This window comes from Bubalus bubalis, chromosome 6 (genome assembly GCF_019923935.1).
Source record: "Bubalus bubalis isolate 160015118507 breed Murrah chromosome 6, NDDB_SH_1, whole genome shotgun sequence".
NCBI classification, from domain to species: Eukaryota; Metazoa; Chordata; class Mammalia; order Artiodactyla; family Bovidae; genus Bubalus; species Bubalus bubalis.
Window position 1 is genome coordinate 19,015,030 of NC_059162.1, and position 131,011 is coordinate 19,146,040.

The window sequence follows — 131,011 nt, forward strand, 5'->3', positions numbered from 1 at the left end:
AGTCACTCAGTCGCGTCTGACTCTTTGAGACCCCATGGACTGCAGCACACCAGGCTTCCCTATCCATCGCCAACTCCCAGAGCCTGCTCAAATTCATGTCCATCAAGTCGGTGATGCCATCCAACCATCTCATCCTCTGTCATCCCCTTCTCCTCCTGCCTTCAATCTTTCCCAGCATCAGGGTCTTTTCAAATGAGTCAGCTCTTCACATCAGGTGGCCAAAGGATTGGAGCTTCAGCTTCAGCTTCAGCATCAGTCGTTCCAATGAATATTCAGGACTGATTTCCTTTAGGATGGACTGGTTAGATCTCCTTGCAGTCCAAGGGACTCTCAAGAGTCTTCTCCAACACCACAGTTCAAAAGCATCAATTCTTTGGCCCTCAGCTTTCTTTATGGTTCAACTCTCATATCTATACATGACTACTGGAAAAACCATAGCCTTGACTAGACGGACTTTGCTGGCAAAGTAATGTCTCTGCTTTTTAATATGCTATCTAGGTTCGTCATAGCTTTTGTTCCAAGGAGCAGGCGTCTTTTAATTTCATGGCTGCAGTCACCATCTGCACTGATTTTGGAGCCCAAGAAAATAAAGTCTGTCATTGTTTCCATTGTTTCCCCATCTATTTTCCATGAAGTGATGGGACCAGATGCCATGATCTTAGTTTTTTGAATGTTGAGGTTTAAGCCAGATTTTTTACTCTCCTTTTTCACTTTCATCAAGAGGCTCTTCAGTTCCTTTTTGCTTACTGCCATAAGGGTGGTGTCATCTGCATATCTGAGGTTACTGATATTGTGAGATGAATGCAATTGTGTGGTAGTTTGAACATTTTTTGGCATTGTCTTTCTTTGGGATTGAAGTGAAAACTGTCCTTTTCCAGGTCTGTGGCCACTGCTGAGTTTTCCAAATGGGAGGGGAACTCTAATTGATAGTATTTGCCAGTTTCATTTATACAACAGAAGCTGCTGCTAAGCTGCTGCTAAATCACTTCAGTTGTGTCTGTCTCCGTGCGACCCCATCGACGGCAGCCCACCAGGCTCCCCTGTCCCTGGGATTCTCCAGGCAAGAATACTGGAGTGGGTTGCCATTTCCTTCTCCAATGCATGAAAGTGAAAAGTGAAAGTGAAGTCGCTCAGTCGTGTCCAACTCTTAGCGACCCCACGGACTGCAGCCCACCAGGCTCCTCCATCCATGGGATTTTCCAGGCAAGAGTACTGGAGCGGGGTGCCATTGCCTTCTCCACAACAGAAGCTAGCAAATGCTAATTATAGTTCTCCTCCCTGCTATGCTGTTCTTAGTCACTCAGTCATGTCCAACTCTTTGCAACCCCATTGACTGTAGCCTACTAGGCTCCTCTGTCCGTGGGATTTTCCAGGCAAGAATACTGGAGTGGGTCGCCATTCCCTTCTCCAGGGGATCTTCACAACCCAGGGATCGAATCCAGGTCTCCCACATTGCAGGCAGATTCTTTACTGGCTGAGCCACCAGGGAAGCCCAAGAATACTGGACTGGGTAGCCATTCCCTTCTCCAGAGGAACTTCAAAACCCAGGGATCAAACTGGGGTCTCCTGTATTGCAGGCAGATTCTTTATCAGCTGAGCTACCCAGCAAGCCCCTCTCCTCCCTGCTGCTGCTGCTGCAAAGTCACTTCAGTCATGTCCGACTCTGTGCAACCCCATAGACGGGAGCCTACCAGGCTCCCCCGTCCCTGGGATTCTCCAGGCAAGAACACTGGAGTGGGTTGCCATTTCCTTCTCCAATGCATGAAAGTGAAAAGTGAAAGTGAAGACACTCAGTCATAGCTGACTTTTAGTGACCCCATGGACTGCAGCCTACCAGGCTCCTCCATCCATGAGATTTTCCAGGCAAAAGTACTGGAGTGGGGTGCCATTGCCTTCTCTGCTCCTCCCTGCTAAGAGGTGTTAATCCCTTACCACTTACTGGCACATCATAGCTGCTTCTTCTGTGCAAAGATCAGGCCTCCTCTATGCTTCTGGGGACATGTCATATCTCAGTCAGAAAAGCCTCCAAACTCAACATTCCCCTGCTGCTGCTGCTAAGTCGCCTCAGTCATGTCCGACTCTGTGCGACCCCATAGAGGGCAGCCCACTAGGCTCCTCTGTCCCTGGGATTCTCCAGGCAAGAATACTGGAGTGGGTTGCCATTTCCTTCTCCAATGCATGAAAGTGAAAAGTGAAAGTGAAGTCGCTCAGTCTATAAGATCCCAAACAGGAAATGCAGGAGGCAGACAGCAAGCTAAATAAGAATCCAACAGGAGTTCTGAATTATGCTGAACCTTCACTGACTTCCCTCTGTTTTCTAATTGCTTATCCTGAGACTCCAGGTCTGGAGAAAAGCTTTTTCTCTGCACTGAGTGTTCTTTGTTCTCTGAGCTGAGTTCCCACAGAAGAAGGGCTGTGGCCAGACCCCACGTTCAAGGCACTAGCCAAGCACCTTTCCACCTCGCTGGATAGCTGAATTCCAAGCCCACGTGTGGGAAGTGCTCTGTGTAGCAGAAAGAATCCACAAAATGTATGAAATAGTGGGAAAGGAGTTCAAAGGGAGGAGAAGAGTTCTTTCTCCACAATCTTAATTTTTCTCTTCCTAGATGGCCTTGGACAACAACACCCTCCATCCTACACGAGCCATCAGAATTCAACACCTCATGTACAATTTTGCCATCACCACAGATATTCTCCTCAGATATCTTTCTTTCTAGTTACTCTCCATCTGTCATACCCTTGATCTCATTATATCTTCTCTTAAATATCACAGCCATTGCCAGATCTTCATTTTTTTTTTTTAATTTTCTCTCTCCTCCCTCTCAGCTGGGAAATGAAGGCTAAGCATCTCAACCGCTGTCCTTCAAATTCCCTGTATTCCCCTGGACCACACTGTCTAGTTGAACCTTGGAAATGATCAATTCACAGAAAATAAACCTTACACAAGAAAGAAAATGGAACTATAGCATATGGCAAGGCTGAGAACAAAATTTACATAATCATAGCGATGTCAGGTTTTGAAAGTTAATTTAATCAAAAGCTGCAAAACAACTAAAGTAAGAGGGTGCTTATAGGAAGAATTTCCTGTGTTTTCCCTTTGCCCACACACACACACTCCCCTTGCTCTCACACACACACTCTAATGTCCGATGTGTGGGGTTTTCCTCCTCACCAAGCAATTCTCTATGACACCAGATAGATGCTCCATAATTTAATTCTGACACTAACCAAAGTTAGCACAGACCCCACGGGTTAAAGGTTCAGTCCCACAAGACTGTGCCCCACCTCAAATGCTGGTCACCATGTTACTCACAACTTCTGTCAGACTCGGCTACAAATCAGATCTTCCCATGACCACTCCTCTCCTTAGATTTGATCATTGGCTAGAACAGTTAATCAAATTCAGAAACAGTTTTACATTTATTGGCTTATGATTTATTAAAGGGTATTATGAAAGATATAGATGAACAGTCAGATGAAGAGATATGTAGAGCAAGATTTGGAAGGATCCTGCAAAGAGTTAGACACAGCTGAGCAACTGAACTGAACTGATCATAGAAGTTGGAATGTGCCAACCTGGAAGCTCTCCAAACCCTACACTTCTGGAGTTTTTATGGAGGCTTCTTAACTGGTAAAGAATCCACCTGCAATGAGGGAGACCTGGGTTCGATCCCTGGGTTGGGAAGATCCCATGGATAAGGGAATAGCTACCCACTCCAGTATTCTGGCCTGGAGAATTCCATGGGCTGTATAGTCTATGGGGCCACAAAGAGTCAGATGCGACTGAGCAACTTTCACTTTCATCACATAAGGATGATGAATCATAAACTAAGTCTCCAACCTCTTCCCCTTCCTGAAAGATGGGAGGTGAGACTGAAAATTCCAAGCTTCTAACCAAGGCTTCATCTTTCCGGTAACCAGCCCCCATCCTGAGGCTCTCTGGAGCCCACTCAGAGTCACCTCATCAAAACAAAAGATTCTCCTATCACCCAGGAAATTTCAAGGGATTTAGGAGCTCTGTGTCAGGAACCAGACAGTGAACCCAGGCAATGAAACAAGGATTTCCTTTCCCAGATTCAGCTACTGATTCTTCTTGGGACGACAGCCCCTGCCTTCTTCTCCCAGGGCAACATTCCTGGGATCAGCTCCCAGCATCCAACACTGCCCCCCCCCCCCCATGAATCCTTCTCCTCCCTGCTCTCTTTTCCTCTGCCTCCTCTTCAGTCTGTCTATGTTTTTTGTTTTTTTTTTTTTTTAAGTATTTATTTGGTTCCTCCAGGTCTTAGTTGCAGCATGTGGGATCTGGTTCCCTGGCAAGGGATTGAACCCAGTCCCCCTGCATCGGGAGCATGGAGTCCTAGCCATGGGACACCAGGGAAGTCCCCCATCTACCCTTTCTAAGATTCTTCTTTTCTCTCCTGTCTCCTGCTCAAGTGTCATATTCCAAATCAAGTATTGCACGTACTTGCAAAGCTGCTGGCAGCTTTGATGGAACTTTGTTGGCAAAGTAATGTCTCTGCTTTTCAATACGCTGTCTAGGTTGGTCGTTTTTCCAGTAGTCATGTATGGATGTGAGAGTTGGACCACAAAGAAAGCCAAGTGCTGAAGAATTGATGTTTTTGAACTGTGGTTTTGGAGAAAACTCATGAGAGTCCCTTGGACTGCAGGGAGATCAAACCAGGCAATCCTGAAGGAAATCAATGTGAATATTCATTGGAAGGACTGATGCTGAAGCTGAAATTCCAATATTTTGACCACCTGATGCAAAGAACTGACTCACTGGAAAAGACCCAGATGCAGGGAAAGATTGAAGGCGGGAGGAGAAGGGGATGACAGAGGATAAAATGGTTGGATGGAATCATCGACTCAATGAACATGAGTTTGAGTAAGCTCTGGGAATTGGTGATGGACAGGGAAGCTTGGCGTGCTGCAGTTCATGGGGGTCTCAAAGAGTCAGACATGACTGAGCAACTGAACTGAACTGAACATAGAGGCTGGCAGACGGAATGAAGGAATGTTCAGGATCGCCGAGGCCTGGGGCAAGCCAAAGGGCACACAGGAATGAAGATGCCCTGTTGCCAGATCTTTCCACTTATCTGGAGGTCTGAGGCCTTCTGCTCTCTATGAAACTCCTTGTTTTTAAATATTGGCAACTGGTTCAAATATTTATGATTAGACCCAGAGACTGAATCAATCAAAAAACTGAGTTCCCCCAGTCCTTGAAGAAGTTTCATTCCAAACCTTGACAAGAGTAAGGAAAATACTTATATTCTAGTCTTCTAGGGCAGCTAACTACAGAAGGTGGGATAAAATCTTTAAATTTCCATGTTTATTCTGGTGAATTAAATTCTGGGACTTTTAGTGGAAAATTGGCAGTTTTAATTCAGTAGAAAAAATACCATCACCAGAAAGAGTTCACACCCTTGCAGACTGAGCACATCTTCCCCACCCCACTCAAAGCTGGCTCTTTCCTAGACTTGTTTTTGACAAAACCTCTGCTGCCCTGCTCCCCATCTCACTCCCAAAACTGCCTGCTGCCAAAACTCCACCAACATACACAGATTCTCCATCAACAACCTCCAATCAAGGATCAGACCTCCCTTTCCTTTCTGGGGTATTATTGGGTTCTTCCCAGAAAAGCTCCAGGGCAACTCTCTGAAGTTCCATATACACTATACTATTTTCATTAAGTACTCTTTTGCTCCTCAGTTGAAATATTTCTGAACTGAGGCCAGTCCTGCTCTGCATTCACGCCCAAGCAGCACCTGCCTCTCCCCAAGGGCTGGATGGGGCTCTGCACCAGCTAGAAGCCCCAAGCATCTGTGGATGTTGCATCAAACGAGCCCAGCCTTGCCTAGTCATCTGTGGTGGAAGCTTGTTAATAAAAGCCCGAGACAGGAGGGAGGCTTGTCTGAGAGGCAGTTGCCCCGACAGCACCAAGAAGCAGCTGGAGAGCATTCACTGGCCTCGCTGCTACAGCCCTGCAGCTCAGCGTTCAGTCATGCTACGGAGAGGCTTCCAGGCGGTAGTGATACTTGGTCACCATGGAACTCTTCCTGGTGCCACCCACCTCCTGCCCAGATTCTACCCTGCCTCAGCCTTCGGATCCTCCACGGAGTCCCTGGTGAGTGAGTTCTCAATTCAACCAAATGCACAGCCCTTCTGGAGCCCAAGGATATAGTCGTTGTTGTTTTTGTTGTTGTTGTTGTTGTTCCGTCGCTAAGCCGTGATTCTTTGTAACCCCATGGGCTGTAGCCCGCCAGGCTCCTCTGTCTATGGGACTCTTCAGGCAAGAAAACTGGAGCAAGCTGCCATTTCCTTCTCCAAGGATCCTCCCGACCCAAGGATCAAACCCAAGTCTTCTTCATTGCAGGTGGGCTCTTTGCCATCTGAGCCACCATGGGGACCAACCCAAATCTCCTCTTCCTAGATCATGGCCAGGGCAGGTGAGCAGCCTGTTGGGAGCTATTTGATCTGGCAAAAGAAACCAAGTAGCCCAGATCCCAAACTAAGACACCAGGTCACTTTCCTCCTGATCTGAATCTTGTGTGGCCACCAATCACTTTCCTCCTACGGGGCTCAGACTGTTGGGACATCCCCAGATGATGGATGCTGTGTGTGGCCTTAGCAAACAGCTGGTCTGTTGCCCATGGTTGCAGTTGATGCATGAGCATCTGGTGCCACAGAGGACTCCTCTTCATCCCATGGAAGGTACCGCACCACTGCGGGTACCCAAAACATGTTTCAGAAGAGCCCCCACTCCCCACTTCCCCGTTGTTACTCACTTCAGGGTGAGGACAGCTGTGGACAGAGCCAAAGTAGCCCCTGAGGTGAGTAATGATGGTCCTCACCTGTGGTCCCACTCCCACCGCCCCCCCCCCCCCACCCCCTGAGGTAGACAGTTGCTCAGAATGAGCTCTGAGCTTTCCAGGTGGCATTATTGGTAAAGAATCCACCCGCCATGCAGGAGACAAAAAAGACACAGGTTCGATCCCTGGGTTAGGAAGACCCCCTGGAGGAAGGCACAGCAACCCACCCCAGTATTCTTGCCTGGAGAATTCCGTGGACAGAGGAGCCTGGCGGGCTGCGGTCCATGGTGTTGCAAAGAGTCGACACAACTGAAGCAACTTAGCACACACAGAAAGAGCTCTAGGCCAACCGTCAGCTCACAGGCTCATAAGTTTGGCAACCTTAGCCATATTTCCTCAGTTTTCCCATCTGTGCAGTGGGACTAGTACTAGCCATTCTCAGCCTCAAAGAACAGCTCCAGGTGGTTTTCATTTTTGTTCTTGTTTGGCTGTGTTGGGTGTTAGTTGCGGCACATGGGATCTTCTTTGCAACATGCAGGATCTTTCATTCTGGCACTCCAACTCTCTAATTGTGGTGCAGGCTCAGTACTGTGGCACACAGGCTTAGTTGCTCCTCAGCATGTGGGATTTTAGTTCCCTGACCAGGGATTGAACCTTCAACCCCTCCATTGCAAGGTGGATTCTTAATCACTGGACCAGCAGGGAAGTCCCTTCTCAGGTTTTAAAACAGGGCAGTTATACTGCACCATCAAACAGCTGCTGCCTCTAATTGTCAGCCCCAATGCCTTTCCTTCCCTTCCTTTGCACATTAGTGTCCCCTAGCCTGATAGCTCAGTTGGTAAAGAATCCAACTGCAATGCAGGAGACCCAGGTTCAATTCCTAGGTCGGGAAGATCCACTGGAGAAGGGATAGGCTACCCACTCCAGTATTCGTGGGCTTCCCTTGTGACTCAGCTGGTAAAGAATCTGCTTACAATGTGGGAGACCTGGGTTTGATCCCTGAGTTGGGAAGATCCCCTGGAGAAGGGAAAGGTTACCCACTCCAGTATTCTGGCTTGGAGAATTCCATGGACATGGGGTCACAAAGAGTCGGACATGACTGAGTGATTTTCACTTTTTCCCTTGCCTGGTCACTCTCAGGAGTCCCCAGGGGCCATTTCCCTCAATACTGACAGAAAGGATTGAGAAGCCCAAGAACCCAGGAGCTGGGTTACATTACGTACAGGTCCCACAGCCCAAACCACAGCCCACCTTCCAGAAAGCCATCTAGTCTCCCCAATCTTTCCTGCCCAGGTCTCAAGATTCTGTCAGGAGATGACAAAGAGTAAGAATTACGCCCTCCCCAATGCCAGCTGGGGTCCAGACATGCTGAGCCTGTATGATGAATTTCTGGAGAAGACCAAGACCGATGGCTGGGTCAGAGTGCCTTCCTTCAGATCCAACAGAGACCACATCCAGAGGTTCAAGCTCCCACTAAACTTATCAGCTAACTCAGGTAAGGCCTGGCCTGAGAGCAGCCCTTGGCAGGCACATGCCCCAGCCCACTGGAATCAGTTCAGCCAGCCCCTTTTCCCACAGCCAGAGACTTTTGGGGAGGAAATTCACAAGCTCTCTGCCAGTTCTCAGCCAGAAGTTCTTTCTGACAAGTCCACCTCTCATGATGCAGCCCCAGGCACATGGATGAGGAAAGCATCCTCTCAGCCCCTGCCCCCTCCTCCCCTCCTCCCCTCCTCCTGGGGGATGAGAGCACCCTAGCAACCACCTGTGCTCTCAGCCCAGAGTGCACCCACCGGAGAACTGCTGCCTCAGCCCTCCACCCATCTCCCTTCTCACCAGGGATGTTTGCCTTACTGTCAAGCCTTATCCCAAGTCCTCCTCCCCACCCCACAAAGGTCTGAGGATTCCCCCTTGCCCGCTGCAGACCTTCCACACCATCCCTGTTCTGCTAGGCCCAGAGACTCCTGAAACACCCACAGGTCAGAGCAATAGAGCTTTCCACTTTGATCTGTCTGCGTGTGCATGGACTTGGACGGGTTAACATGTCTCTCTCACTCATATAAGTGTTCTTCCAACCAAGTGCCGACTGGATGGTCCATTCAGTTTATGGAAAAAACAAAGTTGCATCAAAAATTTTTGAAGACTTTGGTTTTCATCCAAGAAGGATATGGTTCCTATAGTTGCCTTGAGGGGAAAAAAAAAAAGTCAGAACTTTGGGGGATTCATATCCACTTATTTTTCTGTTCTGTATTTTTATTTTGAACTACATGTGAATTAAATGCCTTACATTTTAATTTTCAAGGTTTCAGTTCAGCTCAGCTCAGTCGCTCAGTCGTGTCCAACTCTTTGCAACCCCATGAATCGCAGCATGCCAGGCCTCCCTGTCCATCACCATCTCAATGTTTAAGGTCTCTTAAAGTCTGACTTGTCTCTGACCCTACATCTACTCTCAGCCAGGGAAGCTCATGAGTGTTTCTTCCTCAAGATTCAGGGCTCCCAGAGGACAGGGCTGTGTCCCCTCAGACCGAAGACCTTGAAGACAGGTCAGAGCCTCACTCTCCAGTTGAAGATTCCCCAATAGCAGAGCCCGCGTGTCCTCTGGTTCTCTCCTCAATGGTGTGCCAGAGGCCAGCTCCATCTCTGCTGCTGAATGACTGACCCCGCCTCCTGACTGGCCCCCATGGCCTCACACACTCCCTCCTTCAGCTGTGTCACTGCCCATCTCTCCCCAGACAAGAGTGACTGGCGCCTCTTCACCAGGTGTATTGAGAGGGAAGGACAAGGCTACGAGTATGTCATCTTTTTCCAACCATCCGAGAAGAAGTCCGTCTGTCTTTTCCAACCGGGCCCCTCCCTGGAGGGAGTTCCAGGGTAAGATAATGGGCTAACCCGGGGGGGACATCTTTGGCTGCACCCTGGGCTTGGCCACGGGGGTGCATTGGGCTCGGCCAGCCTCTGGGCTCTGTACCTCTGTCTAGGGAGGTGGGTGGAGAGTGGGAGGCACTGGGCTTCAGTCTTGCAGTGTCAGATGTGGAAGGATATTCTGTCATCTGGTTCAGTCCCCATTGGGCAGATAAGAGACAGTCTCCTTATTCCAGGCCTGGGAATTTTTCAGTAAGAAGGGGCCTTAGAAGCCACTCTGAGAGGGATGTAGTGGACTCAGAAGATGACAAGATCTGGAGTTAAGGGCCAGGCTTCCAGTCCTGCTCTGCCACTGCTTGTATGAAGACCCCAAGCAAGCAATTTAACCTCTGTCTCCTGGCCTTCAGTCTCCTGGAAAAGGCAATGGCAACCCACTCCAGTATTCTTGCCTGGAAAATCCCATGGACAGAGGAGCCTGGTGGGCTACAGTCCATGGGGTCACAAAGAGTTGGACATGACTGAAATGACTTAGCATGCATGCACTTCAGTCTCCTTACCTAAATCTTGGGGCAGTAATATCTACCTCCCAGAACAGCTAAGAGATATGAAGGGCCTCTGTTTATGTACTCATATGTACTTATATGTATGGTTTATGTACTCATAAACCATAAGGCACAATACAGCTATCAGGCTATCTCTCCGAACTTCACCTTTGCCCAGCGGGCAAACTGAGATGCACAGAGGTAAGTGATCTTGCCCAAGGTAGCACAGGCAGTTAAGGTCAGATCCAGGACTCTAACCCAGGAGGCGGGACTCCAAATCCATCGCTTCTTCTGTACTCCACTGCCTCCAAACTGGGAAGAGACCCAGGAAAGAACTCACACTGGACGTAAATACATTCACGCTGGACATAAATACACATTCAGATGGGCCCTGAGCCTCTTGCTTAAGGACACTGGGTCACCAGGTCCACGTTTGTCTGCCTTCTTGATCCCTGTTCCTGCTTTAGACAGTCACTGAAGGCTAACTGTGGAGTCAGAATTCTTGCAAGGGAGAGGAGAGAGGGGAGGGAAGGAGAAATGTAAGGGTCCCAAGACCTGAGAGAGACTGAGTTGCAGTTAAACAGAATTCAAAGAGATTATTAGATGTCAGCACCTCTGCAGGCAACGGATTCCGACTGCATCCCTTTCGTCACCTTGGCCATCCTGAAGGTATCTTCCATGGGGACTTCCACACGAGTGTGTGCAGACACTGGGGGACTAGGTCAGAGCTCTACCCAGGCCACGGGTCCCCTCCCTTATGAAGAGGAAAACCCCCCAAAGGGGCAGGGATAGGGTGGAATGTGGCCTTTTATTTAGGGGCTCATGGAGGTGGGGCTGGAAAGGCAGAAGAGGACCACTCGACACTGAGGCTAGAAGATTGAGGGGATCCAAGATGGGGTCAGCACTGAATTAGAAACACCCAGGTCAGTCTATCTCCCTGCGTAAGAAAAAAATCTTGTACTTCCTGCTGTCTTTCTTTCCTGTGAGCCTCTTTCACTCTCACACAAAACACTTCACTTCTGACACTTCAGTCACCAAATGGCTGGAAGCTCCCCCAACACCAAGAAATTCTCTGTGACACCAACTGGGTGGGGAGCCTACAATAGAACTCCATTCTGACACTGTCTACCTGGAGACAGTGTCAGACCCCCCAGGTTAAAGGCTCAGTCCCACAAGACTGCTTCCACCCTTCTTTAGATGCCAATGGCTAGTGTAGGTGCACAGGTTACCCACAATTTCTGATCTGGCAGTAACTGATGGTTCCCAGTACCCTTTCCTCTGGTTGGATGAATTTACTAGAACCATTCACAGAACTCAAAGAAACACTTACTTATGTTTACCAGTTTATTAAAGATACTGTAAAGGATGAACAAGCTTCCTTAGTAGCTCAGTCAGTAAAGAATCTGCCTGCAGTACAGGAGACCCAGGTTCAATCCCTGGGTGGGGAAGATCCCCTGGAGAAGGAAATGGCAATCCACTCCAGTATACTTGCCTGGAAAATCCTGTGGACAGAGGAGCCTAGCGGGCTACAGTCCATGGGGTCACAAAGAGTCAGACACAACAGAGCAACTAAACCACCACCAAAGGATGAACATCCAGATGGAAGAAGTCTGTAAGAGAAGGTCTGGGAACACATCCTGAGTGCAAGAGCTTCTGTCCTTGTGGCGCTGTGGTGCATTACCCTCCTAGTGTGGATGTGTTCGCCAACCCATACTAACTGGAATTCTTACGGAGGCTTCAACACATAGGTATGATCCATCATTAACTTCATTTTCAGCCCTTCTCCCTTCTCAAGAGAACTAGAGGTTGTGGCGGCAGGACTGAAAATTCCAAGCTTCTAAATGGCAACCTACTCCAGTATTCTTGCCTAGAGAATCCTGTGGACAGAGGAGCCTGGGGGCTGCTGTCCATAGGGTCGCACAGAGTCGGACATGACTGAAGCGACTTAGCATGCATGCATGCATTGGAGAAGGAAATGGCAACCCACTCCAGTATTCTTTCCTGGAGAATCCCAGGGACAGAGGAGCCTCATGGGCTGCCGTCTATGCGACTTAGCAGTAGCAACAGCAATCATGGCTTGGTCTTTCTGGTAAACAGCCCTCAACCAGGAGCCCACCCAGAGTCACCTTGTTAGAACAAGAAACATTCCTATCACACAGGAAATTATGAGGGTTTCAGGAGCTCTGTGCCAGGAGCCAGGGGCAAAGACCAAGATCCCCTGGAGAAGGCATAGGCTACCCACTCCAGTATTCCTGGGCTTCCCTTAAAAGAATCTGCCTGCAAAGCAGTAGACCTGGGTTTAATCCCTGGGTTGGGAAGATCCCCTGGAGGAGGGCACAGCAACTCACTCCAGTATTCTTGCCTGGAGAATCCCCATGAACAGAGGAGCTTGGTGGGCTACAGTCCATGGGGTCGCGAAGAGTCTGGCATGACTAAGTAACTAAGCACAGCATATATACATATTCTATTATCTTACAAGTACCCGTCCAGCCCCAAGGCAATGAGGCAGGGTAGAATAACTGACCAAGAGCTACCCTGAAGCATCTTCACACTTGCCACTGGGTCCTGGGCCCTGAACAAAGAGGGAAGAGCAGGCTTACTGTTCTTTGGCTACAACTCTTCCCCTATTTCAAGCCATGTGGGAAGGGAACTGGCTAGAGGCGTATGTAAAGTTTTAAAAACATTACCTCATTTGATTTGATGGGACACAAATTATTTTTATTCACAACTCACAGTGAGAAAACCAAGACTCAGAAAGGTTTAGCAACTTACACAAGATCAAACAGGTAGTGAAGGTGGAGCAAGGAGTCAAACCAGGCGGGTGTGGTTGCATGGCCCCCAGTATTTTCCACCAAAGGGAGCAGAAGCAGGGGTGTGGGAAGCCTGCTGGTGGCAGGCACAGCATGGTGACCCGTGATAGCACAGCAGGGAAGTTGACCTGGTCTTTGGAGAATCGGGGTCACACTGTTGAAAGCCAGAAACTGGAATCTCTTTCGAGTTATGCGCTTTCTAAAACTCAGTGCCTCTCTATTTTCCCCAACTTAACCAGCAATGGAGCTTTGGCATGAAGAAAGTCAGGTTACACAAGTGAGAACAAGAATTTGCACCCTTTAAATAAAGCAAGTGTTTGCAGCATCTGCTGAAGCTGGCTCTCAGCTTTCCACAGGCAGCGCCGCTCGGGAGTCCATCTTGTCATCACTGAATAGATCCTAGGTCAAGTTTCATGGTTACCCATCTTGAAAATGTGGGCTCAACACTGGCCATAGCGACTGGTGAGGTGAGAGCTGCCCAAGGTCAGTTTAGAGACTAAAGCCCAAAAGTTCAGGGATTTTTCCATCCCCTGAAGGAGTGCACCTTTCCAAACTACGGTAATTGCTACCAGCAATTAGGTGATGAATCAAAAAAAAGCTTCTTCCATTCATTCTATCAGAAAAAAGTTCTTTTCCTGGTGAAATACAATAATGGTATCAGTGGTTGCTAACACAGGCTGTAGTAACGTGGAAGAAAAACCAGCTGATTTTGACTGGTTTGATCAGACAGGATCCAGATCCATTTCCTTTCCTTTCCTGGGGAAAGATGGAAGTGGGGGAGGCGGGGGTGGTGGTTTCTGTCCCTGGCCTTACTCCCTGCCCCCTCCCCCAGGTTTACCCACGGAGGGTCCCTGGCAGCCTTGATAGATGAGACCTTTTCTAAAACTGCTTACCTGTCTGGAGAGGGGCTATTAACAGTAAATTTCAACATCAGGTTCAAAAAGTAAGTATGGGGTACTTCCCTGGCAGTCAAGTGGTTAATACACCTCACTTCCAATGCAGAGGGTGTGGGTTCAATCCCTGGTCAGAGAACTAAGACCCCACGTGCTACACGGTGTGGCCAAAAAATTAAACAAACAAAAAATCAGATTTTTTTTTTAAAGTAAGTACAGATCTTTGGGGTGTGGGCCATTGAGGGGGCAGCTGGGGTGCAGAAGACCTGTCATGCTCCTTCCCCAGCCACACAGTCCCTTGGTCCCCTGGCCAGATCAGAACTTCTGCCATGCAACTCTGGTTGCTGGCAGATGAGCCGGGAGCCACTTAAGTCCTTGAGACAAGGTAAGATGAAGAGAAGTTTGGGGGAGGACAGAGAGTTGAGGGGCAGGGCCCAGGGGCTTACATGAGCGGGGGCTAAGCCACCTCCTCTCCCAGCTTGATTCCCCTGGGCTCTCTGGCTGTGCTGAACGTCAACGTGGAAAAGATCGAGGACCAGAAGATGTACCTGTCCTGTGTCACCCAGAGCAGAGATCAGCAGACAGTTTACGCTAAAGCCTCAGGTAAAGAGGACCTCAGCCCCGGCCCCTGGCCCTGTCCTGCTGGCGCTATGCCCGGAACAAACAGAAGGGGGAATGCTAAGGATCCAATCACAAGGTGGGCTCCAACTTTTTAGAGTGGGATTGGGACCTGCTGCACACACAGGCAAAGTGAGGAAAAACCGAATTAGGACTTTTTTTTCCTGTATATGAGTGGCCCAGCGTGTCTCACCAAGACAGGACCCAGGTACTGAGTAACTGGGTACCAAAGCTCTGAGTACCCCGTCAGCTCCTGTCATCCATGCCCTGGCCCCTGCCATTTGGCTCACCCTTCTCTTGCAGGCACTTTCCTCCAGATGCAGCTGGAAGAGGATTCATCTGGACAATAGACACAGTGCCTTCAGAGAGCCTACCAACGACCACCTTGCCTACCAGGGACCCACTGCAGAGCAGGGAGGGGTGCCCAAGAAGTAATGGGTGAAGTGAGGGGGGGGTGCTTTCCTTGCATAAATAAAGTCTCACAGCCCTGTTCTCAGTCCAAGATGCTCCTATAGTTGAAACTCAAGATTCTCCCGGGGCCTCCCACATACCCACTTTCCCATTCAACACCAAGGGAAGCAGTGTACTGAGGCCTGCCAGGCGCTGGGTGAGGCGCCAGGCTCACAGTGATGAAAGACAAGGCCCTTGGTCTCAGCATGCACGGCGCAGGGCGGGGAGCAGAGCACCCCCGTCTGCTCCTCCCAACCTGAGGCCCCGGTTATGACACAAAGGGAGGAGAGATCAACTTTGCTCTAGGAAAGCAATCAGAGGTTTTCTAGAGGAAGCTGTGCTTGAACTGAGTCTCAAAAGTTAAGTGGTGTCCACCAGGCAGGCAGGGAAGAGGAGGATATTCTGAACAGGGGGCTAGTCCGGGCAAAGGCACAGTGACTTTGGAGAACAGCAAGGTGCTGAGTGGGCAGGAGTTTAGGGAAAGAGAAGGGGGCAGGGCAGGTGCAGGCCATGGAAGGTGCCTTAAACCGTGCAGTGGACCTTCAACTTTGTCTTGTAGGAAACAGGCATCCTTTAAAGGGTTTGGGCTGGGGCATGGCAGAAAGTTTTGTTTTTTGGAAAGATGACTCTGGTGACAATAAGAGGTCAGCAAGACTGAAGGTGGGAGCACTGGTTAGGAGATCCTTGTGGGGCTCCAAACAAGAGATAGTAAGGACCTAACATGGTTCAAAGCGATGAAGATGAAATATGAAAATATTGCAAAGAGTACAGTTTCTGGCTTGATGGTTCCAGGTGGCATCACTGGGCATACAGGGGAGCAGGCATGAGGTGGAGGGAGATACTGAGGTCAACTTCACACGAATTGAGCTTGAAGTACCCATGGAACCTCCACCATAGGGGAAGCAGCAGCAGGAGCCCTGGATATTATCATTTGGAACTCAGAATTGATTACATACTGACTCAATCTGTAACTCATCAATATAAAAACTGACATGGAATCCCACGGAGTGGATTATGCAGAATGAAAGTGAGGAGGAGCCAGAGAGCATGAGAGCAACAAGATGAGAGAGGAAGGAAGGACAGGGAAAAGGGTCAGTGACAGAACATGTGGCCACACTAAGGCTTAAAGCTGGGACAGAGAATCAAACACCCACTAAGGAGGCCAAGAATAGGACAGGTGGGACCGTCGCTAGATCAGCAGTATCAAATGCTAAAGAGAAAGCAGATAAGAATTAAAAAGAGGCCTTTGGACTTGGCAGTAAGGAAGGTGGTGGTCTTTTTTGCCAGGAGGTAGGAGCAAAATCTAGATTGTGGTAGATGAAAAAATGAATGGGAATGACAAAGTGAATGGAGATGAGTCTTTCTGGGAATTTTGTTGATGTTATTATGTTATTTAAAGAAAGAGATTTAAGTGCATTGAGGAGAGAGGTGTCATCTCGCAGAATAGCCATCTGGTCTTAGAGCTAGATCAAGAGCACAAATGGTGGACTTTCCTGGAGGTCCAAGGGATTCTTAACCGAGAATCCACCTGCCAATGCAGGGGACATGGATTTGATCCCTAGTCCTGGAAGATCCCACGTGCTGAGGGGCAACTAAGCCTGTGGGCCACAACTACTAAAACTCTAAAGTCCACAAGTGGACACAAGTGGAGGCAGAAGAACATCAACATGACTCTGAGACCAGAAGGAAGGAGTTGGAGGGTGGTACAGATAAGGATTAGAAGTTGACAGGAGCACCTTGACTTCCTCAGTGAGATAGGAGGCAAGGCCACCAGTGGAGAAAGAGGTCTAGAGGAAGGGCAATGATTTGCATAAGCCACAGTGACCAATTGACCAATACATGGGGGCTAAGGCATGCTGAAGGCCCAGATACTGGTGAAAGGCAGGCCTCTGGAGTGGCACCAACCTGGAGTGAAAGAAAGGTGTGAAGCAGCCGGCAAAACCAAGGGGCCATGGCAGACACATCAGGTGAGAACAATGGTAAAGGAGGAAAAAGACTGATATGGCTGGTGCACATTTCTAGGGAGGAAAGGTTTGATGTGAGAACAGCTATGTCATTGTTCAGTCGCTCATTAGTGTCCAACTCTTTGTGACCCCATGGACTGCAGCACGCCAGGCTTCTCTGTCCATCACCAACTCCCAGAGTTTGCTCAAAATCATGTCCATTGAGTCGGTGATGCCATCCAACTATCTCACTTTCTGTCATCCCCTTCTCCTCCTGCCTTCAATCTTTCCCAGCATCAGGGTCTTTTCCAATGAGTCAGCTCTTCGCATCAGGTGGCTAAAATATTGGAGCTTCAGCATCAGTTCTTCCAATGAATATCAGGGTTGATTTCCTTTAGGATGGACTGGTTGGATCTCCTTGCAGTCCAAAGGAATCTCAAGAGTCTTCTCCAACACCACAGATCAAAAGCATCAGTTCCTTGGCACTCAACTTTCTTTACAGTCCAACTCTCACATCCATACATGACTACTGGAAAAACCAAAGCTTTGACTATATGGACCTTTGTCAACAAAGTAATGTCTCTGGTTTTTAATATGCTGTCTAGTTTTGTCATTGCTTTTCTTTCAAGGAGCAAGTGTCTTTTAATTTCGTGGCTGTAGTCACTGTCCACAGTGATTAGGGGCCCAAGAAAATAAAGTTGGTCATTATTTCCATTGTTTCCCCATCTATTTGCCATGAAGTGATGGGACTGGATGCCATGATCTTAGTTTTTTGAATGCTGAGTTTTAAGCCAGCTTTTTCACTCTCCTCTTTTACCTTCATCAAGAGGCTCTTTAATTCCTCTTTGCTTTCTGCCATAAGAGCACTGTCATTTGCCTATCTGAGGTTACTGATATTTCTCCGATAAGTCATGTCCAACTCTTTGCAACCCCATGGACTATAGCCTACCAAGCTTCTCTGTGCATGGGATTTTCCAGGCAAGAATACTAGAGTGGGTTGCCATTTCCTTCTCCAGGGGATCTTTCCTACCCAGGGATCAAAACCCCATCTCCTGCATTGGCAGGCAGATCCTTACCCCTGAGCCACCTGGGACACCCTTTATTAGGTATGGTGATGCCAAATGCTGAAATAGATAAAGCTTTGCATCTCCATAGTCTAACCCTTTTCATAAATAGACTGTGGTTTTCATTCATGTTAGGTCTAGTGTTTGGTTTTTAGCAGTCATTCAGTAACCTGACTGAAAAAAGCTCTGTCATCTTCAACACGCAATTTCCAAAGTCATCCTGGGTTGACGCCTAGTTGCCAAATGAGAGAAGAGAGAATCACAGGGAGGTTAGCTGGAAAATATGGTCTAACTCCATGTTGTGGAAGAAAGGGGAATGGGGTTGGTAAGTAGCTAGCCACCACTGCCTCAGTTTGAAAGGAGAATCAGCAGAGGAGGGTGAGTCTGTGTCCAAACTCTCATCCTGCCAAGTAAAGAATTCAAATTCAGGGGGTTCAGATAAAATGAGGTTTTTGTGGCATGGAACAGGGTCAGAGAGTTGAACACAAATTCAGCAGTGGTGGGTGGATCAGGCTCTCTTTCTAGTAACCAGACCACATACTTTCTAAGCCATCAGTCTTGAATGACAAGCAAAAGATCAGTTGACATGGATTTGAAGGGACTTGATCCAGTGCCTTCCAAAAACTGGAGATTTACTAGAAGCCACAGCCAGAAACCTTGTGGCAGCTATTCCCTCCCCAACATACTCACATAAAAATCCTTTCTCAAGGACTTCCCTAGTGGCCCAGTGGTTAAGACTCGGCACTTCCAATGCAGGGGGCATGGATTTGATCCCCAGTTGGGGAACTAAGATCCGACATGCTGCATGTCACAGCAATAAAACAAAACAAAAAAACACCTTTCTCTTGTGCTCTCACGGTTGCCTTTGAAAACCAATTAAACCCAGAGTCTAAATCAGTGTACACCAAAAACCTACTGTCCTTTATTATGATCAGTTCAGTTCAGTTCAATCACTCAGTCGTGTCTGACTCTTTGCGACCCCATGGACTGCAGCATGCCAGGCCTTCCTGTCCATCACAAACTCCCAGAGTTTACCCAAACTCATGTCTATTGAGTCAGTGATGCCATCCAACCATCTAGGGCCTAATCTTCATTTATTTATTTTTTTAATATAAATTTATTTATTTTAATTAGAGGCTAATTACTTTACAATATTGTGTTGGTTTTGCCATACATCAACATTAATCCGCCACAGGTGTACACGTGTTCCCCATCCTGAACCCCCCTCCCACCTCCCTCCCCACACCATCCCTCTGGGTCATCCCAGTGCACCAGCCCCGAGCATCCTGTCTCATGCATTGAAACCTGGACTGGCGATTCGTTTCACATATGATAATATACATGTTTCAATGCCATTCTCCCAAATCATCCCACCCTTGCCCTCTCCCACAGAGTCCAAAAGACTGTTCTATACATCTGTGTCTCTTTTGCTGTCTCGCATACAGGATTCTCATTACCATCTTTCTAAATTCCATATATATGCATTAGTATACTGTATTGGTGTTTCTCTTTCTGGCTTACTTCACTCTGTATAATAGGCTCCAGTTTCATCCACCTCATTAGAACTGATTCAAATGTATTCTTTTTAATGACTGAGTAATACTCCATTGTGTATATATACCACAGCTTTCTTACCCATTCGTCTGCTGATGGACATCTAGGTTGCTTCCATGTCCTAGCTATTATAAACAGTGCTGTGATGAACATTGAGGTACACATGTCTCTTTCAATTCTGGTTTCCCCCAGCAGTGGGATTGCTGGGTCATAAGGCAGTTCTATTTCCAGTTTTTCAAGGAATCTTCACACTGTTCTCCATAGTGGCTATACTAGTTTGCATTCCCACCAACAGTGTAAGAGGGTTCCCTTTTCTCCACACCCTCTCCAGCATTTATTGCTTGTAGACTTTTGGATAGCAGCCATTCTGACTGGCGTGAAATGGTACCTCATTGTGGTTTTGATTTGCATTTCTCTGATAATGAGTGATGTTGAGCATCTTTTCATGTGTTTGTTAGCAAGCTGTATGTCTTCTTTGGAGAAATGTCTGTTTAGTTCTTTGGCCCATTTTTTGAATGGGTCGTTTATTTTTCTGGAATTGAGCTGCAGGAGTTGCTTGTATATTTTTGAGATTAACCCTTTGTCAGTTGCTTCATTTGCTATCATTTTCTCGCATTCTGAGGGCTGTCTTATCACCTTGCTTATAGTTTCCTTTGTTGTGCAGAAGTTTTAATTTTAATTAGGTTCCATTTATTTTTGCTTTTATTTCCAATATTCTGGGAGGTGGGTCATAGAGGATCCTGCTGTGATTTATGTCAGAGAGTTTTTTGCCTATGTTCTCCTCTAGGAGTTTCTGGTCTTATGTTTAGATCTTTAATCCATTTTGATTTTATTTTTGTGTATGGTGTTAGAAAGTGTTCTAGTTTCATTCTTTTACAAGTGGTTGACCAGTTTTCCCAGCACCACTTGTTAAAGAGATTGTCTTTTCTCCATTGTATATTCTTGCCTCCTTTGTCAAAAATAAGGTGTCCATATGTGCGTGGATTTATCTCTGGGCTTTCTATTTTGTTCCATTGATCTATATTTCTGTCTTTGTGTCATTTAAACACTTCCAAGAGAAGAAATACATTCCGTCTTTCCCATACAGTCAAGAAAGGGAAGAAAACCAAAACAGTTGTATTTGAAAACTCAAATATAACTTGCTTCTTTCTTTTCTCAGTTGGCAACTGGATGTCAACACTCAGGATAACTTTGGAAGTCAAGTGCTGAGGATGGCAGAGGTTCGATACACCCTGTCACTTCTCCACTGGGGCCAGTTTCTAGCAGAAAACAAGCATAAGCTGAAAAACATACAGAAGTAGGAGGGTCTCAGGCAAGACCCACAGACAGGCTGGGAGTGACAGCCTTGATTGGAAAAGGCCTGGGGGGCAGGCAGGGATCTCCAGAATGGAAATAAGATCGCCAACTGCTGGAATGCTTCTCTAGCATTGAGAGAATCAACAGATGCCTCTCTTCTCACAGAGGGTGAAGTATTGCAGCTTTCTAGGCAGAAACAAGGGGAGGTGCCACCCACACTTTGAAAGCCAATTCCATGTGTAGTACGTTCATCTGGAATGCAACTACTACTCAGGTAGATGGGGTGGAATCCAACAGGCCATCCAGGCAAATGTGAGAGCTTATTTTGCTTGAAGCAAAGGATATGTGTTCTCCAAATATCTGAATCAAGGGCCAAGAGAAACCAAGAGTGAATAAAGTAATTATAAGACTAACCAGTTCTGAAAGCAAGGGCTATCAACAGCTCATATCAGCTCCCCCTAAGGTCTTCCTGAAACTAAGATCAGAGAGTTAGGTCATCATCAAGGGTCCTGGGTGAGGAGCCAGAGCTGCAAGACATAGTGTATCACCAGCCCTATCACCTGCCAGTACCTGCAGTGGGTGCGGGTGGCCAAGTTATGCTGCCTGAGGCCACTGCTCAAGGACAGAGACAATTAAGCCCAAGAGCCCAGAGAGTCTTGTAGTTGTCTGCTGACCTAGAGGGAAAGTCTCTCCCCTCTGTGTCTCTTCTCCTGGCTTGAACCCAGGAAAGCACTCTGTACTGCCCAGTCCTCTAAGTGTCCTTCTAAAGTGGCACTGGCAAGAAAAAGGAGGTCAAGGCCCCAGGTCACCTCGAAAGTTCTTGAGTGGCAGCAATGGTGCTGGGAGGGGGGGAAGCCACCCTGTGGGTCCTCATTCAACGAAGAAGCTATGCTTAATAATGAAGACCCCTGGAGTACAAGAAAGAACAGAGGTTCTTTAAGATAGAAGATCTGGGTTCTAGTCTCATCTCTGCTACTCTTTGGCACATCATGTCTTTTGGGGTCTGTTTCCTGCTCTATAAAAATGAAAGAGTAGATGAAGTGACCTCCAAGTTCCAGGTCTGATGTCTTATTGTTCTAATTAAGTCAGCTTTCAGCTTCCTGATGTGCCAGTCATTTGAGTGAGTGCTCTCAGATCCCCACCCTCGTCCTACTCTGCTCAGACTGCAGAGGCCCAGTGCCTGCAATCTACATTTCCCAGTCTCCTTTGTCATCGGCTTTGAAAGGCTCTGGTGGCAGACTGGAAAGCGGGAAGTCAGGAGATGTAAGGGTATTTCTCACCCTTTTCTGTTTTGAGAGGCAACTCAAGTAGTGGCGTAGATCCTACAAGTAGTTTTGTAGATCCATGATTACAGATCTTGCTAGACAGCCCTCACCTTCCTATTTTGCCATTTTTGTTCTTCCACCACCTTGGTGACAGGTTCCCTGTGATAAATGCCCTCTGTTGAACCACCTAACAGCTGCTTGCAACCCCGTGGACTGTAGCCTGCCGGGCTCCTCTGACCATGGAATTCTCCAGGCAAGAATACTGGAGTGTGTAGCCATTTCCTTCTCCAGGGGATCTTCCTGACCTAGGGATCGAACCCAGGTCTCCTGCAGTGCAGGCAGATTCTTTATTGTCTGAGCCACCAGAGAGAGAGACTGTCTTCCTCACCAGACCCAGACTGATACAGTCAGATTGTGGATTGTCCATGGTCAGTTTTCAGTCCCACTGGTGTACAGCCTAGCTAGTGTACAACCTTGCGCGCCCCCTTAATTTAATATCTACCAAGAAGAGAAAACGGAAGGCAAGAGGAAGGAGGAAAATGAACAGTCAGAGATTGAACACAATACTGGCTAAATCCAAATCTCTGCCCATTTCCCCCCTGCACACAGCACAGCTGAGCACAGCTGGAGAAAACCTACACAACCTTCCTGTCCAGTCTCACTTGAAAGTCATGATCACTATCCTAAGTTACTGTTAGTTGCTCAGTCGCGTCCAGCTCTTTTTGACCCCGTGGACTGTAGCCTACCAGGCTCCTCTGTCCATGGACTTCTGCAGGCAAGAATACTGGAGTGGGTTGCCATTCCCTTCTTCAGGGGATCTTACCGACCCAGGGATCGAACCTGGATCTCCTGCACTGCGGGCAGATTCTTTACCTTCTGAGCCACAAGGATATAAAGTGGGCCCATAATACGGTCCAGCAATCACCCTGCAGTTTTGTAGATCATTCACTCTCCTGACCTCCTAGGTGACTGTTTCATTCCTGGTCCCCTCTACCCAAACCCCAAGCACCACTTTGCTCCCCCATCATCACTCTCACCTAATGACCTTGTTTCCTGTTTCACTGAGAAATTAGAAGTATTCAGAGAGAGCAAGCCCCCACCACTGTATCTCTCCACCTACTGCCTCTACCAGTTTATTCCACTTCCTCTCCAGTAACTGTGGGTGAACTGTTCACATGCAGGCAAGGGACCACCCTTAGCTCTATTCCTTATGTGTGACACCAATTTCTTCTAGTCTACTTGGCAACATTGCTCCAAATATTTTCCTTTGTCTCATCTGCATTATCAGTTTTCTTTTTCTATTTGATTTTTCCCGTTGGCAAACATATTATTTCTGTCACTTAAAATATTTTCTCTTGATTCTACTCCCTCTCTGGTCACTGCCCATCTTCGCCCTTTGAGAAACTCTTCCAGAGTTGTCTTCACTCTCTTTCTCCTGTTCTTTCTTGACCCCACTCCAATTAGTCTTTTGCCTTCACTTTACTCCATGAAACTGCTCTTGTCAAAGGTGCCAATGACTCTGCGGATGCTACATCTAATGGTCAAGTCTCAGTCCTTATTTTATCGGACCTTGCCATAGCATATGGCATAGCTGCTTCCTCCTCCTCTCCCACTCTGTTGGGGCATCTGGGACTCAGTTGTTGGATGACTTTTCTTTTCTACCTACAGTTTATCAAGTCTTCTGACTTTAAATTCCATTTACATTTTTCTTGGTGCCCACATTTATACTTCCAGTCTGGGCCTCTCCTTAAGCTCTGGATTCACACATCTACCTGCTTACTCAACATCTCCATTTTTTTAATTATTTATTCTTAACTGAAGGATAATTGCTTTATAATATTCTGTTGGTTTCTGCCATACATCAACATGAATCAGCCATAGCTATACATATGTCCCGGAGAAGGCAATGGCACCCCACTCCAGTATTCTTGCCTAGAAAATCCCATGGACGAAGGAGCCTGGAAGGCTGCAGTCCATGGGGTCGTTGAGGGTCGGACACGACTGAGCGACTTCACTTTCACTTTTCACTTTCATGCATTGGAGAAGGAAATGGCAACCCACTCCAGTGTTCTTGCCTGGAGAATCCCAGGGACGGGGGAGCCTGGTGGGCTGCCATCTATGGGGTCGCACAGAGTCGGACATGACTGAAGCGACTTAGCAGCAGCAGCAGCATACATATGTCCCCTCCCTCTTGAACCTCCCTCCTACCTCCCACCCAATTCCATCCCTCTAGTCAGTATCTCCATTTAGATGTCTAACAGACAGCTCAAGTTTAACTGATCTAAAATTCTTGCTCAGTCGCTCAGTTGTGTTTGACTCTTTGCATCCCCATGGACTGCAGCACACCAGGCTCCCCTGTCCTTCACCATCTCCCGGAGCTTGGTCATGTTCATGTCCAGTGAGTCAGTAATCCCATCCAACCATCTTGTCCTCTATCATCCCTTCTCCTCCTGCCTTCAATCTTTCCCAGAACCAGGGTCTTTTCTAATGAGTCAGCTCTTCACATCAGGTGGCCACAGTATTGGAGCTTCAGCTTCAGATCTAAAATTGAGCTCCTCATATTTTCCCCCTCAGCAAATGGCAACTCCGTTCTTCCAACTGTTAGAGCCAAAAACCGTGGATAATTCTTTCTCTTTGGATAAGGATGGATCCATCATGAAATCCTGTTGATTCTATCTTCAGAATATAGCCAGAAACTGACTACTACAATGCTGATCCACGCCCCAATCATCTTGTGCAAAGATTATTTCAATATTCTTTTATCTGTTTTCCCTACTTATGCCCTTATCCCTCTCATTCTACTCTCAACACAGCTGCCAGAGCAACCTTTTTAATGCATAAGTCAAGTGGTATCACTCCTTAGCTCACCACAAGGAAAAGCTAAAATTGTTTCAGTGGCTTCAAGCCCCACAAGATTCTGGCCTTACTATCTCTCTAAGGTCATCTTCCCATCATTCATTCCGTTCCAGCTACACTGGACTCTGCCCCCTTAAACACTCCAGGCATGCTTCTGCTGCAGGGACTTTGCATTTCAATTCCTTCTGCTTAGAATGCTTTCCTTTCTCCTTCCTTCATATCATTACTGAAATGTTACATTCTCAAGATGGCCATCCTTGACCCCACTATTTAAAATTGTATGCTCTCCTGACACCCTCTATGATCCTCCCCTACTTTAATTTTCTCCCCAACACTGATTTTCATCTGACAAGCTGTATTTTTTACTGATTCATTTTTGTCTATGGTCTTTCTTCTCCCACGAAAGTATAAATTCCATTTGGCCAGAAGATTTCTCTGTTCTCTCACTGCTATATCCTCAGAGTCTAGTACACAGTGCCTGGCATGTGGTAGGTAGTCAATAACTATGGGTGGATGGATGAATGAAACTAAAGAATCAAACTTCCCTGAATCCTACCCTTCCTCTGAACTTACCCCAGAAGACAAAAATGTCCTTATTGTCAAGTAAGATTGGATTGGGGTTTCTGTTTTCATGTACTTGTAGCAGAAGTCAGTCTAACTGATACCCAAGTATGATCTTTTTCACTCTTTTAGTTTTAGTTGTTTTTTTTTTTTAATTTCTGTTTAATTCCCTGGGTCTTCGTTGCTATGCATGAACTTTCTCTAGTTGCAGCAAATGGGGGCTACTAGTTGCATTGCGTGGGCTTCTCATGGCAGCGGCTTCTCTTGTTGCAGAGCACAGGCTCTAAGTGCATGGGCTTCAGTAGTTACAACACAAGGGTTCAGTAGTTGTGGCACATGCGCTTAGCTACCCGTCAGATTGTGGGCACTTCCCGTACCAGGGATGGAACCCGTGTCCCCTGAATTGGCCAGTGGATTCTTAACCACTGGACCACCAGGAAAACCTCTATGTATGATCTTAATCTTCATGCTAACTCTGAAGTTTAGATATTTTCTCTCCGTTTTTCAGATGGGAAAGAAGAACTCCTGAGAGATTAAGTTACATGCTGGAGGTCATACATTTAGTAAGTCCCAGGGCTCAAATCCCCAACCTGACTGATGCCACAGCTGCGAGTTCTTGGTTGCAGCATTCCACACAGACCACTGTCCCCAGAAACGACACCAAGGCTGAGCTAAGTCAGAAGCCTTTGGATTGGAGGGTCTGGGTGCTGCCAGTCATCTCCATAAAGGAAACATTTGCTCCCTGAAGACTCTTAAGTATCAGATGTCAAAATAATAATCTTGTTCATTTCCTGAATTTCACAATTTGCCTTGTTGCTGTCGTTATCATCTGTCTGCTTCCCCCTTCTATGTATCCCCAGCATTTAACACAATGAAGGGATAAATGAACTAATTCAGATACAATTGTGCTTGAAGTGAAAATGTTAGTCACTCAGTTGTGTCCAACTCTTTGCTACCCCATGGACTGTAGCCCGCCAGGCTCCTCTGTCCATGGAATTCTCCAGGCAAGAATACTGGGGTGGGTAGCCTTTCCCTTCTCCAGAGAATCTTCCTGACCCAGGGATGGAACCCGGGTCTCCTGCATCGCAGGCAGATTCTTTACTGGCTGAGCCACCTGCTTAATATCATTCATTCATTCACAATTCTGATTGAGCATCTGACTTGTTCTAAGCACTGTCTTTGTGATGCTTACAGTCTACTAAGGGAAGAGGATATTAAACAGTCACAGAAATAAATCACACACACAAAAAAAGAAACTGTGAACAGGGCCATAAGGGAGAAGTATGGGGCACTATGAAAGCAGACAACAGAACGTCCTATTTTCAATGGGAGAATGTCAGTGAGGACCTCCAGATCTGAAGGGTGAAGGGGAAGTGGTCCTCGAAGATGAATGTCCTAAGGCGGGAATGAAGGATGGTGAGTGTTCCTGAAGTACAGCTGATGGTCTCATCTTGCCAGTGGTGGCCTGTGTTTCCTAGAATCTGCCTTCAAGGACAGGAAGGAAGGGGGAGACACTATGTTTACAGTTTAACACACATCTGACAAGCCTGACCTCTGCTCACTGATGGAAACAGCTCTGTCCTCAGTGTCTCTATGTCCAGATATTTCCAGCTTGGTCACTTTTCCCTGGTCCAGTGTAATTCAAAGAACCAGTCACTGCAGTCACTGTGTTTGGGAGCAACTGGGATGTCTCCAGAACTAAACAATGGGGGCCAAGGCAGGATTCCAGCAGGGAGGGCTTTGCAGAAGTTACTGTTTGTGCGGTCAGGGTTGTAGGTTTCACCTAGGAAGGTTGGGTGGTACCCGGGTAGCATTAAGGGATGGAGGCCACTGCAAACGAATGGCTGTCTCCCTTTTCACAGCAGCCCTCCCCAACTCCCAGCAGAGAAGGCCCCAGGGCACAGGGCTGGCTTGCTGCTAGAAACCTGAAGGAAAGAGTTAAGAAGGCCGGGCTGATGGACTCAAAGACAGAGCTGTGTTTATCCAGGAAAAGAGGTCGTACGTAGACAACGGAGGCCCCTGCCAGCTCCTCCCAGGACTGGGCTGGGGGAGCAAGCTGGAGAGGAAGTTGTTCCCCTCCCGGCTTCGATCGGCCCCTGGCCCGACGCCAGGACCCAGAGGCGGCCCACAGGTGAGGCCTGAACTCTGGGCGCCAGGCCGAGCCCACTGCTTTGGAGCTCAGACTCCCAGACAGAAAGTCAGAACATCGCGCTCCCTGGGAGTGCGGTGAGCCGGGCGGTAAGCGCGCTGCGGAGAGCCTCCCGGAATCAGGTCAGAAGGTGACGGAGAATCAATGCTGTCTTTGTGCTCAGCGGTTTCCTAGGGAGAAAAGGAGTGAAGAGTGGGAGGGGCGGCCCAACTACTCGGTCCGCTGCAGACTCGGGATGCGGTAGGACTGGGAGGTAGGGAGCCGGATAGCCAGGGCTTAAGTCGGGGGTGGCATCCTGTGCCCCCAAGAGGTGCTCTTCTTGAGCAGGCCGTGGGTGCTCTCGGGGCAGCAGTCAGATGTGAAGGCAGGTTGTTTCTGGCCTGGAACGACCCCGGAAGGCGAGGGAGGAGCAATAGGATACAAGTGGGGAGAGGGACGAAAGATGGCTCAACCTGCAGAAACTTGCGCAGCCGCAAGGAACGGGAGCCAAGGGGTGGGGGTGGGGAGGGGAGTGGGGGGAGTCCCAAGCGGAGCCAGATCAGACCCTGGAGGAGAGCCCCAGTGTTCCGGAATGGGCATGGGAGAAGGGGGTAACCCCCCCTCCCCTAGGGCCGCGGTGTCTCTTGAGGAGGAGAGTGAATATGAGGGAGTTTCAGCTCTGGGTCAGTGTTTGTGACTACAGACCTTTTGATAACGTGGTGTTACTCGATTCTTCTAATAGGAGTCTAGGGTTCCAGTGGGTGCGTTAGGCCTTCTCACTCTGAAGTGGGTGTACATCTTTAGTACCAGTGAAAGCAGTGGGGGACTCTGTGTACTCGTATGTCCGAGGCCTGACTGTCTAGCCCTGGATTCCATTTCTCTCCGGACCCCCAGACTTTGTCGCCCTTTGTTTTTGCCGCTCAAAAAGGGCCTAGTGCGCCGGTTGGGCCCCCAAAGAAGGGAGCGGCAGCAGATCACCCGGTGTACATTTGCAGCATCATTCACCTTGGGCTCCCCTTCTTTCCTTGCCCAGGCCTCCACGCTGGACTCGGATCCTCTCGGCCTCGTGGAATTCGGACTTTCAGCACTCCACCACCACTGCCGCCGCCTCATGTGGCTCTTGGAGAAAGCTGGCTACAGGGCAGGGGCCGCGGAGCCCAGGGCCCGATGGGCGCCCTCCAGTTTGTTTCCTAAGCGCCGCACCCCGTGCCCGCTGGCTCGCCCCTGCCCCAACGTCCTCACCCCGGATCGCATCCCACAGTTCTTTATCCCGCCGCGGCTCCGGGACCCAGGTGGCGCGCTGCCCCACAGCGGCGGGCGCGGCCTCCCCGCGACCTGTTCGCTGCCACACCTGGCGGGCCGCGAAGGCTGGGCCTTCCTGCCCGAGAGCCCGCACACGCGCCGGCGCGAGTCCCTATTCCACTGGCCACCGCCCACCCCCGCCGGCGGGCTGCCCCCCGCGCCGTCCCGGCTGCACGTCTCCGCCCCGGACCTGCGCCTCTGCCAGGCCCCCGACAGCGACACGGCCTCGTCGCCGGATTCGTCGCCCTTCGGCTCGCCGCGGCCAGGCCCCGACCGGCCCCGGCCGCGCTCGCTGTCCCGGGTGCAGGCGAGCTCAGCGGTCAGTAGCCCGCACGCCTCGCGCCGCGCGGGACCGCCCACGCCGCCCCTCTTTCACCTCGACTTCTTGTGCTGCCAACTGCGGCCGACCCAGGAGAGCGTGCTGCACCTCGAGCCCCGGGGAGGGCAGCTGCGGCTCTCCGCCGAGTACCCGGCCGGGCCAGGGCGGCTGCGGCTGCGCCTGGTGAGCGCTGAGGGCCTGCCGCGGTCGCGGGCCGGCCCCGGGAGCGGCGGCGGCGGCTGCTGCGTGGTGCTGAGGCTGCGGCCGCGCGCCCGGCCGCGGGGCCAGCGAAGCCGAGTGGTCAAATGCAGCACCAACCCCATCTTCAATGAGGACTTTTTCTTCGATGGGCTCGGCCCGCCGGACCTGGCCGCCCACAGTCTGAGGGCCAAGGTGCTGGACAGGGGCGCAGGATTCCGCAGGGACGTGCTGCTGGGGGAGTGTGAGACGCCCCTGATTGCCCTGCTGCCGCCCCTGGGTGCTGGGCTAGGTCCCGGGGCTTCCCTGGTTGCCTGCCCATCTCAGCCTGTAGCCTGAGAGACGGTCTCTTCCTCAGGAGGGCTCCACCGGGTCTACAGTCTCCATTCTTTCCATCTGCCCAGCATGTATTTATTTTTGCAAATAAAATATCTGTCTCCCCTTGTTTGCACATTGCGCTGTCAGATCTGCAGCCTGCCCTCCTCCCTCTGCTCTGGCCCTACAAGGGATGGAGGAAGCTCATTCAGGTTTTCTGATTTGGAGCAGACCTTAAGAAGTGGTTCTCAAACTTGAATTTGAGTATCACAATTACCAGACATCAGAAATGCTGGATGAGCTTGTTAAACACAGGGAAGGAATCCTGAGCTCTGTTCCTGAGAGACTCAGACACTAGTTCACTAGGTCTGAGCTGAGTGGGTCCGAAGTCCCTGCTCAGCAAGGCCCCTATCCCTTCAGGGGGCCCTCCAATCACTGAAAAGCTCTGTGACTGAAGCCCGCATAACTCTCCTTCCCCTGGGGGTTCCTGGGGGGTGCACAGGGGAAATCAACACTCCCCACCCATCTAGCACCCCACTCACACCCACATCTGATCTGAAGAGAGAGATGAAATTTCTGGGTCTTGGGAGTGAGTCAGAGGATGTCAGACTAGCAAACTATGCCTTTAGGGATCCTCTCTCCTGCCTGCTCCTGCCATACCTAGGCCTCCCTGGGGAGTAAAGCAGCACTTGAGTGCTGAAAGACCAAGATATAAGGTCACAGGGATTGAGGTCCTGGGGGCAGAGGGGGTCCCACTGGACTGTGAGAGCTATTCTCATGGATGCTCAGAAAAGGCTACCCAGTGAGTAGGGGCAGAATGTGGAAGATGGATACATGTAGGTCACAGTGTATTTACCTCCTACCAGAATGTCCCTGACGTCAGCAGTGACCTTCTTCTCTCTCACCCCTCCTTCTCTGAAGCTGGTTCCTCTTGGCTCAGGGCAGGCTTGGGAGAGGAAAACAGGGAGGAGGAGAAGGAGGGAGGGAGGGAGACACCATGCCAACCCAGCTTGTTTTTCCCACCCCCTTGGGCCATTTCTCATTTTGCCAAGTGCCCATAACCAGGGCCAAGCCTTCGTTACCTAGATAAACCTCAGCATATATAATGCGAGCATTACACACACACACACACACACCATGCTCCTCCATTCTTTCTCCCTCCCATGATTAGGTCTCTCCCCAATCCCCCAGGCCAGGGAAAATCCTGCTCCAGATGTCCACCAGGTGGTAGCATTGATCAACTAATATTAAGCACTAACAGCTACAAAAAATATGATCGCCATGAAATGGCAACCCACTCCAGTATTCTTGCCTGGAGAATCCTGTGAACAGAGGTGCCTGCTGGGCTGCTGTCTATGGGATCGCACAGAGTCGGACACGACTGAAGCGACTTAGCAGCAGCAGGAGCAGCATGCAAGGAATCTTATCCAACAACTTGTAAGCAACTCCCATGAGAGTTAAGTACTATTGTTAATATTGTTATCCAGTGTGACCTCAAGTTTTACTAATCCAGTGAGGGATAGAACTAGGATTTAAACCACAGTCTGGCCTTAGAGTCTGAGCTCTCAGTCACCTCACTATAGTGGTGCTGGATTTTGAGAGTCCCTTGGACAGTAAGATCAAACCAATCAATCCTACAGGAAATCAACCCTTAATATTCATTGCAGATGACACCATCTTATGGCAGAAAGCCATAAGAGAAAATAGCCTCTTGGTGCAAGTGAAAGAGGAGCGTGATAAAGCTGGCTTAAAACTCAACATTCAAAAAAAGAAGATCATGGCATCTGGTCCATTGAGTTCAGTCACTCAGTCGTGTCCAGCTCTTTTTGACCCCAAGGACTGCAGCACGCCAGGTTTCCCTGTCCATCACCAACTCCAGAGTCTGCTCAAATTCATGTCCATCGAGCTGGTGATGCCATCTGACCATCGCATCCTCTGTTGTCCCCTTCTCCTCCTGCCTTCAATCTTTCCCAGCATCAGGGTCTTTTCCAATGAGTCATTTCTTCCCATCATGTGGCCAAAGTATTGGAGCTTCAGCCTCAGCATCAATCCTTCCAATGAATATTCAGGACTATTCAGGATTTCCTTTAGGATTGACTGATTTAATCTCCTTGCAGTCCAAGGGACTCTCAAGAGTCTTCTCCAACACCACAGTTCAAAAACATCAGTTCTTCAGTGCTCAGCCTTCTTTATGATCCAACTCTCACATCCAACTCTCACTACTGGAAAGTCCAGAGTTTAGTTTTGACTAGACCTTTGTTGGCAAAGTAATGTCTCTGCTTTTTAATATGCTGTCTAGGTTGGTCATAGCTTTTCTTCCAAGAAGCAAGTGTCTTTTAATTTCATGGTTGCAGTCACCATCTGCAGTGATTTTGGAGCCCAAGAAAATAAAGTCTGTCACTGTTACCATTGTTTCCCCTTCTATTTGCCATGAAGTGATGGGAGGAGAAGGGGACGACAGAGAATGAGATGGTTGGATGGCATCACCAATACAATGGACATGAGTTTGAGTAGGCTCCGGGAGTTGGTGATGGACAGGGAAGCCTGGTGTGCTGCAGTCCACGGGGTCGCACAGAGTCAGACACAACTGAGCAACTTAGCACATACACACATGGCAGGTGCTGGGCTTTGGATACAGCAGTGATCAGAACAGAAACAGGAGCTGTTACACAGAATGGAGTCAGTCCAAAACAGAAAGATAAATATTGATATCAACACATATATATGGAATCTGGAAAAATGGTAGTGATGGACTTATTTGCAGGGCAGCAATAGAGACTCAGGGCTTCCCAGGTGGAGCTAGTGGTAAAGAACCCTAGAGAATCCCTTGGACAGAGGAGCCTTGGGGGCTACAGTCCATAGTGTGACAAAGAGTCTAAAGCAATTGAAGTGACTTAGCATGCAGGCACAATAGAGACACAGCATAAAGGACAAGCTTGTGGACACAGGGAAGGAAAGGAGAGGGTGGGATGAATTGAGAGGGTAGCATTGAAACATATACATTACCACATGTAAAATAGCTAGCTAATGGGTAGTTGCTATATGACATAGAGGGCTCAACCTGGCGCTCTGTGACAACCTAGAGGGGTGGGAGGGAGGTTCAAGAGAGAGGGGACATATGTATACCTATGGCTGATTCATGTTGATATATGGCAGAAACCAACACAATATTGAAAGCAGTTATACTCCAGTTAATAAATAAACACTGAAAAAAAAAACAGAAATGGGAATCAGACAAGTTACAAAATGAATAAGCAAAATGTAAAAATGTTACTTGGTAATCTGTTTTAGAGAAAATTGAAGCAGGAAAGGGGCAAAGGAAGGAAGTCAGACAGAGAGAAGAAGGGAGGAATGGAAAGAGAGAGAGAGAGACTGAAACATTTCTTTTTAACCGCAGTACTTTGTACCCGTAGGTCCTGTATTTTACTCGTTATGCCAGTTAATCATTGCAACCACTCAGCACGGTGGGTTCTGTTCCTATTTGACCGAGCAGACAGATCAGAGAGGTTAAGTAAACCTGCCTGAGGAGCAGCCCTGGCTGCAGGGAAATTTCAGGACTGTGGCTTCCTCCTCACCTCCTACTGCTGCTCAGAGGTGGCTGAGAGGTGAGAATTCAAGTCCATTCCAGTCAGGAGCAGTTCACTCAGCGTCCACAGCGGCAACCTTCCCCTCCCCACACCCTGGGGACCACAGTGTCTCAGGAGGAACTTCCTGGCGAGCTAAAGCCACAAAAGCATGCCCTGGGGCCACTAAGGTCAGAAGAATCCCTCCAGTGTGCAGACTGCTCTGGCCTCAAAGTATGTTCAGACACAAGTCTGGACCGATATTATTGTCCTCCTTTTATTTTTTTTAATTAATTTATTTATTTTAATTGGAGGCTAATTACTTTATAATATTGTAGTGGTTTTTGCCATACATTGATGTGAATCAGCCATGGGTGTCCAGGTGTCCCCCATCCTGAACCTATTGTCCCCCTTTTAATGATGTGGTAACTGAGGCCTGATAATAGTAGGCTGCATTCTTATCTGTCTTTTGGCTCCAAAAATCAGAGCTCCTGATTTTCAACGCTCCTTGCTGCATCCAAGCCTAAATGACCACAAATGCTAACTGACAGGCAGGGGGACATGGAACGTTCAGGGCCAGGAACTAGGGCCAAATTTCTACTGTCCCTCCACCTACAGTGGCCTTTGTGACAGGAAAGGGGAGAGCTGGTGACTGAGGTGTTTATAGAAGTGGGATGTCTTTTCTTTCATGGTTGAGGGGCCTGGGCCCCCTTCCCAAGTCACTCCAGTGCGTTGAGTTCTCCCCAGGCATGGACCTCTTAGGGAGGACCTAAAGGAAAGTGTTCCTAATCTCTGGGTCAGGCTTGCCAGAGGGGTGGGCCTCGAAGGATGGAGCTGAGGTAGTATGTGGCATGCAGGCTGCCCAGGTCCCCGTACTTTCCACCTTTCCACCCCAGGCCCCCCCAGGAGGGCAGGCCTGCCCTGAGCTTTAAGTGGTTTCTGTGGTTTAGGGGTGGGGAAGAAGGGAAAGAGAAGTTGGTGACTGTTCCCCAGTTCCAAGCCGCCACCACCACCCTCCACCCCCTCTAGGCTGCTTGCCCCTCACTTTCAGATTCCCCTGATAAGGGAACTTGGGCACGTGGAGGGTGAAATGATTCTCTGATCCCTATCAGCCTCTTCCTTGCATAAAAATGTGAGGAGGAAATAACCAATGCCCTGCTCTGAAAGAAGGGGCATTCTGGATTCCTCCAGAAAGGGGGCTGTGATTGGAGCAGAAGAAAGGAAGGGTAGGCACGAGGGGACTTCCCAAAAGGGTGAATTACCTTCTTGCCCCAGGGAGAAAGAACACCAGCCATCCATGCTCAGGGCAAGGAAGGGGTAGAAATGTCCAGGAAGTGTGTAACTAGCTTAGGTCTAGGAGGACCCTGTCTTCCCAACCACCAGTCACTTCCTCCCCCACCTTACACAGTGACCCAAAGCGGCGGGGCTGAGAGAGGCAACCAGACCCGTGGTATCTGGGGCAGGCAGGGCTGCCTGGCACCATGCCAGGGCCAAATGCCCATTGCCAGGCGCTCTGCATGGCCTCTGCTCTGTGCCCATGCTTGGGAGATCAGGAAGGATCCTGAGAGACCCAGAGTCAGAAAGGAAAGGAGGCTTAAAGAGAAGAAAAGAGAGAGATGAAGCACAAAAAAAAAAGAGCCTCAGGCATGGGGGGTTGGCAGGGGGAAGCACAGAGAGAGGGTCCTGAGTGGACGCAAAGCCAACTGTGGGTGGGGAGGGGCTGGCAGAGCAGCACTCCCGGTGCCCCTGGCCCCTGCCTCTCACTGGCTCCATTGATCTGCCTGGGGGTTCTTCAGAGAGCTTTGCTTACTGAAGCCTGCCCAAGGGGCTGCACCCCAAAACAGACCAACATCCTGTTCTGTGCAGAGAAGTGTACACAGATGCGTGGGCCATGCATTTACCAAAAGGACACGGGGATAATCAGAGTCTCAGAGACACAGACACACGCCCTCAGACTCTCGGTACGAGAAGGTCCCCAAAAGTTTCCGCTTCACTCTTCCTCACTCCCTACCCCCTTGTCAACCATCCTGGGAGCTGGAAAGTCCTTCTCTACTTCTAACCTCTGTCCTGTAAGCTGCAGCCCTCGGAGACTCTGGGAGCCACCTGGGAATGGAGGTGCCGCTGGGAGCCGAGCGTGAAGCTCCAGGGTGGGGCATGAGTGGAGGATGGCGAGATGGGAAGGCAGGCCCAGGAGGGGACAGCTACCCGCCTCTCCACGCCAGGTGCCACGTGCACCACGTCGGGGGGAGTGGGCTGCAGTCACGAGGCTGAGGCATGTCTGGCTCCTGCTCTGCTGTTTACCAGCTGGGAGTGAAAGCAAGAGGAGGTGCCAGGGAGCCTCCCCACTGCAGCCTGGCCCCTGGCCAGCCGGCCTGTTGGGTAACCAGGAGAGCCAGGCCCAGCTAATCAAACTCTGGGCCGAGGCTGTGCAGAGGATCAGTGGCACCCAGGACCCTCAGAAGCTGTATCCCGTGGCCTCCCCAGAGCACTTCCTCCGTGGGGGCTGCCAGACTGGGGGTGGGGGGGTCTCCTTCCTGCAACTACTGCATGAAGCATGTCTCCTCTCCTCTCCTCTCCCATTGCTCCTCTGCCTCAGCACACACCTCCAGGCCTGCCCCTAGCACCCAGCAGACCAGGAGGCTGTGAAGGCATCAGGGAGCCGGGGAGTTCTAGGGAAGGTCAGCAAAGTGCAGAGGCTAAGCAGGCAGAGGCCTCAAGGAAACCAAGAACTGCTGGGATGAACCCGACCTCACCCTGTAGAGGAGGCACCATCCCCCAAATAAGCCATCCCATCTTCATCTCTCCCCTCCCCACCTCCCCTTCACCAGTCACCTGTCTTGGTGGCTCAGTGGTAAAGAATCTGCCTGCCAATGCAGGAGACACAAGTTGGATCCCTGGGTTAGGAAGATCCCCTGGAGGAGGAAATGGCAATCCACTCCAGTATTCTTCCCAAGAAGATCCCAGTGACAGCGGAGCCTGGCAGGCTGCAGTCCATGGGGTTGCAAAAAGTCAGACACGACTGAGTGAGCACACACATCTTGGTCAAATAAAGCACAGGATTCTAGAGTCACAAAGACCTGGGTTCAAATCACAGCTCAACCACTTACTGTCCTTGTACAATCCTTGGGCAAATTGTGACTATCTTCGAGCATCATCTAGCTTATGAGCATCACATAGGTATCTGAAGCAACTATGCTTGCTCCATGGTGGACACTGGGAGGATTGGAGAAAATCATGGATTTACAGAAAGTGACTGGCAAAGGGCCCAGCACACAGTAGGTGATGCAGAAAGGCCAGTGTCCTTCCCGTCACCTATTCTGTCTCTCCTCAAGGCCCCAGACTCTGTTCCTCCCATCTCTCCCTCTGTCCCCTCCTGATGCCGGGACGCTCTGCCAGCCACTCCTTTCCCCTGCCTGCTGTCGGGCCAGGTGCTCCCTCCTCCTCCCTCTTCCCTCCCCTGGGCCCTGCTCCCTGCCCTCCTGGGCAGCCAGGGCAGCAAGGACGGCACCAAGGGAGTTGCCCCATGGACAGGGCCCCACAGAGACACCACCGAGCCTCGCAGGGTAAGAGGCCCTGCAGCCTTACAGGCAGGTGGAAGGGGCTCCCAGGAGGTGCAGGGGAGAGATGGGAAGGGGCTGGTCCGGACGTGAGAGGGTTGGGGCAAGAGAAGAGAGGAGAGAAAGATGGGTTGGCAGGGGAGGGTAGGCCAGTGAGACACGACAGGTCTTGATAGAGACTGAAGTAGACATGGGAGGAAGGGCTGGGGACCAGACAGAGGAGAGAAAGAGGAGGAGGGAGAAGCAGGAAGCACATGGAGGGGAAAGAAAGGGAGCCGTGAAGAAGGAAGAGACAGGTGGGCTGGGGGAGGAGAGGAGAGAAGAGAGTCAGGGAAACTGGAGGGAGGAAGGGCCAGCATGTGGGCAGGGTCTGGTTTCAAGTGAGAGCGCCCCCTGGGAGGAGGGGCGGACACTGCTCATCTGGCTGGGACCCCAGACAGCAGTTCGAGGCCGACCACTCCACCTTCTGTTCATTCAGCGACGGAGGAAGCCGTCCTGCCTCTAAAGATGACAAAGGTCAGGGAAGCAAGCAATAAAACCCTGTCCGGTGCCCACGCCCACCCCCAGCACTTTGCTCCCCACTGGCTCAGGGTGTGGGGTGGAGGATGCGGTTTCATTTCTGCAGAAAATGTGGGACGCTCGGCCAGGGGTAGCAGGAGGGACCGGGGGGTGTGGAGAATCAGGCAGTCCTTGGCCGCACGGAGGATCTAACTCAGAGACCGCTCAGCGGGATCCCATGGCCACATGCTAGGTCAGGTGTGAGCCCTGAGGCAAAAAGTGGTGGGGCCACCTGGTGGAGGAAGAACTCCACTGCCGGGGCAAGCAAGGGGAGCTACCCTACCCGAGGCCTGCTGTGAGGTTCAAGGCTAGAGGCTAGAGAGAGGGTGCCACGTCAGGGAGGAAGCTGGGTGGGGCCAGGCAGGATTGGCGGCAGGCGGGAGGGGCCGGATGGAGCCACTCCCTCTCTGCGCAGTCCTCCCCCCACCCTACCCCACCCCAGCTGAGCCCAGACCTTCAAGTCCATCACTCCCACCCAGTCCAGTGGAGGAACTGGCTTACAGGGGGCATCTCCTGGGCACAGGGACAGTGTGTGAGCTGGGAGGGTGAGCAGAAGGGAAAGATGCTGAGCATTAGACAAGTGCTGTGCTTAGTCGCTCGGTGGTGTCCGACTCTTTGCGACCCCATAAACTGTAGCCCACCAGGCTCCTCTTCCATGGGGATTCTCCACGCAAGAATACTAGAGGGGGTAGCTGTACCCTCCTCCAGGCGATCTTCCCAACCCAGGGATCCAACCCAGGTCTCCGGCATTGCAGGTCTCCCGTATTCTTTCCCATCTGAGTCACTAGGGAAGCCCACTGGGCAAGTAGAAGGAAAAAGTAACAGGAGAGCACAGTCAGAGGTCAGGGGAAATACAGGGGGCTTAAGGCAGGCCTGCAGCGTTTACTGAAATGAAAGACTGGCCTTGCACTCTGTGAGGAGCTGCTGTGTGGATGTACAAAATGCAGTAAGGTCTGGCAGGGGAAGCTTCTTCACAGGGACTCCTTTGATAAGTGTTTAATAAAAGTTAACCATATGAATGAATGACATGCTCTTCCCTGCTCCAACCAGGCTCTAGCTGAAGGCTTCCCCCTCAGCAGCTGCTCCTCTTGAGGTCTGTGCCTCCCTGCCTCCCTCCCACATCAACCCATCTGTGCTCCCTACAGCCTTCTCTTCACCTGGACCAGCCACACACAGCAGGAGGCATTCCTTCTTCTGCAGGCTGGGGGGCCAGTGGAGCCAGAGCCTGCAGGAGGCAGTGTGTGTGCTGGGGGTGTCTGTGCTTGCAGCTCTCCCTTCTTCCTTCTAAGCTCTCTCTTCTTCCTTCTAACACCCTCACTAGCCTACCCTCAACCCCTACACCTCGAAATTCCCAGGTACTGCGGGCACAAACAAGCAACCAAGAGTTTTAACTCTGGCTGCTTGGCTCCGTGGTAAAGAATTCTCCTGACGATGCAGGAGACGCAGGTTTGATCCCTGAGTCAGGAAGATTCCCCTGGAGGAAAAAATGACAACGCACTCCAATATTCTTGCCAGGAAAATCCCATGGACAGAGGAGCCTGGCAGGCTACAGTAGTAGGGTTGCAGAGTTGAACACGACTGAGCATGCTTGTGCAGCCAGCAGAATATTTACTGTGTATCTGTAAGGGGCAGGCACTACAAAGTAACAATATGAACAAGGCAGACACAGTCCCTGCCTCCATAGGGCTTACTGTCTAGCAGGAAAGCTCCCTCTTCTTAGATCATGAACAGTTATAGCGGTGAGATGATGTGATGAGTGCCAGGAAATCAGCTGCTGGAGCTGAGGGTGTCAGCGCAAGGGCAGGAGGGCTTCTCTGGGGAACAGACCTGATTGGGAACTTGGGGGATGAAAAGTTGTCTAGATTGAGGAGGGGCCAGGGAAGGGCCTTCCAGGCAGAAAGAATAATGTGGGGAAGTCCCAGAGTGGCGAGGAGCCTGGCACATTTCAGGATTTGAAGTGGCTTCGCATGACTGTAGGGCAGAGTGAAGAGCGCAGTGCAGTGGAGGTGGTCCCACCTTCTCAGACGCCAGGTTCTTCCAGGAAGGACTTGGGTAGGGGTGAGGGCCTGAGCATTGGGGAGGATCTCTTGATCCTCCGTGGTTCTCAACTTTTGGCCCTGACCCCCTCTCTTCTCCTTACAGAGCTGCTGGCTGCAAAGAAGACCCACACCTGTGAGTAGAGGATTGGGGCAGGAACTGGTGCTGGGGTGTGGAGAGATGGCAAAGAATTCAGCAAGAGCGCCAGGAGGTCCATGTAAAAGCAAGGCACATGCCTTGCATGCACGGAGCTGGAGCAACCGGGCAGAGGTGGCCAGATCTGAAAGGAGGTGGAGCTGAAAAACCAGGGACATGAGGAGATGAGGAGGAGGAGTGATGAAACCTCAAGAATGGGGGGCAAAGGGAGGCAATAACGGAGAAGCCTGAAAAGTGCAAGGGAGTGTCGCAAAGAAGTAAGGAGAGGACAGTGAAAGGGAGCCACAGGAAGGAGAGGGAGCTGCTGGACAGAGGCACAGGAGATGCTGGGTGGGGCAGCGGGGGGTGGGCGGTGGCGGAGATCCTAGGTCAGGCAGGGAGATGCTGAGGCAGGGTGGCCTCAGGGACTCAGGGTGCCTGCACCAGGCTTTGTGGCGGCAGAGTCAGGTTTGCTGTGTGTCTCTGTGGTTAACACATCCCAAGGCATGAACAGGCCTGGGGCCAGCCTGTGCAGAGCAGGAGAACAGGAAAGCCTTCATCTTGGTAGGAAACACGTGGAGAGAAACACTCTGGGTCCTGCGGACATTGAAAGACTGAGGCTGCAACATGTGAGGAAGGGATTAGAGCCCAGGAAGGACTTACCAATGGATACTAGCAAGGAATACCTTCTCTTGGGAACTCTCAACTCATCAGATCTATCCTCCTACTTCATAAGAGAGGCTACACCCCCAGAAAATGCACCCATTGCACCTTGGTCTCAAAGCTCATGTCCCATCAACGTGCCCTTCCAGGCCCAGGATGCCTTCTCAGAATCCTTGAACTGAGGAGGACCACTCCAGGGCATGAGTGGTCACCTGCCCTTCTCCATGGCCCCCCCTTGGACTGCCTACCAGTTTCTCCTGAGAGCTCACTGCAGTTCTTTCTGCTGCCATCATGGCCTAGAGCTCCCTGTTCCGAGCAGAGAGATCTCAGAGGGCCCAAGCATCACCCTCCTCCCTGAGCTGGTCAGATAGGGGCTGGGAGGCCACCAGGAGGCTACATCCTTCTGAGTGGGGGGTTGCTTTGCTCAGCACAATCCTGATCAGTGCCTCGCCTGCCCCTAGCCACAGGGCCCCACGGAAATGCTGAGCAGGGCCCTGGGAGGAAAGCGGGTCAAGGAGTGACGCGGGTGAGCTGAGGGAGGTGGGGGCCAGGGACCATATGTGGGTGGGGGGGAGAAGGGGGACTTTCGGAGCATCTGGAACTGGAAGAGGCTAAACGCCATTCCTACCCTCAACCCCTTACCACAGAAACCTCGGCCAGGACCACACCCCCTCACCCCCTTCCAACCCCCCGGCCCTGTGCAACCATACCTCCACCCCACCCCCACCCGTGAGGGTCCTCAGGAGAACATGGGCTGACAGCCCCTCCCCCACCCACTGCCAGCTCCTGAGTGCCCAAGGAAGGCCAGTGGGGAAAGGCCTGTGCCAGGCGCCATTAGAGTCCCAGCAAGATCAGAGGCCTCTTAGGAGGTTTGGCCCAGATAATCCAGGAAAGATTAATGCCTCCTCCAGGCCCGGAGACTCTGAAAAGTGGGCTCTGGAAGTGGAGACAGTCGTAAAAGGGGCCTCCAAGACAACCCCAGGAAGGGAGACGCCCAAGAGGGACTCCCAGACTGAAAGGGGCACCTGATTACTAAGGGGTCCTGAAGAGGGAACCCCGAGGCTGAGGTGCCCACAGAGCAGATATGAGGCTGAGAGGGCCTCTGAGGTTGATGGACCCCAGAGAAGGATTCCAAGACCAAGAAACTCTACAGAGACTCCCATAGCAGGAGACCCTCCTAAGCAGACCTGAACCAGAGAAAGCTTCCCATTTCTCAAGTGTAATCTGGGGTCAAACACCCTGATTTTGAGTCCTGACTCCACCACTTTGCTAGCTATGTCACCTCAGACAAGTTACTTAACCTCTCTGTGTCTCACTGTCCTCATCTCTGAAGTAGGGATAATGGTACCTACAACATAAAGCTTTCTGTGAGGATTAGATCATCCACATAAAGCCTTAAGGACCGTTTCTGGCACATGGTTAAGCATTATTATTAACATCATCTTCATTCCAAGTTCGGCAGTTTTGCTCCTGAGGAAATTTCTGACCGACTAATCCCTCCTACAGATAGTGGCATTTGTCTGATGGTTATTGCTGCTACTATAATCACTTATGCCCTAGCCCAGGGCATGTACCGTGTGCAGGGAGGGCATGAGCGTGGTGGGTGGTGGGCAGCCTCCCAGACTGCATCTCACTGAGCACGGCTGTTGGCAGTCCACAGGGTGGCAGGTGGCCCCAGGCAGACATTCTGTGACTTACCTCTAGAAATAGCCCCGTCCCTGGAGTCACCTGGCAAAGAGGGTCAGGCTCTCGGGGATCCTCGGGGGGAGGGGGAGTAAGGACCTGGCCCCAGGCTCGTGTGAGCTCCATTCCGGCTCCCCAGCCAGAACTACCCTGGCGGGTGGAAACAGCTTTTACGCGTGTGGCTGTCGCCTGTGGTTTTGGAATTTTCCAACGCCCCCTGCGATTGGCTGCCCCGCCCCTCACACTCTGCCCCAGGCCCAGATTGGCCACATGGGGCGCCTGTCATCCTACCCACTGCACCCCAGGGGGGGTTGGGGGGTGGAGTTGGGGGGGGTTGTCACTCGGCCACCTGTGTGGTGCAGATCTTAAACCCCCCGGCCCAGAAGCATTGGGGGAGAGCTAGGTGCAGAGCTGCGGACTGAGGCTCTGCCAAGAGGGCCTGGCCCCCACCCCTGCTGTCAGCTGCGCCCCATCCCTGGACCACCCCGGCTGAGAAGGACAGGGAGCCCAGGCGGCAAAGCCCAGGACTCAGTCATGAGAAGTAAGTGAATGGGCCTCCTGGGAGCGGGGAAGCCTGGGGCCCATCATCATTCCCGGGGCCTCCTGAGAAGGAGGGAACAGTGTGGGCAAAAGCCGAGTGCTCTTCCCTGGCAGGGTGTGTCCTGGTCAAGGCTAGGATCTGTTGGATGGAGTAGTCGTGGAGTCTCATTCCTCAAATGGTTCTCTTAGAGCAGTCGCAGTAAAGGGACTATTGAGGAACTCCTCTGTCATGGGCTCTGGCAAGGATCTCCCAGAGTAGGTGAGGTGCCCCGCGCCTTGTTTTACAAAAAGAGACTGAGACCCAGAGGGGCCCAGTGCTTCGCCCCTAGATCACACAGCTGTAGTAGGTAGAGGCTGGTAATTAACAGGCAGCCCAAACTCGCTGTCCCGGCACCCACTGCAGTGTTTCCCTCCACGCCTCCAAACTACCTGTGGGCAGGGTGAGAAAGGAGGCCAGAGGAGCCGCTGTGCCCTGAAGCAGCGGGTTGGCGAGGGTAAAGACAGGGCAGCTGGCAGAGGGGGTCAGAACCCCAGCATCCAGGCCTCTGAGCCATCACACTCCCTGCCCACTGCAGGATCATGAGGACCAAGTGGAATCCAGCCAGGGTGCCGTGTGTGTGTGTGTGTGTGTGTGTGTGTGTATGAGAGAGAGACCCCTCATCCCAGGTTCAGATGCCCGTTTGATGAGTAGGATCAGGCAGTAGAGATGAGAGCAAAAAGCCCTCAACTTTACTGGCTTCCTGGCCCAAAGCCAGGGGCCAACAGCTGGTGGGCAGATGTCTGGGGTCCCTGTGCCTTCCAGCAGAGCAGGGTGGGCAAATTGCCCTCATGTGGGGAGCCAGAGAACCTCCCAGAGCATAGGGTGAAGGACGAAAAGGGAAGCCCTGGACCCCTGTGGCCTGAGGCAGGAGGCACCCCCAGCCTCAACTGGAGGTCTTCCCACAACCCACAAAAGAGAGTCCATATTATACTGGAAAAACCCACGGGCTGAGTCTAAATACCAGCTTCTGAGCCACCTCTGTCCCTGACTAGCCTTGTCCTTAGGCAAGTCATTGCGCCCCCCTCTCTTATTTTAAAAAAAGCTGAATTTAAAAACAAAACTAACTTCAGAGAAGCTCCCGTTCTGACCAAGCAGAGAGCGGTGGTCTCCAAGTGAAGCATCCCCCAGAGTAGTGAAGGGAACTTAGAGGAGACACGGAGAGGCGGCCAAGGAAAGGAAAGAGCTTCACCTCCACACTTGGGGTGGAGACTCCTGTGCAGGCGTCCAAGCGGGGGCGGCCAGGAGGGGTGAAGAGACCCAAACTTCAGTTTCCCTTCTGGCTTCTTCCCAGTAGCAGCAAAGGTTAGTCTTCCCAGAAATGGTCTCAAATCAGCCAATCCACCTTGGGAAGAAGCAATGGTCGGATGTGCTTCAGAGCCTGGCAGGAGGGCAGGAGGGCAGGAGAGCCCGGGACTGAACAGGGGAGACACTGAACAGAGCAGGTCTACATGACAAACCCACCCCCACCAAGCTGGTAGGCTGGAGAGGGTCTCCTCCCATCTGGGGTTGGTGCCGCCGGTCCTTCTCACTAGGACGTCTCTGGGCACCTCATAGCCCCTCATGAGTTCCAGCTACCTCCATGTCCTCTGACCTTCTCTGGGGCGGGCAGAGCACTGGGGGCTTGGAACTGTGACCCACACAAAGACCAAGGTCCAGACACACCAGGAGCAGAAAACGAACCAGTGGCACTCCCCTGGTGGTCCAGTGGCTAGGACTCTGTGCTCCCAGTGCAGGGGGCCCAGGTTCGATCCCTGGTAGGGGAACTAGATCCCACATGTTGAAAATAAAAGATTCTGCATGCTGCAACTAACACCCAGTGCAGCCAAATAAATTAAAAAAAAAAAAAGAAAAAGATGAAGAAGAAAGGAACCAGACCAAGAAATAAAGAGGGATGCAGAGGCCAAACTCAAATGACAGAAGATCTATGAAACACATGGGGAGAGAGTGATGTCTAGATAGAGCTACAACTGGAGAAATACCAGGAGAGCCAAAACATTACAACGTGTAGCCTGAGACAGGACTGAAGTGTAGAAGATGGAAAGGCACACAGACCCAGGAGGTGACACAGAGAAAAGAAGGTGGGCAGGAGAGGGGAGACACTGAATATAGATCAGGTGTAGGAAGGCAGAAGTGGGAGGGATGGAATTTACAGAAGCTCCGAAAGAATGATAGGGACTCTGCCATCATGACCTGCTGCCGAGGAGAGAGGAAACATCCATTAGCCAGAAGAGCTCCCCAGCCAGCCAGAGGGAGGGTGGCTCCGTCAGCTCACTCCGGGGCATGGCTGGAGTGGAGCCAACAGACAGAAGGCCCTGGCGTTAGGCCTGGATGGGGAGGTGGGAGGGCAAGGGCTATGAGGTTGCGTTCTCGTCTTTGTTGTGCCCTGATCTTCCTCAAGTCTGGTCATGATGAGGAGGACCCGTGAACCAGAAAGAAGTCCAAGTCCCAGGGTTCCACAGACCTCACCCAGAGAGCTCAGGGCCATTCAAAGGGCCCCCTCCTTCCTCAAATCGCTGTTGTACCTTTGGCTTTTTCTCTCTGCCCATTCCTAACAGGACTCCCAAACACCTCCAGCTCAGGGCTTTAGAAGGTGGGAGCACCCCAGCCTGTCCCATCACCATGAAACATGGGTATTGGTGTGGCTGCCCCTCCCAGGGGCTCCCTCCCTCTGCCCTGCCCCTGTCCCCTGATTCAGACGGGGAACAGGGACTTTCCCATGCTGAGAGCTCTCCTAGAGAAGCAGCCCTGGGGTCTCCTCCAATAACTAGTCCTTTCTGAAATCTCATCTCCACTCCTCCAGCTGCCCCCTCCCTGGGACTCCAGGCTCAGAAAGGATGGAGATATCCATCTAGGAGGAGGGACGGCAGCAGGGCTGGGCCACGGGGCCAGAGCCTGGGTCTTTCTGGGGGCCCTGGCCTTCCCACAGCAGCAGAGGCCCTCGAGCCTCTGGAGAAGGAGACTTGAGCCTCGGGAAGGCTGCTGGCGGTGCATCTGGGCTCCTGCTCCTTACTGCTTCCTCCTGGTGATTCATCCCCTCCCCCCATCCCCTGGTTGTTTTCACTCAATTCTTTTGTTTCCCCTCCTTTCTCCTGTCCCAGACTGCGGGGGTGGCGGGGGCACCAGGAGGGGGTTTCAGGTGGCTGGCTGGCTTTCGTAGCTTTTCAAAACCCCAGACTCTCCCTCGCCCACCTGAGTTTTAGCTTCACTACTTTCTCAGCCCTGGGACCTGGGTGTATCAGCAGAAAATTTTCACCAAGGGCAGGCAGGAGCGTTCGCCAGGTACAGCGGCTTCTGTTCTGACCCCCACCCTGCCCTCCCCTTCCTGCTCTTTGTGGCGGGAGCCCACCGCCGTGGTTTCCAGCTTTGCAGAAGCTGCGGGAACTGAGAGCTGAGAAAGGAGGGAGGCTGGTGACCGGCTGGGGTACACAGGGATCCCCTGGCCGGAGGTGTGGTCTCTGTGGGGAGAGGGACTGAGTTGGAGCTGGGGGGTGAGGGCCCCTGAGCTAAGAAAAGAGATACAGTCCTTTCTCACTCACTCACTCACTGGTTTCTGCAAAGAGGCCTGCCAGGATGCCTGACCTGAAAGCCAGACCACAGGCCAGAGGAGCTGTGGTCCTGCGAGGGGTCCTAAATCAGGAGCTCAGCTGGGGTGGGCGAACCATGGTTAAAGGCAGGAGGGGGCTGACACCACAGGAGAAGGTATGGGACAGAGGGAATAATGACTCTCTGGATCTTTAGACTAGACATGAGGCCCGGCTTTAGTTCCATGGGTGTCCTACCTGAATTCTGGTCCTAGCCCACCCCCCTCACTTTGCACTTCCGCTGCAGCCGGTAAACATGCCCCCACCCACAATCTGCCTAGTGCATTTGGGTGTCTCATCCTTCTAGAGTGAAAGGCTCAATGGTTGGGGACACTGGCTCTCAGGTTACAGAGACCTGGGCTTGCATACCAGATCTCCCACTTCTGGTGAGGACCAGCAAGCGTGTGCAACCTTGGTCAAGCCACTCACTCTCCCCTGGACTCAGTTTTCTCGTTCTTAAAATGGGGACGATACAAAGAGTACCTACTTCACGGGATTATCGTGGTCATTAAATGAAAAATGTATGTAAAGCCTGGCACAGAGTAAGAACTCAGCCAACGCTTATGTCTACCATCCTTGTGTGTGCTCAGCTGCTCAGTCGTGTCTGACTCTTTGTGACCCCATGAACTGTTCCCTGCCAGGCTCCACTGTCCGTGGAATTTCCCAGGCAAGAATACTGGGGTGGGTAGCCTCCAGGCTTTTCTGTCCATGGGATCAAAAATACTGCAGTAGGTTGCCATTTCCTTCTCCAGGGGATCTTCCTGACCCAGGGATCGAGCCCATGTCTCCTGTGTCTCCTGCATTGGCAGGTGGATTCTTGACCACTCTGCCACCTGGGAAGATGCCACCTGTTATCATCATCCTTAATCAATGTCCTCTGGAGAAAAAGAGAGAGAAAGAGGAGAGAGGAAAAGCCTAGCCTTGGGCAGATAGAGCACCAGGGGAAGATGAGGACCTCAGGGTGCCTCTGTCTGCATCTTTCTCTGCCAGAGCTGGGGTGGTTCTAGGGTTTGAGGGGAAAGATCTCCCTGGGTTGCAGCCCCTCCTTTGCTCCTACCACTTCCTCTCTGTGGCATAGGGCACCTGGACAGGGCCCAGGGCTGGCTTTCTAAGGTGGCACAGGGCCAAGCTCGGGATGCATTCAAAGAGCGCTATCAATGAATCTTGCAGCTGTGAGAAGGGTGAGATTAGAGGAGGCTAGAGGGAGGGGGACAGCCTACTTTGTCTCTACCGTATTTCCCCACATAGGAGGTGCTCAGAGAAGGCTCCCTGGGGATCCTTCAATCCCCAAAGCAGTCCAGAAGAGATTCATTTTCTTTTTCTAGTACTGTGTTGGAATGAAGTTTTAGAAGTCACACCGGTTGGCAGATAAAAGAATGAGCTGGGGAGGAGACCACCAGCCCCACCCTTATGCCCCAGAAAGAGGCAGAAGCAGGAAGAGGGACTACATTCTTGCTACTCAGAAATGTAGGGTGAGGACCAGCAAGCTTGGGCACCAACTAAGAGCTTGTTCAAATGCAGAACCTGGGGCCCTCCGACTTCCTGAGTAGGGACCTGCATCTTAACTAGCTCCCTAGGGGATCTTGTTGGCGACTCAGAGGTCTAGGGTCATGCAATCACTAGGTGGTTTCAGGAGGTATCATGTGTACGCGGGCACGTCGTCTCCCTCCTTGGAATTGAGGGGCCCTGGGAGAGAACCTGGGGTCGCAAAGAGTCGGACACGACTGAGCGACTGAACTGAACTGAACTGAACTGGGAGAGAACCACAGTGAGCTACACAGATCTTCCTGAAGCAGCAGGCGAGGGCGGATAGAGTGAGGGCTGTTGTGGGAGCCATGCTGCAGGGGTTGACCTCGAGGCTCCTGACCTCTGCTTAGTTCTAGTTCCTGGCACTGTTAGGCCCTTAGGTGGTAAGTTCCTGGCAGGCCAGGCTCCTGGGAAACAGCTTGAGTAATCCTGTGATTACTCAGCTCCCCTCCCCAACCTGGGTTCCCACCAGCAGCCGCTTCAGGGACAGGGCTCATGGGGGGAGGCTGCAAAGGTGAGGTATTCAAGGTGTTTTTCAGCTCCAGCTCACCCCACCGCCACCTCTGCTGGTCCTCTTCCCGTCCTCTCCCCGCCCCTCCTCCACAAGTCACACTCGTGTGCACCGGTACTTTCTCTTTGAGGTTTTGGGTAGATGGCATGGCCAGGGTACAGGTGGCAGGGCCAGGAGGGAGGAGCAGGATAAGAGGGCCTGACCGTGCTGACAGGGCCAGGCCTTGGGCATGGGAGCAGGACACGAGTGTGGGTTTTTTCTGTGTTTCCGGGGTTCTCTCTCCATCTCTGCATCTATCTCTGTCGTCTCCTGGTCCCGAATCTCTTGGTCTCTCTAGCTGAGAGGCTGGAGGGTCCAGCTCAAAACCCCTGACCCTGTGTGCCTGTCTCACTCTGTACCTCTGTCTCAGACTGTGGCTGGGGAGTGTGGGACTATGGTTGCTAGCCCAGTGGCTGGGGTCCAAACTCTGGTCTCCCCCAAACACGGGTATTTGTGAAGGTGGTCTGTGGCTGGCCACATCGTCCTATGTAAAGGGCAAGGTCTCAGTGACACTGTTGTGAGGTTCCTGGGGCTGGGACCAGCAGTGGGTCAGGCGGTGGGGCCGAGAGACGTGTCTGGGTCAGCCGTGTGGTCAGCGCATACACGCACACGGATGTGGCTCTTGGAGAAGGGAAGAGGCAGGGAGGCCTGTGGTTGAGTGCTGGGCTGGAGCCCAAGTTCCTACTGTGGCTTGGCCTAGTCTCCCTCCCGCTTACTTTTTGGGTGACCCACGATGGTTTCTGCCCTCTCTGGGCTTAGGGCCACTGAGGAGTGAGATCCCACAATGCTGGAGGGGAACTTGTTGGGGAGAGGCAAGAGCCGACTCCACAGGAGACAAGTACTTCTCTTGGGCCTCAAACGCCTTCAGGGTTCTCTTCCCACCGCTGTGCTCAATGGCAGCCAGCACACAGTGTTTCCAGCTGCAAGGCACTTTCCTCGGGTGAGTCCATGTACCCCCTGCGCTAAAACCCGTCACCCCTGCACCGGCCACGAAGGCTGTGCTGACCCTGATTTTACTGACAAGGGCACTGAGACCTAGAGGATCCAGTGGCTAAGATGTGAAGGTGTCACTGCATTCTCTGCCCCTTTTCTAGGGATCCAGTCCTCCCTTGTTCTCTCTTCCCTCCATTCATTCCCATTTGCTCTTAATTTACTGGAAAGAATCTGAAAGCTCTCTTGCCATCTGTCCTAGATGATCAGGACAGCCTATTGGGTGGGTGCTGGGCAGGCTAGTGGGACTGCCTGAGAACTCAAGTCAGGAGAGACTCGAGTTCTAATGGACAGATTTCAGACACCCTGTCTCCCATGAGAGGCAGCTGCTTACTCTGACTCAGGTCTAGGCTAGCCTGAGGGGATGATGGTTTAAGGGTGACAAAAACAATATTTGGGGGAGTAGTGGGCAAGCCATGGTCACCCTCCCCACCTCACATCAGCAGGCCCTACACCACAACTAGAGTCCAGGCCTAGGCCAGAAGAGAGTTCACAGCACTGGATTTGCCCTGCAGGCAGCGGCTGCTTCCTCTGACCCTTGGAATCAGAGATGAGGGGGAGCTGCGGTCCTAGACCGCTTTTACATCCTGCTCCATCCCAGGCAGGAGAAGGCAATGGCAACCCACTCCAGTACTCTTGCCTGGAAAATCCCATTGGCGGAGGAGCCTGGTGGGCTGCAGTCCATGGGGTCGCAAAGAGTCGGACACAACTGAGCAACTTCACTTTTCCCTTTCATGCATTGGAGAAGGAAACGGCAACCCACTCCAGTGTTCTTGCCTGGAGAATCCCAGGGACAGGGGAGCCTGGTGGGCTGCCGTCTATGGGGTCGCACAGAGTCGGACACGACTGAAGCAACTTAGCAGCAGCAGCAGCCATCCCAGGCATTTTCCCTCAGAGGGCAGGCAGCAGGTCAGCAACGGCAGAGGAGAGACGCGCATGCCCTTAGGAGTCATGAAAACACCTGAAAGGGAACCCATCCCTGCCCAGTCCCTCCAAAGACTGGCTGGTGGGGAGGCCGGCGGCTCATCCCTGAAACTTAGCAGGGAACTGTGGGCATTGACAAGGATGGGGCAAAGTAGAAATGGTCCTGGGGCCAGTAACCATCCACAGCGAAGGCACCAGGGAGGTAGGTTACAATGAGCTTAGTGGGAGAGGGGGAGGGTCCTGGCAGCCAGTGAACAAACACTAACACAAATATGCACAGTGTACACACTGGCTCAAGCAGCTATGCCTGTTGCCTCGTGAATCACATATACCTTTCATGTACACACACACACACACACATGCACACATGAGCACCCCTTCAAGCAGGCAACATGCCCACTGATGTGTGTGCCCCTGAAATCACAGACATGGATCAGCAGAATGGAAAGCTATGGGGAACTGGGAGATAGACCCAGCTCCTGAGTAAGCTAGCTTTGTGAACCTGGGCCAACCATCTGATCTCATCTGGCCTATTCCTTCCTCGGTAAAGAGGAAAAAAAGAGATCTGAATGATCTGATGGTCTCTAGTCCCAGCCAGTGTTAACATTCATGATTTGGGCTCACACAGCTGGAGGCAGAGGCCCGCGTACTCACACGTAAGTATCCATACACAGCCACCCTCTGCTCTGGGCCAGGAACCTGGGAGCTCTGTTTGATCTGCTCCCTGGCTCTCAGACATCCAGAAGAGCTGGCTTGCTGCCCCCACTTTCCTGGGCTCCATCTGGCTTCTCTCTACCCTCTCTGGGCCCCACCCTGTGACCCTGCCCTCTTGGCCCCCCAGTCTCTGCACAGCCCCTCCCTGAGCCTTCACAGCCCGGCTGAGGATGGCAGGCAGCTCTACCTGGCCCCCAGGTGCCTCCCGCCTGGTGCACCACATCTTCCCACCAGGCCCCACAGTCTGCCCTGGGGGCCCAAGCCCCAGCGGGGGGAGGGCAGCTCAGAGGAAGCCCCCTGGGCGGGAAGCAGGTGTTGTGTAGTGAGGACTCCTAGGTCCCCAGGCGGGAGGGAGGCAACTTAGAGCTTTTCATCTTGAAGGGCTGAGCAGGTGGCCTCTCTGCAGCTGCTTTCTCTGCCCCCATAGAACTGGTACAACCCCAGCCGCTCCGCAAAACTAAAACAGCCTCCACAGATCCTTTGCTGAGTGGCATTTGGCATTCACTCCTTCGTCCATCTTATTGTTGTTGTTCAGTTGTTGTAGCCCGCCAGGCTCCTCTGTCCATGGGATTCTCCAGGTAAGAATACCGGAGTGGGTTGCCATTTTCATCTCCAGGGGATCTTCCCGACCCAGGGATTGAACCCACGTCTCCTGCTTGGCAGGTGGGTTCTTTACCACTGAGCCACCAGGGAAGCCCGGTCTTCCATCTTACAAGAGGACTGGGGTAGGGCAGCAGAGGACACACCACGTCCCTGTATCTGCCTCCCAGGTGCTGGGGTAGGCTGCACCGAAGGCTCCCAGGCTCACCTCTGCTCTTTCCTTCTTCCAGCACAAATTGAAGTGATTCCGTGTAAAATCTGTGGGGACAAGTCATCTGGGATCCACTACGGGGTTATCACCTGTGAGGGGTGCAAGGTGAGTGCTCGCTCATACACAGTCTCTTCAGAGGATAGGAGAGGGGGCTCGGCGGCCTCCGTACTGCCTGCAGGGCTGGTCTCCTGAGACGGCTAGGGAGCTGCCCAGTGGCGCCTTGCCTGGAGAGCCCTGTGCCGGAGGGCCTTGTCTTCAACTCGGGAAGCGACTGCAGGACAGATTATAATGGAGGAGAGAAAACTGAGGGGTCCTACGATCTGGAGGCCCTCAGGCTGACCTCGGCCCTGCCGGGGCCAGCAGCCATGGGCTCCGCCTGCCTTCCCCAGGGCTTCTTCCGCCGGAGCCAGCAGTGCAACGTGGCCTACTCCTGCACGCGCCAGCAGAACTGCCCCATCGACCGCACGAGCCGCAACCGATGCCAGCACTGCCGCCTGCAGAAGTGCCTGGCCCTGGGCATGTCCCGAGATGGTGAGGCCGGGTGGGCAGCCCCCCAGGGCTTCCGTCGCCAGAGCAGCAGCCTGACCAGACCGGGGTTCAGCGGCACCAGACCGGGGTTCAGCAGCCTTCCGGGTCTCTGCCCTCCAAACTTCCCTCTGGCAGGCCCTGGTCTCTTCCACTGTCCAGCGTGGGGGTGGGCAGGCTGCCCTCATCAAAGGTCTTCACAGTCCCCAGCTTCAGGATCTGCAACAACCCTTGTTTCCTCAAACTCCTAGGCCCTTTTCCCCTTCCTTGGGAGGGACTCTCCTCACCCGACTCACCTCCAGCCCAGATCCCATCCCCGTCCACAGTCCACATCTTTCCCCAGCTGCCCCCTTGCTCCAACTCCACCTGGCTCCCCATACCCCTATCTCCAGCTTGGGACAAAGGGCTGTGACTATGAATGGGACCACAATCACCCTGAGAACAGCCTGGAAGGCTGAGGTTGGCAAGGGTGGCTGTTCCTGGTGCCTTTCTCCATCTTTCTCAGCCACTGCCCCCTTGCAGCCCCCAAACTGCTCCCCCCTCCAACACCACAGAAGGAGCCCAGGGTGGGGCTGGGGGAGGCATGAGGTGATGGGGAGCCAGAAGGAGACTGTCAGCACTTTTCAGCGCCCAAAATAACAAAGTGAAAGGAAACACGCAGGGTTGCAAAGGGGCAGGCGGGGTGAGGGGCTGTGCCCCCACACCTGGGAGGGGCGGTGGGGCGAGTGAAAAGGCAGGAAAGAGAGAGCAGAAGAGGATGTTCAGAAACAAGCCGCGGAGCCTGGGTTGGGCTGTGGTGAGTATCTAGGTCACCAGGGAGCCTGTAGGCCTGACCACAGGGAGACCTGTGTTCTCGGCTCTCCTCTTCCTCCGACCCTCCTAGATTGGGCGAGGTGACCCCAATACAGCTTGAGGCTCCCTCCTCAGCCATCCCCAGCCCCATAGCAGGAGGCTGGGCTCCTCAGCCCAGACTCATTGCTCAAATTCTGCCACTTAGTCGAAGCTGGTTTCAAGCAGGGAGAGTTTGCTCAGAAGACTGATACGTCTGCTGATACACCTGGGCTGGACAGAGCCCAGAAGCAGACAGGAGTCGGCGGGAGTGGGTCTTGAACAGAAATGCCTGGAAGGCAAGCTCCTGGGCCAGACTGGAGAAGCTCTGCTCGGAGTGAGCTCTTCAAGGAGCAGCAAGTTAATCCTGTAATGGTCACAATGCCTATTGACTCTGCCCTGTGCCATGTCCTCCTGCCTCCAAAACTCCTGATCCCCCGACCTCTTTCAGCTGTCAAGTTTGGCCGCATGTCCAAGAAGCAAAGGGACAGCCTGCATGCAGAGGTGCAGAAACAGCTGCAGCAGCGGCAACAGCAGCAACGGGAACAAGCGGCCAAGACCCCTCCCGTGGGAGCCCAAGGAGCAGACACCCTCGCCTGCACCTTGGGGCACCCGGATGGGCAGCTACCCCTGGGCTCCTCGCCTGACCTGCCAGAGGCCTCAGCCTGTCCCCCCAGTCTCCTGAGGGCTCCAGGCTGCGGGCCCTCCTACTCCAACAGCCTGGCCAAGACTGGGCTCAATGGGGCCTCGTACCACCTGGAATATAGCCCTGAGCGGGGCAAGGCTGAGGGCAGGGAGAACTTCTATGGCACAGGCAGCCAGCTGGCCCCAGACAGGGGCGGACTTCACTCTGAGGACCCCAGGCGTCCTGGGCTTGGGGAGCCAGGACGGGGCCTGGACAGCTACTTCACCCCCAGTTTCCGCAGCACCCCAGAGGTGCCTTATGCTTCCCTGACAGAGATTGGTAAGCAGCTGGGGAAGCGGAGAGCGTAGAAAGATGAGGGAGGAGCTTCCAAGAAAGGGGCCCTGTGGGACTTCCCTGGTGATCCAGTGGTTAAAAGTCCATGTTTCCACTGCAGGGACATGGGTTCTATCCCTGGTCAGGGAACTAAGATCCCACATACTGTGCAGTGCAGGAAAAAAAATGGAGTGGGGGGCCCTAGTCAGCATCACATGTAAACCAAGCATACACAAGGGTCTGGGGGGAGGCAGAGCAGGTCTAGGCCAGGCAGAGGAGCGCCCTTGGTATGCGAAAGGTAGGAGCTGGCTGAGATGGAACCTCTGCCTTCCTCCCCTGGCCTCAGAGCACCTGGTGCAGAACGTTTGCAAGTCCTACCGGGAGACATGTCAGCTGCGGCTGGAGGACCTGCTCCGTCAGCGCTCCAACATCTTCTCACGAGAGGAGGTGGCTGGCTACCAGAGGAAGGTGAGGCCAGGACACCGCGCCGGGGAGAAAAGACTCCTGCCACTACCCAGGGAGTCCAGAGACAGCAACCTGCACACATGAGTGGGCTGGGCCGAGGCAGGGTATCCCAGAGAGACAGTGTGCGCCCACTTTTAAGTAGGCACCCTAGCAGATGGGTGAGAGCTTCTCCTTAGCTCCTGCCTATGGTTGTTTTACCTGGTCTTCATTGGTAAAGAATTTGCCAGCAATGGGGGAGAGCTGGGTTCGATCCCTGGGTCAGAAAAATCCCCTGGAGAAGGCAATGGCAACCTACTCCAGTATTTTTGATCCCATGGACAGAAGAGGCTGGAGGGCTGTAGTCCATGGGGTCGCAAAGAGTTGAACACCACTGAGTAACACACACACACATATACACACACACACACCCTATGTCCTTCACCACCCAGACCTAGAAGTACAGACCTCAGCATACTCTCCTTCCTCCTCCTCTATCAACAGTAGTCAGACTTCTCATTAGCATCTGTTTCAACACTCTTTCTCTGCCAGGCACTGTGCTGAACACTTTACATAAATTACCCTTGACCCTTACAACAACCACCCTATGAGGCTGCCACTCCTGTTTTTAATGGACTGAGAAAGTGAGCACAGAGGAGTTTGTAGACTACTCCACGCCACAAGGTAGTGGAGCCAAAGGCAAATTTAGATCCACTGGGCCCCAAAGTGCGTTGTGCTAAGAACAGGCTAAAAACACAAGTGCTGAGAATGTGGGGGGTACTTGCCGTTTTGTCTGGGCTCCCAGAGCATCGGTGGGGTCCCGGGGGTCCTAAAAGACAGCTCCAGTGGGACCTCCCTCCTCCTCTGCAGTCGATGTGGGAGATGTGGGGACGCTGTGCCCACCGACTCACCGAGGCCATTCAGTATGTGGTGGAGTTCGCTAAGAGGCTCCCGGGCTTTATGGAGCTCTGCCAGAACGACCAGATCGTGCTACTCAAAGCAGGTGCCCAGGGAGAGCGGGCGGGCCGCGGGGTAGGGGGCACCAGCGTGGAATGGGCGGGGCTACGTGGAGGGAGGTGCCTTAAGGGACCCAGGACGCTGAAGGGGGACAGAGACAGATTCCTGGCTCTGTGTGACAATGCGCCTGCGTTTCTCCCCGCTCCCCAGGAGCCATGGAAGTGGTGCTGGTCAGGATGTGCCGGGCCTACAACGCTGACAACGACACAGTCTTTTTTGAAGGCAAATACGGTGGCGTGGAGCTGTTCCGAGCCTTGGGTGAGGGGCAGGGGGAGATGAGCAAGAGGAGTCCGAGGCCAACCCCATCCGAGGCTTCCAGACCCAGGGCGCCCTCTTTTCAGGACAGATTGCCCGCTCTGCTCCAGACACCAAGGGGGTGGGTGTCCTCGGGCACCGTGGCCTCAGCCACCTTGCTCACTCTTTCGTTTCCACCCTCCCAGGCTGCAGTGAACTCATCAGCTCCATCTTTGACTTCTCCCGCTCCCTGAGTGCCTTACGCTTTTCAGAGGACGAAATCGCCCTCTACACAGCCCTCGTCCTCATCAATGCCAGTGAGTGTCACTGGGCTTGGGCAAAGGACAGTCAGGCGGTGGGGGCACGAAAGGTACTGAAGAGTCTGGACCTTGTGTGCTGTGCTCAAATGGCCTTCGCAGGTGGCACTGGTGGAAAAGAACCCGCCCGCCAGTGCAGGCGACATAAGACATGTGTGTTTCCATCCCTGGGTCGGGAAGATCCCCTGGAGGAGGAAATTGCAACCCACAGGCAGGCGGTGGGGGCATGACGGATACTGAAGGGTATGGACCTTCGCTGTGGTTAAATCTGGGAAGGTATTTATAAAGCAGAATAAGCCCACCCAATGTTGCTGTAAAATAAGATGAGTCAAAATAAAGATCCAGAGGAGCCTGAGAGAGGGAAGAGAGATGCTCAGGTGGTGCTGGAGAAGTGGGGAGACATGAGGAAGAGAGGGAGTGAGCCACTTCCCTGAGAGCAATTAGGCTGTATGTGAGTCCCTGCCAGGGATTCCATTGTGGCTCCACACTGGAATCACCTGTGGAGCTTTAAAAAATGAGTGCTGTGACTCTGACGTCATGGATCTCAGGTGCAGCCGGAACACCAGAATTTTTCACAGCCTCTCGTAGGTTATTGTAATGTGCCACCAAGCTTGAGAATCGCTGCTCTGTGTGAACTCAATTTAAGGCAACACGCCATCGGGAATTCCCTGGCAGCCCAGTGGTTAGGACTCCACGCTTTCACCGCTGAGGGTGCGGGTTCAGCCCCTGGTGGGCAAACTAAGATCCCACAAGTCCTAGGACAGAGCCAGAAATAAAAACAAAAGGCTACCTGCCATCAGGGCAGGACTCTGGATGTCCACTCCACAGAATGGAGTGGCCTGGGTGAGCCAGCTGAATGCCAAGGATTTCGAGAACCTGGGGAAGTGGGTTGTGCTACTAACCTGAGTTTGGAGACCAAGTTATCAACCCACTGGCTCTGCCAATGAGCAGACTGAAACATGCCCCTTGACCTGGAAATAAAGACTGAAAAGAGGACTTCTGGTTATTTTATGGAGTCAGGACAAAAGTGGTTTGTCTCTTGAAGTTAGCCACAGACTGCTGCGGAAGCCCCAGTGCTGACCTAGGTGGCTGCACAAGACCCATCTCCTCTCTGGGGCCATCTTTGCCAAGTCGGGGTGAAGGGGGAGATCTTTTCTTCCCCACAGCAGAGTTTTAGTGGAGAGCATTGAATTAGCTATGTGAAATATCAGGTACCAGGGAGAAGGCAGCCTGGAATGGGGAGATCAGAATGTCTCATCTCTTTCATCTCTCCCCAGTTTTCCTTATAGAGAGCTACCCAAGGCCCCCACAGCTTACCAACTCCAAAACAACACACACCCACACCCGCTACACTGTCTCTCACTCAGCTAAGAAGATCTCTGTTCAGCACAGATGTCCAGAATGACACACCCTTTGGGGGAAGTTAATGTCCATGTTCTTTCTTGTTTTTGCTGTGGTCCCATCCCCTCCTTCAGACCGGCCAGGGCTCCAAGAGAAAAGAAAAGTAGAACAGCTGCAGTGCAATCTGGAGCTGGCCTTTCATCATCATCTCTGCAAGACTCATCGCCAAGGCATCCTGGCAAAGGTAGGAGCAGTCCCTGGGACAGAGGAGGTCAGGCCCAGCGCCAGATCTGTGACCTCAGGGTTTGCGAGGACCAGGGTCTGAGGGTCCAGAGGAGGAAGTGCCTGAGAGCTAAGTTGGACGAGAGAGCTTGTAACAGCACAGGACATGGGGACTGAGCAGCCACTTCTGTGTGGGTACAGATGAAAAGTTAGGGAGCCTGAAATTGGGAGGGACCTCCAGGGAACAATTCAGTTTAATAGAGCCACCGCTTACCAGCACCTGCTTGTACTGTGAGTGGAAAGATACAGAGATGCCGTCCTTACCCCCACCAAGAGTTTTTAACCTGCTGTGAAGAAGAGATTTGTATACCAATGACTAACGCAGAATAGGATGTGATACGGGATAAAATAATAATGTGATTAACAACGTGCTTTCCCAGATATACTCATCTTTGTGACAACTCAGTCAGTAAGAGAGATGTTAAAATCTCCCTGTAGTGATAACGAGACCTGAATGACTTGTTCAAGTTTACACAATCATGGGTGATAAATGCAAGTCCCGGGGCTCTTTCTACTGCATCTCTGTGCCCCTGACATATTACTACAATAAGAAATATTGGGGAAATGTGACAGCATGGAATAGGGATTAAAAATAACTTGAGGGCAAAAGAAAAGGATCATAAATGCTTCCTAGTGAAGGTGGCATTTAAACTAGGCCATGAAATATTTATTTTAACGGGCATTGAGGGGTGGGGTAGGCATTCCAGGCTTAGGGAACAATATGAGCAAAAATAAGGAGGCAAGACAATGTGTATATGGAGAATAGTTGGTGGAACATTTTGACTACATGCTAAGATTGGAAGCTGGGATAGATTGATGGGGGTAGGAAAGTAGCAGAAGACAACCTTAAAAATTAGGTCAGGGAGCAAATCAGAGAGGACTTTCAATGCCATATTAAAGAATTAAGACTTTATTTCCAGGCAGTGGAGAGCACCAAAGGCTAGAGGAATGATATCATCAGAGCTATTTTTTAGGCAATTTAATTTGGAACCAATGTAAGGGGACCATTTATGGAATGGTTCAAGCAATGGACCCTTGCTGTGTGCCAGGCACTGTGCTGGGTGCTGAGAATACAGAAATGACTTAAATGACAGCCTCTGCCCTACATAAACCTCAAGTCTGGTAGAATAGTTCAGGAGGAGCACCACCTGGGAGGGCAGTTGGAAAGCAAATCTGGTGGAATCCACCTTCGGAATATATAGCCTCCCCACCGTCACCCTCTTGCTGTCAGCGCTCACTTGAACCATTACAGAGGCCTCCGGCTGGACCCCTGCTCCACCCGTCTGTCCCGCTGCAGCCACACGGCACTCCTCAGTGCTCCTGTAGCTGCCACCGTGCTGACAATCAAAGCCAGAGTCTCTGTCGTGGCCAACTGGCCTCATGGCATGACCCCCGACTTCTTTGCTCACCTCCTCTCCTTCCACTGCCCTCTCAGTCACCCATTCCAGCAGCACTGGTCTCCTTGCTATTCCTTGAACACATCGAGTTGCTTCTCAGGGCTTTTGCACCTGCTGTCCCAGGTGCCTGGATGCTTCTTCCCCTCATTTTCCAAACAACCTGCTCCATCCCTTTATTCTGGAGAGGTTTTCCCAGACCATCCTATCCAAAAAGCTTTCTGAAGTTTTCTAATATTTGTTTTCTGGCTCCCTCACTAGAATATACAGTTAATAAAGGTAGAGATTTTATTTTATTCACTGATGCATCACCACAGCCCATCACAGTGCCTAGCCAAAAGGTTCTCAACACACATAATGAGAATGAATGAAAGAATGAATGAAAATGAATGAAAGAATGTTGCAATAGCCCAAACAAATGCAAGATAAAGCAGGAGGAATGAAAAGAGGATGAATTCAAGAGGTATCAAGGGATCCCATGCTGCCTGCTCTTCCCTGACTGTCCCTTTCCTAGATACCTAACCTGGGGAGAAAGGGATGGTGGCTGGTGAGAGGTGCTTTTAGGCCTCACTTGGTGATACAGGAAACTGCAGAAGAGAAATGGTTTTCTCAGTCTTTCTCCGGTGAGGTCTCTCTGTCTCTGTCTCCTCACGGATCTCTGGGCCTTTTTCATTCCCCTCCACTGGCTGAGTGCTGGCAATGTTGGTTTACTATTTGCAGTGTTGGGTATCTGTTTGGAAAATGCTTAGTCCAAAGAAACAGTTATTGAGCATTTGCCATGTGCAAGCAGTATGATAGGTACAGAGGATACAGAGAGATTGGGGAGGAGAGGGAGGGAGAGAGACTCAAGGAGCTTAAATCTAGGCTGGAGAGATAGACAAATTGGATCATTTTCCTAAAATGGGATTTAAGTGCTACACAGAGGGAAGCCCAAAGGAAGGGACCCTTAATCCAGGGAAATAGTCCTAGAGGAGGTAACACTGAAGGCGTTAGAATTAGCCAAGCACAGAAGAATTGAAAAGGCATTCCAGGTAAGGGGAACAGCATCAACGAAGGCAAACAGGCGCCTAACAGTGTGTAAGAGAGTCACAGACTTTCACTATTATAAAAGCATGGGGACTTCCCTGGTGGTCCAGCGATTAAGACTTCAGGCTTCCAGTGCAGAGGGCATGGGTTCAATCCCTGGTCAGAGAATTAAGATCTCACATGCCACATGGCGCGGCAAAAAGATTTTTTTAAAAAGCATAAGAGAGTGAGAGAGTCCTGAACAGGGCTCATTTAAGGAGTAGCAGGAACACCATTTGGGGGTTCAGCCAGAAAACATGTTCCTGTCCCACTGTGGTTCTCGCGTGCCTCCAGTTCCTTGAATACAGACCTACCCCTACCAATGGGATCTGGCTGACCCCCAAGTGCTGAGTGTGCAGGGAGAGAGTACAGAGGGTTACCCCAGCCCAGGAAGGATGGGAGGACTTCTCTGACCTGGGGACAGAGCTGCAGTACTCACCCTTCTTCCCCATGAACCCACCTCCAGCTGCCACCCAAGGGGAAGCTGCGGAGCCTGTGTAGCCAGCACGTGGAAAAGCTGCAAACCTTCCAGCATCTCCACCCTATCGTGGTCCAAGCTGCTTTCCCTCCACTCTACAAGGAACTCTTCAGCACTGAAATCGAGTCACCCGAGGGACTGTCCAAGTGACCTGGAGGAGGGACTCCATTCCCTTTCCTAGAGCCTGCTGGCTCACCTTTCCCTTGGTCTTTTCCTTTCCTGTGGCCCCTGGAGGGTGGTCTCTGACTGTGGGGGGATGGGTGAACAAACGCTGAGACTGGGTTTCAGCCCACCAGTCTGCCTGGCAGCAGGCCAAGAGCCAGAGGGTTGGGATCGAGGGACTCCGTCCCCAGCCTCAGCTTTGTCCGGGCTCCTTTCCCATGCCCTGTCACCCCCAGCTTCTGGGAGGCCTGGGGTGGGATACAAGGACTTCTCGGAGGACCTAGGTATCCTCAGGACAATAGGGGGTTCCAGGACACCCTGGATGAATGGAACTCAACTCTGGACTCAGAAGCTAAGAATAGGACTTTGAAATACCTCATTGCACTTCCCCGGGGGCTTTGGCTGGGGTGGTGCCACAAGCTTGGAGACTGGCGGCCGGAGCCCAGAAGGACCTGCATATAACACGAATCTGCATCACCAGGTTTTCTGCCTGACCCCTCCTCCCAGCTCAGCAAGGAAATGGTTAGGCACTCGGGGGTCTTGAAAAAAAAAAACAACTGGATATGTGAAGGGTAAGGATGGGATGGGAGTAAGGGAGGGGCTGGGGATGATAATTTTATGGGATTTGGATATAGGGATAGGGTATGATGAAGACCAAGAACATCACAGACAGACAGAACTCAGACTTCTTATGTGCACTTTAAAAATAGACTTTAGGGGTCACCCAAATTGGTCAGAGACACACATCCACAGACAGGTGAAACATACTCACACACTCAACCTGCAGTCGTGTGGCTCTGTAGCACATTTAATCGGACACAATCTGTCTCCCTCGAGGTCACAGCTCAGAGGAGCTTAGCGGCCCCAGGGAAGAGTCCCAATCCTGAGGGACCCCAGAACATTTCACCTGGTGCTCTAGTGCCCCAGTCTTAGGCCAGGGGCAGCCCAAACTCTATGCCAGCCCCAGCTGTCTTCGGTTGCAAGAAATCCTAAAAGATTTCCTAAAAGAATCCTAAAAGAAGAGGTAGCTGGACACTGATCAGTCACAGGGCCAAAAAGAGGGCCAAGAACAGTACTAGTTGTCTGGTCCCCACCCTGCAGCCCTGCTCTTGTTATGAGAAAGGAAGCAGATGCAATTCCAGCACTCTCTCCGTGGATACCGCTGGGTCCAGCAAGGTGGAGAAGACCGTGATCTTGCCCAAGAACTTCTCTTGGTTTTATAAATAGCTGTGTGCCCTGCTTGGAGGGAAACAGCAGGTGGTCAGGAGGTTTGGTTTTTTTTCTTTTTTTTCTCTCAGGGGAGTGTAAACATAAACTCCAACCTGTGCCATTCTTTATAAAATAATTTCAAAGGCAAGAGGTGTGTGTGCCAGGTGGGAGGAGCCTTAATGAAGGTTATCCTAGTGCTGCTCTGAAATCCCATTTCTGCGTGAGGACCCAGGTTCCTAGCCCAGGCAGCCATCAACACTGTAAGGATGCTAGCCCCCCACCCTGAGCCGTCCCCCATAGAGGTGAGGGAGCTGACTATCAGGAATGCCCCCCCTCCCCCACTGAAGCAATCTCAGACTAAGCACCACAGCGGGCGTTCTGGACTGAGAACTTTCCCCACAAATGATACCCACGGACATTTAGAATGAGAGGTGGCACAGAATCGCCCAGCATTTGGGAGACTGAAAGACAACCCTATGGAGAATGCCTGGCCGGCCCCAGAGCTCCTCGGGGGAGTCAGGATGTCCGAGAGACTCCAACCCTCCCACCCCTGGGGCTCCAAGCCTCCCCCTGCACTCCCTCCCCTCCACTGCCAGCCTGTAGTGGCGACTGCTGCAGCCCTCCCTGGTTGCTTTATTTATTTATTTTGCACCAACAGGGTTGCTGCAGACTCATTCTCGCCCGGTTTAAAAGAGAGAGAGGAAAAAAAAAAAAGGAGAAATGCTTTCTGGCTCTTCTCTCTACCTCGGTCTTGGCAGCAGGCGGCCGCAGCAGCAATAGCAGCAGCGGCCCGGCAGGCGGGCAGGCAGGGAGTGAGGCACTCAGGGAGGTGCGGGCCGAGGGGCAGCTTGAACGGGACGGGCCCCCAGCCCTGGACAGATGCGGTGCCCAACTTGATGCCACCCTCCGGCTTCTCCGGTAAGTGCCCCCACCTCCTGTCCTGGAGCTGCAGCTGCCCTTCTCCATAACATGCTCAGAGACAAGGCCAGACCCACGAGGGCTAGAGGGTTTGTGCCCACTCTGCTCCCAGCCCACCATTGATCTTGGCCTCTTAGGACTTTGATGGGAAAAGTAAGATGTCCCAGGTGCCCCTGGGCAAAAGGACTCCAAGGAGCTCTCCCTCCATTTCCCAGGCGCTCTACTTCTGGGAAGGATTATTTTGCAATCAGTGTGGATATTCCAGAGACCTTTCCTCCAGGAGCACCCTCCCAACCCCCCATGTAGTTCCCCATGCTTCACTCAGGTCTGCTTTGAAGAGGCTGTCCAGTATCAAATGTGTCCCTGGATTGGCACACAGAGGCAAGAAGAAGAAAGACCCCTACTTCTTGAGGGTGATGCCCCTGGACCCCAGCCCACATGAGGAGAGAAAGAAGGGTTCTGACACCTATCTGTTCCTGCAAAGTGGCCGGGAGCCAGTCCCATAGCCACAGAGCTTAGCAAAGGAAGTTTGTGATTACATTAGCCACCTTTAAAGAGAAGGGGCCGGACCTGCCAGCCCCTGGTCTGGAAGGCTCTGGAGACTAAGAGGATGCTCACAAGAGTGGGAAGGGGGAAAGCTGGGTTACACGCTTCACTGCACTTTTGCTGAATGCAGGAAAGAAGGAAGAGCAGGAACTGCAGCAGTAGTGATAAAGAGCTAGCTGTCAGATGGACTTTCCAGGACAGGCACTGGGGGAGGGGAGCAGGGATGAGGGAAGTGGGACATTGCTCCCTGGAGAATTCTTAGCATGCCATCCATACCTGTTAGTTTGGGATGGGGAACAGAGGAGCCTGCTCAGTAGCCTCAGCTGGGCCATTCTTTCTCATGCCCAAGCCTCAGAACAGTGTCCCACGTCCCGTGCTCTTTCGGCCTCTTTCTCCAGTTCCTGAACTACTATGGTCCCCTGAAATAGCTGTAGGGTAGCCACCTGAATGATCCTTGTGGGAGGGGGTATAGTGTGGGAAATAAAGGGGAAAAAAATCATACTATCTCTTAAACTGTCTTTCCTAAGTTCCACCTGGGAGAAAACGGCCCATGTGGTAGAAAGCTGACCTCATAGGGCCCAGAAAGTCAGAAGTCTGAAAGGTCAAAGGTGACTGGGATCTGCAGCTAGAAAGAAACCCAGGCATCCTGCCTCCCAGGGAGCATTAGTTCGCTCTTGTCCTATCTGTGCAGCCATCCCTTGCCAATTCCAGTACTTGCCCTCTCTTGGGGTCCCAGTGGTCTTTGAACAGGGTGGGTCCGTGGCATCTTTTCTCCTCTGTCGCCTCACTCAGCCTCCAGTGGTCATCACAGTCACCATCTTCCTAATTTTTCCCAGGCACCTGGCACCCAGAAACTTACTTTAAGTTGACAGACTGGGCACACAGCCTGTGCCGAGATCTCCTATGCCAGCCAAGGGCCTGCTTAGTCCCACCACAGTATGTGGTCAGACACTGTCCCTCCTCACTCGTCTACGCCTCCCTGGCTCCCAATGTGTCTCTTGTGCATTTCTCAGGCAGCAGAGGCCAAAGACAACAAGAGATCTCTCTCAGACTCCCACACGGGGTTTGAATCAAGACACCATGGAGGGGCATGAGAGAAGCCTAAGTCTGAGGACCAAGCAAACAATGCTCGGCCTCTCTCGGGTCCCTTACACCCCAACGTCATCTACAGAGGAGGTGGGCTGCCCTTGGGGCTCTGGTGAGGGATTCACGTGTGCCCTGTATCCTCTGCCACATTTAATGGTAGATTGGCTGTCATCCATAAGGCGTTCTGGGGAGATTGCCTCGTGTTAGTCTGGGGCCTCAGGCCCTGGGCCAGGCTGGAGGAAGGCAGAGAGGCCATGAGTGGAGCCTGGGGGGCCAAATTGATGCCCACATGCTTCCCAGGCTTGGATGACTTAAGTCAAGGTGAGGCCTCTCTCCAATCAGGATCCAGGGATATGACCCCCATAAGCCTAAGACAAAGCTGTGGCAGATAAATGAGAGAAGGGTGGGCAGAGAGGGTCAGGGCAGAGACTAGGAGACCAGCTGTCAGAAGAAGGGACCTGGTATTTCTGGATCTCTGAGATAGAGGGAAACTCAAAAGTTACTTCCCTGCTGCTTCCTGTCATGTTTCCATAAAACCTTCCCCACTGGACTAGGGTTCCAGGAGCTAGTAAGCACTCGGCCTGTTACCCAAGGGTGGTGGAGGGGAGCAGAGAGTCCCCAAAGAGGAGGCTCCAGGGGGTGTACGCCAGACTCTCCTGTGTCTGCACACTACCCGGCCACGCTGAGACAGGTAGCTCAATCCCTCTCCTGTACGGAGGCTCAGGGAAATTCATGGTACCCATCATCTGAGCCACTTTCCAAAAAGGGCCATGTCATCCTCTATTCCAGGAACAAAGACGGCATGGCTGTGGCCACAGCTCCAAAGCAAGCCTGGCCCCCATGGCCCCCCGTCTTTTTCCTACTCCTCCTGCCGGCATTGGGGAGCAGCGGCAACTGCCCTGCTGTGTGTGACTGCACCTCCCAACCCCAGGCAGTGCTTTGTGCCCACCGGCGATTGGAGGCTGTCCCGGGGGGACTCCCACTAGACACCGAGCTCCTGGACCTGAGTGGGAACCGCCTGTGGGGGCTTCAGCAGGGAATGCTCTCCCGCCTGGGCCAGCTCCGGGAACTGGACCTGAGCTACAACCAGCTGTCCACCCTGGAGCCAGGGGCCTTCCACGGCCTGCACAGCCTGCTCACCCTGAGGCTGCAGGGCAACCGGCTGCGAATCATGGGGCCCGGGGTCTTCGCGGGCCTGTCTGCCCTCACACTGCTGGACCTTCGCCTCAACCAGATCGTCCTCTTCCTTGACGGCGCTTTCAGGGAGCTAGGCAGCCTCCAGCAGCTGGAGGTTGGGGACAACCACCTGGTGTTTGTGGCTCCGGGAGCCTTTGCCGGGCTGGCCAAACTGAGCACCCTCACCCTGGAGCGCTGCAACCTCAGCACCGTGCCTGGCCCGGCCCTGGCCCGCCTCCCAGCACTGGGGGCCCTGAGGCTCCGAGAACTGGACATCGGGAGGCTGCCGGCAGGGGGGCTACGGGGGCTGGGGCAGCTAAGGGAGCTGGAGATCCACCACTGGCCAGCTCTGGAGGCTCTGGAGCCAGGGAGCCTGGGCGGGCTCAATCTCAGCAGCCTGGCCATCACCCACTGCAACCTGAGCTCGGTGCCCTTCCAAGCACTGCACCACCTGAGCTTCCTCAGGGCCTTGGATCTTTCTCGGAACCCCATCTCGGCCATCCCAGCCCGCAGGCTCAGTTCCCTGGTGCGGCTCCAGGAGCTCCGACTGTCGGGTGCCTGCCTCACCTCCATCGCGGCCCACGCCTTCCATGGCTTGACGGCCTTCCACCTCCTAGATGTGGCAGACAACGCCCTTCAGACACTGGAGGAAACAGCCTTCCCTTCTCCAGACAAATTGGTTACCCTGAGGCTGTCAGGTAACCCCCTGACCTGCGACTGCCGCCTCCTCTGGCTGCTCCGGCTCCGCCGCCGCCTGGACTTTGGCTCTACCCCACCTGCCTGTGCTGGCCCCCAGCACGTCCAGGGGAAGAGCCTGAGGGAGTTTTCAGACATCCTACCTCCAGGGCACTTCACCTGCCGACCAGCCCTGATCCGAAAATCCGGGCCGCGCTGGGTCATGGCCGAGGAAGGGGGGCATGCCGTTTTCTCCTGCTCTGGAGATGGGGACCCAGCCCCCACTGTCTCCTGGATGAGGCCTCAGGGGGTTCGGCTGGGGAGGGCTGGGAGAGTGAGGGTCCTTCAGGATGGGACGCTGGAGATCCGCTCTGTGCAACTCCGGGATAGAGGGGCCTATGTCTGTGTGGTCAGCAACGTGGCGGGGAATGACTCCCTGAGGACCTGGTTGGAAGTGATCCAAGTTGAACCACCGAATGGCACTCTCTCTGACCCCAACAGCACCTCCCCAGGGATCCCAGGGCCTTTCTTCTTGGACAGCAGAGGTATAGCTATGGTGCTGGCGGTTGGCTTCCTCCCCTTCCTTACCTCGGTGACCCTCTGTTTTGGCCTCATCGCCCTCTGGAGCAAAGGCAAAGGCCGGGTCAAACATCACGTGACCTTCGACTTTGTGGCACCTCGGACCTCTGGGGATAAGAACTCTGGGGGTAACCGGGTCACTGCCAAGCTCTTCTGACCTGTCCTTCCACAGTGGGGCCTCATCTAGGCCAGCTTCAGATACCACAGTGGGAGAGAACCAAAGCTGCTTGGACTGGACATTCATCCCAAACATCCCAGATCTTCCCCACCTTCTGCCCACACCACGCCAGCAGCAGATGCCGCCTTCTCATAGCCTGCCTCCTCAGGCTTTGGCAGTTTAAGGATAGCATTGTCAACTCTTCCCTGAGAGTCCCAGGAAACGGAAGATGTAGATCCGTTTCCAGCCCAGCCCTCCCCGCACACCACATACAAAGCAGGAACTATAACCCTCCAGTCTGCTAGTCTAAACTCCAGACTTCCTTCACACACACTTACACATACCCTGAATCAGTTCAGTTCAGTTCAGTCGCTCAGTCGTGTCCAACTCTTCACAACCCCGTGAATCGCAGCACGCCAGGCCTCCCTGTCCATCACCAACTCCCGGAGTTCACTCAAACTCACGTCCATCGAGTCGGTGATGCCATCCAGCCATCTCATCCTCTGTCGTCCCCTTTTCCTCCTGCCCCCAATCCCTCCCAGCATCAGAGTCTTTTCCAGTGAGTCAACTCTTCACATGAGGTGGCCAAAGTATTGGAGTTTCAGCTTTAGCATCATTCCTTCCAAAGAAATCCCAGGGCCGATCTCCTTCAGAATGGACTGGTTGGATCTCCTTGCAGTCCAAGGGACTCTCAAGAGTCTTCTCCAACACCACAGTTCAAAAGCATCAATTCTTTGGTGCTCAGCTTTCTTCACAGTTCAACTCTCACATCCATACATGACCGCTGGAAAAACCATAGGCTTGACTAGACGGACCTTTGTTGGCAAAGGAATGTCTCTGCTTTTGAATATGCTATCTAGGTTGGTCATAACTTTCCTTCCAAGGAGTAAGCTTCTTTTAATTTCATGGCTGCAATCACCATCTGCAGTGATTTTGGAGCCCAGAAAAATAAAGTCTGACACTGTTTCCACTGTTTTCCCATCTATTTCCCATGAAGTGATGGGACCAGATGCCATGATCTTTGTTTTCTGAATGTTGAACTTTAAGCCAACTTTTTCACTCTCCACTTTCACTTTCATCAAGAGGCTTTTTAGTTCCTCTTCACTTTCTGCCATAAGGGTGGTATCATCTGCATATCTGAGGTTATTGATATTTCTCCCGGCAATCTTGATTCCAGCTTGTGCTTCATCCAGCCCAGCGTTTCTCATGATGTACTCTGCATATAAGCTAAATAAGCAGGGTGACAATACACAGCCTTGACGTACTCCTTTTCCTATTTGGAACCAGTCTGTTGTTCCATGTCCAGTTCTAACTGTTGCCTCCTGACCTGCATACAGGTTTCTCAAGAGGCAGGTCAGGTGGTCTGGTATCCCCATCTCTTTCAGAATTTTCCACAGTTTATTGTGATCCACACAGTCAAAGGCTTTGGCATAGTCAATAAAGCAGAAATAGATGATTTCTGGAACTCTCTTGCTTTTTCGAATAACCAATACCAATTGCCAACCGCAGTGATAAAGCTACTTCAGGGGTGGGGCTGGAAACTGCAACTGCTTCTTGGAGTCTGCTCCTTATCCAGGTGGTGGTGTCTCTCTCTCCTTCTTGCTGCTCTATCCTTCTCTTGGCATAAGGAACTAGGGCCAGTGACCCCAAGCTAAAGAGAAGAGGATGTGATGGGGGACTGGGGATTGGGGGCGGGGACAGACTACACACTGGCACTGGGTCTGCATGAGCCCCCCACCCCCACCATATCATTAAAGCTGCTGTCACATCATTAAACCTGCTATCAAAAGGCCATGTCAGTGGCAGCCACAACTAAATGTGATCGCTCGAGTTTTCTTTACTTCAGTCTTTTCCACCCCTTCTTTCTGTCAGAATCCCGCTTCCTACCCTTCTGCCTGCCTTTTAAGCCTGTAACAATGACCTTGCCTGAATCTAACGAGCCTGACAGCCAAAGGTTTATGCAAAAGGTTGCCCGCCATGCCTGAGAAGATCAGCACCCGCAACCCATTTCCATGTCAGCCCTTTCCTCTGTGTGCTCCATCTCCAGGGTTGGAGGAGAGAGTCTCTGCCTTCCAAAGGATCCCTCTGCAGAAATTCTAACCCAGGACACCCAGCTCCTCCCCTTTCTTTCTCATTCTGGTTGGAATCTCCCAACCGCTACTGTTGTGCAGATCCTTAGTGCCCTTAGTGGAAAGCAAGAGAACCTCCACAAAATGGTAACAAAAACGAGAATCTGCAGCTGTCAAAGGAGAGAGACCCAGAACACAACAGGACTGGGTTTGGAGGGGCAAGGTGGGAGGGGCACTGTGAGCTCTAGTGCAAAGTGGAGGGAAGAAGGAGCAGCAGGAACTACATGCCTTTCCACTGTCCTCATGGAGACCCCAAATGCTGAGGTGGAGTAGGAGGAGAAGATGCTGACTGCCTCTGAGTGTGCTTCAAAGACAGGGCAAAGCAGTGCCAGAAAAAGTGGAGATGCTGAAAGCTCAAGAGAGGTAGAAGCAGTCTCAGCATCATAGGAAGGGGAGGAGTGAAAGGAGAGGAAAGGAGCTGGGAGGAGGGACCGAGAAGTGGAGAGTCACGAGGTCCCAGGAGCCTCTCTTTCTCCCTCCCTCTCTCTCTCTCTGCAGCAGCATCTGCACAGCATCCTCAGTTCCCCTCCATCTTCTGGGCCCCCACCCATCCCTCACCCAACAATCCGCAAGCATCATCAGCTTCTGAGCCATTCCTGCAGTCATAGTCCTTGCTCTGGGGAGACTCTACTCATTAGAAGACTCCCAGCCCAAACTATCCCTGACAGGTGAGAGAAGCTGACGCCATATGGAGGTAGCCAGACTTCACCAGTAGGCAAACTCTTCAGCGGGGCAGAGGTGGGAATGTGGGGGTGGGGTGGAGAGGACGCAGAGGTGAATGTGAAACCCAGCAGTTTGGAGAGTGAGGCTGGGGAAGCAGGCAATCTTGAGTACCCTGGAGCCTCCAACCCTGCCCCCCACCATGCAGAGACAGTTCTCTTAGCCTTGCAGCAACCTCTCCTCTCCAGGTTATAAGACATCAGAAAGGTTCCCCTGGGGCACGCGCCTCTTCCACCAGCTGCTTGTTAGACTGGGACTTGGCGGACAGGTGCCAGAAGTTCTCGTTTCAACTGTGCACATTGCAATGCAGAAAAGGGCAGAAGCAGCACTGCGGCTCAGAGAAATCTCCTCTGGGAAGCACGCCCTCCCTGAGGCAGTGGGGAACAGACGACATGTATCTAGATGAGGAACTGCTGCTGCCTGCGCCCCACAGCCTCCAGAGCAGCCCAGGAGAGACAGGCTGCAAGTCACTTGCAGGGTGCTGCACTTAGTCGCTCAGTCGTGTCCAACTCTTTTCAACCCCAGGGACTGTAGCCCCCCAAGCTGCTATGTCCATGGGGATTCTCCAGACAAGAATACTGGAGTGGGTTGCCATGCCCTCCTCCAGGGGATCTTCCCAACCCAGGGATCAAACCCAGGTCTCCCACATTGCAGGCGGATTCTTTACCAGTTGAGCTACCAGGGAAATCCCAAGAGTCACTTAGGTGATTTCAAATTTTCTGGTATCACATTGAAAAAAAAAAAAAGGCAACAGATACAATTAATTTTAAGACTGTAGTTTATTTAACCCAGTGTACCCAAACTCTGATCATTTCAACATGTTATCAATATAAAAATAAGTGATGAAATATTTCACATTTTTTCATACTAGGCTTTTGAAACTTAATATATCCTTAACACTTACAGCACATTCCAATTTAGTAACTAAATTTTCACCAAAAATATCTGATCTGTATTTAGGTTTCATAAAATTCACTGTTGAAAAATCAACTCATACATCCAAGTTGTTCCAACTAGATTAAAAGTTTTCTAGGGACTTCCCTGGTAGTCCAGTGGTTAAGACTGTGCTTCCACTATAGGGGTGCATGGTTCCAATCCCTGGTTAGGGAACTAAGATCCCACATGTAGCTCGCTGTAGTTTTCCATAGTTAAATATTGGTTTTAACACTTAAATTAACTGAAATGAAATAAATTTTAAATCCCACTCCTCAGTCACACCAGCTATCTTTCAAGTGTTCGATAGCTACACATAGCCAGTGGCTACTATATTAGACAACACAGCTCCAGATGTTATAACTCTAGGTGTAGACTAGGGCCTCCCCAGCACAGGTAAGAAAAGTATCCCCCCCCCAAAACACATTCAACCTAGAGGAAATGCCTGTGGGGCTCCCCCCGCCCACTACCACCCCTTGCTCTCCTGATACAGCCTTTTCAGAACACCTTCAACGAGTGACACTAATTACTGTAACAAGGTTACTGGGATGAGCACTTGTACCACAGTTTGTACCATCACCAGTAAGCCAGCTGCTTACCTCACCTGTCTGGAAAGGCTGCTTTAGCTGGGGCGAGGGGAGGGGGGCGTGGGTGGGTGGTGGTGGTGGTATGTGTCTGTGTGTGGACAAGTGTGTGACGACAACCAAAGACATGGGCAGGTGGTATGTGTGTATGTGCAGGAATGTTGTGGTCCACATTACAGGCAACCCAGTGCCAGCCCTCCCCTGGGGTGACAGCCGTGGAGATGGAAAAGAAATAACACTTATTTTATGTCAGTGGTTATATGTAGGATTTCTAATTTAATCCTCATATCAACCCTATAAAATAGGGAATCTTGGCTGGTGGAACTAAAGGTCAGGTAGATTAAGTAACATGCTCGAGTACACAGAGCTAATTAGTAAGGGGGCTGCTTCTGAACTTAGGGCTGTCTGACTCAAAAGCCAAAGGCTTTCCACAGCATTGTCGTAGAGCTCCAGTCACTGTCTGCTCTCATTACCCGCTTCCCCTGGGCCTCTCAGCTGCAGGAACTGACCTGTGAGAAAGGTAAAATCCAGGGGACATCCTCCGCCCCACCTACTTTGACCAACTCTTAAGGAAAACTGGGGTCAGTTGTTGATCCTCACCTTTCAGTAACTCTAATGCACCTGATTCAGGAAGCAGAGGATCAGTTGTTGGTTTTTAATCTTTTTTTCTCAGTCTCCTCTCCCAATGTCCTTGCCTCTGCCCCAGGGACCAGCAGAAAGAAGCAGAAATTCCAGAAATCAGATGAAATGCCTGGATGCCAGCCACACAGCCTCTTGTAATTAAAAATGGAAGCTTCAGATTTCATAGGTGCTTTTCAGAGTTCTAACCTCAACAACCTCTTAGGTTATAGAGCGCCAGCTCAGGAATTTCCAGTATGGTGGGACGATTGGTGAACTGCTTTACTCTCGAGAAGAATTCAGCTCTATTCACCTGCCTACTCCTGCTTGAGAGAACCTTCCTGAGATCATCCTGCCCAATCCTCTCTCTACCCCTCCTCTCTTTCATTTCAGACACGATCTCATCTAACCTGAGAGAAGTTTGGATCCAAAAACATTCTGGCAGCACTTCCACACTCCCTATTTTGGTTCCTGAGATACTCTAATTTCCCTACGTCTTTTGCTGGGCTGTTTCCCTGATACAAAGGAAGAGCATGCTGCAAGGCAATGATCCTTAACTTTGAGAGTTACAGACCCCTGTGAGAATACCCAGTGCACACAATGGACAAAAATGCTTATAGAACCTCTGCTGGGAGAAGCCTCAGGTGGCAGGGAGAAAGGTGAAGGCTTAGGCTGCCTGTGCTCTCCAGGTCCATTAGAGGCAAAGAGAAAAGGCTAGGAAGGGCTACGGTGTGAAGTAGCTAATTGCATAAGTAAGAGCAAGTGACAGGACAGATCCTATAAGAAAACACACTGCTGCCTCCAGCTGCTCTGCTCCCCTCCCTGCCACTATTCTCCCCGCAGCATCCATCTCTCAGCGAGATGCAGGAGGCTTTGGGTAGGACTTTTGCTCTAAGAAGTCAGTGTGGTGGTGATGCAGGCTGGAGGGTGTGTGAGATAAGGAACTCCTGAATCCTCTTCCTCCAAACTGCTTTGTAAAGGGGGATTAAGGAGGAAGACTTCGAGCTGGATGGCGGTGGCCAAAGAGGCTGAGCAGAGTGTCTCTCTCCTAGGACGCCTGCCACAACTCATTAATCTGACCTAAAGACAGAAGAGTAGCACCAGCATAATTTCTGATACTAAGACCCACGCTCCCAGTTGCTGGTTTCTGGTGAAGACCCTTGAATGATGGGGTGAATCCTACAATGGGCAGAGCCACTGTGTTGTTTTCCAAAACCTCAGAGAGAGCATCATTTGAATGGTTTGCATGTTGTCCAAGAAGGGAACTCTGTAAGCAGCAGGCTCTGGAACTACTGTATTGAGAACCCCTCCCTGTCCAGCCCTCTAGCTACAGTCTACTTCCCTGCTTTGCCTTGTGGAGTGGAAACAGCTGCCCACTGAATTCTGGGCCACCCACACTTTAACTAGTTTTACCTGCTGCCACCTACACCTTGTTCAGAATACTCTTCAAGGAAATAAAACAGACTCTTTAGAACTGGAGATAAGAATAAAGAAATCACAATTCACCCAATCCCAATTTGTCCTATGTCGTCTTCTTTTTATTGTGATTTTTTTTGTTATGCAAGTATTTTTTATTTTTATGGAGCTGAATTTGTCAGCATTTTCTTTGATAACTTCTAGGTTTCATATCATATTTAGAAAAGCCTCCTACTATCTAAGATAATTTAAAAAATCACCTTCTTTATGTCTTCTTTAAATACTTTTATAATGTCCTTTTTTTATATGTAAGTATTTAGTTCACCTGGAATTTATTTTGGTGTTAAGATGTGAAATAGAGATCCAATTTTGTTTTGTGTGCTAAGTCACCTCAGTTGCGTCCAACTCGTTATGACCCTATGGACTGTAGCCCACCCAGGCTCCTCTGTCCATGGAATTCTCCAGTCAAGAATACAGGAGTGGATAGCCATTCTGTTCTCTGGGGGATCGGGGGATCTTCCTGAACCCAGGGATCAAACTCACACCTCTTACCTGTCCTACACTGGCAGAGGGGTTCTTTACCACTAGCGCCACCTGGGAAGCTTTTATCCAACCCTTATCAGATATCCAAAGTATATGAACAGACAATTTACAGAAAAATATAATTGCCACTTAAACATACTAAGAGATGTTCAACCTTATAAGAGAAATGAAAATTAAAATTGCAGTAAGATGCCATTTACACTATCAGATTGTCAAAAATCCAGAAGTCTTATAATAGGCTGTATAAGCTTGCTGATGGCAGAGAAAACTGGTAAAACTTCTGTGGAAGGCAATTTGGCAATACTATACTTACCAAAATCCTTTTCAAATGTTGTTGGTGGAATGCAAATGAGAAAAATCTTTGTGGAAGAAAGAGAATTTGTGAAATTGTATATAGCCAAATTAAAAAAAAAAATACACACACTGGTCAGACTTAAATGTTTGCAGCCCTAAATGTTTACTGTACAGATATACAAGAGACAAACAAAATATACTTGGGTGTCAATATAATGTTAAAGGACTGATTGAATAAACCTTAATACATGCCTCAAGCTTACTGTGAAACTTAACTATTAGGCAGATACATGTGTACTGCTACAGAAAGATATCTGGACCATGCAAAAAGAAATTGCAAAATAGTCATATATAACATGTTACCAACTGGATAATATATATAAATTTAATGTATGCATATTATAGAAATCTTGTGGAAAATCCACAAGAATCTGGTAAAACTGGTTGCTTCTTTAAGGATGAGAAACCTGTTCATTCCTTGATAGAATGTACATGTATTACTTATTCAAAACATATATATTGTTTAAATTAATACAAAACGGAAAACTGAGGCTCAATGGCATCTCCTTAGTTGACTAAACATATAATTTTGCATTTATTTTACAAACATTTACTGCATGCTTATCATGTGCCAGGCATTGTAACAGAAGCTGGTGCGCACGATTCCCACATTACATGGAGCGCTCAACCCCTGAGCCCCTAGGGCCGGGCGGGGACTGGAGGCGGGGAAGGATCGGGGCCATCTCGCGAGGCTCTCCGCTGCTCTGAATGGGTAGCAGGGCCCAACCGTTCATAACGGTCCAAGTACCCAGAGGGCGACTGGAATACACTCTTCCAAAGCAAACCGCCGTCTGCATCCCCTTCCTCGCCCCCACAGAAACGGCCCCCCTACCCGCAGCTTGTGCCTTTGAGCCAGTAGCCTTGACCGGTCTCCCTTTAATCCCCAGGGAAGGGTGGGCCCCTGATGCCCGAACTACCCACATCTCCCTTACCACGGGTTGCTCCGAACTTGGGTCCTTCATCTCTCCTGCTGCGTGGTGTCAGTCCTCCTCGTCTGTTCACTCCTCGAAAGAGAAATAGAGCTCCTCACGCTCTGCGGCGCAATTCCTTCTGCTTGGTTTTTTCTACATCTCTACAAAGCCTTTTTAATGTTTTCCCGCGGGATGAGGCGGGGGGGGGGGGGGGGGGGGAGCGTTTTTAATGTCTCCTGAGTCTCTGTCATGGTATGCGGACCGATCGAGGCAAAGGATCGCCCCTCAGGAGGCGGCTTCCCCAATGGTCACTGGGTTGTAGAGTGGCACTGGCTTTCTACAAAGGCACTAATTTTGTGCGAACAGTGTTGCGGTTGAGTGATTCCACCCACTTGCACCTCTGGAGCGCTGATTTACAACCCCACCCCCACCCCCCACCTCAGTGGAAGCCTCCTAGGTAATTGGCCTGGAGATGGGTTGGGAGTACTCCTTGAGCCTCTAATTGGCTGTTTAATACTCAGCAGGTGCAATCTCAACGTCGTCGGCTTTCCCTGCAGTCTATTGGCTGACCTGGTGGGCGGGGCTTCGATTTCCATCCGGGTAATTGGGTACCAGCACGCAGCACAGCGCCGTCGCTCAGGGGCAGCTCCCGCGAGGATTGGTTTCGAGGAGGAGGTTGATTGGTCGGGCTTGCAAGCCGGGCATTGATTGGTGCGGGCTGGCTGAGGGGGCGGGGAAGTGGCGGCTGAAGCGAGGCTGGCGGGCCTCGGAGTGGTGCTGTTGCTGAGAGGCGGCCACGGCCCCAGGGGTGAGGTGCGAGGCAAAGCGCGCGACGGCGGACTCCAGGAGCGGTAAAGGCAGGGACCAGGAGCGGAGGTTTGGGGAGTGGGGGAGGCGAGAGCCAGGGACACCACTAGCAACAAGAAGGCGGGGAATGTGGGGCTGAGAGAAGAAAGGCGCCCCTGGGCGAGACGAGAGTGTGGGGGCGGCCCGGGAGCTAGCTTCTGAGCCTGGGGTCGTGAGGCGCTTTTTGGGGGCAGCTTTCTCCCACCCCGGGGCTAGTAACTGTTTCCAGAGAAAGGGCGCTCGTCCCAAGGTAGTCACAGTGGACCCTTGCACCGTGCGAGAGGGTTTGCCCCAAGCCAGTGATTATCAGTTTACCTCTTATTTCCCAAAGCTTTTTCTTTAATGGTCTTCAGTATTTGTTTTTCCAGTTTCCCTCTTTAGTTTAATGCGCATAGAATCGTGGGTTTTGGCTCAAGACTCCTGTGTCACAGCTACTCTTTCCTCAGCTGAGAGAAATGAGTGGAGGCTTTTTTCACTCACTGGTTTAAAAATAAATGTAGCAAGAATGAGAACATTGAATGAGCTGCTTCAGTTCAACAAACCGATCACCATGTTTTAGGTACCTTGTAGGTTCTGGTTGTTAGGAGATCCTGCAGTGATATATCAGATCCTGGCTCCCATGGAGTTCACTTTGTGTTTTGAAATGCATATCAGATAGTTGTTAGCAACTGTTTTAATACAAATATCGTTAGCTTTTACTGAAAAGCGTTGCCTACCTACATTTCTCAACCTTGAGATGACCCACATGTCTTCTGTGTAGCTCAGATGGTAAAGCGTCTGCCTACGATGCCGAAGACCCGGTATTCGATCCCTGGGTCAGGAAGATCCCCTGGAGAAGGAAATGGCACCCCACTGCAGTATTCTTGCCTCGAAAATCCCATGGACTGAGGAGCCTGGCTCCTCAGTCCATGGGGTCGCAAAGAGTCGGACGCGACTTCACTTTCACTCTCTGGGCTTCCCTGGTGGCTCAGAGGTTAAAACGTCTGCCTCCAATGCTTGAGACCCAGGTTCGATCCCTGGGTCGGGAAGATTTCCTGGCGAAGGAAATGGTAACCCACTCCAGTATTCTTGCCTGGAGAATCGGAGAAGCCTGGTAGGCTACAGTCCATGGAGTTGCAAAGAGTCGGACATGACTGAGCGACTTCACTTTCTTTCACTTTCTATGATCTTAAGTTCTAGTCTCTTTACATTCAACTTGAAGTAATAAAGTCAAACACAAGTTAGCATTTAGTACTGTAGAACTGGCGCATCCCTGGTAGCTCAGATGGTAAAGCGTCTGCCTACAATGCCAGAGACCCGGTGTTTGATCCCTGGGTCAGGAAGATCCCCTAGCGAAGGAAATGGCACCCCACTGCAGTATTCTTGCCTGGAAAATCCCATGGACTGAGGAGCCTGGTAGGCTACAGCCCATGGGATCGCAAAGAGTCAGACGCGACTTCACTTTCACTTTCTTTTTTTCACTGTAGAATTATTCTCATTTCCATCATATTTTCCACTTTTAATTTTTAAGAGAAACTTACCAATGTGAAAGGATATGTAAATTGTAAACAACTATACTTGATTAATATTAATCAAGTAGATATTCTTTGAGATATCAGCTGATATTTTAGCACAAACCTCATTCGTAGTATTTGAAGAGATGTTAGTAAAATTTAGGTTTTGTTTCAAATGGAAGTCACCCAGTAAATTCATCCATGTCACAGACATTCATCCCCCCCAACAGATCATCAATATTCTATCTCAGACACTACCATCTACCCGGTGCCCAAATGAGAAACGTGATAGCCAGCTCCTTGGCTCACCCTCTGACTTTCCCATAAATCAATTGCTGGGTCTTGTGTATTCCTCCTTTGAAAGCCCTCTGAACCGTCTGTCTGCTTCTCTCCATCTCCATCGTTGACACTTGGACTAGCCTCTGAATTGGTCTCCCTACACCGGCTGTTGCCTTCAATTCATTCTCACTACAGACATAGCCATTAATCAATGATTATAAGCAATGCAAGTGCTATGAAAGGATGTTTGGAGTACTGTGGAAACTCATAGCAATAAAACCCAGCTTAGTACAGAGTCATACTAGGGTCATTCTGTCCTCTCTGAGACAGAGAAAAACATTTTGAGGTGTTCTAGAGACCCTTTGGAAAACCTCAAAGTTAATTAGAGGTAAGATGAAATTTATTTAGAATTTGAACTTTGGGAAGTTTGTCAAAAATATCAAAAAGTTTTGAGACTTCCCTGTCAGTGATTAAGACTCTGAGCTTCCAATGCAGGGAGTGCCAGTTCCATCCCTGGTCTGGGAACTAGGATCCCACATGCTGCTCCTTGTGGCCAAAAAGTTAAAAAAAAAAAAAAAAATTAAACATATCAAAAATCTTTAAAACACTTGGTCAAATAGGATTATACGTGGAATGATTCTTGGTCACCGAACCAAAGTGACAATAAAAGATCTCAAAGGCAAATATAGAAATGTATTTCTGTTCCTCATACCTTCTTTTTTCTGAAAACATTTTTCTTTCCTCGTATACTGCAATGTTTCCCTTGTTCTAGTAGCGTAAATTGTGTATATTAATTAGAATTCTCAGCTCTTAAAACTCTAATGAAAACTAACAAGTAAGCAATTATTAACTGTTTTACATTAGCATTCTGTAGATTGGCAAGCTTATATATAGTATGTAAATATATACTATTTATACTTATAAATAGTACATAAATACTATTTATGGTTTCTAGAAAACATGTGCTTTTTAATAGAAAATGTCTTAGCATGGCACCAAACCTATTAAATAGTTCCAAATATCTTTAGTTTCTTTGTAAAAGGAAACCTATATTCACTAGTGCTACAGTATCTCACTTTATTTGGTAATTATCTATTCAGTAGACTTTCAGCATTTAACTTAATTTAGCAAAATGCTAAAATTTCAAATTACCAAAATATGGAGAGCATTTTGGATAGACATTCCCAAAACATAATTAGTCTGAAAGAGTTTACCTAAAGGCTCTTATTTCATTTACCTCTATTTACTTAAAAGTTTCATCATATCAAGTTATTTTCTTGCCGGCAAATTTTGCAACAGATTTAAGGTCTTGTTTGATTTCTAGTAAATCTAGGTACAATAAAAATATTATCCATTATGTTGATGATTCTAAAGAGATACATATTATTAATTCAGCAAACTTAAGCTAACTTTAATACCAGATATGGATTCAGTATTGAGTATTTCCCAGATGTTACCAGAAAATTGGCTTCACCTCTTGGTGGGTATCAAGCCATAAAACCAAGTCAAAGACTGGGAGAAAAAAGGATTCATTGCTTGCAGCAGGTAAGGAGAACACTGAGGATCTGTCCCCAAACAGTGTCTCCTCAAATAGCAAAACTGGTGGGTCTGTGTAAGGGCACATGCATATTCATGAAGGGTCTTGGGTGATTGAGAGTCCTCTCTTTAGTTGATTGAAGTCAGGAGAGTCAGGAAAAGACAGCATCATCCCTTAGGTGTCAGTTTATCTGGTGGTTCAGTGCTTCAGGCTAATCTTTAAGACTGAAATAGAACCTGGAGTTCTGTAACAACTAATAATATCTTTGCTGTTATTACTTCTCTTGCCTGATAAGCCATTGTTTTCTGGATTCTTTGTTCCCTTAAAATCATTAGTTACTGTCATGAAACCTGTTCAAGGACAAGCATTGTGGCCAGGCTTAGATCACAAAATGATCACAAAATGATCACAGGCTTAGATCACAAAATTAGGCTAAAAATGGCTTCTCTACTGTCAAGAAAACAGTGTCCAGGGACCTCTTATCCTATCTGCTTACAAGATCATGTGAAATTTCTGAGTATTTACATAGATGTTTTATTTCCTTTAAGCCAATTATATACAGTTCTTTTACAAATTAATTTTGGCAATACAGCACATCTACTGGAGAAGGCAATGGCAACCCACACCAGTACTCTTGCCTGGAAAATCCCAGGGACTAGGGAGCCTGGTAGGCTGCCATCTATGGGGTAGCACAGAGTCGGACACGACTGAAGCGACTTAGCAACAGCAGCAGCAGCACAGCTACAACACAGATACATAACAGACACCCTATAGTTTTCATTCCAAAATTTCAGCCATGAATCAGGGACAGTAATATTAAACCCATCAGTTACAAGCAAATTCAAATTGGGTTTCTGGCAGATGGAACAAATCAGTCACCTTTTTAGATGGCTAAACCCTTTCTACTAATACTTAATGGAGAAGATAGTTAAGATTTTGTCACTGACAAGCTCCAAATGACCTACATGCTTCCTGAAATTTGCATTTTATTTTTTAAATTGAAGTGTAATTGATTTACAATGTTAAGTTAGTTGCTGGTGTACAGCAAAGTGATTCTGCTATGCATATATACACGTATTATTTTTCATATTTTCCATTATGGTTTATTACAGGATATTGAATATAGTTCCCTGTGCTCTACAGTAGGATGTTGTTTATCTACTTTATATACAGTAGTTTGTATCTGCTAATCCCAAACTCCTAATTTATCCCTTCTCCATTCCCTTTCCCCTTAGGTAACCATAGGTTTGTTTTCCATGTCTGTGAGTCTGTTTCTGTTTTGTAAATAAGTTCATTTGTGTCATATTTTAGATTCTACATGTAAGTGATATCATACGGTATTTGTCTTTCTGACTTATTTAGTATGATGATCTCTAAATCCATACGTGTTCCTGCAAGTTATATTCTTTTTTATGGCTGAGTAATATTTGTGGTAGAGTAATACTTGTACCACATCTTCTTTCACTACTCCTCTGTCAATGGGCATGTAAGTTGTTTCCATGTCTTGGCTAATGTGAGTAGTGCTGCCATGAACATAGAGGTGCATGTATCTTTTTGAATATGGTTTTCTCAAATATATGCCCAGGAATGGGATTGCTGAATCATATGGTAGTTGTACTTGTAGTTTTTTAAGGAACCCCTATTCTGTTCTCCATAGTGCCTGTATCAGTTTACACTCCCACCAACAGTGTAGGCAGGTTCCGTTTTCTCTACACCTTCTCTAGCATTTATTGTTTGTAGACTTTTTGGTAATGGTCATTCTAACCAGTGTGAGATGATACCTCATAGTAGTTTTGATTTGCATTTCTCTAATAATTAACAGTATGTTGAGCATATTTTCATGTATTTTTTGACCATCTGTCTTCTTTGGAGAAATGTCTATTTAGATCTTTTGCCCAGTTTTTGATAGGGTTGTTTTATTTCTTTAATTGAGCTGCATGAGCTATTTGTGGTATAATCTGAAGTTAGGGAGCCTGATTCCTCCAGCTCTTTTCTTTCTTAGAATTGCTTTGCCTATTCAGGGTCTTTAGTGTTTCCATAAAAATTTTAAAAATTTTTGCTGTTAATTCTGTGAAAAATGTCGTTGGTAATTTGATAGGGATTGTATTGAATCTGTAGATTTCTTTGGGTAGCATACCCAATTTGACGATATTGATTTTTCCAATCCAAGAACACGGTATGTCTTTCCATCTGCTTATCATCTTTGATTTCTTTCATCAGCATTTTATAGTTTTCAGATTACAGGTCTTTTGCCTCCATGGATAGATTTATTTCTAAGTATTGATATTTTATTCTTTTTGATGATAAATGGGATTGTCTCTTTAATTTCCTAATCTTTCATGCTTCAGTCATGTCTGACTCTGCGATCCCATGGACTGTAGCCCACCAGTCTTCTCTATCCATGAAATTCTCCAGGCAAGAATACTCAAATGTGTTGCCATGCCCTCCTCCAGGGGATCTTCCTGACCCAGGGAAGATCTCTTACATCTCCTGCATTGGCAGGAGGGTTCTTTACCACTAGCGCCACCTGGGAAGCCCCATAGAATTGCAAGAGTGTATGAATTTTGTATCTTGCAACTTTACCAGATTCATTGAGCTCTAGTAGTTTTCTGGTAGTATCTTTAGGATTTTCTGTGTATAATATCATGTCATCTGCAAACAGTGACAGTTCTTTTCTTTTCCGATTTGGATTCCTTTTATTTATTCTCTGATTGCCATGGCTAGGACTTCTAGAACTACGTTGAATAAAATGGCAAGAGCAGACATCCCTTGTCTTGTTCCTAATCTCAGAGGAAACGCTTTCAACTTTTCACCATTGAGTATGATGTTACCTGTGAGTTTGTCATATATAGCCTTTATTATGTTGACATAGGTTCCCTCTATGCCCCGTTTCTGGAGAGTTTTTTTAAATCATAAATTAGTATTGAATTTTTATCAAAAGCTTTTTCTGCATCTATTGAGGTGATCATATGATTTTTATTCTTCTATTTGTTAATGTGGTATATCACACTGATCAATTTGCAGATATTGAAACATCGTTGCATCTCTGAAATAAATCCCACTTGATCACGGTGTATGTTTTCTTAATGTATTGTAGGATTCTCATGGTTAGTATTTGAGAATTTTTGCATCTACGTTCATTAGTGATATTCACCTGTAATTTTCTTTTTTGGTGGTATCTTTGTCTGGCTTTGGCATCAGGATGATGGTGGTGTCATAGAATGAGTTTGGAGTGTTCCTTCCTCTGCAGTGTTTTGGAACAGTTTCAAAAGGATAGGTGTTTAAATGTTTGATAGAATTTACTTGTGAAGCCATCTGGTCCTGGACTTTTGTTTGTTAAAAGTTTTTAAATCACAGTTTCAATTTCAGTACTTGTCATTGGTCTGTTCATATTTTCTGTTTTCTTCCTGGTTTTCTTTCCTTTCTTCCGAGAAAGGAGACTGTACCTTTCTAAGAATTTTTCCATTTCTTCTAGGTTGTCCATTTTATTGGTGTATAGTTGCTTGTAGTAGTCTCTTATGATCCTTTGTATTTCTGTGGTATCAGTTTTTCATTTCTAATTTTATTGATTTGAGCCCTTTTTTCCTTGATGAGTCTGACTAAAGATTTATCAATTTTATCTTTTCAAAGAGCCAGCTTTTAGTTTCATTGATCTTTTTTGTTTTCTTCATCTCTATTTCATTTATTTCTGCTCTGACCATTATGATTTCTTCTACTAACTTTGGATTTTGTTTTTCTTTCTCTAGTTGCTTTAGTTGTAATGTTAGGTTGTTTGAGATTTTTCTTGTCTCTTGAAGTAAGATTGTATTGCTATAAACTTCTCTCAGAACTGCTGCTGTGTCCCATGGGTTTTGGATCACTGTTTTCATTTTCATTTTTTTATTTTGTCTTTGATTTCTTCAGTAATCCATTGGTTTAGTAACATATTGTTTAGCTTCCATGTTGTTTGTTTCTTACCTTTTTTTTTTCTTGTAGTTGACTTCTGACCTCATAGTGTTGTGATTGTTGTGGTTGGAAAAGATGCTTGATATAATTTGTTTACTATCATTACTCTCTTTTGTCTAACTTTCTATGTTTGTAGCCTCTGTTCCTTGGCCTACAGGATTGTAGCTTCTTGCTTCTGTTCTCTGTCCCCTTGTAGGTGAGGTTGGTCCAGTTGGCTCCTGGAAGGAGAGGCTGGTGCCTGCCCACTGGTGGGTAGAGCTGGGTCTTGTCCCTCTGGTAAGCAGGAGTGTGTTTAGAGGTGGCTGCAGGGTCAGGACAGCTTTAAGCAGCCTGTCTACTGATGGGTGGGGCTCTTTCCCACCTTGTTAGTTTTATTGTTGTTGCACTGGGTCTTCATTGCTGGGTCTTTTGTTGCTGCACACAGGCTACTCTTCATTGCAGACATGAGCTGCTCGTTGCAGTGGCTTGTCTTGTTGCAGAGCATAGGCTTCAGTAGTTGCAGCATGTGAGCTCAATAGTTGTGGCACATGGGCTTTCGTTGCTCCACAGCATATGGCATCTTCTCAGACCAGGGATCCATGGATCCCGGACCAAGGATCTGCCCATGTCCCCTGCATTAGCAGGTGGATTCCTATCCACTGTACCACCAGGGAGTCCCTGTTGGTTGTTTGACCTGAGGCATCTCAGCACTGGAACCTGTAAGCTTTTGAGTGGGGCCAGGTCTCAATGCCAAAATGGTGACCTCCTGGAGAGCTCACATTGAATATTCACTGGGTCCCCTGCCACCTGTCCTTGCCCTCACTGTGAGCCACAGCCAACCTCTGTCTCCCCAGGAGAACCTTCAAGACCTCCAAGTAGGTCTGGCCCAGGCTTCTATGGAGTCACTGCCCTGGGTCCCAATACATGTAAAACCTTGAATGTGCTCTCTAAAAGTAGAGTCTGTTTCCCCCAGTCCTGTGGCGCTCCTGCACTCAAGCCCCACTGGCCTCAAAGCCAAATGCTTTGGGAACTTCTGCTTCTGATGCCAGATCCCCAGGTTGAGGAGCCTGACTTGGGGCTCAGAACTCTTACTCCTGTGGGAGAACCTCTGCAATATAATTATTTTCCAGTTTGTCAGTTGCCTACCCAATGGGTATGGGATTTGATTAAATTGTGAAAGAGCCCCTCTGTCTTATTGTGGTTTCTTCTTTGTCTTTGGATGTAGAATATATTTTTTTTATTGGTTTAAGTCTTTTTTGTCAATGATTGTTCAGCAGTTGTGATTTTGGTGTTTTCATGAGAGGAGATAAGCTTAAGTCTTTCTACTCCACCATCTTATCTCTTCAGTATCCGGTAGACTTTTTAATGATGGCCATTTTGCACAGTGTGAGGTAGTACATCGTTGTAGTTTTGATTTGCATGAAATTGTGTTTTAAAAAAATAGTCCAGGGAATTTCCTGGTGGTCTGCACTCCCTGTGCAGGGGGCCAAGGTTCAATCCCTGGGGACCAGAGATTCCACAAGCCACACAGTGCAGCAAAAAAAAAAAAAAAAAGATGATCCAGATAAGAGCTCCTGGAAAAGACCAAATAGAATATTTGCATCTCAAAGGCATAGGAAGAAAAACACAAGTTCCTCCTTGGATACTTTGTTCCTTAAGGGCTAGATTTTTGTTCTCCAATACTTGCAAGCCTCTTAATAAGTAAGGTTTTGTTGTTGTTGAGTCACTAAGTCATGTCCGACTCCTTGTGAGCCTGTGGACTGTAGCCTGCCAGGCTCCTCTGTCCATGGGATTTGGATTTCCCAGGCAAGAATACTGGAGTGGTTGCCATTTCCTTCTCCAGGGGATCTTCCCAACCCCTGGAAGGGAACTCTGATCTCTTGAGTCTCTGGCAGTGGCAGGCAGGTTCTTTACCACTGGCACCACCTGTGAGTTTTGTATTATTTCTGGAGGCCACACCTCTGGTCCTATAAAGACTAGATTTTTAAAACAAGTGTTAAGGGAAGCACACTGACTGAAAACCACCCACCCTGGCCAGGCACCATAGTAACTATTTGCATGAGTTATTTTATGACAGGAGGTCCTGGTAAGGAACACGGAACTCATAAGCCACCACTAACCGGAAGAGTTCGGGAAAGAACAAAAGGAGACACCATGTGTCCAATCACCTTCCATAATCCTTCTCGTTGGCATCCATCTTGGCTGAGCAATGCATGTGCCACCAGGAAGGACTCTGAGTCAGGATGATTGACCAAAGACAACCTGGAAACTATTCCTATTACCATAACCTGAGACTGTGAGCCATGTGTCAGAGCTGTTTTCCTGGGTTCCCTTACCCTACAACTCTCTGCTCAGGAGCCCTTTCCAGTAATATTTCTTGCTTGGTTAGCACATGTCTGCTTGGACAGTTCATTTACGAGTGTTAGAGAGGAGCCCATTTTTGGGCCCTGGAAGGTGTCCCCCTTCCTGCAACACAAGGACAGTGGTTTTTAATTCCTGAGTAGCCACCTCAGGGCAAGGACTGACATATGCATTCACCAATGCTGGAATTTTATGTTCCCTCCTTTAGCTTGGGGAACAGAGACTCCACCTCCCCCCAGTAAAATTCCTCTCAGGTTCTAAATATCAGCTATGATCAGTTTAGTCAGGCCAGTGGTCACCCATCTTGGCAATCCATTTACAAACACTTTTAAGGATTCTTCCTGGGCTTAAGAAATTATCTGGCTATGGTCTACAGCCTCAGGTGTCCCATTTCTTTTTTCTTTTAATTGAAGTATAGTTGATTTACAATACTGTGCCAGCCTCTGCTTTACAGCAGAGTGACTCAGTTTTACGCATATATATTTCTTTTTTTTTAATAGTCTTTTCCATTATGGTTTCCTGCGCTATGTATAGTAGGACCTTGTTTATCCATTCTCAATGTTTGCATCTACCAGCAAATTCCCAGCTGGCCCCTCCTCTCCTTCCCCCTTGGCAGCCACAAGTCTGATCTCTGTGTCTGTGAGTCTGTTTCTGTTTGTATAGGTTCATTTGTGCTGTGTTTTAGTTTCTACATATAAATATGGATTTGTCTTTCTGACTTCACTTGGTATGATGATCTCTAGTTGCATCCATGTTGCTGCAAATGAGATTATTTTGTTGTTCTTTATGGCTAAGTAGTATTCCATTGTATATATATATGTCTCATCTTCTTTGTCCATTCGTCTGTCGGTGGACGTCTAGGTTGTTTCCATGTCTTGGCTTTTGTGAATAGTGCTGCTATGGACATAAGGGTACGTGTATCTTTTTGATTATAGTTTTGTCTGGGTGTATGCCCAGGAGTGGGGTTGCTGGATCATATGATAACTCTGGTTTTCTGAGGAACCTCCATACTGTTTTCCATAGTGGCTATACCAACTTGCATTCCTCAGGTGGTCCCATTTCTAAAGGTAACCATGTAATAGTGTCTCCAGAGTGGAAAGGCAAGTCAGAGAGAGGATTATTAGAATGAGTATTCAAAGATAGAGGGGAGCAGTTTTTAGGTACCTGTCATTAATCTTCCATTAGCCTTCTACAGCAAATCTTTCAATGAGGCTGTTTTGAAATTTTGAAGTGTTTTGAGGCTTCTGCATATCAGTTAAAATAGGTACAGTGGTTTAAGATGAGAGCTGTCTAAAATTTTAACTTGGAAGTTTTTCAATTCACAGTATCCAAAGCTTTAAAAAGCTAACCCTGTACAAATATTTCTCCCTGCTAACCTAATTTTTAAAAGAGAAAAATTCTTTCCACTATTTCTAGTAGACCCTGCAGGCAGAGTTTCAGGAGACTGCCAGCTTTTAACTGCATTCAGAAAATCAGTTTTGGAATGCCAGAAAGAGAACCCAGTCTTGGCTATTTCAGGGTGGGGTTTCCTCTAATTTTTAGTTAAGTATTTGCGAGCATACATAAACCCAGCTGGTATTCCCGTAGGTGGCTGTCTGTCTACATGAGAGTTTGGCCTTCGAGGCACAATTTCCCATTATTAACTTGGCAGCCTAATTCAGATATGAGATACAGTCTGAGCAACATTATAAGAGCAGTATAGTGGATCGAATATGGCCGTTTCTGAGTCTAGCTCCCCAAGAGTGTTACGCTTTATGGTTCGGGCAGGCTTCTGCCAGTGGGGCGGTTTGGTCGATGCATGGTGCAGATACACAGTGCACGTGGAGAGGAGAGAGAAGGCCAAAGGGCAGAGGAAATTTTTTTAATGTTTAAATTATCCTTGCCTTAGAATATGAATTTTTATTTCATCACACGTAATTTGTTAAAGTAAAAAGCAGAATGGTTGTAAGTGTATTGATGGGCTAAGGAGTAAGACTGAAGACAGAAGTGACATGTGACAGAGCAAGGATACTTAAGAAAGCACATCCTGTTCCCCAGTAGAAGTAGTGTTAGAATACAAGGCTGTGGAAATGATGGGCAGAGATTAGGTTATAAAGAACCTTTCAAACCACTGAGCTTACATGTAAGCAAGAGAGTTGCTGAAGATTAAGAGGAAGTGTGTTCATTCAAAGATTATTATTGACCAAATACTTATTAAGTGGCTACCATGTGCTAAGTACTGAGGGACAAAAAAAATTCCTGCCTCTGGGGAGTTAACTTTCCAATGGGGAAACAATCAAAATGAACACCTTGCAGGTCATTATAATGACTGGCTTTTAATCATAGCAAAATGGAAAACCGTGGAAGGATTTGAGCAGATGAATAACACTTTTCACTTACCCCAGCTGTTATATGGGGAATAAATTGGACAATGATAAAAAGCAGGGAGGTAATTAAGCTTTTTAATAATCTAGACAAGAGATAATGGTGGTTTTGAAGCAGATGTTGGTCATAGCAATAAAGAGGTTAAAAAGTGGTCAGATTCTGGATAATCTGACCAGGATAGAGGTGCTGTTTGAGGGGAAGAAGAGTAAGATTTTTAGCCTGAGGAACTGAAAAGAGTGGAGTTGCCACTAACTGATAGGGCAAAGAAGAAAGGAGTGAGATCTGGGGTGCTTAGCGAACTTGCATTTGCTAAGTTTGAGATACCTGTTAAACATCAAAAGGAGATATTTCAAAGCAGTTGGATGTACAAACCTGGAGTTCAGAACTGTCCTCACTAGATCTATGAATTTGGGAGTTAAACAGTCAGCAAATAGATGGAGCTTAAAGCCAAGATGGAATGATTCTTGAATAAAGAGGGCAAAGGACAGAGCCCTGGGTCACTCCAGTGTTTAGAGGTTAAAAAATGGAGCAAGAACCAACAAAGGAGACTGATGGAGCCGCCAGAAAGGGAGAAGGAAAACCAGGAAACAGTACTGTGAAGCCAAGTGAAGAAAGTGTCAGAGGAGAGGGAGTTGCCAGCTGTGCCAGACTCTGGTGGTGGGGGAGGTAAAGGGAGGACTGAGACTTGACCATTGGATTCAGCAAATCCAAGTCACTGGTGACCTTCACCAGAGCAGCAAGGGTGAATTCAAGAAGAGAAATCTAGCGCAGAAGCATTGACACTGAGTTTTCTTATAAAAGGAAGAAAAGAAATGAGTAGTATTTGGAGGAATAAATGGAATTGAGAAAGAATTTTCTTTAAGAAAGAAATAATAGCGTGTTTGTCTGCTTGTGCAGAGATTCGGCAGAGAGGAAAACATTAATGATGCAGGGTAAAGAAGGAGAGCAACACTTATATGAAAGACTCAGTGCTGGAGCCAAGATAGTTCATCCATGACCACAGGAAGGAAGATAAAATACTAGGAGGTGGAGGTGGATGGGTCAGTTTGGAAGTTAGTTAATATTTTATCCAAATGCTTTATTTTCTCAGTGAAATAGGAAGCAGACATCAGTTGAGAGGGAGAATGAAGAAGGAAGCACTAGAAGTTTGAGAAGAGATGGTATAAAATAATTGGGAGGGTGAGCAAGTACTGATACATGAAATAAAGAAATAGAGTGAGGGACATATTAAGATATGCTGGGTAAGAAAATGAAGATACAGTGTCAGAGAGAGACTAATAGCAAGACCGTTACAGTGGTCTAAATGAGATTTGATGAGCAATCAGTTCAGGTACAGTGTTGGGGTCATTAGCATATAGATAGTAGTTCAGGCTTCAAGTATGGATAAAATTGCCCAAAGAGAGCAAAGTGACAATAGCAACGGATAGAGGCCACTGGAAGACCAGCTCAAAACTCAGAAGATTCCTCCAGATAAATAGAAACCATGGGAAAGAGGGAAGAGAGGTGAGATTAGATAAGGCTTATATATGCCATCTAGGTGGCAATGGCACCCCACTCCAGTACTCTTGCCTGGAAAATCCCATGGATGGAGGAGCCTGGAAGGCTGCAGTCCATGGGGTCGCTAGGAGTCGGATACGACTGAGCAACTTCACTTTATTTTTTCACTTTCATGCATTGGAGAAGGAAATGGCAACCCACTCCAGTGTTCTTGCCTGGAGAATCCCAGGGACAGTGGAGCCTGGTGGGCTGCCGTCTCTGGGGTCGCATAGAGTCAGACACGACTGAAGCGACTTAGCAGCAGCAGGTTAATTACCTGGAAAGTTTTAGTTTTGATGAAGGAGCAGGAAGAATCCCCTTTCACTGTTAGTTGAAGAGTAAGTAGAAATAAGGAGTACAGAGAATAAATAGACCACACTTCCAAGAGAGAGAAGTAGAAGTAGCAAAACCTAAACCTGGGCCTGGAGTGCCATTCCTTTCAGAGACAACAGCATCCAGAAAGGCCAGAAGGCATAGAAGTGCACACGTAAGGAATTTTAAATAGTTTGATATGAAATGTAAATTTTTTAAATATTTGATTCAGTTAATTCCTTGTCCCTTTGTCTTTTAAAGCTGATCAATACACAGTCCTCTTTGCAGGGGTTGAGCAGGGAGTAGTACTCCTCTGTTTAATCATATGTGTGTGTGTCCCTCAGCTAACTTTCTGAAAAAATACCCCTTTCATGACCTTTCACATGAAGCACACCTTGAGACAGCTCCAGCTCTTGAAATGGGAAATTAGGCTGTAGTATTCTTTGTAATATTGCAATGTGTTCCATCCTCTCTGGCGTAAAAGTTGTATGAAAGCTCCTTTCTCTTCATTTGCTTATTTCAGGAGGTGGCTGAAAATGTCCACTGAACGGACTTCTTGGACAAGTTTGTCCACTATTCAAAAAATAGCACTGGGCCTTGGGATCCCTGCCAGTGCAACAGTTGCCTATATCCTATACCGCAGATACAGGGAAAGCCGAGGTATGTGAATCCATGGCTGTATAAACCATGGTTAGACTATGTTCTGGCATTGTTAACTTGAAACTTCTTTCAAGTTATCACTTGTTGGGATGTAATTGGCTCTCTGTGAGGGACCTTTGAAACAAAGTTTTTCTTTTCTATGTTAATGTGAAGCTAGTCTGTGAAATAAAGAGCTCATTTTTTAATTCTGTTGATTTGTTCCCTTCAGCAACACCAGCGCTGTAAGGGATTCTGCTAACTGTTGGGTCCAGTTTCCCCACAGCCTGGACCTAGAGAGGAGGACTTAGAAAATGATTTGTGTATAAACAAGGGAAGTTCTGAGCCTAACGGACTCCTCAGGCAACTTCTGGCCTTCATCCTTCTCCAGGAGTCATGTCTTGAGAGAAGTAGTTTGCCCAGAATCTAATGGCTTTCCCATTTTAGCATTTGAAAACAGTATCCCAGAAAGAATGCCCATCTTCTGGTCTTTCAGGACCTTTTAGTTCCCACTCAGATGCTGCTTCTCCTTCTCTTTATGATTGAAATCCTCAGTTTATCTTTTACATCAATGTCTCTTTGACAGCTTTAATTCAGGGGAGGGGAAGTAATAGCTTTGGGTATTGTCTAAGTCTGATCTGATGATCTCTGTAGAAGAACGGCTGACATTTGTTGGGGAAGATGACATCGAGATAGAGATGCGAGTCCCCCAGGAGGCTGTAAAGCTCATCATTGGTCGGCAAGGAGCCAATATTAAACAAGTAAGTGTGTGAGCAGGCAACAGCTTTCCCGGGATTGATTTCTGCTGTCCATCCTCTGCCCCCATTCTGTAAAACCCACTTACACTATGTATATTTTAAACAAAACAAAACAAAAATAGGAAGTTTCTAGCTGCTATTTTTCTTCCAGAGATGAGTATTTCTACTTCTTATAGAATGGGTGACTTAGCTTGAAATGGGGATTTTTAATTGGATGGTTCTCATCCTGGTGTAGTTTGAATCATTCCTGTCTGCTATGGAATTATGAACTCTTATTAATTGGCAGTAATAAATTAATTGCTCCCTAATTCTTTTTACCATCTTCCATTATTCATTTGGAATGTCAAGAAAACTAAATAATTGATTGTTTAATCCAAATTTGGGGGAAAGACCAGTCTAAACACAGAGAAACTGTTTTGGATTAACTGCTGTTCAGGGTTACCTTTGTCTCTCCTTCCATAAGTACATGTAATTGAGGACTGCTTATAAAACCCGATTTCACTGATTACTGTGTCCAGTTCCATCCACCTCCAGGGTTAGGTTTAGAGTATCCTTAGCTGACCCAGGTGAGAGCTCTTCCAGAACATACTGCCACATATCCTTTTCTCTGCAGCTAAGAAAGAAGACAGGTGCTCGGATCGATGTGGACACGGAGGATATAGGAGATGAGCGGGTGCTGCTTATCAGTGGGTTTCCTGTTCAGGTGTGCAAGGCCAAAGCAGCGATTCATCAGATCCTGACAGAGAATACGCCAGTGTCTGAGCAGCTCTCAGTCCCCCAGAGATCTGTGGGCAGAATCATAGGTACCACTGGACAACTTTCTCTGCTGTTTCCTTTTTTGTTCCCTTTGCCTTCCTTTCTTTCACACCTTCTGGAGGGCTTTTCCTGGCCTACTTCCCCTTCACCTTGCTGAGGGAAATTGAGAGCAGAGCTTTACTTTTTTATAGAGCCAGTAGTAAAGCAAAATTCATTACCTCAAGAAGTTGTAAGAGAACTTCCCTGGTGGGTCAGTGGTTAAGAATTTGCCTTCCAATGCAGGGAACATGGGTTCGATCCCTAGGCGGGGAACTAAGATCCCACAAGCCTCAGGGAAGCTAAGCCTGTGTGCCACACTGGAGAGATGCCTGCATGCTACAGCTAAGACCCAACACAGCCAAAAATAAATAATAAAAAATTTTTAAAGTATGATCTGAACCTTACAAATAGGTTCCACAAGGGTTCAGGTAAATGTATTTACCTCATATTAAGACTTTTAAAGGGAAGCTAAGGATGCTCATTTTATCCTAAATCTCTCAAGACCGTGCCATAGAAAGCACTTTTTATGCCTTCTCCTAGAGCATTCCTCATGCTGCTGTGAGAGGCAGAGAAGCGTCCTGTGCTTGGTCCAGTGGTTTCATGTAGGATGTCTTCTAATGAAGTGAGGATGTGAAGTCTGCTTAGTGGCCAGAAGATGAAAGTGACATGACCACATTAACTTAGCCAGTGTGTAGAATTTAAATAAAATGGAAAGACAAGTAATTGTATATTGGTTAATAAAGATATGAGCTAACATGTAAAAAAAAAAAAAAAAATAAATAAATAAATAAATAAATAAAATGGATAGAGCAAATAATCTAGTACCCCCCTTATTACAGTAGGGATTTCAGTAGCTCCTGTTTTCCGTTCACTATCCTACATTCTGTTTAGTTTGAAAATGAGCCCTAACTCAAGATAAGATAGTGGCATCACTAGGAGTAGTAGAGGAAAGGACAGGGTCTTATGTATTATTCAATACAGGGAGAGGCGGCGAGACAATCCGTTCTATCTGTAAGGCCTCAGGAGCCAAAATAACCTGTGACAAAGAATCAGAAGGAACATTGCTACTATCAAGACTTATAAAAATCTCAGGAACGCAGAAGGAAGTGGCAGCAGCTAAGGCAAGTAGCTAACCTGAATTGTATCTGAGAGTGAGAAGAACCCTTTACTCCATCCTGGGTCAGTATCTGACCATGTAGATATCATCCCTTCTCTTATTTTCCACAGCATTTGATACTGGAGAAAGTTTCAGAAGATGAAGAACTTAGGAAGAGAATTGCTCATTCTGCAGAAACCAGAGTTCCACGGAAGCAGCCAATCAGCGTAAGAAGAGAGGAAGTGACAGAGCCAGGTGGAGCCAGAGAGCCAGCTTTATGGAAAAACACTGGCGCTAGCTTAAAACAGGCTGCACCTCTGGCAGTTCCTCCCCACAAAGGAGATGGTGACGTGGCTGCTGTGGGACCAGAAGAGGGTTCCTGGGAGAAACCTAATGATGATAGCTTTCAGAGGTCTGGTGTCCAGACCAGTCCAGAGATGTCCATGTTTGAAAGTATGTAACAAAGGGGACCCCTTAGCCATATGGAAGATAGGCATACTGGCTGTGTGTGTATGCTCAGTTGTGTCTGACTGTTTGCAACCCCATGGACCATGGCCTGCCAGTCTCCTCTGTTCATGAGATTTCCCAGGAAGAATACTTTAGCAAGTTGCCATTTCCTTCTCCAGGGTATCTTCCCAACCGAGGGATCGAGCCCTCTGCCAATCCTGCATTGGCAGGTGGGTTCTTTACTACTGCTACCTGGAAAGCCAGAAATACTGGCTTAGATAACCCAGAATAAGGAAACAATAAAAAAATAATTTCTGTTTTCTTGACTACATTTACAGTTCTTTAATTACAGATGGGACTTTCTGGTAATATTTTCCTTGGATTAATACCGAACACAAATTTTTTTCTAAATACAAACCAGCTAATTAGAGAACAATATAGAAATGTGCTCGTTCACAGGAAACTGGTCTACAAGTAATACATCAAATAATTGAATTATATGGTATTCTTTCTTCAAACATATACAAATAAGTAAAATACTTTTGAGTCCAATATTTTTCCCTGTCTCATTACTGTTCTTAAAAATCTTCACCATTCAAGAAGAATGAAAAGGCTATGGGCTTTTTCTTCTATGCATAGGTACTGGGATGGGCAGGGAAGACCAGAGTCCTTAAGAGGTTCATAGATGTGTCCTGGGTCTGTAATGAATCGGTGGTGGAATACAATCTGGAGCAGGCCCACATCTGTCCACATATCTTCTCCCTAGCATATGGGGATTTCCCTTCATTATAATTGGTGCTGATTTGAATACACGGCAGATGACAAAGAATGTGAAGAACTCTAATTACTCAATTACATATAAAGAACAGAACATAGCTTATAGTACCTTTCCTTCAGGATGTTTTTGTATGATTCATCCACTTGTCCCTCCAGCCATTTTTAAATGGTATTAGCCACTTGGTATTTGTACCTCTCTCCCCACCGATGCAGTCTTCCCATTTCAACCAGAGATGATTCTGATAATGGTCATCATATTAGATAATAATGATTCTGTAGCTTAACTTGCTTATGCCTGTGGTTAGTTCCCAGTCCAGACTTCAGTTTCCATGCTGATGAATTCCTAGAAGTATATGTCTCTGCCTCTGAACATCCTAACCACTTCTGGATCCAAATCATTGGCTCCCGCAGCCTGCAGCTGGATAAGCTTGTCAGTGAGATGACCCAGCACTACGAAAATAGTCTGGTGAGTTGGTATAGGGACAGGGCTGGGGTTTGATGAAAGGGGGACATAGCTTTTTCATTGTGATGTATTCTCTTCCCTTTCCTGTGGAGCAATGGCTTGTCTTTCTTCCTTCTGGTATTCAGTTTTTTAGCCCATCCCTTCCTAACTCTGCCCTCTCCTGACTCCTCATTTCCTTGTGTAGCCTGAAGACTTGACTGTACATGTAGGAGACATTGTCGCAGCACCATTACCTACAAATGGTTCCTGGTATCGAGCCCGGGTCCTTGGCACCTTGGAGAATGGGAACCTGGACCTTTACTTTGTTGACTTTGGAGATAATGGAGATTGCCCACTGAGGGATCTCAGGGCGCTCAGGTCAGTGTGGAGTCAGGCTGGAGTCTCATCTGTTGACTCAGTCCTGGCCATAAGGTGGTGAGCTGTTGGCACTTCTCACTGGGGAGGAGGGGGGAAGAGGGTTGGAAGAGAGCCTCTTTAGACATCAGTTAATTATCTTCCACTGCTGGGTTAACTAGTGCTGCCTAGAAGGAACGAATATAAGAAGGCCCTCCTAGCACTAGGATTCTAATTTCAGTTTCTTTCACTTTAGGAGTGACTTCCTAAGCCTTCCATTTCAAGCAATAGAGTGTAGTCTGGCACGGATTGCCCCCTCAGGTAAATTGGTCCTATTACCTATTGACTGTGCGTCCAAACAGAATAACTTTCACAGGGCATGTGGTGGGGATTCTCACATTCCCAGGCTTTTTGAGTTCCAGGGGCTCAGGTGCCTTTTCATCACCAGTGCCAGACAGCAACAGCCAGAAACCTGCCTGGCAGTCAGACATAGGTACCTTCTGAAGTAGACAGAGGTAGTTCCAGCTTCCCTCCAGGGCATAATCCCACCCCTGTCAGCACTGACCCCTTCTTAGGCTCTGTCTACAATTTTTTTTAACCAGGTGAACAATGGGAAGAGGAAGCTTTGGATGAGTTTGACAGACTCACTCACTGTGCTGACTGGAAGCCCCTGGTGGCCAAGATCTCTAGCTATGTCCAGTCTGGGATCTCAACTTGGCCCAAGATCTATTTATATGATACTAGTGACGGGAAGGTAAGACTGAGGTTCACTTGTTGCTCACTGTCTCTTCAGTATATTTACAGGCTCATCTTCTTTTCCTTTCTCAGAAATCCTTATTTGATGATAGTCCTGCTTCATAAGCTCCTGCTTAACTGAACCACCAAAGGAATTTTTTAAAGTATCAATCCCAGCTCTTCTGCCCTTCCTTTGATTTGCCCTTCTTTGAACACCAAGAAGCCTTTTCATTTCTTTTCTCAGAATCTTGATATTGGGCTAGAATTAGTTCGTAAAGGATACGCAATTGAGCTTGCAGAAGACATGGAAAAAAACAGAGCTGTCCCAGTAATGTTGGATGACCTCGTAAGTGAGCCATTATTGTCATTTGGGGTGCTGCTTTGGGACAAACCTTGTGCCTCAAGACAGGAGGGCTTCTAGTCATACATGCAATTTGTAGAACACCCTTAAGGACTCTGAGTTGCTCCACTAGTTGATCAATGGAAGCACTGTGTCCCTCAGCAGCCACATCAGACTCTGTGAACAAAATGATGGGGTCGCTTCTCCTTTCCCACCAGCCAAACACATTCTTCCTTTTTCTCCTGTTTATCCCCTCAGGCCACAGAAACAGATGTCTCACTGAGCATGCTCACTGAGACCAAGAAGAGCCCTGGAGAGATAGCAAATACCCTGTCCTGCCTCAGTTTATCAGGTACAAACAGCATTTGCTCCCTCGAGCATCTCTGGAAGTTACCAATTCTTAGTCAGCCTCTCCAAACTAGGGAAGTTGTGTCAAGATTTATCTCCTAACCAGAGTAGTCATTGAACACCAAAAAGCCTGTTTTTTTCTCTGATCCTCAATGGCAGTGCCTGCTACAGTAGGGCAGTATCTAACTTTACCCTCATGTCTGAATAGAAGCTGCCTCTATGTCTGGTGATGATAATCTTGAAGATGACTACTTACTCTGAAGTCACCTTCAGTTGCCTCGGCCATCTGCTTTGCTGTGAGTAGAACTGTCCTCTCTCTGTAGCAACCAGAGAGTAATGAGGTGACCACAGGACCTTGCCTCTTCCCTGTAGCCCATCTTATTACTACTTCTCTGCAGCTGCCTTCCTGCAGCTTTACTTTCAGTTTGAGCCCTTTCAAGCTTTTTGTGTCTGTGTGTGTGTGTCTTTGGCAGGTTTGGCATTAGACTTGGTGCCTGGAGAGAAGAGCCTGTAATAGAGATCTATGCAGTTCTTCTTCGTTATATACATGACCTGGCTTGCTGTGAACCAAATGCATTTTCTTCTTCCACCGGACTACTAGAGAGCATGTGGGGTGGAGGGAGACAGACACATGCCCCTAACTCCACCCCCTGTGCCCTGTGCAGTGTGAGTACTGCCACACGACTTTCAGGCTGCTTAGTATCCAGCTTGTTCCCCTCTGCCAGTCATAATGCACAGTACTGCTAGGCAGCGTCCTCTTTGAGGCTGGGAAACAGCCAGGGTTTGGTTATTGGAAGTGATGATTCTGCAGACTAACTCACCACATGAGGTGACTCTGGTTAAGGGGAAATCTTTTGAGTGGTAAACTCAAAGATTGCAGTTAAGTCAGGCAGCAAAGGCAAAAATCAGCATAATTATATTCAAAGCCTCAGGAAATGAGAAGAGAATACTGCCTCCCAGCCTCAAATGCTGATGTGTTATTGGAGACAAGATTTTTGTAACAGTGCTCCAGCTATTTCCCTGTAAACTTTTGTTAAAATACAAGTAGACAAGGAGAAAGGTAACTCAGGAAATATTGCTATATTGCTGGTATAGTATCTATATCAATATATGTATACACACAGAGCCATAGAGAACTTGTAGAGCTGTTTAGATCATTTTGGGTGTTCTTTGCTGAATAAAGTTCTTAAGAAAGTTATCTAAAACTAAATGCTGGTTGAATCACAAGGTGGAAACAAGCCTATGGGTATCTTCTGTACTGAAATCTGGTAAGATTGCCTAACACCTCACACCACCTATGAAACAGCTGTCCCTCTCATGTGCAGATCATATTCTTTCCTTAAAGCGACTTCAGAATTAATCATTCACTAAAACCTCACCTAAAAGAGGTAGATTCGAATTATAGAAACCTGGGTTCTAGGAATAGATCTTTGCTGTGAACTTATGGAGCCTGTTTCCTTACGTAGCATCTCTCCATTTCTGACAGTATTGTGAGGATCCAGTGAGAATTGTGAAGGTGCTTGAAAATGGGTTGGAGAATAACGGTAAATTAACCTTTTTTTTTTTTTTTTTTAAGATCAGCAAGGTAAAGTAGAAGACTTAAAACTAGTACATAAAATTCTTGATATGCAGGACTTTTTAATCTAGGAATTAATGAAGGCTACCCATATACTACATGGCAACTATATTTTCCCAAAAACACAATTTTCAAATTTGATTGTCTTAGAAAAACCTTGGTGGCAATTAGCAGAAAGACTTCAGTGAAGGAGCATCTCTGGGTAGCTTGGGTAGTCCCACAGGAATCAATGAAAGCATGCCGTTGATTTGATATTTCAGACCTTGGCTGCACTTGCTCACTGAAGCCGGCTCGGCCCTGGAATTGGAGCTACTCTACGACAGGATCATGGGGCCAGTTAGTCCCCAGTTTCCTCAGCCTTTACTCTTTTCTTTTAATTTTATTTAATCAAAGTATAGTTGATTTACAGTGTTGTGACAATCAACACTGCAAAGTACAGCAAAGTGACTCAGTTATACACATATAGACATTCTTTTATTTTTGTATTCTTTTTCATTATGGTTTATCCCAGGATATTGAGTATAATTCCCTGTGCCATACAGTAGGACCTTGTTGTTTATCAGCCTTTACTCTAAAAAGAGGTCTCCTGATATAAACTGTTCACAGGACTTCTCTGAAAAATGAGTGCTCTCTCATTCTTAGCTACAGTTTGTTACTGTGTATGAAAGCCTTTTCCTTTAACATGGCTTTTAAGACCTTTTAACCCATTCTAATGGGTTCCCTATTCTTAACAACACTACTTTTGCAGCCTCCTGGAATGTTCCCGCCCTTAAACTAGTGCCACAGGAACCATGTACCTGCTCTGATTTCCTTCACTTGTCTCCAGTTTGAACCGAAGTATATGGATAAAAATATCCCAGTAAAGCTTAAGTCTTTCTGAATTCCCTGGTGCTTGGTTCCTGCTCCTGGCCGGTGCTCAGATGGTTAAACCAGGGAATAGTTTTGGGATGGGGGAAGGCAAAAGCTTAAAATCCCTGGGTCCTTTCCCTGTCTTGCTCAGACCCCTTTAAGCTTTTCAGTCATCAAATGTCTGTCTGTCCCTCAGTGAATTCAGCTCTGTAAGGCTCATTTTTCACTCCAGCCAGCCCTCTCCCCCACTCCCCCAGCAAAGAAATAGTAAACACAAGAGGATTGCACTACCCTTTACTCCTAGACGGAAGGTGTTTTGTCACATCCTGGAAGCTTGGTTCTCACTTAACAAGGCTCCCAGCCCCTCACAGAGTAGGAATAAGCGTGTTCAGGGAGGTTCACTGGCCAGGTGGCCAACATCCCTTTCAAGGGGATACGCCATAAAGGTGACATTGTCCCAGGGAGGAAGGGCTGGGTGGTCTGGTCTGACCACCTCAAAGCCCATGTAGCTGAAGGCGCGTAGCAGAGCACCTGTGAAAAGAGAACAACATTAGAATACCCTGAGGCCCCATGCAACCATTCCCCTAGATTTGGCTTCTTCCACTGGGGAATGACTGGGCAGGGAGCAGTGTGGTGCAGGCACAGGGATGATGTGCTTTGGAGTCAAACAGAGCTGGACTCTAACCTGGCTGCAGTGTTCTACATGTTTGTAAAATGAGGATCACAGAATTTAAATGAGATGTTTACGAAGTGCCTAACACAATGATGGTATAATAAACTCTTGCTTGTCTCTCATATCCAGCAGAGTATAAGCTCCCTGAGGGAGCAAGCGTTTCTGTAATGTGCACCTTGCATCTGGTTAAATATATTCCTGGCCTTACACCTGACCCTTTCACATTATGGGTGCTTAATACATTTGAGACTCTTTCTGTCCTACCAGCCACACCCCTTGAATGGCTTCTGTGTAATTTCACCAGTGCTTCTTCAGTCTAGGTTCTGAAATCTGTGTGCAGGGCCTTTCTGACAGTTCAGTTATGACTTGAATGAACAGAATACTAGGTGCCTTAATTTCCTTGGTGGGGAGAAGGGGATGGGTGTTGAATCCCTGAACTGCCTGAACATGCCCTTTAGAATGAGGGGAGGAAGGTCTCCTATAAAGGGGAAATCACTGTCAGCTGCTTCAGCACAAGGGCCAGGAAGAATAGAGCAGATTCCCCACCTCTGTCATTCCGGTTGTTTTGGAAGTTTACAAACACGGAATCCACATTGGTCTTCTCCTCCACATACTCCAGTGCTGCGGTCAAACTAGGGACCAGAAGGAAAATGGTTAATGGCATGTTTCACAAACTCAAAATTGAGAAAGGTGCCTATTTGCAACAGAAGGTATTTTATTGCTCATTGTTTCCTGACCCAAGGAAGTGAAAGTTCCAAACTAGTTTTGATGGATTTTTCTCTGAAGCTAAGGGTTTATACACTTACACCTACTGTGGAAGGGGTTTGGGGAAAGGGGGCCACTCTATAAAGACAAACAGCTGGAGATCACTTCCTTTCAACTATTTATGGATTCCACCTTGTGATTCTGAATCAGTTTAGCAACCTCCTATAGGCTGTTATCCCTTGAATCCAGATCCTGGCTCAGCTCACCAGGAGCTGATTCAGTGATTTGGCTGGTTCAGTGATTTGAATGTATCCAGCCCCTGAATAAGCCCTCACTGGCTAGCATGCCCATTACCTGATTGTGACATCAGAGTGAAACCCTACCTCTTCCCTTCACCTCCCCTCCCCCCATCCAGACCCAGTCACCTTTCCCGGTTGCCTTGATCCAAGGCCCGATATGGGATGTCCAGGAAGAGCCTGTGGTCACACAGAAGGCCGTGCCAGTGGGCAGAGGTCTGGGGGGTGAGGCGGAAGTGGAAGTCTAACTGCACCGGGTCCTTGTGAAGCAGGGGGTCAGTAGACAGCACCGTCAGGTTCCCAGCCTAGAAAAGGAGTAAAAATGAGAGTAACAGTCTCCTGTTTCCGTGCTCACCTAACCCTCAAATCAGATCTCAGACCTGTTTAGGTGTGTCTGTGGAAGCAAGGAGGGGGCTGATGGAGAGCCTAGGTGAAGTGGAGCCAGGCCTTACTCAATATCTCTTAGTCCTAGGACCTAACTCTGTCCCTATCATGGAGTTTTCCTTGACAAAAATTTGCCGACTCCAGTGAGGGGTGCACTAATGGTTCAGAAACTTGTATTTACATCAAACAGCTTATTCTTTAAACAAAGCTGTGTCATCTGTTTACTGTCTCACTAATATTACTCTTCTACTTTTTTCCATCATATAAGTTTTCTCTAAATTCTGGCACTTCTTATCTAAAAATGGATAGCTCTTACCTAGGCATGATGATACAAAGGCAAGTGCAGGAGTTCCGGATTCTAGACCCAAAACTTAGCATCTAAACAGCTTTATGTCCCAGAATACAGCTTTATGTCTTAATATAGTCTGTCTTTGTTTTCAGTTCTTCTTTTCCCATCCTGCTTTTCAACACCAGCCCTAGGACCCTGCCTTAAGTTCTCTGGACCAGAATCCTTGCCTATAAAGCAAGTCACTTTTACACAGGAGGTCACATGAGCTAGCTTTCTATGATTTATTTTCCAACTAGTTCATGTCCCTTTGCAAGATACCATATTACAGCAAGCAATGGGCTGCCATGTCCCAGCACCAGCTCCCAGTCCACTTACCGAATATAATTCTTTAAGCTGGTCTTGATCATCCTGCTCGGTGCGTCTGGCCCCCTGAAGACCTACTAGGGACTCAGGAGCACTGAAGACAGCAGCGGGGCCGGAGTGTCAAGTCCTCCTCTTCCTTATAAGTGGTGATACTGATGAGGGAAAAGAGGCCCCAGTTAGTTGATCTCTGAGTCTGAGATGAGGAGAGACTGGTAACTTCCAGGTACACGGGGCCAGGCTCTGGCACTGTCTTCTGTATCTTCTGTGAACCAGCCTATCTATTTCCATTTCCCCAGGCCAGCCAGATAGAAAGGTTTACAAAGTTCCATGCCAGCCTTCCACCCTACTTTGCTATTATCTTTTGCCACTTAGGGAGTCCTTTCAAATTCTTTTATTTTTCTTTACAGTTAAACAACTACAGGTAGAGATTAAAACAAGTACCTTTTACAGCAAGGCAGCATCTTCTCCCGGAGGGTGATCCGGTACTTGTAACAGTAAAGGTAATAGGCGTATGGTGACCAGAACGGGTAGAGGTAGTTCCGTGTTTTTCCCCTCTTGATATAAGAAAGGGAGTAGAAAGAGGGGCGTGACCTGTAACAAGGCAGTTTCTTAGTTCAGTGCCTCCCTGCGGCAAAGTGAGGTTCAGGGGCTGGTGGCAGGGGTTCAGGCCCCTGGTCCCATTGTGACACGGTGAGCACTGTGACATGGGCAAAGGGCCAGCCTTTCAGTCACTTCAGGGCTCCTCTCTGTGCTCCTTACCCCATCTACCCCCTTAGGTAGCCCCCAAAGCTCTTGTTCAACTAGTATGGACTTCATGGCTGTACCAGAAATTAAAATACTTTTTGTTTCTGTGTGGTTGATAAACAGCCCTGGCTGACCACTTGTGCTCACGGAACATGGGCTCCCCTCTGGCGTGTGCGTGTGGCAAACCCACGCTTCAGTAACAGATTGGGGTCTGACACTGCAGGAGGCTTCTAAGGCCCTGATCCAGTATCTGACTTGATTGGTTGGTTCCCTATTCCTATCAGTTCAATATTTTTATTATCCCTACCTTTAATAACCCAGTGGTTCTACATGTTGTTGAACTTTCTCAGTGCCTTATGGGGTAGGAACTGCAAACTCAGTGTCTCCAGGGGCCTGGACAGCTAGGGGAAATTAGTGGAGCTGCTGGGTGGGACTATAGCAAAATGAAAAGCTCACACACGCTTAAAAAAAGGGGGGCAGGGGGGCGGTGCGTAGGGACACAGCTCAGCTCCAAGTTTCCATGCAGGAATGCAGACCAGAGCATACAATTTTCAACAGAAACTGGAAAGAGATTTTTGTGGTAAGTTTCTCAAAAAGATTTTTTTTTTAATCTGAGAAATTTTACTACTAACAAAAAATAAAAATTATTGATTAAAAAAATCAACATTGTGTTCAAAATTTGGAGCTGGCGCCACCAGTCTGAGACCTCTGCACGTTCTTCATCTATTTACAAATACTTATTGGGGGCCTGCTGTGAGCTTGGGATACACCAGTAAACAAAGCAAATATCCCTGCTCCATGGAGCTTCGAACACTGAAAGAACAAACCTAAACACTAAACACAAGAGAACTATTTCACGTGTTAGAAGATGATAGAGTAGAAAGAAGGCTCAGAAGGGTGAAGGGGGTGGGACAGTGGCAGTAATAAAAGGGTGATCTAAGGAGCTCTCATTGAAAGGGTGACATTTAAAGACTCAAAGGGGGTGAGGGAGTTAGGCCAAGCCAACATCTGAGGATAACAAGCTTCTGTGTGAAAGCAACAGCTAGTGCAAATCCCTAAGGAGAACGGGTCAAATGTTTTCAAGAAACAGGAGTCCACTGTGGGTTAACTACAAGCTACGTGCTAAGTTGCTTCGGTCCTGTCTGACCCTTTGCGACCCCCTGACATAGCCTGACAGCCTCCAGTCCATGGGATTGTCCAGGCAAGAATACTAGGGGTTGCCATTTCCTCTTCCAGGGGATTTTCCCAACCCAGGGATTGAACCCCCATCTCATATCTCCTGCACTGGCAGGCAGGTTCTTTACCACTACTGCTACCTGGTAAGCCCTGTAAGCTATAGGGGGAGTAGAAGAAGACAGCTAATGGGACCGGGTCATACAGGGCCTTGTAGACCATTGTATGGCCTTTTTCTTTGACTAAAGGGGGAAGTCTTTGCAAGTTTTGGACAGATGAGACATGATCTGACATGTTTTTCAAAAGATTCTGACTGGTGTATTGCAAATAATCTGTAGAGCTCTAAAGAATTATTTGTTAGGAGACTAGTGCAGTAATCCTGGAGAAAGTATCTTATACCATGGTGGAGAGCTGGAGTGATGGGATATGGTTGGATTCTGGAACTAGTATAAAGGTAGCACCCACAGGATTTCCTGAAGTAGGAGAGGTGAGTCCAAGAACTGAAAGAAGGGAGTTACCATCACAGAGAAGAAAGGCTGCAGCTGTGGCAGAATGGGGCAGAGGATAGAGATGGGTTTAGTTTGGAGCATGTTAACTTTGCATTGTCCACAGTTGTATAAGGGGAAGATGAAGTAAGCAGCTGGATAGTCATGTGTGGAGTTTAGAAGTCTAGGGTGAAGACACAAATTTGAAGTCATTGGCATATGAGTAAAGATTGGCATTCAGAAAAGATCCAAAGACTGAGCCCTGGGGGCACTCTAAGAGATGAAGAATAAAGGAGAAATCAGCAAAGGAGACTGAAGAAAATGAGTGAAGCTCCCCGCTTGTTTCTGGGACCAGAAGGAGAAAAATAAATCGGGTGTCCTGGAAGCTACCTAAAGAAAGTGTAATTACTAGGGACTGCTGGCCAAAGGCTGTTTATAGGTCGAATAACATGATGCTCGGAGAAGGCAATGGCAACCCACTCCAGTACTCTTGTCTAGAAAATGGATGGAGGAAATGAAAATGCTCCTCCTGCCATGGACGGAGGAGCCTGGTAGGCTGCAGTCCATGGGGTCGCTAAGAGTCAAACACGACTGAGCAACTTCACTTTCACTTTTCACTTTCATGCATTGGAGGAGGAAATGGCAACCCACTCCAGTGTTCTTGCCTGGAGAATCCCAGGGACGGGGGAGCCTGGTGGGCCGCCGTCTATGGGGTCGCACAGAGTTGAACACGACTGAAGCGACTTAGCAGCAACATGATGCTCAGAGCATCTTTCCATAAATCTCGTGCCAAACAGGCCCTATTCATTCCATTTATATGGTTTACTCCCCAGTACTGAGACCCTCCACAGAGGGAACTGTCTCCCTCGTGATTTACACTTATTTAAATATTTGTTAGGAGACTATTGCAGTAATCCTGAAGGAAGATAGTACCTTATTCCAGGATAGGAAGACTAAATAGAGTAACGATTAAGAGACGATCCTGAGGTTGGCAGTTTTCCAAAGGATTCCATCCTTCCACCACTTTTAGATAGATTTGAAGTAAGGAAAGGGAGAGCAGTACCCTCTCCTCTCAGCATCCAGCTATCACAGAACGTCAGAACTGGAAGCGACCTCAGAGAGCGACTGGAGCTAAATAAAAAGCCCCCAGTAATAGAGACTAATAAAGACAAGTGAAGCCAAGGGAGGGAGCGGGTGTCTCCCGGTGTCAGTGCACCTAACAGTCATTCCACTATCGGTCAATGGCTATGGGTGTCCCTCCCCCGAGAAGAAACTGGGAAAAGGGAGTGACGGAAATGCTGAATCGTGGACCACCCATCCCAGCCAGATCTCTGGTCTCCAGACACCAAATCGCAGCTCAATCCGCGCCAGGCTTTCCTGGAAGCTCAGCGCGCACAGAGCCGCGCCGGCTCAGGCGCGCCGCGGGCAGCCCGCGGGGGCCTTTCCTGCCGCCTGCGTCTTGCGGACCTTCCTGTGCACCCGAGAACATGGCGGCGGCTGCATTTGCAGTCCCGCGGGGAGTTCAGCTGCGGGTGTTTACTGAGCGGCTGCTGCGAGGAGGGGTCCGGGAGCTCCTCCGGCCGCGACTTTCAGGGAGCACCCCCGGCTCGGAGCGCGACTTCAGCCTATCTCACAGTCGGGTGAGGGCCGGGTCTCAGTCCTGGGGCTCCTTGCCTCTGGTGGAGCTAGTTATGGCCGAGGCTTGTTTTGAGAAGCGCGCTGAGACCGGGTGGGCCCCAAATCAAGGGTGGTGGGCTCTCCTTGAGGTGCCGGCGGCCAGTGGAGGAGGCTCACCCTCGCTCCCCCGGCCGCCAGGGCACGGTCATTGTAGAGCGCTGGTGGAAGGTGCCGCTAGCGGGAGAAGGCCGGAAACCGCGCCTGCACCGGCGACACCGCGTCTACAAGCTCGTGGAAGATACGAAACACCGGCCCAAAGAAAACCTGGAGCTCATCCTCACCCAGTCGGTGGACGGTAAGGCCCGGGGAGAGGTACTTCTCTCAGGCTGGTTCTGTTCGGCATCACCTTTCTTCTGCCCTTTCGCTACTGAGAAGAAGCGGTAAAAAGTACTGTGATTGTGACATTGATTTCCTACATAGAAAATTAGAATATGAATGCAGCATCGTCTAATTTTATGTTCCGGAGTCTTGGAAGGCCTCATTTTGACTGTTTCCCTATGCATGGGCTTCCCGGGTGGCGCTAGTGGTAAGGAACCCGCTTGGCAATGCAGGAGACTTAGGAGACACTGGTTTGATCCCTGGATCAGGAAGATCCCCTGGAGAAGGACACGGCAACCCACTCCAGTATTCTTGCCTGAGAATACTCCAGTATTCTCCCCATGGAGAGAGGAGCCTGGCGGGCTACAGAGCATACGGTCGCAAAGAGTTGGACAGGGCTGAAGCCACTTAGCACAGCATCTTTAACAGTGTGTGGGGAGAAAGGCCTGACAGTAGGCACCACATACTGAAATCTCTGTGATGGGACAGTGCTTCACTTTGTACATGGAGTATTGAGTTTTTCAATCAGGCCCTAAAGAAATGAATTCGAAATCGTGCTATTCCTAGTGAATACTAATATTTCTTCTGCGAGGAATAAGCACTGTGAGAGAATAAGAGGTCTCTTTTTCTTTGATCATCTCCTCTTTAGGGACTGCTAGATAATTCTGATCCTGTGCCTCTGTTCTCTGTTGGCAGAACTTGGAGTCCGAGGTGACCTGGTCTCAGTGAAAAAGTCTGTAGGCCGTAATCGACTACTTCCTGAAGGACTGGCTGTGTATGCATCTCCTGAAAACAAGAAGCTGTTTGAAGAGGAGAAATTGGTGAGCCCAAAAAGAAAGCAGAGGGACTCAAGAGATAGTAAAACCTAAACATTACTTCTAACAGCTTCTTTCCCTTTAATATTTAATTTGAAAATGAGGTAGGGACTAGAAGAACAGGAATTCAGAAGCCCAGACTATGCCCAGTATAGTAAGAATTTGTTGTTAGTTACTATGGACTCTTTTCTCTTTTTCAATCTGTAACTTTCTTTTCTAGCTGAGACAAGAAGGAAAACTAGACAAGATCCAGACCAAGGCAGGTGAGGCGGTGAGTAGAAACAGAAAATCTTTATTTATTGGTCACATACAGAAGTCACCAATCTCTCCCTAAAAGACTTCTTGATTTCCTTGAAGTCTCCTAATTTCAGGCACAAGGTAGGGGCAGGGGGAAGTACGGTGGCTGCTGTAACTGATACTAATATTAAGACCTCCTAGGAGATCCTGACATGTTGGGTCAAGTGCTCTGGCTTGTTGAGGGAGGCCCCAACCTGGGCGGAAACCCTTGGAAAAATGTGAGATGAGGACTCTGCCTTCAGGGGTGTTTACAGACAAGTTGGAAAGAACACAGACACAAGAGAAAGTGATACATAAACTCAAGACAATAAATCATGAGTGACATGGACTAAAATGGATTAGGGTGATTGAGGAGGGATTTTTTTCAGATGGGATTGAATTAGGCCTTGTGGGATTAATAGGCTTTGGATAGACCAGGAAGGTAGGAAAGGTATTAAGGGAGATGAAGTCTCAGTAGATAATTAAGGCATGTTTTAAGGTTACACTGCATTTATAGTTATTACAAAATGCTGGCTATATTCCCCAGGCTGTATAGTACATCCTTGTAACCTGTCTTACACTCTATACCTGTGCATCAGTTTTTGTCTCGTTATATTCACTGATTTGTATTTTTTAGATTCCACATATATAAGTGATATCATACAGTATTTTTCTTTCTCTGACTTACTTCACCTAGCATAATGGCCTCCAAGTCCATCCTTGTTGCCGCAAATGGCAAAATTTTGTTCTTTTAAATGGCTGCATAGTATTCCATTGTGTCTGTGTGTGTGTGTGTGTGTGTGTGTGTGTGTGTGTGTGTTGCGTATACCATATCTTTATCCATTCATAATAGACACTTAGGTTGTGTCCATAACATGGCTATGAACATTGGGGTGCATGTATCTTTTTGAATTAGTGTTTTGGAGGGGGTTGGATATATATACCCAGGAGTGGAATTTCTGGATAATATGGTAGTTCTAATATTTTTAGTTTTTTGAGAAACTGCTGTACTCTTTTCCACAGTGGCTGCACAAATTTAAATTCCCACCAACAGTGTACAAGGATTCCCTTTTCTCCACATCCTTGCCAGCATTTGTTACTTGTATTCTTTTGATGATCGCCATTATGTCAGATGTGAAGTGAGAGCTCAGTTAAAGCATGTTTTAAAATAGAAAGTAGACCAGCCTAGTTAAAGCAGAGGACTTGAATAGTATATTAGGAAATATATGACTGGAAAGTGGGGTGGGCATGATTTATAAAACATCTTTAATCCTCAGCTGATGAATTTATACCTCATTCTTTTTTTTTTTTTTAATATACCTCATTCTTTAAGCAAGGAGGAATCATTAATGGTGTAGTGGTAGGATTGAAGGGCCAGAATATTGGATTAAAACAGTCTATGAAAGTCTTTCCATCCTGAGATGAACAGTTGATGAGCCTAACTTTGACATGGCCTGTGTCTCCTTGCTTAGGGAGAGCCAAGTACAGGCCATATTCCCCTCCAGAGCATTGCTGAAACATCTTTCCATGATGTCAGTCTTGAGACGATAGGAATTTTTATCTTTCCTATTGATCATCTCACCTCTCTTGGCTACGAGGCAGGAAGCGTGCTTTGCCTGAACTCTCAGACTTTATGCCTCTTGCCTCTTGCTAACATGTTTCCTCTCCTTGATTCCAACTCTAACCCACCCTCTGTTTATAATTCCTCTCAGACAGTGAAATTTCTGAGGAGTTGCCACCTGGAGGTAGGAATGAAGAACAATGTCAAATGGGAGCTAACCCCTGAAATAGTTGCCCGCCACTTTCTCAGAAATGTGAGTACTCCCGTTACCACTGTGGCCCTAAGATGGAAGCTACCCCTGGGAAGCAGCAGCTACTCTGTTAGGAAAGGGTGTGATCATCCAGCTGAAGTTAGGGAAAGCTTTTTTTTTTTAATTGATTTAAAACATATTTCTACTGTGCAGCAAAATGATCATTTTATATATATGTGCCCTTTTTCATATTCTATTGTGGTTTGTCACAGGATACTGAATATAGTGCCCTGTTGTGTACAGTGGGACCTTGCTCTTTATCCACCCTATATAGTCGCAATATATAGTCTGCTAATCCCAGACTCTCAATCCATCCCTCCCCAGTCTGGAAACCACAAGTCATTTCCCTCCCACAGTGCAAGCCAGCCAGGAATGCTTTCCCTAAGTTGGACAGCCATACGTAAATCGATGTGCCCTCCTCCTGGGCAGTCACAAGTCTGTTCTCTGCATTTGTGGATCTGTTTCTGTTTCATAGATCATTCGTGTCATATTTTAGATTCCACATACAAGTGACAGCATACGGTCTTTGTCTCTCTGACTTAGTTCACTTAGTATGGTCATCTCTGGGTCCATCCCTGTTGCTGCAGATGGCATGGTTTCATTCCGTTTTGTGGGTGAGTAGTGTTCCGTTGTGTATATGGACCACAATTTCTTTACCCATTCATGTGCTGATGGACATTTAGGCTGTTTCCGTGTCTCGACTGCGATGGGCCTTTGCTGCTTCACGCAGGCTTTCTCTGGTTGCAGCGAGCATGGGCTCTGTTGTGGTGTGCAGGCTTCTCATTGTGGTGGCTTCTCTTGTTGCACAGCATGGGCTCTAGGTGTGGGGGCTTCAGTAGCTGTGGCACAGGGGCTTAGTTGCTCTGCAACATGTGGGATCTTCCCGGACCAGGGATCAAACCCATGCCCCCTGCATTGGCAGGTGGATTCTTAACCACTGGACCACCAGGGAAGTCCCACATGTATCTTTTTGAATTATAGTTTTGTCCAGATATAAACCCAGGAGTGGGCTTCCCTGGTGTCTCAGACGGTAAAGAATTCGCCTGCAATGCAGGAGGCCTGGGTTTGAACCCTGAGTTGCAAAGATCCCCTGGAGGAGGGCATGGCAACCCACTCCAGTATTCTTGCCTGGACAATCCCCATGGACAGAGGAGCCTGGTGGGCTGCAGTTCCTGGGGTCGCAGAGTCCAGCACAACTGAGCGACTAAGCACATACCTAGGAATGGTATTGCTGGGTCATATGGCGACTCTAGTTTTTTTTTTGAGGAAGCTCCATATTGTTTTCCATACTGGCTGCACCAGTTTACATTCTCACCAGTAGTGTAAGAGGATTCCCTTTTCTCCACACCCTCTCCAGCATTTGTTATCTGTAGAGTTTTGTTTCACTTTTGGATACACTGGCCTTCATTGCTTCATGTGGGCTTTTTCTAGTTGTGAGTTGGGGCTACTCTATATTTGCAGTACACGGGCTTCTCCTTGCAGTGACTTCTCCTATTGCGGAGCATGGGCTTCAGTGGTTGTGGTGTGTGGCCTCTGTGGTTGCAGGTTGCAAGCTCAGTTGCCCCTCGGCATGTGAGATCTTCTTGGACCAGGGCATTGAACCCATGTCCCCTGCATTGGCAGGTGAATTCTTTACCACTGGACTATTTGGGAGGTCTGTGTAGACTTTTTAATGGTGTGAGATGGTACCTCATTTACTTTAATTTGCATTTCAGTGGACAGGGAGGCCTGGCGTGCTGCGATTCATGGGGTCACAAAGAGTCGGACACGACTGAGCGACTGAGCTGAACTGAACCATTAGCAGTGTTGAGCATCTTTTCCTGTGTCTGTTGGCCAGTGTGTGTCTTCTTTGGAGAAATGTCTGTTTAGGTCATCTGCCCATTTTTTGATGGGGTTGGCTTCTTTTCTTTCAGTTTTTCTCTATTTCTAGCTGCACTTGGTCTTCATTGCTGTGCACAGGAGCTGCTCTCTGGTTGCAGCGCACAGGCTTCTCGCTGCGGTGGCCTCTCGTTTCGGAGCGCGGGCCTAGGATGCATGGGCTTAGTCGCCCCACCGCATGTGAAATCTTCAGGGATTCAGCTCATGTCCCCTGCATTGGCAGACAAGATTCTTAACCACAGGACCACCAGGGAAGTCCAGTTGGGTTGATTTTGTTGTTGTTGAGTTGTATATGAGTTGTTAGTATATTTTGGAAATTAAGCCCTTGTCAGTGGCATCATTTGTAAATATTTTCTCCCAGTCTGCAGGTTGTCTTTTTGTTCCATGGTTTCCTTTGCTGTGCAAAAGCTTGTCAGTTTGGTTAGGTCCCATTGTTTACTTTTGCTTTTATTTCTGTTGCCTTGGGAGACTAACCCAGGAAATAATTGGTACAATGTATGCCAGAATGTTTTGCTGTGTTCTCTTCTAGTTTTGTGGTGTTATGTCTTGTGTGTAAGTCTTTACACCATTTTGAGTTTAATTTTGTGTATGGTGTGAGAGTGTGTTCTAACTTCATTAATTTACACGTGGCTGTCCATCTTAGGGAAAGTGTTCTTGATTGGTTTGCAGAGGCGTGGAAGGGAAATGACTAAGGATGGTCACAAAGAAATTGAAAACTGATAGAAGATGGGAACATTTATTTTCTCTAGATAGGAAAAGCTGGGGAATTGTGACACTGGAGAATTTTTATTTATGTGGATGAAGTGATTTTGATCTCAAACCCTATTTCTCTTTTTGAAACCACCTCCCTGAGAAATCAAGACTGAGTTTCTCTGCCACTCTTTATGGAGGTTTGTGCCTTTCCATGGGATCAGCCAGGGTAAACTCCGCAGTTTTACTCATCCCTGTACAGGGAAGTCTAGAATCCTCTTCAGATTGCCCAGAGTGGCAACCATGTAAAAAGAGCTCCTTTTGGTTGTGATTTTTTTTGCAGCTTGGCGTTGTGGTTGCCCCACATGCATTAAAGTTGCCCGAAGAGCCCATCACCCAGAGGGGTGAGTACTGGTGCGAGGTGACGGTGAGTGTTTCATATACGGTCTCCTTTTTCTGACTGGGTAGAAAGCTGGGATTGGGTTGTGTTGGCCTTATTTGCCCCCTGACCTAAGCATTCCTATTGTTCTGTGGGCAGGTAAATGGACTTGACACTGTGAGGGTACCTATGTCCGTGGTGAACTTTGAGAGGCCCAAAACCAAAAGATATAAGTACTGGTTAGCCCAGCAAGCTGCCAAGGGAATGGCCTCCACCAGCTTCCAGAAGATCTGAACCTGTTCTCCCTCGAAAGCGGCAAAGCAGAATCAGAGGAACGGTGGAGCAAAGATGGACCAGCACTGTGGTACCGCTCCTGGCTCGAACCAAACACGGAATTTTAGAAAGCGTATGGAGGCAGCAACAGCAGACCGGACTGCATGTATGTGTTGAATCATCCATATTTTCCATCTTCAACAGTTATCACATTTGGCCTTACTGGGGAGGCCTGCTCCAGAAGTACAGGCTGTGGATTTGATAAGCTAAATATTAACAGACCAAAAGAATCTAGATCCTATTTAGCCTCTTCCTTCATTGGAATTCACTGGAATAAATGGTAGAGCTAGCTAGCTTATTCTGATCATCCAAACTGAACATTGTATCTCTGAAAAAATAAAAAGGTTGTGTTCTTTTTAGGTGGTGTTTACTGACTTGAGTAGACTGGGGACAGGACTTCCAAGTGGAATGTCCTCTTGGAAAGCCCCTGGGGTTTGCTCCTAAAAGGAGAAAAAGAGAAAACATTTTTTGGGCTACAGCCCACAGTTGCTGTGGACAAATTACTCAAGCTGATATGCCTTATGGTCTTAAAACTTATTAGGTATACTAATAAAGTCCTCAATACAAATAAGCACAATGGATTCTACTTTTCTAAGGAGATCTGAATAAGGCCTAAGGACAGTTGTTGGAGAAAATAAAGCTGGGATGAAAGAAGTTTAAAAAGGGAACTCTTGAAATTTTGAAAAAGAATTTGTCTGGTTTCCAGACAAAGGTTAAGATGTGGGGCTAATTCATAGGTAATTATGGATTGGGAGATGAGGCAAGTAGATAGTTCTGCATAAGTTCAAGGTTCTTTCCTGGAAGAAAGACCAACTCTTGTTAACAATGAATTGTGCCAGAGTCACTCAAATGTGAGATTTTTAGGAAGGATAAAGATGAGACCATTGACTCTTTGCTACCCTTACCAGAAGCTCAAAGAAATTGATTTATCCTGTTTGAGCTCACCTGCCCAGAGAAGGCAATGGCACCCCACTCCAGTAGGTCCATGCGGTCGCTAAGAGTTGGGCATGACTGAGCGACTTCACTTTCACTTTTCACTTTAATGCATTGGAGAAGGAAATGGCAACCCACTCCAGTGTTCCTGCCTGGAGAATCACAGGGACGGGGGAGTCTGGTGGGCTGCTGTCTGTGGGGTCGCACAGAGTCGGACACGACTGAAGCGACTTAGCAACAGTGTTCTTGCCTGGAGAATCCCAGGGACGGGGAGCCTGGTGGGCTGCCATCTGTGGGGTCGCACAGAGTCGGACACGACTGAAGCGACTTAGCAGCAGCAGCAGCTCACCTGCCTTGCCAAGCCAATTAACTACTTTCATCCACATGCAGCCATCCTTCTAATGAGGGTTCTTTCATCAGTGGTTGCAGCACTTGTATCTGTATCCGTCACACTTTCCAGAATTCCATAACTCAGGTCGAGCACTAGTATTCTTTGAAATTTGCTGTTCAACTGTCAAATTTGCCATCAATCCCTGCTGTCCTTGAAATGGAAAGGTCATTTAACACCACATCATTCCATACCACCACCATCATCAGGTTGAAGCTCTCTGAAATTGGGCAACAGACAACATTCCACACAGCTAATCTCAAAAAGTATTTAAATACTTGTCATAAGGTGAGTTCTTGGCAAAACCGTGATGTGGGTGAGGTTTACTGGGGGGAGTCCTCTAGATTAACACCTGTTGGGGAATGAAGGAAGCAAGATTAGGTAGAGACAGAAGTTGAGCTGATGCAGTTTCAGCAAAGGCCTTAGTCCCACAAGAGACTGAAGCTAGGAATGGCTCTACAAAGATGTGTGCCACGTTGAGGCAAGTGGCCAGACCTATAGAACCCGACACTGACCAGGGGAGGGTCTTGGGTGTGGTGACTGATTTCAGGCACAGGCAGTTCCCAGGGGGAACACAGATGAGAGCTGTACACATTCTCAGCAGCCTGGGAAATGAGTGCCTCGGTGCTGAAGGCAGGAGTCTGGGCAGCATGCCAGTGTCCACTAGAGTCCACTTATTGCGCTCTTCAGACCCATTTGCTTCAAGTCCCAACATGATCCTGCAGGTTCTGGGAAAACAAGAGGAAGATCTGGGACAGACTATAGCCCCTGCTGCTGTAGCTTAAGTCTACAACTGATACCTATTTCTTCTTGGACTACCCATTCTAGATTCTCCCTCACATCCCCTCAGTTTATACTTCTGTTGGCCTAAATGGGTTACCGTCTCAGGCCATGACTACACTTGTCCATTTATAATAAAAATCAGGCAGGAGTGGATGACTTAGGTGCCAAATATACACTCCCTTGTCCCCACCATGTAATTGCAGCCTTACCTCCTGATGGTTAAGTCAGTTACCCTGCCAGGTTAATGATTCCTTCCCTTAACCTCACTGTCTTTTGGTAGTGATCTGAAGTAAATCTGCTGACAGCCCTAACTTAAAATGTAATGAGATTTTTAGTGTGTCCACTAGTAAAAATATTCCCCTTCTGTGAAGCAGGACTTCTGAATATTCAGAGCCCTGAGCTGGAGGCACGGCTTCCTCCAGGTGGGTCAGTGAGAGTGATGGTAAAGGGGGGCTGCTCCTACACCCCACCCCCGTTTCCCAGACCTGTGTGTTTTAGTTAGGCACAGCACTCTAGGCTGATCCAGGGTATAAACCATCCTGGAGGATGGTATCTCATCTTTACAGGGTGTCGTCTCCAAGCTGGTGTCTCCAAGACGCTCCATTGTTGTGTCGCTTCTAGAGGGTACGGTGTGTGATCAGACCCTGGGTCCTGTGGGCATGTACCCAGTGCTGCACCTCTTGCTGTAATAGGTGTCTCTTAGGGTTGATGGAAGAGAAACTGACTAGAAATTGAGAAACAGAACACTGTAGATGAGGGAGTGGCTAGAGTTTTGAGGATCTGCAGAGGGGTCCCCTCAAACCTTGGTCTGAATACTGATCTGTGGATGTGTGGGGTGAAACCGAGGCTGGGGGGTGGGGAACACCAAAAGACAGTAAGAAACAGTTCTCCGAGCTCCCACACACAGTACTGGGAATGTTTTGTTTGTATTCCTGACAGTGTGGGTAGATCTTAACAATGCATAGAGCACCGGGTGGAGTCTTCAAAAGGGCATTAGGATAAAGGCTACTCTGGACCCACCATGCAAAGCTTGAAAGCAAGCCTTGAAAGGATCAAACCGATAACCAAGCATACCAGAACCAAGACCAACACTCAAGAAAGAAATGCAGCAAACATAAAATATAACACTAAACAAAATTCCCAATGTCTGATGCCCAGTCAATACGCATGCATGCTCAGTCCTATGTGACTCTGAAACTCCATGGACTGTAGCCCGCTAGGCTTCTCTTCTCTGTCCATGGAACTTTGCAGGCAAGAATACTGGAGTGGGTTGCCATTTTCTACTCGGGATATTCCCAACACGGATCAAACTCACATCTCTTGCACCTCCTGGACTGGCAGGTGGATTCTTTACCACAGAGCCAGCAAATCAAATATTACCATAAAAAAAGACACAGAGAGAGTCAGGGAAATGTTATCCCAACCAAAAGAAATTTTCCTAAAAATGACAGTGATGATGGAATTAACACAGCTATAAATATGCTTCAGACATTTACGGCTGTAAAGGCAAACAAAACTATAACGCGAGAGAGAATATAAGACCCAAATGGAACTTCTAAAGATGAAGAATACAATACCTGACATGAAAAACACATTGATGGAACTTCTTTCTATTGGGGCTTCCCTGATAGCTGGTAAAGAAACTGCCTGCAGTGCAGGAGACCCCAGCTCGATTCCTGGCTCGGGACGGTCCCCTGGAGAAGGGAATGGCTACCCACTCCAGTATTCTGGCCTGGAGAATTCCATGGACTGTATAGTCCATGGGGTCGCAAAGAGTCAGACACAACTGAGCGACTTTGACTTTCAGAGATGAAGAATACAATACCTAACGTGAAAAATACACTGATGGAACTTCTAGTTCTGGGGAAGGTAGAATAGCTACACTTTCACCACTTCTGGTACAACTATAAATCCTAGAAATTATACATGAAACAAAGACAACTGAGAAGTGGAAAGAAGCAAGCATACTGCCTAGGAATGGTGGGGCCCAAGGAACAACACTGCAGTGAATCCCTTGGATTTTCTTTTTGCCTCGTTTATCCCAGATTTAAAGAACCAGCAACCTGGAAAGGCCAAATTGGGGTACAAATAAAAGTACAAATAATAAGCCTCAGTAAAAGCCTGCTCCTAGTCAAAGCAAAGGAGCAGCCTTAGCAAAAAACCTTTTAGACAATTAACTGCTCTACTCTAGCCAAACACCACAGACAGCACTGTGGCCCTGCCACCACCACGCCGAGGCTGAGAGGGGAATCTAGCCTTCCATGCTCTATAAAGGTGATAACACCTGGGCCAACACACCTGCCAGGGAGGTGCCACAGAAGGCCAGATAAGAAGCTACAAGCTCCCCCTCTACTAGCCAGTAATGAGTCCTATCCCTCCCTGGTGTCCTCAGGGAACCTGGATTCACTCCCACCTGGCAGAAAGAGGCATGCTTCTGCCTTCCTACAGGGTTGAGTCAGAGGAGGCCTAGTGGAGAGTTTGCACTTTTACCATTACCCAGCAGTAATGAGGCCTCATTCACCACAGTATCAGTGGAGACCACGTAGGAAGCTGGAACTCACATCCCCACCTAACAGGAAAGAGACGCTCCACGTGCCTGGGTGTCAGTGGAGGTAAGGGGTAAAATCTGAAATTATACTTGGCAGTAATGATCTATTTCCCCTTTCTGTGCCAAAGCAGTATAAGAGAAAGTCAGTTAAAACAGAAGTAAGTTTTAAATTAAGATTCAGAGTCTCATAATACAAAAATGTCCAGATTCCAATTTTTAAAAACCTGTCCTCATACCATGAACCAAAATGATTTCAATCATTCTTCATTTTTCAATGAAAAAAGAAAAATTGATGCCAGTACTGAGATGACAGAGATATTAGAATTACCTGGCATATTTTAAAGCAGCCATGAGAAAAATGCTTCAACAAACAATTATGAATATGCTTTAATGGGATTAAAATAGCTTTTAGAGAAATAGATGATACAAAGAAGAATTAAGTGGAAGTATTAAAACTATAAAATGTAATACTGGAAATGAAAAGTTCAGTGGATGGACTCAGCAGCAGAACGAAGAGAACAGAGGAAAGGTTTGAAAAAGAGAACAACAGAAACTCCCCACTATGAACAACACAGAGAAAAGAGAACGGGGGGCGGGGAAAAACAGAGCCTCAGAGGCCTGTGAGACTATAACAAAAGATCTAATATTTCTGTCACTGGAGTCCCAGGAGGAGAGGAGAAAGAAAGCAGGGCTAAAAATATAAATATATACAACAGAGTAATGGCTGAAAACCTCCCAAATTTGTTAAGAGACATAAATATATTGATTCAAGAAACTAAGCAAACCCCAAACAAGATAAACTCAAAGAAATTCATGCCAAGACATATCAGGACTAATCTGAAATCTAAAGACAAAAAGTCTTGAAAAAAGCTAGAGAAAAATGACACTGCTGCTAAGGGAAAAACAACCCAATTCAAACGACAGCAGACTCCTCATCAGAAACCACAGAAGCGGGAAGGAGTTGATACCGTATTTTTCAAATGTTGGACTGTTGACCAGAATTCTATACCTAGAAAAAAAAAATCCTTCAGGGATGACAGGGAAATTAAGATACTCTAAGACAAAGGAAAACTAAAATTTTGTCACCAGTAGACTGACTAAAAGAATGGCTAACTATGCAGAACAGTGTAGAGATTCCTTAAAAAACTGGAAACAGAACTTATGACCCAGCAATCCCACTGCTGGGCATACACACCGAGGAAACCAGAAGTGAAAGAGACGTGTACCCCAATGTTCATCGCGGCACTGTTTACAATAGCCAGGACATGGAAGCAACCTAGATGTCCATCAGCAGACGAATGGATAAGAAAGCTGTGGTACTTATACACAATGGAATATTACTCATTTATTAAAAAGAATGCATTTGAATCAGTTCTAATGAGGTGGATGAAACTGGAGCCTATTATACAGAGTAAAGTAAATCAGAAAGAAAAACACCAATACAGATGTGAGTTTGAGTGAACTCTGGGGGTTGGTGATGGACAGGGAGGCCTGGCATGCTGCAATTCATGGGGTTGCAAAGAGTCAGACACGACTGAGCAATTGAACTGAAACTGAACTGATGGAATTTAGAAAGATAATGATGACCCTCTATGCGAGATAGCAAAAGAGACACAGATGTAAAGAACAGACTTTAGGACTCTGTGGGAGAAGACGAGGGTGGGATGATGTGAGAGAATAGCATTGAAACATGTATATTACCATATGTGAAACAGATCGCCAGTCCAGGTTCAATGCATGAGACAGGGCCCTCAGGGCTGGTGCACTGGGATGACCCTGAGGGATGGGAAGGGGAGGGAGGTGAGAGGGAGGCTCAGGATGGGGGACACATGTACACCCATGGCTGATCCATGTCAATGTATGGCAAAAACTACTACAATACTGTAAAGTAATTAGCCTCCAATTAAAATAGATAAATGAATTTGTTTTAAAAAGCATGCATGTGTGCTAAGTCGCTTCAGTCATGTCCGACTCTCTGTGACACTATGGACTGTAGCCTGCCCGGTTCCTTTGTCCATGGGGATTCTCATGGGGAATCAAAACAACAACAAAAAAGAATGCCTAAGGAAATTCTCTAAACAGAAAGGAAACAATAAAGAAAAAAACAACTTGGAATATCAGGAAGAAACAGCAGGGTTAGTGAAAATATGGGTAAAGTCAATAGATCTCTTGAGTTTTATAAATTATGTCTGACAGTTGATGAAAAAATTATAACATCGTCTGATCTGGTTCTAACAATGTGTGTATGTTAGTCACTCACTCATGTTTGACTCTTTGCTACCCCATGTACTGCAGCCCGTCAGGCTACTCTGTCCATGGAATTCTCCAAGAAAGAGTACTGGAGTAGGTTGCCATGCCCTTCTCCAGGGAAATCTTCCTGATCCATGGATCAAACCCAGGTCTCCTGCATTAGCAGGCAGATTCTTTACCATCTGAGCCACCAGGGAAACTCCTAACGATACGTAGAGGAAATATTTTAAAGAATTATAAACAAGAGAGAACAGGGTATTATACAGATGTAGGGTTTCCATACTTCACTCCAACTGGTAAAGGATAACATCAGTAGGTTATGATACATTATGTATATATAATACCTGGAGCAGTCAATTTTTTAAAAAGCTATACAAAGAGATACAGTCAAAAACAAAATGGAATTCTAAAAAATGTCCAAGTAATCCTCAGGAAGGCAGGAAAAAGAATACAGAAACAGAATAAAAACAAAAAATGGCAGCCTTAAGCTCTAAACATACCAATAAATATATTAAATGCAACAGTCTAAATACATCAATTAAAGACAGAAATCAACAGTGTCGGTGAAAAAAAAAAAAATGACCTAAATAGATACTGTCTACTGAAAACTCATTGGAAATATAATGATACAATGAGCAGAAGAGGAACTGGATGAAAAGTCAAAAGGTACAAGCTTCCAGTTATAAATAAGTACTAGGGATGTAATGCATATGATAAACATAATTAACACTGCTGTATGTTATAAATAAAAGAGCAAATTCTAAGAGTTCTTATCACAAGGAAAAATGTATCTGTTACTTTAATTTTGTATATGAGATAATGGATTGTCACTAAATTTATCGTTATAATCACTTCGTGATGTATGTAAGTCAAATCTCTATGCTGTACACCTTACACTTACACAGTGCTGTATGTCAATTATATCTTAATAAAACCAAAAGATATATATATGTGTGTGTGTAAAAGATATATATGTGTGTGTGTGAAAGTAAAAGTGTTAACTGGTTAATTTCTCAGTTGTGTCCAACTCTATGCCCATGGACTGAAGCCTGCCAGGCTCCTCTGTCCATGGGATTCTCTAGGCAAGAATACTGAAATGGATTGCCATTCCCTTCTCCAGGGGATCTTCCCGACCCAGAGATCAAACCTGGGTTTCCTGTATTGCAAGCAGATTCTTTACTGTCTGAGCCACCAGGGAAGCCATATATATATAATAAATATAAATAATGATATAGTCAAGTTAAAAGTAAAAGGATGGGAAAAGTTATACCATGCAAATATTAAACAATAGGAAGTGGGAGTGGTTGTATTAATAGCAGAAAGAGTAAACTTCAGAACAAAGAATTACCAGAGTACATTATGAGAAACGCTGGACTGGAAGAAGCACAAGCTGGAATCAAGATTGCCAGGAGAAATATCAATAACCTCAGATATGCAGATGACACCACCCTTATGGCAGAAAGTGAAGAGGAACTCAAAAGCCTCTTGATGAAAGTGAAAGTAGAGAATGAAAAAGTTGGCTTAAAGCTCAACATTTAGAAAACGAAGATCATGGCATCCCGTCCCATCACTTCATGGGAAATAGATGGGGAAACACTGGAAACAATGTCAGACTTTATTTTGGGGGCTCCAAAATCACTGCAGATGGTGACTGCAGCCATGAAATTAAAAGACGCTTACTCCTTGGAAGAAAAGTTATGCCCAACCTAGATAGCATATTCAAAAGCAGAGACATTACTTTGCCAACAAAGGTCCGTCTAGTCAAGGCTATGGTTTTTCCTGTGGTCATGTATGGATGTGAGAGTTGGACTGTGAGGAAGGCTGAGCGCTGAAGAATTGATGCTTTTGAACTGTGGTGTTGGAGAAGACTCTTGAGAGTCCCTTGGACTGCAAGGAGATCCAACCAGTCCATTCTGAAGGAGATCAGCCCTGGGATTTCTTTGGAAGGAATGATGCTAAAGCTGAAACTCCAGTACTTTGGCCATCTCATGCGAAGAGTTGACTCATTGGAAAAGACTCTGATGCTGGGAGGGATTGGGGGCAGGAGGAGAAGGGGACAACAGAGGATGAGATGGCTGGATGGCATCACTGACTCGATGGACGTGAGTCTGAGTGAACTCCGGGAGTTGGTGATGGACAGGGAGGCCTGGCGTGCTGCGATTCATGAGGTCGCAAAGAGTCAGACACGACTGAGCGACTGAACTGAACTGAAGAAGATCACTATATAATAATACAAAAACCAGTCTACCAAGAAAAACATGGCAATCCTAAATGTATAATGCCCCAAAAAAAGAGGTGAAAAACAACTGAAGCAAAAATGAACTGAACTAAAAAGAAGACAAATCCAGAATTATATTTGGAGACTTCAATAACTCAGTAACTGATAGAACAACCAGAAAGTCAGCAAAGATACAGAAAAATTTAACACCACCATCAACCAACAGGACTTTATCAACATTTACAGAACACTCTACCAACAAGAGCAGAATACATATTTTTTATGTATAAAAAACAGGCCATATCCTGGACTATAAAACCAGTCTCAACCAGTTTAAAAGAACTGAAATCAAACTAGAAATCAATAATAGAAGGATAAGAGGAAAATCTCCAAATACTTGGAAACTGACTTATGGCTTAATGAAGTCTCAAAGAAAAAAAAAATTTCTAATACATCGAACTAAATAAAAATGAAAATGCAACATATTAAAACTTGTGGCACACAGCTAAAGCAGTACTGAGGGGAAATTATAGCTCTAAATGCATACATTAGAAAAGAAAGATCTAAAATCAGTCATCTAAACTCTCACCTCAAGAACCTAGAAAAAGATCAAACTAAACCCGTAACAAGTATGAGCAAGGAAATAAAAAAAATAAGGAAACAGAACAGAAATCAACAAAACTTATAAAAGAAGGACAATAGAGAATATTAATGAAACAAAGAGCTGGTTCTTTGAGAGGAAAAAATCAATAAAATTGACAACCCACTAGGAAGAGTGACAAGAAAAAGACAAAATTACAAACATAAGAATGAAACATGGCATATCACTAAAAACCCCACAAATGCTAAAAAGATAAGGGAATACTATGAACTCTATACACATAAAATTGAGAACTTGGACAAAACAGATTAAATCCTTGGGAAAAACATTACAAACAACCCAATATGAAATACATCATTTGAACAAACCTATAACAATTAAGGAGAAAAGGAAAGATATACCCATTTGAATGCAGAGTTCCAAAGAATAGCAAGGAGAGATAAGAAAGCCTTCCTCAGTGATCAGTGCAAAGAAACAGAGGAAAATAATAGAATGGGAAAGACTAGAGATCTCTTCAAGAAAATTAGAGATACGAAGCAAACATTTCATGCAAAGATGGGCTCAATAAAGGACAGAAATGGTATGGACCTAACAGAAGCAGAAGATATTAAGAAGAGGTGGCAAGAATACACAGAAGAATGCTACAAAAAAGATCTTCACGACCCAGATAATCACGATGGTGTGATCACTCACCTAGAACCAGACATCCTGGAATGTGAAGTCAAGTGGGCCTTAGAAAGCATCACTACGAACAGAGCTAGTGGAGGTGATGGAATTCCAGTTGAGCTATTCCAAATCCTAAAAGATGATGCTGTGAAAGTGCTGCACTCAATATGCTAGCAAATTTGGAAGACTCAGCAGTGGCCACAGGACTGGAAAAGGTCAGTTTTCATTCCAATCCCAAAGAAAGGCAATGCCAAAGAATGCTCAAACCACCGCACAATTGCACTCATCTCACACGCTAGTAAAGTAATGCTCAAAATTCTCCAAGCCAGGTTCCAGCAATACGTGAACTGTGAACTTCCAGATGTTCAAGCTGGATTTAGAAAAGGCAGAGGAACCAGAGATCAAATTGCCAACATCCACTGGATCATTGAAAAGGCAAGAGAGTTCCAGAAAAACACCTATTTCTGCTTTATTGACTATGCCTAAGCCTTTGACTGTGTGGATCACAATAAACTGTGGAAAATTCTGAAAGAGATGGGAATACCAGACCACCTGACCTGCCTCTTGAGAAATCTGTATGCAGGTCAGGAAGCAACAGTTAGAACTGGACATGGAACAAAAGACTGGATCCAAATAGGAAAAGGAGTACGTCAAGGCTGTATATTGTCACCCTGCTTATTTAACTTATATGCAGAGTACATCATGAGAAACGCTGGGCTGGAAGAAGCACAAGCTGGAATCAAAGATTGCTGGGAGAAATATCAATAACCTCAGATATGCAGATGACACCACCCTTATGGCAGAAAGCAAAGAAGAACTAAAGAGCCTCTTGATGAACGTGAAAGAGGAGAGTGAAAAAGTTGGCTTAAAGCTCAAAGTTCAGAAAACAAAGTTCATGGCAACCAGTCCCATCACTTCATGGCAAATAGATGGAGAAACAGTGGAAACAGTGGCAGACTTTATTTTTGGGGCTCCAAAATCACTGCAGATGGTGACTGCAGCCATGAAATTAAAAGATGCTTACTCCTTGGAAGAAAAGTTATGCCCAACCTAGACAGCATATTAAAAAGCATATTAAAAAGTAATTAAAAATTACTTTGCCAACAAAGGTTCGTCTAGTCAAGGCTATGGTTTTTCCAGTAGTCATGTATGGATGTGAGTTGGACTATAAGGAAAGCTGAGCGCCAAAAGAATTGATGCTTTTGAACTGTGGTGTTGGAGAAGATTCTTGAGATTCCCTTGGACTGCAAGGAGATCAAACCAGTCCATCCTAAAGGAAATCAGTCCTGAATGTTCATTGGAAGGACTGATGTTGAAGCTGAAACTCCAATACTTTGGCCACCTGATGCAAAGAGCTGACTCATTTGAAAAGACCCTGATGCTGGGAAAGATTGAAGGCAGGAGGAGAAGGGGACGACAGAGGATGAGATGGTTAGATGGTATCACCGACTCAATGGACATGAGTTTGAGTAAATTCCGGGAGTTGGTGATGGACAGGGAGGCCTGGCGTGCTACAGTCTATGGGGTTGCAAAGAGTCAGACATGACTGAGGGACTGAAGTGAACTGATAACAATTAAGAAAACTGAGTAATTTTAAAGTGTCCCCTTCTCCCCAACCACCAAAAAAGCATAAACCTCTTGAGGCCCATATATTTTCTCTGGAGAATTCTACAAAATGTTTAAGAATTGACACCAATTCTATATAATCATTTTCACAAAGTAGAAGAGGAGAGAATACTTCCCAATTCATTTTATGAAGCTATATTACCCAGGGATGGGGGGAGGGGACAGACTACAACCGTACAAAAAAAAAAGATAAGTACAAACAAATATCCCCCATGAATATAAATCTAAAAATCCTTAACAAAGTATCAGCAAATAGAGTTTAGCAATGTATGGAAAGATTTATATACCATGCCCAAGTGGAGTTTATTCCTGGGAGGCAAGTATGGTTCAATATTCAAAAATCAACCCATGTAATCCACCATATTAAGACTCGGAAGAAGAAAATCACATGATTATATCAATTGATTCAAAGAATCATTTGACAAAATTCAACACCCACTCGTGATTAAAAAAAAAATAAAAAACTCTGGAAAACAGGAATTCGAAATCTCTCAAACTTGACAAGAACATCTGCAAAGCCTGCAGCTAACACTATACTCGATGCTGAAAGTCTCAGTGAGTGCTTTTCTCCTAAAATCAGGAACAAAGCAAGTATATCTGCTCTCATCCCTCTTATTCAAAATAGTGCTAATAGTTCTAGACAGGGCAATAAGGCAAGAAAGGGCAATTAAAAGGCAAACAGATTTGAAAAGAGAAAGTAAAACTGTCCCCATTTGCGGATGTCCCCAAATTTTCTACATAGAAAATCTTAGTGAACCTACCAAAAAACTCCTAGAAGCAAATTAACACATTATTGACTGGGGGATTTCTGCAGAAACTAATGCCTGTGGCCAGGGAATTATCATGTAAGTGAATACTGAGATGTCTCCAGTCAATAACATTTGGGTAACAAAAGATGTATTAATGTCTCTGGTCAACAATGCATTAATACACACACACCCCCATGTGGACACCAAAATTAAAAATACTATTTATCATTGCTCAAAACATGCTTTTAGGTATAAATAACAAAACAAATACAAACTATACAATGTCATTGAAATAAAGATCTAAATAAATAGAGACATTCTATGTTCATGGATCAGAAGACTCAACTTAGTAAAGGTGTCAATTCTTCCCCCAAAATTGATATGCAGGTTTAATGAAATTTACTATCAAAATCCTAACATTTTTTTGTTGACAAATATAGTATTGTTCCAAAATTTATATGGAAGGCAAAGGAACTAGAACTAAAATAATTTTAGAAAAAAAAATGAAGTGTAATAAATCTACCCAACTTTATTAATAATATAGCAACAATAATCAATGCTGTGTATTATAGATAGAGAGACAGACACATCAATAAGAGGAAAAATATAGAGATGTCAGAAACAGACCCACACAGATATGCTCTACTCCTTTTTTGGACAAAGATACCAAAGCGACTCAATGGAGGAAAGATAGCTTTTTCAACAAATGATGCTGGAGCAATTAGACAGGCATAGGCCAAAAACGAAATTCAACCTAAGTGTAACGCCTTATTCAAACATCAACTCAAAATGGCCAAAGACTTAAGTGTAAATTGTAAAATTATAGAACTTTTTTTAAAGTAGAAAATCTTTAAGATCTAGGATTAGACAAAGAGTTCTTAAATTTGACAACAAAAACATGCTCTACAAAAGGAAAAATCAAGAATTTGGATCTCATCAATGTTAAAAGTGTGTGCTCCTTTGAAAGCTCATGTGAAGAGAATGAAAAGGCAGACTACTGGGAAACAATGTTTGCAAACCATCTATCTACATATCTAAGTAAAGTAGCTCTCAGTAAAAAAAAGACACAGGCAATCCAGTCAGAAAATGGGCAAAAGGCATGAACATATACTTCACTAAAAAGGAAATAACGAGGGACAGGAAGCACATGAAAAGATGTTCAACACAATTAGCCAGAGAAGAGCAAATGAAAACCACAAGGAAATATTACTATGCACCTATCAGAATGGTTAAAGTAAAAAATTGTGACAATACCAAATGCTGGTGAGGATACAGAGAAACTGGTCATACAATGCTGCTAAGAATGTAAAATGCTGTAAGTGAAGTCACTCAGTCGTGTCCGACTCTTTGCGACCCCATGGACTATACAGTCCATGGCATTCTCCAGGCCAGAATACTGCAGTGGGTAGCCTTTCCCTTCTCCAGGGAATCTTCCCAACCTAAGGATCAAATCCAGGTCTCCTGCATTGCAGGCAGATTCTTTACCCACTGAGCCACAATATATATGCAGAATGGGGTAGCCACTATGAAAAAGAACTTGGCAATTCTTTACTATCTTAAATATACACTTACCATTTAACTCAGCAGTCCCATTCCTAGATAGTTACTAGGGAGAAATGAAAAGTTACTAATAATATTAATTTAATGTTCATCAAAGCTTTATTTCCCCAAATGGAAATAACCCAAACAGCCATCAACTGGTGCATAAAGAAGAGACTACTATCTAGCAGATAAAGGAACAAACTAATGAATACAGATAGAGTTAAATATATGCTATGCGAAGTAAGCTGGACACAGAAGACTACATGCTGGGGACTCCCCTGGTGGTTCAGTGGTTAAGCCTCCATGCTTCTACTGCACGGGGAGCAGGTTTGATCCCTGGTAAGAGAACTAGCACGTTTCCACGTGCCTCAGCCAAAAAAAAAAAAGAATACACTGTGAATCCTGCCTTCTCTCTAAGGGGTGAGCTACCTTTCTTTACACTTGATAGGCCTTCCCATAACATCCAGTGCAAGATGATATACAGAACTGAAAAATGAAAAGCATGGAGACGGAAGTGACCTTGAATGAGAGAGAGCTGGCGCACGCTCAAAATGTCTGTTGATAAATGAATGGATTTTGACCTCACCTACAGTTAGAGTAAGTTAATTATCCATGGACACACAGCACGTCTTTGTTCCTGAACTGTCATCTAGTTATTGTTCTCCAAGCTAAATGAGTCTAGGTAGTTTTCTCCAGTGTGAAATACTGGAATCACATTAGATTTTAAATCAGGAGAGGGCTAGCCCCCCGTGCCACACTGTCATGTGTGGATACGTTTCTCCATCTGTGAAATAAGACTGGCTGATCTCCAAAGCAATTTCTGCTTGAAGAAATTCTATGATTCAGTCCTTCCCTTTAGTTTTCATTTCTCTAAAGTGTGGAAACAAAACACAGTAACCCATTTAGCCTCTTTCCATCAGATTTTGTTCTCAGGTACATCTTAACTGATGTACCCTACAGCTTAATTGATGTAAACCCTACAACTAGCTTTTCACACTGTTGAAAGGAAACATACCCATCTGAATGCAGAGTTCCAAAGAATAGCAAGAAGAGATAAGAAAGCCTTCCTCAATGACCAATGCAAAGAAATAGAAGAAAACAATAGAATGGGAAAGACTAGAGATCTCTTCAAGAAAACTAGAGATACCAAGGGAACATTTCATGCAAAGATGGGCTCGATAAAGGACAGAAATGGTATGGACCTAACGGAAGCAGAAGATATTAAGAAGAGGTGGCAAGAATACACAGAACTGTATGAAAAAGATCTTCATGACCCAGATAACCGCAACGGTGTGATCACTCACCTAGAGACAGACATCCTGGAGTGTGAAGTCAAGTGGGCCTTAGGAAGCATCACTACGAACAAAGCTGGATGGAACAAAGATGGAATTCCAGTTGAGCTATTTCAAATCCTGAAAGATGATGCTGTGAAAGTGCTGCACTCAATATGCCAGCAAATTTGGAAAAGTCAGCAGTGGCCACAGGACTGGAAAAAGTCAGTTTTCATTCTAATCCCAAAGAAAGGCAATTCCAATCCCAATTTCATTCCAATTCCAAAGAAAGGCAATGCCACAAAATGCTCAAACTATCGCACAATTGCACTCATCTCACACACTAGCAAAGTAATGCTCAAAATTCTCCAAGCCAGGCCCCAAGAACAGTACATGAACCATGAACTTCCAGATGTCCAAGCTGGATTTAGAAAACGCAGATGAACCAGAGATCAAACTGCCAACATCTGCTGGATCATCAAAAAAGCAAGAGAGTTCAAGAAAAACATCTACTTCTGCTTTATTGATTATGCCAAAGCCTTTGACTGCGTGGATCACAACAAACTGTGGAAAATTATTCAAGAGATGGGAATACCAGACCACCTGACCTGCTTCCTGAGAAATCTGTATGCAGGTCAAGAAGCAACAGTTAGAACTGGACTTGGAACAACAGACTGGTTCCAAATTGGGAAAAGAGTACATCAGTTCAGTTCAGTCACTCAGTCGTGTCCGACTCATTGCGACCCCATGGACTATAGCACACCAGGCCTCCCTGTCCATCACCAACTCCCAGAATTTACTCAAACTCATCTCCATTAAATCGGTGATGCCATCCAATCATCTCATCCTCTGTCATCCCCTTCTCCTCCTGCCTTCAATCTTTCCTAGCATCAGACTCTTTTCCAATGAGTCAGTTCTTCCCATCAGTTGGCCAAAGTATTGGAGTTTCAGCTTCAGCATCAGTCCTTCCAAAGAATATTCAGGACTGATTTCCTTTAGGATGGACTGGATGGATCTCCTTGCAGTCCAAGGGACATTCAAGAGTCTTCTCCAACACCATAGTTGAAAGCATCAATTCTTTCGGCGCCCAGCTTTCTTTATAGTCCAACTCTCACATCCATACATGACTACTGGAAAAACCATAGCTTTGACTAGACAGACCTTTGTTGGCAAAGTAATGTCTCTACTTTTTAATATGCTGTCTAGGTTGGTCATAGCTTTTCTTCCAAGGAGCAAGGCTTTTAATTTCATGGCTTCAGTGATTTTGGAGCCCAACAAAATAAAGTTTGTCACCGTTTCCATTGTTTCCCCATCTACTTGTCATGAAGTGATGGGACCAGATGCCATGATCTTTGTTTTCTGAATGTTGAGCTTTAAGCCAACTTTTTCACTCTCCTTTCATTTTCATCAAGAGGCCCTTTAGTTTTTCTTTGCTTTCTGCCATAAGGGTAGTATCACCTGCATATCTGAGGTTATTGGTATTTCTCCCATCAATCTTGATTCCAGCTTTTGCTTCATCCAGCCTGGCATTTCACATGATGTATTCTGCATATAAGTTGAATAAGCAGGGTGACAATATACAGCCTTGTCTTACTCCATTCCCAATTTTGAACGAGTCCGTTGTTCCATGTCCAGTTCTAACTGTTGCTTCTTGAACTGCATACAGATTTTTCAGAAGGCAGCTTAGGTGGTCTGGTATTTCCATCTCTTCAATTTTCCACAGTTTGTTGTGATCCACACAGTCAAAGGCTTTGGGGTAGTCAATAAACCTTATTTAACTTATATGCAGAGTATATCATGTGAAATGCCAGGCTGGATGAAGCACAAGCTGAAATCAAGATTGATAGGAGAAATATCAATAACCTCAGATATGCAGATGACACCACCCTAATGGTAGAAAGCGAAGAGCAGCTGAAGAGCTTCTTGATGAAAGTGAAAGGAGAATGAAAAAGTTGGCTTAAAAGTCAACATTTGGAAAACTAAGATCATGGCATCTGGTCCCATCACTTCATGGCAAATAGATGGGGAAACAATGGAAATGGTGACAGGCTTTATTTCCTTGAGCTCCCAAATCACTGCAGATGGTGACTGCAGCCATGAAATTAAAAGATGCTTGCTCCTTGGAAGAAAAGCTATGACCAACCTAGACAGCATATTAAAAAGCAGAGACATTACTTTACCAACAAAGGTTTGTCTAGTCAAAGCTATGGTTTTTCCAGTAGTCATGTAAGGATGTGAAGAGTTGGACTATAAAAGAAAGTTGAGCACTGAAATTGATGCTTTTGAACTGTGGTGTTGGAGAAGACTCTTTCCCTTGGACTGTAAGATCAAACCAGGCAGTCGTAAAGGAAATCAGTCCTGAATATTCTTTGGAAGGACTGATGCTGAAGCTGAAACTCCAATACTTTGGCCAACCAATGTGAAGAACTGACTCATTGGAAAAGAGCCTGATGCTGGGAAAGACTGAAGGCAGGAGAAGGGGATGACAGAGGATGAGATGGTTGCATGGCCACCGACTGGATGGACATGAGTTTGAGCAAGCTCCAGGAGTTGGTGATGGACAGGGAACCCTGTTGTGCTGCAGTTCATGGGGTCACAAAGAGTTGGATACAACGAAACAATTGAACTGAGTACAGCTACCAGACAACTATTGGGGTTTTGTTCTTCCAGTTCCCAGAGATGCACTTATCGCTGTAATTCTTTGAGTGCTCTATGCTGTCACTTCTCCAGTTCAGTGACCAAAGTATAGGCCACTTTGTGAAGTCCTGCTCCTGAAGGGCCTGTCTTAGATTCCAGGCCAGCCGGGGCCTGTGTGAGATGGGTCCAAAGTATGACTACTGCTGTTGTGTTGGGCCTTGAAGAAGCTTTCTCCAGAAAGCTGTGAGTCTTCAGTCTCCCACAGATAGCCCTAAACTGCAACATATCAACTTGCATTTAATTTTAGTTTACTCCCTCTTTCCCTGGAGACTCTTCTCAGTAACCATGCCCTGTCCCAGGTTAAATTCGCCACCTCGCTGAAACAAGCACCGCTGCCTGCAGAGCCCTACCATGGGCATCAAGTTAACAGCGCCCCACACGAGTCCACGAGACG

General features: G+C 47.8%; 7 protein-coding genes across 22 annotated transcripts; 6 read left to right on the forward strand and 1 right to left on the reverse strand.

The window, feature by feature from the left end:
* Nucleotides 1-5,833: 5,833 nt before the first annotated feature.
* Nucleotides 5,834-15,041, forward strand: THEM5 (thioesterase superfamily member 5). The gene is made up of 6 exons (XM_006050801.4): nucleotides 5,834-6,124; nucleotides 8,103-8,304; nucleotides 9,539-9,677; nucleotides 13,853-13,963; nucleotides 14,392-14,516; nucleotides 14,835-15,041. The coding sequence occupies exons 1-6, from the start codon at nucleotides 6,002-6,004 to the stop codon at nucleotides 14,879-14,881; spliced, it is 747 nt and encodes a 248-aa protein (XP_006050863.3). The 5' UTR covers nucleotides 5,834-6,001; the 3' UTR covers nucleotides 14,882-15,041.
* Nucleotides 15,042-26,849: 11,808 nt separating this feature from the next.
* On the forward strand, nucleotides 26,850-29,918 carry C2CD4D (C2 calcium dependent domain containing 4D). 4 transcript variants are annotated; one of them, XM_044944364.2, is made up of 2 exons: nucleotides 26,850-27,651; nucleotides 28,682-29,918. In XM_044944364.2, exon 2 carries the CDS (start codon nucleotides 28,760-28,762, stop codon nucleotides 29,804-29,806), a length of 1,047 nt encoding a protein of 348 aa, XP_044800299.1. In that variant the 5' UTR covers nucleotides 26,850-27,651; nucleotides 28,682-28,759; the 3' UTR covers nucleotides 29,807-29,918. The 4 variants fall into 4 exon arrangements, with proteins under 4 accessions (XP_044800299.1, XP_025143609.1, XP_044800300.1 ...); XM_025287824.3 differs by lacking the exon at nucleotides 26,850-27,651 and adding an exon at nucleotides 27,658-27,791; XM_044944365.2 differs by lacking the exon at nucleotides 26,850-27,651 and adding an exon at nucleotides 27,661-27,799.
* Nucleotides 29,919-36,612: 6,694 nt separating this feature from the next.
* RORC (RAR related orphan receptor C) lies at nucleotides 36,613-63,871 on the forward strand. Of its 12 annotated transcripts, XM_044944368.2 has the most exons (13): nucleotides 36,796-36,908; nucleotides 39,603-39,632; nucleotides 48,976-49,156; nucleotides 51,272-51,422; nucleotides 51,675-51,760; nucleotides 52,045-52,186; nucleotides 53,460-53,972; nucleotides 54,313-54,434; nucleotides 55,278-55,410; nucleotides 55,575-55,682; nucleotides 55,865-55,975; nucleotides 57,451-57,560; nucleotides 60,524-63,871. In XM_044944368.2, exons 6-13 carry the CDS (start codon nucleotides 52,174-52,176, stop codon nucleotides 60,683-60,685), a joined length of 1,272 nt encoding a protein of 423 aa, XP_044800303.1. In that variant the 5' UTR covers nucleotides 36,796-36,908; nucleotides 39,603-39,632; nucleotides 48,976-49,156; nucleotides 51,272-51,422; nucleotides 51,675-51,760; nucleotides 52,045-52,173; the 3' UTR covers nucleotides 60,686-63,871. The 12 variants fall into 12 exon arrangements, 11 of the variants coding, with proteins under 11 accessions (XP_025143610.3, XP_025143611.3, XP_044800301.1 ...); XM_025287825.3 differs by lacking the exons at nucleotides 48,976-49,156; nucleotides 51,272-51,422 and adding an exon at nucleotides 37,381-37,418 and having other exon boundaries at nucleotides 36,613-36,908; XM_025287826.3 differs by lacking the exons at nucleotides 48,976-49,156; nucleotides 51,272-51,422 and adding an exon at nucleotides 37,381-37,418 and having other exon boundaries at nucleotides 36,613-36,908; nucleotides 55,575-55,646.
* Nucleotides 63,872-64,017: 146 nt separating this feature from the next.
* Nucleotides 64,018-67,483, forward strand: LINGO4 (leucine rich repeat and Ig domain containing 4). The gene has a single exon (XM_006050797.4). It carries the CDS (start codon nucleotides 65,259-65,261, stop codon nucleotides 67,041-67,043), a length of 1,785 nt encoding a protein of 594 aa, XP_006050859.1. The 5' UTR covers nucleotides 64,018-65,258; the 3' UTR covers nucleotides 67,044-67,483.
* Nucleotides 67,484-75,944: 8,461 nt separating this feature from the next.
* On the forward strand, nucleotides 75,945-97,829 carry TDRKH (tudor and KH domain containing). The gene is made up of 14 exons (XM_044944371.2): nucleotides 75,945-76,102; nucleotides 90,427-90,563; nucleotides 91,194-91,300; nucleotides 91,911-92,100; nucleotides 93,074-93,213; nucleotides 93,320-93,641; nucleotides 94,718-94,878; nucleotides 95,060-95,232; nucleotides 95,465-95,529; nucleotides 95,811-95,962; nucleotides 96,188-96,289; nucleotides 96,542-96,635; nucleotides 96,840-96,927; nucleotides 97,105-97,829. The coding sequence occupies exons 2-13, from the start codon at nucleotides 90,440-90,442 to the stop codon at nucleotides 96,890-96,892; spliced, it is 1,683 nt and encodes a 560-aa protein (XP_044800306.1). The 5' UTR covers nucleotides 75,945-76,102; nucleotides 90,427-90,439; the 3' UTR covers nucleotides 96,893-96,927; nucleotides 97,105-97,829.
* Nucleotides 97,830-99,306: 1,477 nt separating this feature from the next.
* OAZ3 (ornithine decarboxylase antizyme 3) lies at nucleotides 99,307-102,435 on the reverse strand. The gene is given in 5 exon segments (NM_001290732.1): nucleotides 99,307-99,587; nucleotides 100,276-100,361; nucleotides 100,860-101,035; nucleotides 101,779-101,918; nucleotides 102,208-102,435. Coding segments are annotated over 5 exon segments (708 nt in total). The 5' UTR covers nucleotides 102,372-102,435; the 3' UTR covers nucleotides 99,307-99,444.
* Nucleotides 102,436-105,394: 2,959 nt separating this feature from the next.
* Nucleotides 105,395-112,704, forward strand: MRPL9 (mitochondrial ribosomal protein L9). 2 transcript variants are annotated; one of them, XM_006050791.2, is made up of 7 exons: nucleotides 105,395-105,808; nucleotides 105,984-106,140; nucleotides 106,860-106,984; nucleotides 107,199-107,249; nucleotides 108,967-109,068; nucleotides 111,977-112,060; nucleotides 112,172-112,704. In XM_006050791.2, exons 1-7 carry the CDS (start codon nucleotides 105,410-105,412, stop codon nucleotides 112,304-112,306), a joined length of 1,053 nt encoding a protein of 350 aa, XP_006050853.1. In that variant the 5' UTR covers nucleotides 105,395-105,409; the 3' UTR covers nucleotides 112,307-112,704. The 2 variants fall into 2 exon arrangements, with proteins under 2 accessions (XP_006050853.1, XP_025143619.1); XM_025287834.2 differs by having other exon boundaries at nucleotides 111,977-112,037.
* Nucleotides 112,705-131,011: the final 18,307 nt, after the last annotated feature.

Bases quoted from the DNA above. Each gene is read 5' to 3' on its own strand.
- THEM5 (XM_006050801.4), top strand. From the start codon at position 6,002: ATGCTACGGAGAGGCTTCCAGGCGGTAGTGATACTTGGTCACCATGGA. The intron at 8,305-9,538 runs GTAAGGCCTGGC...ATCTCTCCCCAG, and splicing joins AAACTTATCAGCTAACTCAG to ACAAGAGTGACTGGCGCCTC. The intron at 9,678-13,852 runs GTAAGATAATGG...CCCCTCCCCCAG, and splicing joins TCCCTGGAGGGAGTTCCAGG to GTTTACCCACGGAGGGTCCC.
- C2CD4D (XM_044944364.2), top strand. From the start codon at position 28,760: ATGTGGCTCTTGGAGAAAGCTGGCTACAGGGCAGGGGCCGCGGAGCCC.
- RORC (XM_025287825.3), top strand. From the start codon at position 36,628: ATGCAGAAAGGCCAGTGTCCTTCCCGTCACCTATTCTGTCTCTCCTCA. The intron at 36,909-37,380 runs GTAAGAGGCCCT...CTGTTCATTCAG, and splicing joins ACACCACCGAGCCTCGCAGG to CGACGGAGGAAGCCGTCCTG. The intron at 57,561-60,523 runs GTAGGAGCAGTC...ACCCACCTCCAG, and splicing joins GCCAAGGCATCCTGGCAAAG to CTGCCACCCAAGGGGAAGCT.
- LINGO4 (XM_006050797.4), top strand. From the start codon at position 65,259: ATGGCTGTGGCCACAGCTCCAAAGCAAGCCTGGCCCCCATGGCCCCCC.
- TDRKH (XM_044944371.2), top strand. From the start codon at position 90,440: ATGTCCACTGAACGGACTTCTTGGACAAGTTTGTCCACTATTCAAAAA. The intron at 91,301-91,910 runs GTAAGTGTGTGA...TTTTCTCTGCAG, and splicing joins AAGGAGCCAATATTAAACAA to CTAAGAAAGAAGACAGGTGC. The intron at 92,101-93,073 runs GTACCACTGGAC...TATTCAATACAG, and splicing joins ATCTGTGGGCAGAATCATAG to GGAGAGGCGGCGAGACAATC.
- MRPL9 (XM_006050791.2), top strand. From the start codon at position 105,410: ATGGCTATGGGTGTCCCTCCCCCGAGAAGAAACTGGGAAAAGGGAGTG. The intron at 106,141-106,859 runs GTAAGGCCCGGG...CTCTGTTGGCAG, and splicing joins CCTCACCCAGTCGGTGGACG to AACTTGGAGTCCGAGGTGAC. The intron at 112,061-112,171 runs GTGAGTGTTTCA...TTCTGTGGGCAG, and splicing joins AGTACTGGTGCGAGGTGACG to GTAAATGGACTTGACACTGT.